Source organism: Thalassophryne amazonica, chromosome 17 (assembly GCF_902500255.1).
Source record: "Thalassophryne amazonica chromosome 17, fThaAma1.1, whole genome shotgun sequence".
Classification (NCBI taxonomy): Eukaryota; Metazoa; Chordata; class Actinopteri; order Batrachoidiformes; family Batrachoididae; genus Thalassophryne; species Thalassophryne amazonica.
Genome location: NC_047119.1, coordinates 11354240 through 11498418, shown reverse-complemented (window position 1 = coordinate 11498418; position 144179 = coordinate 11354240). Strand labels below are relative to the sequence as shown.

Below are 144179 nucleotides of genomic sequence, written 5' to 3'. Positions count from 1 at the left end.
CTTTGTCACACCCATAAAAAATGTAAAATTGCAGGTTATATTGTGATGAAATCACCAAATGACATCATAACCTAAAACGTTTGACATATTCTGGATCCTCTCATCACACCCTTTCATTTGGTGTGTTACACCACATGTTTTACTGTAATCTGAAATTTGACCTAATTGTAGGTCACCTTTGACCTCAAAGTAACCCCTGAAGGTCAAGGTCAATTGCTTATCCCAGGTAATGGCTTATGGGCAAGGCAATCACTATGTTCATGCCAAATTTAGAGGCAAAATTTCAAAAACTGGCACCAGGAAAGTTGTTCTGTTGAATTCAGTGTTTGACCTTGCTGTGACCTTGACCTTGATCCATTCGTGTGCTGACAGGTACCTTGCTAGTGCTGCTATATGTGAAGTTGCAAGAGTCTGAAATCTAAACTGATGTGCTGCACTGAGTTAAAAGGTGAAAAATGAAATGATTACAATGATACTGACTAACATATCTTGTAAAACTTCATTTTAGCAAGATAATAAACAAAACATAACAAAAGCTTGGATGGCAAAACCAAAAGTCAAATAAAATATCCATCTGAAAAAAAAAGAAAAAATTGAAAAACGAACATCAAATCAAATCAATTTTATTTATATAGCGCCAAATCACAACAAACAGTTGCCCCAAGGCGCCTTATAATGTAAGGCAAGGCCATACAATAATTACAGAAAAACCCCAACGGTCAAAACGACCCCCTGTGAGCAAGCACTTGGCAACAGTGGGAAGGAAAAACTCCCTTTTAACAGGAAGAAACCTCCAGCAGAACCAGGCTCAGGGAGGGGCAGTATCCTGCTGGAACTTTCCTTTTTGCTAAAGCTTATAGTTAGGGCTGGATCAGGTGACCCTGAACCATCCCTTAGTTATGCTGCTATAGACTTAGACTGCTGGGGGGTTCCCATGATGCACTGAGTGTTTCTTTCTCTTTTTGCTCTATATGCACCACTCTGCATTTAATCATTAGTGATTGATCTCTGCTCCCCTCCACAGCATGTCTTTTTCCTGGTTCTCTCCCTCAGCCCCAACCAGTCCCAGCAGAAGACTGCCCCTCCCTGAGCCTGGTTCTGCTGGAGGTTTCTTCCTGTTAAAAGGGAGTTTTTCCTTCCCACTGTAGCCAAGTGCTTGCTCACAGGGGGTCGTTTTGACCGTTGGTGTTTTACGTAATTATTGTATGGCCTTGCCTTACAATATAAAGCGCCTTGTGGCAACTGTTTGTTGTGATTTGGCGCTATATAAATAAAATTGATTGATTGATTGACTGGTTGGGGCTGAGGGAGAGAACCAGGAAAAAGACATGCTGTGGAGGGGAGCAGAGATCAATCACTAATGATTAAATGCAGAGTGGTGCATACAGAGCAAAAAGAGAAAGAAACACTCAGTGCATCATGGGAACCCCCCAGCAGTCTAAGTCTATAGCAGCATAACTAAGGGATGGTTCAGGGTCACCTGATCCAGCCCTAACAATAAGCTTTAGCAAAAAGGAAAGTTTTAAGCCTAATCTTAAAAGTAGAGAGGGTGTCTGTCTCCCTGATCTGAATTGGGAGCTGGTTCCACAGGAGAGGAGCTTGAAAGCTGAAGGCTCTGCCTCCCATTCTACTCTTAAAAATCCTAGGAACTACAAGTAAGCCTGCAGTCTGAGAGCGAAGCGCTCTATTGGGGTGATATGGTACTATGAGGTCCATAAGATAAGATGGGACCTGATTATTCAAAACCTTATAAGTAAGAAGAAGAATTTTAAATTCTATTCTAGAATTAACAGGAAGCCAATGAAGAGAGGCCAATATGGGTGAGATATGCTCTCTCCTTCTAGTCCCTGTCAGTACTCTAGCTGCAGCATTTTGAATTAACTGAAGGCTTTTCAGGGAACTTTTAGGACAACCTGATAATAATGAATTACAATAGTCCAGCCTAGAGGAAATAAATGCATGAATTAGTTTTTCAGCATCACTCTGAGACAAGACCTTTCTAATTTTAGAGATATTGCGCAAATGCAAAAAAGAAGTCCTACATATTTGTTTAATATGCACATTGAATGACATATCCTGATCAAAAATGACTCCAAGATTTCTCACAGTATTACTAGAGGTCAGGGTAATGCCACCCAGAGTAAGGATCTGGTTAGACACCATGTTTCTAAGATTTGTGGGGCCAAGTACAATAACTTCAGTTTTATCTGAGTTTAAAAGCAGGAAATTAGAGGTCATCCATGTCTTTATGTCTGTAAGACAATCCTGCAGTTTAGCTAATTGGTGTGTGTCGTCTGGCTTCATGGATAGATAAAGCTGGGTATCATATGCATAACAATGAAAATTTAAGCAATGCCGTCTAATAATACTGCCTAAGGGAAACATGTATAAAGTGAATAAAATTGGTCCTAGCACAGAACCTTGTGGAACTCCATAATTAACCTTAGTCTGTGAAGAAGATTCCCCATTTACATGAACAAATTGTAATCTATTAGATAAATATGATTCAAACCACCGCAGCGCAAGGGAAACATGTATAAAGTGAATAAAATTGGTCCTAGCACAGAACCTTGTGGAACTCCATAATTAACCTTAGTCTGTGAAGAAGATTCCCCATTTACATGAACAAATTGTAATCTATTAGATAAATATGATTCAAACCACCGCAGCGCAGTGCCTTTAATACCTATGGCATGGTCTAATCTCTGTAATAAAATTTTATGGTCAACAGTATCAAAAGCAGCACTGAGGTCTAACAGAACAAGCACAGAGATGAGTCCACTGTCTGAGGCCATAAGAAGATCATTTGTAACCTTCACTAATGCTGTTTCTGTACTATGATGAATTCTAAAACCTGACTGAAACTCTTCAAATAGACCATTCCTCTGCAGATGATCAGTTAGCTGTTTTACAACTACCCTTTCAAGAATTTTTGAGAGAAAAGGAAGGTTGGAGATTGGCCTATAATTAGCTAAGATAGCTGGGTCAAGTGATGGCTTTTTAAGTAATGGTTTAATTACTGCCACCTTAAAAGCCTGTGGTACATAGCCAACTAATAAAGATAGACTGATCATATTTAAGATCCAAGCATTAATTAATGGTAGGGCTTCCTTGAGCAGCCTGGTAGGAATGGGGTCTAATAGACATGTTGATGGTTTGGATGAAGTAACTAATGAAAATAACTCAGACAGAACAATCGGAGAGAAAGAGTCTAACCAAATACCGGCATCACTGAAAGCAGCCAAAGATAACGATACGTCTTTGGAATGGTTATGAGTAATTTTTTTTCTAATAGTTAAAATTTATTAGCAAAGAAAGTCATGAAGTCATTACTAGTTAAAGTTAAAGGAATACTCGGCTCAACAGAGCTCTGACTCTTTGTCAGCCTGGCTACAGTGCTGAAAAGAAACCTGGGGTTGTTCTTATTTTCTTCAATTAGTGATGAGTAGTAAGATGTCCTAGCTTTACGGAGGGCTTTTTTATAGAGCAACAGACTTTTTCCAGGCTAAGTGAAGATCTTCTAAATTAGTGAGATGCCATTTCCTCTCCAACTTACGGGTTATCTGCTTTAAGCTGCGAGTTTGTGAGTTATACCACGGAGTCAGGCACTTCTGATTTAAAGCTCTCTTTTTCAGAGGAGCTACAGCATCCAAAGTTGTCTTCAGTGAGGATGTAAAACTATTGACGAGATACTCTATCTCACTTACAGAGTTTAGGTAGTTACTCTGCACTGTGTTGGTATATGGCATTAGAGAACATAAAGAAAAGAGAGGAGCACAGCGCTTTCTGAAAGACTTCTAGTGTAATGAAACTTATTCCCCACTGCTGGGTAGCCCATCAGAGTAAATGTAAATGTTATTAAGAAATGATCAGACAGAAGGGAGTTTACAGGGAATACTGTTAAGTCTTCAATTTCCATACCATAAGTCAGAACAAGATCTAAGATATGATTAAAGTGGTGGGTGGAATCATTTACATTTTGAGCAAAGCCAATTGAGTCTAATAATAGATTAAATGCAGTGTTGAGGCTGTCACTCTCAGCATCTGTGTGGATGTTAAAATCGCCCACTATAATTATCTTATCTGAGCTAAGCACTAAGTCAGACAAAAGGTCTGAAAATTCACAGAGAAACTCACAGTAACGACCAGGTGGATGATAGATAATAACAAATAAAACTGGTTTTTGGGACTTCCAATTTGGATGGACAAGACTAAGAGTCAAGCTTTCAAATGAATTAAAGGTCTGTCTGGGTTTTTGATTAATTAATAAGCTGGAGTGGAAGATTGCTGCTAATCCTCTGCCTCAGCCCGTGCTGGCAGTTAGTGTGACTCGGGGGTGTTGACTCATTTAAACTAACATATTCATCCTGCTGTAACCAGGTTTCTGTAAGGCAGAATAAATCAATATGTTGATCAATTATTATATCATTTACTAACAGGGACTTAGAAGAGAGAGACCTAATGTTTAATGTTGGGAAAGTGTAGGTACACGGACCCACAACAGGGGGCGCAAATGAACGGACAATGGAGGAAGTCAAATAACAACACTTTACTGTTGTGAATGGGCACAACAAACACAACAGATTACAACAATAGACAAAAAGCCAAATCACAAAAGGTGTCGTGTGGGCAGGCTCGAAGATAGAAGACGTCTTTCCAAAGTAGAACCGGAACCACACGATTTCCTCCGCCACCAGACCCCGGGAATACTGGAGCCGCCAAGTCCTGAACTCCCAGGTGGCCACTGCCTCCGCGTGTCGGACCTGGTACTGCTGGCGAGGAACAAAAAAACAATTAAATGTGGGCCCGTTTGCACCCAGCAATCCACACAGCAGGAAAACTACCTCCACCTCTCGTTGGAAAAAGAGTCTGTTATACAATGCACAAAAGTCACAAAAGGTTACTGTCGAAAGATCACACAGTCTGCTGAGAACGTTACCTTCCAGGTAGAGCGATATCTCGGCAAAGAGGTGGAGACGTTGTCCTGCTGATGTACCCCTGCTGATCAGGTGATTGGTAACAGCTGTTGCAGGTGATGCGTGCCAGCTGTCACCCCGGCTGCTCCTGTGAGGCGGCTGCGCCCTCTGGTGCCTGGAGCCCGCACTCCAGACAAGGCGCCCTCTGGTGGTGGGCCAGCAGTACCTCCTCTTCTGGCGGCCCACACAACAGTTTAATAGACCACATTTAACTGTTTTAGTCTGTGGTGCAGTTGAAGGTGCTATATTATTTTTCTTTTTGAATCAAGACAATAAAGGCAGAAACGGAATCTATAATGGAACTCAACACATGGCAAACATATGAGAAATAGAAAATAAAACGGGTGACTAAAGTAAAACAACAGCTAAACAGGTTGAGCCAGACAAAAAAAAAACAAACAAAAAAAAACAAACAAAAAAAAACAAACAAAAAAAAACGTTAGCGAACAGTCCAATGGAATAATAAATATAATTTTAGGACTATGTTTTTGCTAACCCATGACAGTTATTTTACACCTAGTAATATAATTTATTGATACAGCACTGTGGAGTGCTTCAAAAACCCAATCACATTATAGCAAATTAATAGAGTAAAATCATTTAAAATAAATTACATAAAAACAAAATCAAAACACTCAACATTTTCCCCCATCAAGAACTGGATGCAGTCAGGAAAAAGGGTTTTTAAAATGTCAACAGAACTCAACTGCCTAATCTCAGCGGGCAGTTTGTTCCACAGCCACGGTGCACGAAATGCAAACGATCGACCACCCACTGACTTCTTCCTGACCTTTGACACACACAGCAAGACAGCAGGGCACATACTGACACATATGGCCAAATCAAATCAGCCATATAGGATCGTGCACGGCCATGCAAATTCTTAAAAGTTAACAATAATAATAATAATAATAATAAAAACCTTAAAACGTGTCTTCACATGAACAGGCAACCAATGAGCACTGGGGTTTCTTGCACGAGGACGGGAACTGAAACAAACCCAGTTGCAAGTAGGCAGAAAATGTTAAACAACGGTTTACTGTAATTGTGCTAATGATGTGATGGGGTAGAGACTAGAGTGCCTTTAATGGAGAGTGGCGTCAACTCAGAACATGGCGCCATTTTGGGTTCAACTGCGCTGAACTACTGAATGGACCTTTAATGTTTTTTTTTTTTTTTTTTATCATTTAACCACATACAGCAACACATCCAGGTACAGGTGCTATCAAAATAAATATAAAAATAGTTAAGCTATCAAATTTACAATTCATGATGATTTATTTAATTAAAGCCTGATTTATGAAGCTGCTACTCTGTAACTGTGTCATGCAATGAAGTGCATGACAGTTTTAAAGTTCTCCATCTCTGGATTATGCTTTATTACCTCCGCCAAGGAGGTTATGTTTTTGGTCGAGTTTGTTTGTCTGTCTGTCGGTTTGTCAGCAGGATAACTCAAAATGTTTTGAACGGATTTTGATGAAATTTTGTGGAGTGGTTGGAAATGACGAGAGGAACAACTGATTAAATTTTAGTGGTGATCCGGATCACGATCCGGATCCAGGAATTTTTTAAAGGATTCTTCACCATTGCGGGATAGGGGGAATTTTGACATTCTAGTTTCTAACTCCACCAAAACAAGGCAGAAAGGCTTGAAAAAAAAAATAGGGTGTAACCTTGTCAAATGTTCTATCAAACAACAAAGTTTGGTGATGATCGGATTCGGATTCCGGATCTGGTGATCCAGAATATGCAAAAATATAGGGAAAATAGAAAAAGTGTCAGTGTGAGGTGACAAATGAAGCTAGAAATGCACAACTAACACCAAATTGTAGCTGAATCTGTACTGATTCAGTAAGGTGTCATCAGATTTGATGTAGCTTCAAATGTTATGGAGCTAGATCCAGAAGAAAACCGCCATTACCGAAAAATCGTTTTTATACAATAACTTTTGAACTAATAAAGATAAAAAAAAAGTGATTCCAATTTCTAGTGGTATGTTTTCATGGTCAAAGATGTCAAATATAAAGGAAAGAAAAGTGTATGTATCATAGTTTTGGTTGTAACACTGAATTGTTGAATAGATCACTGTGCAAAGGAGGGAATCTCTTTAGGGTCAGTGACCCTATGGCCTTGTGTAGCACATGCAACACTTAAAAAAATTGTTCTATTTCAGAATTTACTGTTATTTATTTAGAGAAGTGTTTCATAAATGTTAAAAAATTCATATATTTGCAGTTTAGTTGAATAATAAATTGAATTTTGTCTCATTTGTTTTTGTCTATAAGCACATGCAATATCAATATCAGTAGCTTCTGGGAAAGGTGCAAGTTGCAATAAACTGTAATGCCAAGCGCTAAGGACACATGCTATCCAGTCACAGCAGATGAAATTTTTTTTACTACTGCACTGTAAAAAAAAAATAGTTGAGAATACTTCAAATTTGCAGGTGCTTCATGTTTCATCGGTGTTTCATCATCGGCACAACATAAAAGTCTTAGTGCAGACTGTTGCCTATGAGCAAACATCATTGTTAGACTTTTTTAGGTTATGATTCCACGGCATGTAGCTGTTATGGCGTCGGTGACCCCATGGCCTTGGCGGAGGTTTGCACTCTCCGAGTGGTTCTAGTTATGGATTAATTTAACCCTCAACAAGCTTTTCTTTCTACAATCGTCACCTCCAAATCAAAAGGTAAGATGTACATTTTCCTCTTTTACCGACTTCATGCTGTAAATGTACGGACTTTTCTGATCCATTTATCAGCATGTGTGCTTTATAATATGATGGGAGGCAAAGGATTAAAAGCAGAAAAGTGTCAAATCATAGCCATTTGTGTCTGATTTAACAGGTGCACATCAGGCTGCGAGTCCCAGTCTGAACACAGTTTGAAAAAAATAAACGTTCGGACTTTTAATCACAGAAATGACTCTGGTCCCTTCTTTGTCTTTCGGCTGTTCCCGTTAGGGGTCGCCACAGCAGATCAATCGTTTCCATCTCACCCTGTCCTCTGTATCTTCCTCTGTCACACCAACCACCTGCATGTCCTCTCTCAGCACATCCATGAACCTCCTCTTTGGCCTCCCTCTTCTCCTCCTGTCTGGTGGCTCCATCCTCAGCATCCTTCTCCCTATATACCCTGGGTCCCTCCTCTGCACATGTCCAAACCATCTCAATCTCGCCTCTCTGACTTTGTCTCCAAAGCATCCCACCTGAGCTGTCCCTCTGATATGGTCATTCCTAATCTTGTCCATTCTTGTCACTCCCAAACAGAATCTCAACATCTTCAGCTCTGCCACCTCCAGCTCCGCCTCCTGCCTTTTTGTTAGTGCCACCGTCTCTAAACCATACAACATAGCTGGTCCCACTACTGTTTTGTAAATTTTCCCCTTCACTCTTGCTGATATTCTTCAGTCATAAATCAATCCTGCTACCTTTCTCCACCCACTCCACCCTGCCTGCACTCTCTTCTTCACCTCTCTACCACACTCTCCATTACTTTGAACAGTTGACCCCAAATATTTAAACGCATCTACTTTCACCACTTCTACTCCTTGTAACTGCACTATTCCACTGGGCTCCCTCTCATTCACACACACATGTACTCAGTCTTGTTTCTACTGACTTTCATTCCCTTCTCTCCAAAGCATATCTCCACTTCTCAAGACTAGACTCAACTTGCTCTCTTCTCTCAATACAGATCACAATGTCATCTGCAAACATCATAGTCCATCCGTCAACCTGTCCACCACTGCAAACAAGAAAGGACTAAGAGCTGATCCTTGGTGTAATCCCACATCCACCTTGAATGAGTCTGTCATTCCGACTGCGCATCTCACCGCTGTCACACTATTCTTGTACATGTCCTGCACTACCCTAACATACTTCCTCATACAATACCACAACACTTCTCTTGGCACCCTATCATAAGCTTTTTCTAAGACCACAAACACACAGTGTAACTCTTTCTGGCTTTCTCTGTACTTCTCCAACAGTATTATTCTCAGAGCAAACATTGCATCTGTAGTGCTCTTTCTCGGCATGAAACAATATTGCTGCTCACAGATCTTTACCTATTTTCTAAGCCTAGCTTCTACTACTCTTTCCCATAACTTCATGCTGTGGCTGATCAGCTTTATGCCTCTAGTTACTGCAGCTCTGCACATCACCCTTGTTCTTGAAAATAGGAACCAGCACACTTCGTCTCCACTCCTCAGGCATCCTCTCACTTTCAAAGATTTTATTAAACAATCTGTTTAGAAACTCTACTGCCATCTCTCCTAGACATTTCCATGCCTCCACTGGAATGTCATCTGGACCAACTGCCTTTCCACTCTTCATCCTCTTCATAGCAGCAATCACTTTTTCCTTACTAATCTCTTGTACTTCCTGATTTACTCTCACCACATCATCCAGCCTTTTCTCTCGCTCATTTTCTTTATTCATCAGCTCTTCAAAATATTCCCTCCACCTTCTCAGCACACACTCCTCACTTGTCAGCACATTACCATGTGCATCTTTTACTACCCTAACCTGCTGCACATCCTTTCCAGCTCTGTCCCTTTGTCTTGCCAATACCCAGTACTGTCCTAGCTGTCTCCCTCACCACATCTGCAGTACTTTTCCAGTTGTCCAAAATTGCTTCCCCTCCAACCAGTGCTTCTCTCTCCCGCTCGCTAAATTTCACACAACAGTCTTCCTCCTTCAGCTTCCACCATCTGATCCTTTGTTGAGCTCTCACTCTCTTCTTCTTCTTTACCTCTAAAGTCATCCTACAAACAACCATCCTATTCTGTCTAACGACATTCTCTCCTGCTACCACCTTACTGTCTGTGATTTCTTTTAGCTTGCATCTCCTATAAAGAATGTAGTCCACCTGTGTGCACCTTCCTCCACTCTTATATGTTACCCTGTGCTCCTCTCTTTTCTTAAAGTAGGTATTCACCACAGCCATTTCCATCCTTTTTGCAAAATCAACTACCATCTGTCCTTCCCCATTCCTATCCTTAATACCATATCTACCCATTACTTCCTCATCACCTCTGTTCCCTTCACCAACATGCCCATTGAAGTCTGCTCCTATCACCACTCTTTCGTCCTTGGGCACACTCTCCACCACCTCATCTAACTCACTCCAGAAATCTTCTTTCTCCTTCATCTCACAACCTACAAGTGGGGCATATGCACTGATGATATTCATCATCACCCCTTCAATTTCCAACTTCACACTCATCACCCTGTCAGACATTCGCTTAACCTCCAACACACTTTTAACATACTCTTCCTTTAAAATGACCCCAACACCATTTCTCTTCCTGTCCCCACCATGGTACAACAACTTGTACCCACCGCCGATGCTCCTACTTTTACTTTCCTTCCACTTGGTCTCTTGCACACACAATATGTCTACCTTTCTCCTCTCCATCATATCGGCCAGCTCTCTCCTTTTACGTCATACTACCACTATTCAAAGTCCCCACTCTCATTTCCACCCTTCTAGTTTTCTTCTTCTCCCGCTGTTTGTGGCAACATTTTCCTCCTCTTCTTCGTCGTCGTCTTCCCCCAGCAGTAGCCCAATTTCCACCGGCACCCTGTTGGGCAATAGCACCGGTGGCGGACGTTGTTAACCCGGGCCGTGACCGATCCGGTATGGGAATTCGATTCTTAGTCTGCATAGTTGGGTTGGCTTGTTTTATGCCAAATGACTCCGGTCCCACTTTCCACAAATCAGCGAGTGTCAGAGCGGAACTTTAATTTGTACCTCTGCACGTCCAGACTGTTCGGGGTTTTTAAATGGAAATACATTGTGATCGGATGGGACATTTTATCTGATATGAGCGATATGTATGTAACGGATTTGTTACAATCAGGAGGTGCCAAACATCTACAGCGAATCCTGCATCGGGACCTGCGCCTCATGAATGACCGGGTCAAAATTTCCTGTGATCTTTTTTTTTTCTGCCAAATGTATTTTATCAAAATGTTATCTGCATGCGCACTGTAAAAACTATTAAAATATGAAGAGAGATGAAGGATTAAAAGCAGCAAAGTGTGAAATTACAGCCTTTTGCTTGAGGATTTAACAGGTGCACAACAGGCTGCGGCTCCTGTGCACGGTGTGAAAAAAAATTAATGGTCAGACTTTTATTAACGTAAATGTCTTGGGTCCCACATGCGAGGGGTTTAATGGAAATACATGGCAATCGGACTGGACATTTTATTGGATGTGAGCGAAAAATCCGCTGTACAAAATCAGTTATATATAATGTTTATTATGTGGAAAACAATACAAAAACTTTGGGACTTCTTTCATCCGGTGACTGCGAATATCTGGTTTATACAATAACAGTTTAGGTGAGTTTTACTGTACATGGTACTGAACATGGTTCTCCCGTCTTTTCTTTACGGCTGTGAGAGCTGGACGCTGTACAAATATCAAATTCAAAAGCTTGAGCGATTCCATCAGCAGAAGCTCAGGAGGATCCTGAACATCTCATGGGAGGAGAGGATTCCAAACATGGCTGTGCTCAAAAGAGCTGACCTCCCCTCCATTGAAACAACAATCAATCGACATCAACTTTGTTGGCTTGGACATATCCAGTGCATGGACCAAACCAGACCTCCAAAGAAAGTTCTCTATTCAGAGCTGACTGTGGGACATCAAAAAAAGAGGTGGTCCGAAGAAATGATTCAAAGATCAGATCAAGCGCACCCTTCAAGACATTAAGATCAATCTGGACGCGTGGGAGGATCTCGCTCTGAATCGCAGTGCCTGGAGATCTGCCTGCATTATTGGTGCCAAGACCATTGAAGGGGAGCAACGCCAACAGGTTGATAAAAAACGCTTGATAAAGCTCCGAATTGCTCAACGAGAAGCCGGCACTGCACCCCCTCCAACTATCCCTTGCCCTTCCTGTCCTCATCTCTTCTACTCACATCTCGGTCTATTCTCTCACACCAAATGGAAACACCCCTGATTCCTGGAACTATCCTCAATTATCGAGTGATGCCAATGACGAGGTGAGTTTTACTGTACATGGTACTGAACAATAAATTTACCTCTCAAAGCTTTGACGATGATCCCACACGGCTGACTTTAATTTCCCAAATTTTTCTTCTGTTCGGATCTGAAGGGAATCTATACATCTTGAAGCCCTTGTTGTGTTTAGCAGTCATTTTCAGCGAATAAATAAATAAAAAAGCTGGATTTACATGCAGACACATTAACAGCGAAAGCTATTTTGAATCCAAGATGGCACCATGAGTCATGTGACCACTTTTTTCGACTCATCATGTCGGCACTCTCTCTAATCAAGGCACTCTCTTGGAGACCAGGAGGTGAAGACACAGGAGGACGGATTGCAGGTGTGTGAAGCCAGGTGGGTCAGTGGAGCTGGTGCTGGCTGCAGAATGCACAAAAAGACAAACACAAAAAGGAGAATAATCAAACAAATCCAAACAGGGGTAAACACAAAGAAATACCTGAGGCTGGTTTTACCACTTCTGAGGATGGAAAGATCTGGTGGCATCCTCCTGTTCAGCTGAGGCTTAAGTAGGACGCCGCTGATTGATGCAAGTGTGCCACAACCACAGGTGTAGATGACGATGAGATCCAACTGCTAAGGCTAAGGCACCACCCACACAAGCTACCTCTGCTTAGCCTGTATCTCTGTATCTCACCAACACTAGATCCACCACTTACAAAACAGATGACCTGGAATTGCTTGTGGGAAAGCACTACATTTAAGACTACTAGGTCATAATCATCACGGAGACCTGGCTTAACCTGAGGATCCCCAATGCTAGCGTGTAGCTAGCTGGCCGCTCTCTGCACCACTGGGACCCAGAGCTCTCAAGTTCAGATATGGTCAAGGAGTTGTTTTCCACCAAATCTTGTCTTGTAGGCCATAGCGGTGGAATGTTATGCATCAGCATGAGAGCGTGACACCATATTGAGTCTCACGCCGAATGTGTGAGACCTGACGGGACTGTTTTAAAGTGTGAGAGCTCTGGGGATCAGACTGAGGACGCCGGTAAGAGCAGAGGTGGGGGGAGCTCTGTATTTATGTGCACGAGGATTGGTGCAACAATAGTATGATCATCGAGAAGCACTGCTCCCCCGACATAAAGTACATGTCTGTTAGATGCCGGCCTTATTTTCTCAGTCGTGATCTTCACCACTGTTTACATCCCGCCGGATGCTAATGCTAGCATGGCGCGCTCTCTCTCTCCTGCCGAATACCATAAATGAACAGCAGCGGGTCCACTCTGGTGGTGTTCACATTATAGAAGGACTGTACTACTGAAGTTCCACCAACATGTCAAGCGCCCAACAAGAGGAAGAAACACTCTTGATCATGCATACGATAATATCAAGCACGGTTACAGATCCATGCCCTTTCCCCACATTGGCCAGTCAGACCATCTGTCCCTGCCGCTCACCCATGCATCTACCAGTTTTCATCGTTTATAATAGAAACCATCGGCGGAATCAGCCAGAGGAGAAAATAAAATACAGGCGAGTGCGGACTGAGGAAAACATGAACACACTAAAGAAGGATTTACAGGAGCAAAACTGGGAAAAGGTATACAGTGAAAGTGATGTTGATAGTGCATATGAAACTTTTTTACAAATATTTACATCATTATATGATAAAAATTGTCCAATTAAACAAGACTACAGAAAACAAAAAATCCAAGCTCTACCATGGATGACGAAAGGGTTACAAAATGCATGTAATAAGAAAAATACACTGTATAGAGAATTCATAAAACTAAAGACTAAAGAGGCAGAAAATAGATATAAGAAATACAAAAATAGATTAACTAATATTATACGGGTATGTAGGAAGTAATATTATAGTAACATATTATATAATAACAAAAACAATATTAAAGGAATATGGGATATATTAAATAGCATTATCAAAAATGGTAATAAAAAACAGAGTTACCCTCAGTATTTCATTGATAATAATGTCAAGAAGGAAAATAAGGATGAGGTAGTCAACGGTTTTAATCATTTTTTTGTAAATATTGGACCAAGCTTGGCAGAAAAAATTCCCGATTCCCAACCTGAGGATTGGGATAATAATCTCATAGAAAGAAATCCCTGTTCAATGTTCCTCACAGCAGTGGATGGAAATGAAATTATAGACATTGTGAATAATTGTAAATATAAAACATCTACCAATTTAAATGAAATTGATATGGTGGTGGTAAAACAGGTCATTGAATGGATTGTAGAACCATTAACATACATCTGTAACTTATCATTTCAAACCGGTAAATTTCCCAATCAAATGAAAATAGCTAAGGTTGTGCCGCTGTATAAGACTGGGGATAGACACCACTTCACAAATTATAGACCTGTTTCTTTGCTTCCACAATTTTCCAAATTATTAGAAAAGTTATTCAATAATAGATTAGACAAATTCATAAATAAACATAAATTACTTACTGATAGTCAATATGGATTCAGAGCACATAGTTCAACATCACTTGCATTAATAGAATCAGTTGAGGAGATTAAAAACGCCATAGACCACAAATTACATTCAGTTGGAATATTTATAGACCTTAAAAAGGCTTTTGATACAATTAATCATGACATATTAATCAATAAACTTGAACAGTATGGGATTAGGGGGTTGGTGTTGCACTGGGTGAGAAGCTACTTAAGTAACAGAAAACAGTTTGTGAAGTTGGGGGAATATACATCATCATGCTGGACAATGCTTGTGGCGTCCACAGGGGTCAGTATTGGGTCCAAAACTGTTTCTAATTTATATAAATGATATTGTCAATGTTTCCAAAATATTAAAATTAGTATTATTTGCAGATGACACAAGCATTTTTTGTTCAGGGGGGATTTGCAGGAGTTACTGAGGAGGATCAGTATAGAAATGGGAAAATTGAAAATATGGTTTGACAGAAACAAATTATCATTAAACTTAAGTAAAACAAAATACATGTTATTTGGCTATTGTAATACAGACATACAGGTTCAGTTACAAGTCGAGGGGGTAGATATTGAAAGGGTACATGAAAATAAGTTTCTGGGGGTGATAATAGATAGATAGATAGAATAGATAGATAATAGCAGTTTTAGTATGCTCAAGCGAGTTTCTGATTCAAGGTTACAGTGGAAGGAATGCTGTATTTGGGTGATACAGGGTCGTTAAAGTAGAGTTTTGGTTGAATTGTATGGTTCTGCAAACAACCTCCTTATCACCAACTCCATTAGCATCCGGGTGGTGTAATTATTAAAGACATCACATTTCCCTCGACTGGGTTCATTAACTCAAAATTCATAATTGCCATGTCTGCTGTGGTACCTCATCAGCCGAGTTTTAATGGATATCTCCACTGCACCACATTGCAGATGAAGCTGTGGTGTATTTGACAGATCTCTATGTTGTTTAGGGAGTTCAAATTACTGCTAATCGCTGCTGCCGAATGTTGTCGAGACATCAAATATTAATAGTAATGGACAGTTTTGGACATCAAAAGCTCAAACTTGCAAGTATTTGGAACTGGAAAAGAAATCATGGGAACCAAATTATAAGTATCTTACTTCACTTATGAGTTTTTGAATCTGTTTTTTTTTTAGCTCTCTGAAACCGATACCCTGTATGGCATTGGAGTCCATACTTTTACCAATCAGAATCAAAATCAAATTTATTGCCAAGTAAGTTCTCACATACAAAGCATAAACAACAATAAACAGAAAATGAAAAAATACTTCTGTCAGAAGGGGAGGAGTCAAATAGACAGGTAAAACTATGTTCACTATCAAAAAAATATAACATGGTGGGATGGGGCTGTGCAAAGGCATGCAAGTGTGCAGTACCTTTCAGTGCAGGGATGATCCATCTGTACTTTGTGGGAGTGGGGAGGGCAGGGTAAATGGGGGTCTCTGACATTATTTATAAGTCTAGCTGCGGATGGAAAGAAGCTGTTTTTGTGCCTTGAGGTTTTAGTCCTGATGGACCTCAGCCATCTGCCAGGGGAGGGTGACACAAAGTTTGTGTCCTGGGTGAGAGGGATCGGCCACTATCGTCCTTGCTTGCCTCAGGGTCCTGGAGGTGTACAGGTCCTGTAGGGATGGCAGATTGCAGTCCATCACCTTCTCTGCTGCGTGGATGATATGCTGCAGTCTGCTCCTGTCCTTAGCAGTGGCAGCAGTGTACCAGATGGTGATGAAGGAGATGATGGAGTCAATGATGGCAGTGTAGAATTTGAACTGACACAGCCAACAGATTGATGAAAATATATACCTAGCCTCCATGTTGCACCTTAAGACCTCTCTTTAAGCAATCATCTATCATCTTGATTTTATGTCCTTTAAGCAAACGTCTTTGATACATTAAAGAAATAACTTCTTGTTGAGGGAAGAAATGGTCCTATATAGAAGCTGAGGCCCATTGGCACTGGTGTTTATTTGCAGACACCAGTCCACTGCAGGTTAGTTGCCCAGCTAAGGCTGATACCCATTATTATTTATAGCTGAGTGGAGTTGAACAATAGCAATGAAGCATCTTGTTTGAGGACACAGACAGGTAGCATGACCATGAATTTAAACCAGGTCAACATGTCGATAGTCCAACTCCTGTCCCACTGAGCTATGCATGCTATGCATGAAAGTGCAACTGAAAGTGAAATCAAATACATTGTTTATTGACTTGTAAATTCAGCCACCACATGGTCCAGTTGAGACCCACTGTTCTCACAGTTTGGGAAGGAGAGAGTTTTTGATGGGAAAACTGACATTGTGCATTTGATATTGCTCCTGAGGAAGCCCTTTCCAGAAAAAAAGTGTAGCCCCTTGCTCCTCCCATAGCTGGACTTCTCCTGCTCCTCTTGTTTCAGTTAAGGCGACAATGTTGATTTCAGGTTTCTGGAGTTCACGAGAGATGGGAGCTGTTCCAACTTTTTGTTGGTCATCAAGGTTCGTATGTTCCGTGTACCAAATTTCTGCAGGGTCCAAGCTCAGGACTTCCAGATTCACAGTACTGGCCCTGTTACTCTTCGCCAATCACCAGAAGACTTGTGGATGTGACACACATGATAGAAAATCTTCATCCTGGGTCAATCTAGAGACACCTTTGCATGGGTTTGTTGCACATGGGAATGGCATTACACGCTGACAAAAACACAGTCCTTGACAAATCCATACCCTGGTCCCATGACTGGGAAATCTCGGATGATCATGGTGTGAGGACCTGCTGTAGCCTTCATCTGCCTTCACTTCCCTTACAAGCCATCACATGCTCCACTTGATATGCCATTGAGGAATTCTTGCCTCATCAGAGCCCTATTAGCCATCTCATATTCAGGGTTCCTGTTGGGCCTTCATGGCTACTGTAGTACTGTAGTAGTCACAGGACACACAATGTCCGCACCATATTTCACCCCAACAACCAACCCATTACACACACTATATACACCCACACACACACATATATAGTGAGGAAAATAAGTATTTGAACACCCTGCGATTTTGCAAGTTCTCCTACTTAGAAATCATGGAGGGGTCTGAAATTTCCATCTTAGGTGCATGTCCACTGTGAGAGACATAATCTAAAAAAAAAAAAAATCTGGAAATCACAATGTATGATTTTTTTAATAATTTATTTGTATGTTACTGCTTTATTAGAAAGTGGAAGAAACACAAGATGACTGTCAATCTCCCTCGGTCTGGGATTCCATGCAAGATCTCACTTTGTGGGGTAAGGATGATTCTGAGAAAGCTCAGAACTACAGAGGAGGACCTGGTCAATGATCTGAAGAGAGCCGGGACCACAGTCACAAAGGTGACATTAGTAACACATGATGCTGTCATGGTTTAAACTCCTGCAGGGCAGCAAGGTCCCCCTGCTCAAGCCAGCACATGTCCAGGCCTGTTTGAAGTTCACCAGTGACCATCTGGATGGTCCAGAGGAGGCATGGGAGAAGGTCATGTGGTCAGATGAGACCAGAATAGAGATTTTTGGAATCAACTCCACTTACCATGTTTAGAGGATGAGAACAACCCCAAGAAAACCATCCCAACCGTGAAGCATGGGGGTGGAAACATCATACTCTGGGGGTGTCTTCTGCAAAGGGGACAGGATGACTGCACCGTGTTGCAGGGAGGATGGATGGGTCATGTATTGTGAGATTTCCAGCATGACAATGACCCCAAACACACAGCCAGGGCAACTAAGGAGGGGCTCTGTAAGAAGCATTTCTAGGTCCTGGAGTGGCCTGGCCAGTCTCCAGACCTGAACTCAATAGAAAATCTTTGGAGGGCGCTGAAACTCTAAACCTGAAAGATTTGGAGAAGATCTGTATGGAGGAGTGGACCAAAATCCTCGCTGCAGTGTGTGAAAACTTGGTCAAGAACTACAGGAAACATTTGAAGGCTACTGTACCAAATATTAACATTGATTTTCACAGGTGTTCAAATACTTATTTGCAGCAGTAACATACTAATAAATTATTAAAAAAAAAAAACCTACATTGTAATTTCCAGATTTTTTTTCCCAGTGGACATACACCTAAGATGGAAATTTCAGACCCCTCCATGATTTCTAAGTGGGAGAACTAGCAAAATCGCAGGGTGTTCAAATACTTATTTTCCTCACTGTATATATATATATATATACGTATATATATATATATATATATATATATATATATATATATATATGTATATATATATATATATATATACATATATATATATATACACACATACACACACACACACACACACACACGTGTCAAGGTACAAACTGTGATCTGGTAGAAACTGCAATTCTACCAGTAGAGATTGTGATCACAATCTCTACCATTAGAAACTCCATTTTGCCTTTACTTACTCTGTGTGCTACTTTGACAACATTTGGATCAGCGTTTCTACCAGTAGAGACTGCAACAACAGAGATCAACTATACTTGAAAAAAGTAAATATTGATCAGAAATGTAATAAAATATCGACTGGGAAGTCTTAGTCATATTTTACTATATTCGGCAATTAAAATAGTGTTGTAGTTCTGCATCAAACATTGTGTACTTCAAGTATATGAAATGGCGCATTTTCAAAAGTTTTGGTTTTCAAACTCAGTAATGTAACTTTATTTACAAGTTCCTCTGAGAACTACTTTGACATCACAATCTCTACTGGTAAAAACTGCGATTCAACCACAATGTAGTTTCTACCTTGAAGTATATATATATATATATATATATATATATATCAGAAAGTTAAAATAAAGTGAAATAATATTAGGCAAGTCTAGGATTTAGACCTTTGTAAGTTCTTGGTGAGAAAGCATTTTCTTAAACCTAGTGTCCTTTAGCTTAAACAGTGATGGTGCTTTTACTGCACTTTTAAACCACTAATATGTTACAATAAATCATAAAAGCAGATGTCCTTTAAAGGGCAGAGGCTTGCCTTATGTGCTGCCTGAGTGTTGTACTGCTGAATGAGAATGAGGGATACCGTGTCAGAGAGGCCATGGAGAGCACTAAGGGTTGAAGAGGAGCAGAACAGAGGATGGAGATGGAGAAGAAGAGTGTAGGAGAAGAAAAAGTAGGGAAGGTGGTGGAAAAGCAAGAGACAGTGTCTGGGACTTAGAGAGGAGATTGAGAGCAAGCTGTAGTAAGCGATTGGAGCTGTGCTCCCCTGTTGTTTGCACCAGATGGTGTTCATTGATTATTCATTGTATGCGATGGATGTCACTGTCACTGCACACGGCTCTGCTCCATTCTGCTCTCTGCCTCGGTGCACCTGGGAGCTGAGATGGGTGGGACTTCAGGGGGTTGCATGTAGGCAATGTGTGTCCACTGTGTGGTTAGGGGTTGCATTTTTTTTTTTTTTATGGCATCACGGCATCTCTAACGGGATCTCACAGACATGCACGAATGAAAGGGAACAGCCCGGTTTATGCATGCGTATTCCAACAAATGTATGCAATAGGATCAGAGGCATTTGCTCTGCAATGTAATAGCTTTAGCATTAGTCATTTCTCAGTGCTGATGTGGAAGCATGGGTACATGTTGCCAGTAAAGTAGTATTCGGCAGCACTACTCTGCATATCAACAGTAATTTCAGTGCATCATGTGGCGTGATGTTCAGATGGAGATTGATATTTGTCGTGATTCGGTTGACAGTCTGAGATTTAAACCCGGAATTCATACAGATTTATTGATGACACGGACGCCACACAAAATGACGAGTGGCTGCAGATAGTTCAATCACAAACACTTGGCCAGCACTCGAACATTGATCTTTGCCAAGACTCTGTCTCTGTGATGGAATTCACAATTGCCCTGTCACCTCCACTTTGCATTCTTGATGACTGAAAAGCAGAGAGAAAGAGAGCGAGAGAAAGAGAGCAAGAGAATGAATGTGGCTCTGAGGCAGCAGTGTCAATGAGTGCTGATTCTAGGAGAGATGGGAGGGGAAAAAAATGGTTTTTAATCTATGATCTCACCTGTGGAGTGCAGGTCATAGACACTGTATGTGATTGAAGAGGAGAGGTTGAGTGTGTAATCATGCATTGATGCTGTAGAGTTGGAAAATGCCTGAAGTTGTTGATCTCGTTAGATATCAGGCAGTTGACTTTAAAGTACAACTTGCAGCCCCAGCTGCAGTATTTCATGCACAGTTACCTCCGTTAATTAATTGCACAATTAAAACAAACTAATGATTTGAAATTAAACCAAATGTGTGTGTTGGGGGGGTTGGGGGGAGCTCAATGGACTTATAAAGTTCCTACCACTAAAGTAAAAAACAGCTGTGTATCAAGGTAACATTCCAAAAAAATGTGCGCTAATAAAGTCAGGGGATGGATACATGTACATTTCTGTTCCATTGAATACGAGGTCTGTCCATAAAGTAACGGTCCTTTTTATTTTTTTCAAAAACTATATGGATTTCATTCATATGTTTTTACGTCAGACATGCTTTGAACCCTCGTGTGCACGCATGAGTTTTTCCACACCTGTCGGTGACGTCATTCGCCTGTGAGCACGCCTTGGGAAGGAGTGGTCCCGCCCCCTCGTCGGATTTTCATTGTCTGGAAATGGCGGAATGAAAAGGACTTTTTTTCCATCAGAATTTTTTCAGAAGCTGTTAGAGACTTTCACCTAGAAACCATTCGAAAAATGTATCTGGCTTTCAGTGAAAATTTTACAGGCTTCACAGAGAATAAGAACTTTAACTACAGCTTTAAGGAACCCTTTAAGGACGGTCGGTGCGCCGCGCTGCGAGCTGCGATGATGCGGCACAAACCACTGGATCATTTCTAAGCTGATGGCTCTGTGGATACGAGACCGTCGTGTGCTCTTTCTCTGGTTATCACAAGACCTGGACATCAGTCATTTTCCGGCAGATTTCACTTTTAACAAGAGATTTTGTCATGGAAAGCCGCGCGGAGGCTTCGCGCGTCACGACCGATTCGCTGATGAAGCGAGACAAAGGAACACCTCCGTTTCGGAGTGTTAGAGGACAAGTTGGGACATGTCTATCTCGGCTTTCAGTGCTTACCAGTCGAGTGAGTATAAAAGAACTTGTGGAGAGCTGGACATGTCCCAACTTTTTTTTTCTTGGTGGATAATGGGATTTATTGTCATCTCATGCAGAATGCTGAAGAATTGACTGATGCCTGTGGTAAACGTTGACATGAATGACTGAGGCGCTGTGACTCAACTTTTAAAATAAGTTAATTTTCTTGTTGCGGTGCGAAGCGCTGGTGTCCTCTGGTTCAGGCTGAGAACAGACAAAACACAGATGGATTTATTTTAAAAAATTGTATTTCTTCAGCTACCACAAGGAACTAAAGTATTTTCAGACGTCGTTTTCCAAAATCAGGATGCAGGAAGTTTTCTTCAGGCTGTGATGATGAATCTGACTGAAACAAGAGGTAAGATTAAGACTTTGTATTTAATCCGTGTGTGAATAGTTTTGAAACAGTCTGAACTGTTCACATTACTGCAGCTTTTAGTTGTTGAGCCAATCAATGGACGTATTTCAACTTATGAGTAACTTACAAGTAATTTGTTAAATAATTTATAATAATACTTTTATAATAATTTTATAATAATGTATAATTAATAAATAAATAAATATAATTATAATAATTTTATAATAATTAATAAAACAAGTATTTTTTAAAATAAACACTCTCATAACTTACCTACTAGAACCTATGGTCCACATATACTCAACAAAAATATAAACGCAACACTTTTGGTTTTGCTCCCATTTTGTATGAGATGAACTGAAAGATCTAAAACTTTTTCCACATACACAATATCACCATTTCCCTCAAATATTGTTCACAAACCAGTCTAAATCTGTGATAGTGAGCACTTCTCCTTTGCTGAGATAATCCATCCCACCTCACAGGTGTGCCATACCAAGATGCTGATTAGACACCATGATTAGTGCACAGGTGTGCCTTAGACTGCCCACAATAAAAGGCCACTCTGAAAGGTGCAGTTTTATCACACAGCACAATGCCACAAGATTTGAGGGAGTGTGCAATTGGCATGCTGACAGCAGGAATGTCAACCAGAGCTGTTGCTCGTGTATTGAATGTTCATTTCTCTACCATAAGCCGTCTCCAAAGGCGTTTCAGAGAATTTGGCAGTACATCCAACCAGCCTCATAACCGCAGACCACGTGTAACCACACCAGCCCAGGACCTCCACATCCAGCATGTTCACCTCCAAGATCGTCTGAGACCAGCCACTTGGACAGCTGCTGAAACAATCGGTTTGCATAACCAAAGAATTTCTGCACAAACTGTCAGAAACCGTCTCAGGGAAGCTCATCTGCATGCTCGTCGTCCTCATCAGGGTCTCAACCTGACTCCAGTTCGTCGTCGTAACCGACTTGAGTGGGCAAATGCTCACATTCGCTGGCGTTTGCCACGTTGGAGAGGTGTTCTCTTCAACTCTATGCGAAGGAGATGTGTTGCACTGCATGAGGCAAATGGTGGTCACACCAGATACTGACTGGTATCCCCCCCCCAAATAAAACAAAACTGCACCTTTCAGAGTGGCCTTTTATTGTGGGCAGTCTAAGGCATACAAGTGCACTAATCATGATGTCTAATCAGCATCTTGATATGGCAACCCTGTAAGGTGGGATGGATTATCTCAGCAAAGGAGAAGTGCTCACTATCACAGATTTAGACTGGTTTGTGAACAATATTTGAGGGAAATGGTGATATTGTGTATGTGGAAAAAGTTTTAGATCTTTGAGTTTATCTCATACAAAATGGGAGCAAAACCAAAAGTGTTGCGTTTATATTTTTGTTGAGTGTATGTAGGACATATGCTGGCATGTGTAAAAAAATATTGTGCATGCCCAAAATTTTTCAACAAACTTGCAGTACTATGACGTATACCAACACGTTTCAATGTGCGCTTAACTTAGACAAAACTTACCCATAACTTATTAGACATACTCCAGCGTATTCACCGACACACCCCTGACCACTTGAAAGGACTTCACTTTGCCAGAAGGCACATTGGAGGCTAAAGTCTAGATTTGATCTGTTATCTTGTATGAAATCATTTCTCTGTTCCACTCCACCATGAAGCTGTGACTCATGGTCACTTCAACAAAAGTCTATTACTCCCTCAGACTTGTAATGGATATCTTGGTGGCCTCCCACAAGAATCTCCTTGCATGGTCTACGAATTTTGAGAAATACAATATTTTTTTACCAGGAAGACTCAGATTTTAAAGTATTCATTTCGAATCAGCTCAACAATACAACAGTCTTTAAGAGGAAACATCAAGTCACCTTTTCAGTTATCAACTTATGAACAATAGGACATGTGCATGTTCTACAAAATGTCAGTTATAACTCATCTCTTTGTTGGTTGCGATTTGCCGAGTTGGACGCCCCCTGCTCCACCCCACCACCAGTCAGTCCCCGTCTGATGTCAGCAGGTAGACTCTGCGCCTGCCTTCTTTCAGTGGCAGGATCTGAGATCTATGCACCCCTATATTCTGTTCAGGACAGGGATCTCTGCCAAAATCTGATTCAACAATCTGTACATTATCATAATGGATTGAACTCTTTAACTTCATTTTGCCTCGAGTCCTTTGTGGTAGAACTGCCTGCTCAAGACACATTTACAATAGAGTTATTTTTATTTCTTAATTATTGATATAAAATATGTCAACAACATATTTAGGGATTCATGCATACATTCTGGGACTTGACAAAAGAATATTGGCTGTTAAAGTAATGATGCGTATTCACAGCAATACTGATATTTATTTTGTCCATTCACTTACACCCTTGGAAAATGGATTAAGTTTCAAAATGGCTGCAATTCCAAAATGGTCATGTTATATTTTTTGTTAAACTCATGGAATTAAAGCTGAAAATCTACACAACAAGTACATCTTCTTGGTATTATTTCAATTTAATTTTAGTGGTGTATGGAGGTAAAATTCCAAAATGGGCTGTGCATCCGGGTGTATTCTGGCGACTATCACTGAAAGCATGTGTCACGTTGATGTGTCATGTCCAGTACATTGCACTTACACATGTCACTAAACAGCTAAATCATTGCTAAAGTAATCTGTGCACCGATTACTGTTACAATGACAAGCGATAACTCACCAGCTGTTGTGCTGCCTTTTGTCTGCCCTGTCCTCCATCCCTTCCTGTTTCTTCAGGGGCTGCATCACGGAGCTGATGAGGTACAACTGACTACAATCATCGTCACCTTCTTATATACCCCTGGTCCTTTCTCATCTCAGACGGCAGAAACTCAGCCTGCAGGCTGTCCTGGTACCGTCAGCTCCGTCGCAGCCACCTGGTCCTGGTCTGGTTCCAGTTCCATCATCATTTCACCATCTGGTTTTGGGCAGAGTTCCTTCCACCCTACTCTGGCTGACCTCTCCCTTCTCCAGTGCCTGCTATCATGGCTTTGTACATTGCTACCATTGGTAACCACCATAAATTGTTGCTTTTTATACTGGCCTGTTTTCCACATTTGGGTCCTAATCTTTGCTTTTGGGTCATGTTTCATAACACTAGGATTAATTAACCAACAAGCTGGGGGCCATGGTAGGCTAAACAAGGTAAGCTTCCATCATATTAAATTCTAAAACTATACCTTTTGAACTTATTTTTGTGGAACTGCATTAAAATGAGCTAGGACAATATTTGTCAAAGCAGATAATTTTGCGTGTCAGTCAATTACCAAGTCAATTCACTTGTAGTTGGCGATACAATGTATGGAAAGCCAGTAGAGCCATGGAGTAGGGTTAATATTTTAATGCTAACCCTCCTTAAAATAAATGACAGGTGAAACGTAGACATTCCCTTGGCCTTCTCCAGCTACTGGGGTTCTCAACATTCAGGCACTGTGCTAGATCATGCACAGAGAAACGGGCAACATTGCCAAAATGTCAGAGCTGGCACTTCCTCACAATGCAAGTGATACGTACCAGCGCTTCTCACATTTGTCGGTTGTGCACAATTACCAGCATGGAGAGTAAACATAGCAATAGGACGCTGTAGTCTCGTTTGAACCCTGCGTGATATCGCGGGATCTGACCACTTATGGGGACAGCCGTTCCTGTTGTGCAATATATACACAGCAAAACATCACATGGAAAAATGGTGGACTGTTTTGATTTCGGCTGCAATCACTGAAGCAGTAGTGAAAAGTGATTTTCTTTTCGGTTCCCAGTGGAGAAGGGAAGACGAGGCAAATGGGAGACGTCGTGTCAGTAAGTGTTAGCCTGCACAACTAACCGCAGTAGCTCTGTTCTCTGCAAAACCGCCTCCCACTTTCCGATTGCGTTGTCACTTTTTCTTTGCATTTTCACTTTGTTTGCATGTAATCTGCCCAAAAACTCAGAACATGCTGTGATTTTTCCCTGGAAGCAGAGAAATTCTGTCATATGTGTCAGATTTTATCCCTTTAGTGCCTGCCCTCAAATAAGACTGCAGTGCCCAATAAGCTAATCAATATAATTGCCATGTGAATGAGGTACATTCAAACATTTTGAAACTAACAATTCATTTAATTTTTCTGACTTTAATCATCATGACATTAAATTACTTTCACGATTACATATTTCTTAACACAGTCCAGGTTATATGATCAGATAATTTTACTGTCTATCCATCAATAGGAGCGCGGAGCACATGTTTTTTTTTTTTTTTTCCCTTTTTGTGACAACGTATCACACCTCTTAGAAGACTGCATCATACCTACCAACAGCGTCAACCCCGCCTCCTCATAAAAGTTTCTGTCCACTCCTTGCACAGAGTTGCTCTCAGACACTTTCTGGATCACACTTAGGCTAAGATTACTTGCTAGAAGTCTTTAGGCTAAGTTGGGAGCTCTCTGACAGGACTCAGATTCTTTGTGAATACGGGCCCTGAATCTCAAACCCAGACAATCTGATTTCTCACTCATCTTCTTAAGTGTTGCAATCAGAGCATCCATTGACTCTGCAAAGATCACAGCATCATCTGCAACGTCAAGGTCAGTAAACCTTTCCTCTAACAAAAGCACCCAAGTCACTGGTTTCCACAATCCTACCCAAAGACCAAGACCTAATGTCAGGTCACGATCAGCGCTGATCCTGCTACTGGTAAAACTGCAACCGAGTACAATCTAACTCATGGACGGGTGGTCGGCATCTAAACCGGCTCCACAACTAGTGCTTGCATTGGTGAGGAGGGTGGCATGATACCTAGCAGGATGAAAAACAAGATCTGCAAAAGGGTGAATGAACTCGAAGAGATTCCACAGCCATCATGCTTTTATGTTTATTTATTTTATTCTTATTTTGTTTAAGTATTTGAACCTGTTCTGTATTTAACGGGTGTGTGCACCCTGGGCATTGTTCTGGATCCGGAACTGCAGGTGGTCTTCCAGGCTCAGTTCATCCCTTTGGGGGTTGGCGGTGGGATTTGCACTTCAACTGTAGTAAAAACATCTTGCAAAGCTCCAAGACACAAAAGAAAGATTCCTGTTTCTGCTCTCTGTGGCACCAACTCTGTCGGTGCCTTTTGTCAGAAGGTAGCGTGCATTATGAAGGAGATGGAGGAAAGCCATTGGGATCCACATCTCCTGAGAAGAAGAAACCACAGGAAAACACAGGGTATTGTCTTCAAAGGATGGCGGCTAGTGTGGCGCTGAGGGGACTTCTACCACATAGTGGGTGTATCCTGGAACATCCTTTCACCAGTATGTACACAGGTGTAAATATGGCATGGTCTTGTAGACAATGGAGTGAATGACACTGATTTAAAAAAAAAAAAAATACATTTATAAATGAGTGGTTAATATTATTTTAAGAAATAATGTCACATTTTTTTCTCCTTTTGCGCACATAACGTGACACATCAACATGACGTGCTGTCGGTGATAACCTATGTTGACAGTAATTAAGTACCTAACTAGTATTAGCATAACATGTTGATGGTCCAAGGCAAAGTTATTAAACTCACCTAGAGATATTTGCTCAATTAATAGACATTGATGTGTATTATTAATCAGCAAATTGGTTGCAAAACCAGCAGGATACCACGTGATAGCATGATTACAGGGCTAATGTTTTAACTACCTTTTTCCTCAACTGGTAATGTCTTTCATAAACTACTGTTAGCTTGGCATCATGTTCTGAAGCAGACTTTTGACCTTAAGGTGCACTGACACGAGTTTGACTTTGATTCACACACTTGCACGCCCGTCATCGTGATAATCCCACCCGCTGTGATCCCAGCTGGACACCATGCTTTGTTCCACCACCTGCCACATGCTCTGCACTGGATGCTGCATATATAAAATACTTATTTCATTTAATCATTCTGTCCGCATGTTGTCTGTTGAAATGGCTTTAATTGCTTCCTGAATCACAGAGGACCGCTCTAGCTGGAGCCGTTCAGCCGCACAAGCATACCTTATGAGCTGGAGAAAGCATTTGGAGCCATCTAAAATGGTAATTATTTGTCATGTTTACATTGTCATGGCTTGGTAAAACAGCTGTGTGTTCTTTCCTTCTTGTCTGCAGCTGTTAAAGTATGTTTATAACAGATTTAACATCTCGTCCTTCAGACGAGCCACGCTCTGATGTAATCCACTGATGTCATCACTTGCTCTGTTCACGTCTTTACTCCACTTGACGAGCTGCACGTCATGTTGGGGATTAGATTGCACCGTGTAGCACGACGATTTATGCGTGAAAAATTTTCTGAACATTTCAAAATTCTCTTTGTGCAATTGCACGCGCTGATGCCCCTCTCACATTCAGTCTGCACCAGTTGAAGACAAGTTTACTCTTCTGCACAACACAGGTTGTGCAAGTGCGTGAATCAAAGTCATGCTCGTGTCAGTGCACCTTTTCTCTTACCCATGTAGATAACTGCATTCCTTGCTTTTGCCAGAAAATCATTCAAACATTAACCATTAAGTAAGCTAACATTAGCAAGTGCTAACATCTGCAAATTTGTAAAGAAGTAAAGTGAAAGAAAACGTATCAACACACCAAGTCATGATTCCGGGAAATGAAAGACTCAACTTTAAGGAACAGGCTCTTTAAAAAAAAGGTGTCTGTTTAGCTAACGGTGTCTCTTTAACTAACTATTTATTTAGATTTTTCTATAAGGGTCATTCTTTAACTACGGGCACTATTGGCCTTGTAAATGTAATTTCCACCACACCATTGCCTTACAGTGTAAAGCGCCTTGGGGCAACTGTTTGTTGTGATTTGGCGCTATATACACATGTGCTCTGATGTCACTGTTTATCTCCATAGAAACTACCCAAACAATCTTTCATACAAACTGTTTAGGGACATTACAGTGTTGTGGTGGAAATTACGGCAATAGTGTGGGACAAGTACATTTTGTTTAATAAAATCACAACAGTTGTATGACATTGAATACCCCAATTATGTTTTGATTATTTTACTGATATTTTATTCAGAGATATTTTAAAACATTAGAAAAAAACGTTTCTTTACCATTCATTTTTATCATTGAAGATCAAAAGTCTGGGTGTGAGACAAGCACAAAACGGCAATATTTGCATATAATGATGCTGAAAAAAGGTGAAAACGTCATCATAGACTACTAGAACAAATTTCTTAACACACTTTCATTGTAAAGATAACTATAAAAGTGTGAAATTTCCCCTTTTTTCTATTTTTCATACAATATGATCAAAGGACATAAGTGCCCGTAGTCTAAGAATCACCCATAAACGCTTTAACAAATGTATGGAAGGGAACATTTGGCTGTTTTAAAATCACTGAAAAGGAGTTCTTTTTCTTAAAGATTAGTCACAAATGAGACATCCCTTAGAGAAAGGTGTTCATTTGTGTGCTTTCATGTTTGTTGAATTGAAAGGGTGCAGGCCTTCGGTTTCATTCAAACCATTTTGCGTCAGCTTTACCCGGCTGTGCTGACGGGATTCTGACACAGTGGCGGCAGCTGAGCAAAATGCGTCGACATGTCCCGTAATTAGCATCCAAATTGAAGACCTTTCACATCAGTGAGACAACATGTGCAAGCTCTTATCGACATCTCAGAGAGGAGTCATCAGACAGGCATAAATTGACAAAGACACCAAAACTGTGCTGGTGTAATGAGTCTCTCTGCAGGAGTATGGCTCTTTTTGAAGTCTCTTATCACAAGCAAGCAGTGATTTAGAAAGTACGTATCAACATGATAGCTCTGAAATGAATGAAGACAGAAGAATTCTCTTTGTCAGTGCCACTTTTTTCAGCCACCCACATCATTTTGATTTTGTCCCTTGGTTTCATTCCAGGTGAACAGCCGATTCTGAATAATTCATTGCTCTGTCACAGCCTGTCCTCAAATCACGTGGAATGAGACATTTTACCGCTTGTACTAGATCAGTCATATGCTACGCTCTAGTAGATGACACATCAAAAGGACTAATTAAAGTCACTGGAAACTGTAACTTCTAACAGATTTTGCTCCAGAAGACAAATCTGAATGGAGGGTCTCACTTTCCATGCTGTTGATAAAAGAAAACCAAACATTTGCTGAAAGATCTCTCAAAATCAGTCTTTAAAGCAACAGTGAGAAGGATTTAATGCCGTCTAGTGGTATGGTTGCAGAATGCATTATGTTATCACCAGTCACGTTGTTTCTCTGTCAGTTTTTGTTTCTTTGCTAATGGGGATTCACTCACTCATCTTCAACCGCTTACTCCAATTAAGGGTTGCGGGGGGCTGGAGGCTATCCCAGCAGTCACAGGGCGTGAGGTGCAGTACACCCTGGACAGGACACCACAAACACATTCACACCCACACACACCTACGGACAATTTAAAGTTTCCAATCCACCTAAGCTGCGTGTCTTTGGATGTGGGAGGAAGCTGGAGCACCCGGAGGGAACCCACGCAAACATAGGGAGAACACGCAAACTCCATACAGAAAGGCCACAGGCGGGAATTGAACCCATGACCTTCTTGCTGTAAGGCAACAGTGCTAACCACTAAGCACCATGCTGCCTCAATAGGCATTCACGCTCCCTTAATTTCTCTTTTTCATTCATTTTCTGCTGCTTATCCAGGTCCGGGTCACAGCGTCCTGTAACTCTTTGCGTGGGATCCTAAAGCATTCCCAAGCCAGCTGGGAAATAGAATTGAATTCCTTCAGTGTGTTCTGGGTCTTCTCCAGGGCCTCCTCCCAGTTGGACATGTCTGGAAGACCACCCTGGTGAGATGACTAGAGGCAAGCCTCACTAGATGCCTGAACCACCTCAGATGACTCCATTTTTAGATTAGAACTTTATTAATCCCTTGGGAAGACTCCCTCAGGGAAACTGTGGTTCCAGCAGCATAGTATAGCAGCACAGAGGGTAAGAAGCAAACAGAGTAACAAAAGTCAAAGTAAAAAAAACAAACAACAAAAAATGAAACAGTTTGCTAATATAAATATCATACTGATTAATACTGGTTTACTGTCTACAAATGTTCCTCTCCTTCCCATCCCCTGTCTTCCTGTTACTCCTCCTCCTCCCCCTGAGTTTGACATAAAGAAGCAGGAGTTCTGCTTGAAATCCCTCTTGGATAGTCAAGCTTCTCACTCTGTCCAGCCTCACCTTCCTCAACACAACAATCCCATAGAGCATCCGTAATACATCAGACACCGCCAAAATCAGTCTATCAATCTCACAATCCAATTTACCTCCACTCATGAACAAGACCCTGAGTTACTTAAACTCCTCCAATTGGGCCCCTCCTTGGATGGCCACCTTATGATGGTGGAGGGGTTTGTGTGCTCCAGTGATCCTGGGAGATGTTATCTGGAGTATTAACTCCTGGTAGGGCCACCCTATAGTGTTGCTTCCATGTGAGCTCACCACCCGCAGGGAGTTTGTAAAGGGTCTGCCCACTCAGACTGACAGTCTGTTCTGATTTCTCTTATGATAAGCAAAATGTATAATCCCCTTAAAAAAAAATAAAAAATTGGAGGGTTCTTAACCCTAATTAGTGCACACGGGGTCCAAGCAGACCACAGGGGTATATTTTGCGATTTATTTTCTGAACTGTTAAACTTATTCAGCTGAAATTTTATGTAGTTTGTCTGTAAGGTAATTTATTTTAATAACATTTGATTAAGTACTGAGGGCTCCATAATCATTTTTCATTTGTGATCCATTTTAACCCCAGTTTGACATAATTGGATCTGGTCCAACGCAATTTCAATATGTTGAGCTTTATGTCGATTTTTCATAACTGCTGAATTGTCATAACAGTTTCCATTCAGGATATTTGCATCAGAACAACTGCAGTGAGCAGGGTTAGGTACTGAATTTTTGGAGTGGAAAGTCATTTTCGAAGACGAGAAAAAAATCTATTTTTTTTCCTTCAGTAATGATACTGTTTATTATCCCGATACACAAGAGACTGTTTTCAAAAGAGTTGCAACGTGACCCCATCTAGTTAATGTCAGAATGGCCCTAAAAAAAAAAAAAAGGAGGAGCACAAAGTATTGTGTGACCACTCTAACGAAGGATAACTGTCTACATATTCTGTTAAATGGAATGTTTTATGGTTGATGTTGTGGTGAGCATGTTAAAGCATCTTAAAACTCATTAAAATTATGTCCATGAGTGATTTTGTTTAAATTAAAATACAATGTGACACCATAAGTCAAAATTCTCTCTTAACTGTTATTCCAGAACACAAGCAACAAACAGATGTCTTGTTAACATATATGGTTAATTGATGTACAGACAATCAGTGCACAAATGTTTGATTAATATGGATTTTTGGATTTGCACACATACTACATTTTGTTTGGATGACAGGATTTAGAGCCTTTTCTACAAAATGGTAAATGGACTGAATTTATATAGCGCTTTTCCATCTGCAACAGATGCTTTGATAAATAAGATACCAGGTGTACAGATGAGTAAGTTTCACAGTGTGTACTCATGAGGGTTAAACTAAGTGTGTACAAATGAATCATAGAGCACATCTTACAGCGGGGAGGTGATGGTCTAGTGGTTAAGCGTTGGGCTTGAGACCAGAGGATCCTCTGTTTAAATTCAAGGCTAAATCACTAAGGGCCCTTGGTCAAGGTCTTTAATCTCCTAGTTGCTCCCGATGTGTAGTGAGTACTTTGTATGGTAACACCATCACATCGGGGTGAATGTGAGGCATTATATCCCGTCACACAACCAGAATCACACAGAATGGCGTCGGAATTATGAATTGGCACACATCCAAAAAGTGTCAAATTTCAGTTCCAAAATGTTCTGACAGCCATCTGCAGAAGTCCACACAGTTGGTCAAAATCGGCCGGCGACCCCGAGTGTGATGCACATGTTCAAAACTCTCCGGGCACGGTCAGATGGGACACCTATCCGACAGCGATCCATGTGTAATCTGAGGATCATCTGACGGCAATTTACATATTCAGATGGCGGAAAAACGGGATCCGTAATGATATGAGTGCATACGAGGAAACCTCGAGATGGATCCGGCACGGCAAAGCCTGACATATGACCTGCATGTGCCACATATAATAATGCCCCCCCCCCACGAGCACAAAAGAACTGTTGAAATGTATGTGGCACACTTCATCACAATAATAATTATGAATTTTTATCATTTTTTTTTGTAGCAGCTACGACTCGTCGTCACCTCTTAAAGCGCGGTGATAACAGCACACCTGCACTGAGCTTTACAAAGACATTTTTATGCTTTTTTCCTCCTTTATTTAGAGCTGAGCCGCTCCGTATCTGCACGTTAAAACAGCTGATCCTCCGCGACGCGTCAACAACTAACACTATTTTCCACTCAAATGCACCTAAACTCTCTTTCTGGGGAGCACATGATGTGAAAACGCAATAAAACTTTCTTACCAGTAAATCTGGTCATGTTTTCTGCATAAATAAATGTTATCCATTCTTTGTGCTCAAACGCCAAAGCAGGGGCGAATCCAGATGGAATGGGGGCGTGGGGCAAGGATGTCCCCCCCCTCACAACACCCCTAGACTAAAGGTCCAGTTTTGAAGCCTATTTTTAGTACAACTACTAATGGGTGATTCTTAGACTATGGGCACTTATTATGTCCTTTGATCATATTGTATGAAAAACAGAAAAAAGTGGAAATTTCACACTTTTATAGTTATCTTTACAATGAAAGTGTGTTAAGAAATTCTAGTAGTCTATGATGACTTTTTCACCTTTTTTCAGCATCATTATATGCAAAGATTGCCGTTTTGTGCTTGTCCCACACCCAGACTTTTTATCTTCAATGATAAAAATGAATGGTAAAGAAACGTTTTTTTTTAATGTTTTAAAATATCAGTAAAATAACAAAAAACATAATTGGGGTATTCAATGTCATACAACTGTTGTGATTTTTTTAAACAAAATGTAGTTGTCCTACACTATTGCCGTAATTTCCACCACAACACTGTAATGTCCCTTTAAACAGTTTGTATGAAAGATTCGGTAATTTCTATGGAGATAAACAGTGACATCAGAGCACATGTATATAGCGCCAAATCACAACAAACAGTTGCCCCAAGGCACTTTATATTGTAAGGCAATGGTGTGGTGGAAATTACATTTACAAGGCCAGTAGCGCCCGTAGTTAAAGAATCACCCTAATACTACTTAAAATAATAATTTCAACAAGTACAATGTTTAGAGAAAATTTAAATGTTAGAAAGAATTTAATAGTTACATTTATTAACAATGTAGGTTAGAAATTACAAGTTTTACTGTTACAGTGCTGTCAACAGTTAAATATGAGGTCAAGAAAGAGGTCTTTATTTTACTTTTTATAAAACAAGTATATATTTTCATTGAAGTCAAGAAAGGGTGACTATAAAGTGAGGCGGGGACCACTACGGCCATGACGGTAAGTGAAAGTTAACTTTAGCTATTAATTGATGAACAGCAACCTAACTTGTTCATAAATCAGACATCTGTGTGAGAGAGACATTCTGATCTTCTGGTCCAAAGTAAAGAGCTGTCTAACTGGGTCACTCAGATATGAATTAAGGTTGGATATTATTTTCGTTCGTGCTAACTCTGCCAGTCACGTAACCTAGCCTAGCAATGTAACCTGTGCAAATGGTGTGCATGGCTAGCTACCATGCTGTCTTCCGCCAGGTTGTTTCTTTATTCTATTTGTGTGACGGTCGTGCGTCAGTCATACGAAGTATGCTGTTTTGCACAGTCTGCGGTGCGGTGGCGTGGTATAACGGCGTCCCTGTCTAAAATGTAATTTCACATACCTAAAATTTTACTTTAAGTTGAGAGTCATTCTCTACAAGGTCTGTCCATAAAGTATCGTACCTTTTTTTTTTGTTTAACTATATGGATTTGATTCATATGTTTTCACGTCAGAGAAGCTTGAACCCTTGTGCGCATGCGTGAGTTTTTCCACGCCTGTCGATGACGTCATTCGCCTGTGAGCATGCCTTGTGGAAGGAGTGGTCCCGCCCCATCATCGGATTTTCATTGTCTGGAAATGGCGGAATGATTTGGGTTTTTTTTCCCATCAGAATTTTTTCAGAAGCTGTTAGAGACTGGCACCTGGAAACCATTCGAAAAATTTATCTGGCTTTCGGTGAAAATTTTAAGGGCTTCACAGAGAATAAAGACTATTACTACAGCTTTAAGGATGGCCCACAATGGCGCTCGACGCGCCGCAACGACAGGCATGAACCACCGGATCATTTCTAAATGGATGGCTGTGTGGAGCTGGGACCGTCGTGTGCACTTTCTCTGGTTATCACAAGAGCTGGACATCAACCATTTTCTGGCAGATTTCACTTTTAACAAGAGATTTTGTCATGGAAAGCCGCGCGGAGGCTTTGTGCATCACAACCGATTCGCTGTTCGAGCAAGACAAAGAACGCCTCCGTTTCGGCTTGTCAGAGGACAAGTTCGGACATGTCCAGCTCTCCACAATTTCTCTTATAACTCACTCGACTGGTAAGCATTGAAAGTCGAGATAGACATGTCCAAACTTGTCCTCTGACACGCCGAAACATAGGTGTTCCTTTGTCTCGCTTCCAAAGCGAATCGGTCGTGACGCGCGAAGCCTCCGTTCGGCTTTCCATGACAAAATCGCTTGTTAAAAGTGAAACCTGCTGATGTGCAGCTCTTGTGATAACCAGAGAAAGAGCACACGACGGTCTCGTATCCACAGAGCCATCCGTTTAGAAATGGTCCGGTGGCTTGTGCCGCATCGTCGCAGCTCGGTGTGCCGAGCGTCCTTAAAGGGGTCCTTAAAGCTGTACTAACAGACCTTATTCTCTGTGAAGCCCGTAAAATTTTCACCGAAAGCCAGATACATTTTTCGAATGGTTTCCAGGTGCCAGTCTCTAACAGCTTCTGAAAAAATTCTGATGGAAAAAAAACCCAAATCATTCCGCCGTTTCCAGACAATGAAAATCCGACGACAGGGCGGGACCACTCCTTCCACAAGGCGTGCTCACAGGCGAATGACGTCACCGACAGGCATGGAAAAACTCACGCATGCGCACAAGGGTTCAAGCTTGACTGAAGTGAAAACATATGAATCAAATCCATATAGTTTAAAAAAAATTTTAAAAAAAAGCTACGATACTTTATGGACAGACCACATAAGTTGATTAGCAACACAAATTGGTAATAAAAGAAATCCTTGATGTTACTTGTAGCGAGATAGACAACTGTCTCCATCTTGTGGCCTTTTTGTGCATTGTAATTTCAAAAAGTTCAACCTTTGTATGCAGTCATCCAGTCATTTCTTGCTTTATATGATGAATTGTATCACAAGTAACGATATTATTTATAGTATAGCCTACAGTATTTCCATAACAAATGTTTTTATATAATTTCTGTTTCTAAATTTAAGTAACAAGGCTGAATGAAATGACGGGTTATTATGTCTAAAAAATAATGTGACCTACTGTCAATAGATCGTACTTTTGATAAGCCTATGATAACTGTATTTCAGGAGAACTTTTCATAATGCTTCTTATAGTGTTAAAATGTATGTGTCTCCTGGTGCACATTGATCGGTTAAGGGACCAAAAAAAAAAAAAAAAAAAGACACTGTCACAGCAGGCTTAATTTTTTTCCCCTTCAATACCTGGTGGTGGCCTGGTCTTGGTTAAAAATTCCCGGCCTGAAAAATTTCCCCAGTCGAGCCCTGATCTGGAGAACAAAAAGAAGGAAATGAGAGAATCAGCTCGGTTATCATGCCAAAATTGTTGACGGCCTAATAAGCTGTCTACATGCGGTCCACATTACTTGTGAGTGGTAAGTTGGCCGCCCGTTTGCTTCAGCGGTTTGTACAGAGTGTTTGGGCCAATGAGCTATCCAGTGTTATATACAGATCAGTGGGCAACCTTCTTGAGGGAGCCCACTCCTATGTAGATTTGATGCACTCATTCTAAGCTCATTTGTTGTTTCAGGTTTTTATACACTAATGAACATATTATTATTACCTTTTTCCATTTTTGCTGATAACCACCCTAAATGCAATACACTTGTAGGATTTAAAAAGCCAACAAATTTTGAGCACATATACTGTATTATTGGGAACATCAGTGTAGTGAATGTGTGACTGGAAAATGGGCTGGAGCTTGATGCTCTTTGACTCCCTGTGATGATTGGAGAGTGTCCCCGGCTTGAGAACTGGCATTGCCTAGACGTGAGCCGCAGTGTGAAATCTCCTGTCTGCACAGATGGTGTGCATTTTGTTTGTCAAGTGTTTATTAGTTGAAAAAAAAAAAAAAAGTGCATAAAAATATGCATTCACGCAAGCAGAAAAAACATGCACACATCCATCCATGCATCCATGTTGCCAAGCCACAATCATGAGCATCGCACCGCCATGTGTGGTACTGCCAGATTGATGAGGCCGAGCTTTTGTGAAATATCAAATCAACAGTCTCCACGTCTGTAGTGCATCTGGAAAGTATTCACAATGCTTCACGTTTTCCACATTTTGTGATGTTACAGCCTTAGTCCAAAACAGATGGAATTCATTTTTTATTATAATTCTATACACAAAACCCCATAATGACAATGTGAAAAATGTTTTTGCAAATGTATTAAAAATAAAAAAAGCTAAGAAATCACATGTACATAAATATTCAAAGCCTTTGCCATGAAGCTCAAAACTGAGCTCAGGTGCATCTTGTTTCCATTGGTCATCCTTGAGATGTTTTTACAGCTTAATTGGAGTCCACCTGGGGTAAATTCAGTTGATTGGACATGATTTGGAAAGGCACATACCTGTCTACAAATAAGGTCTCACAGCTGACAGTCAGAGCACAAACCAATCATGAAGTCAAAGGAATTCTCTGGAGACCTCCGAGACAGGATTGTCTCGAGACACAAATCTGGGGAAGGGTACAGAAACATTTCTGCTGCTTTGAAGGTTGCAGTGAGCACAGTGGCCTCCATCATCTGTAAATTGAAGTAGTTCAGATCCACCAGGACTCTTTCGAGAGCTGGCAGCCCGTCTAACCTGAGCAATTTTGGAAGACGGGCCTTAGTCAGGGAGGCGACCAAGAACCCGATGGTCATTCTTTCAGAGCTCCAGTATTGTGGAGGGAGGGGAACCATCTCTGCAGCAATCCACCATCAGGCCTGTATGGTAGAGTGGCCAGACAGAAGTGACTCCTTAGTAAAAGGCACATGGCAGCCCACCTGGAGTTGGGACCATGAGAGACAAAATTCTCTGGTTTGATGAGACAAAGATTGAACTCTTTGGCATGAATGCCAGGCGTCATGTTTGGAGGAAACCAGGCACCATCCCTGCAGTGAAGCATGGTGGTGGCAGCATCATGCTGTGGGGATGTTTTTCCGCAGCAGGAACTGGGAGACTAGTCAGGATTGAGGGAAAGATGAATGCAGCAATGTACAGAGACATCCTGGATGAAAACCTGCTCCAGAGCGCTCTTGACCTCAGACTGGGGTGACGGTTCATCTTTCAGCAGGACAGTGACCCTAAGTACACAGCCAAGTTATCAAAGGAGTGGCTTCAGAACAACTCTGTGAATGTCCTTGAGTGGCGCAGACCTGAATCTGACTGAACATCTGTGGAGAGATCTGAAAATGTCTGTGCACCGACGCTCCCCATCCAACCTGATGGAGTTGGAGAGGTGCTGCAAAGAGGAATGGACAAAACTGCACAAAGATAGGTGCGACAAGCTTATGGCATCATATTCAAGAAGACTTGAGGCTGTAATTGCTGCCAAAGGTACATCAACAAAGTATTGAGCAAAGGGTGTGAATACTTATGTACATGTTTTTTTTTAATAAATTTGCAAAAAAAAAAAAAAAAAAAAAAATTCCATGTTATTAATGGGGTGTTGTGAATAGAATTTTGAGGGAAAAATTTAAATTACTTTATTTTGGAAGAAGGCTGTGAAGTGCTGTGAATACTTTCTGGATGCACTGTATAAATGGCGCACTTTTGTTTTCACTTCCATTTGCATGCATTAAAGTAAAATATCTGAAATTTCTTCTAAACACAAAAATGCCTGATTTCTCTCATGTGTTGTTCATAAATTTGTTAAAATCTATGTTTGTGAGCGCTTCACCTTTTGCCTAGATAATCAGTCCACCTGGCAGGTGTTGAATATTATGCACTGTAGACTATGCTTCACAAGGCCATCAAGATAGGGCCCTATGAGCCATTGAATGATGAGAATACCAACAATTTCTTATTTCCATTGTCATTTTCTTAATTGTGGAGTTTTTTGATGATTGTTCAAGCAGTACATTTTCACAAATTTTCATTTGTTTCTTGCCAGAAGGGTAGTTCTTGTGTTTTGTTGCACAGTTATTGTTAGTTGTATATTTGTTTTGTATTGCTCAAGGAAAGGATGGCTTGGATCTGTGCACTGATGTGCTGTGGATGCTCTCAGCTGCACCAGTTTCCACCCTCCAAAGACAAAACGCTTGGTGTTCTACTGCGGTTTTCTTTTATAGACCCGAGGTTTCCAGTGCTTTTCCTCCATCCCCTTCAAAGTGCAAGCTATCTGATGGAAGGCAGCTGCAGATTTACTCCTGCAGAGTAGAGAAAAAACACAAGTTTACATTTTCAGTGTTGAGATTCAAAAAATGTTTTATGGCAGCTGAAGTGCTAATCTTGCCACCAACATGAAAAAGAAGGATTATCTGTAGGCTGGAGAACCACCTACGGTCCCTACAAACAGAAAAAAATGGCACGTTGAGGATGCACACATGCAAAAGTACATAACATACAGAGCAGCATAGTAAAATTTAAAAGAAATATAAAGCATAAAATAGCCTATTTGCACATTATTTTGTCTTTTGTGGAAACAATTCAAATACCAAAAAAAACCCACAATATTTCATGACTAAAAGTGCATTTAAAAACAAAAATACAGGAAACCTCTAAGTTGATAAAGCAATCTAGATGTAGAACAAAGTGCTCCAGAAGGGTCTTCATTGTTATTGAAGATACAACAAAATTTGTTATTGGCGTTGAACCCATCCTAATTAGAGTTAAACCTCATTGCAACCACTAGCCACAGTCAGCTGCCTAGGAACCAACTCCAGATGGAGAAGCTACCTTGGTCAGGGGCAGAGAAAGGAGCAGACCTAGTGTAAATGTACCCAGAGGAACATGTGGAGAACATGCAAACCCCGCACAGAAAAGAAGTGGGCATTTGTGGAATCAAAACCCCTTGCTGTGGGGCAAGAGTATTAACCACTGGGAATACAATTGCCTTAGTTGTGGGTTCCTTCCTGTAGCTTTGGTGCAGGGATCTTGACCAACTGGGCTGTGGAGGTCTTTGCAGGTGGAATGAAGATTTGGTACAATAGTATCTGCAAAAGGTAAATGATCTCCAGGTTGTCCAATAATGTGTAAGTGTAAGAATGTTATTGAAATGTTTAAAAACTATGTTCCTCAAACAAGTATGGGAAGGAAATTGCTTGTTTGTCCATTTCCAGTCTATAATATCATAAAGTAGTTCAAGGAATCTCGACAGTGCATAAAGTGGAATGGCACAAGCCTAAACTCAATACCAGTTACCTCCATCAAAAGCATTGTTCTTCAGTAGCTAATATAACCACAAATGGCAAGAGATTAATTTGGGAAACCTAAGCGACAGTTCAATACAGAGTAACTTTCAGCAATGAGTCCAAAAGCCAGGGCCTGTTGTAGCACAGGGTTGTGTCAGTGCTCTTAGCAAAAATACACTTTTGTGACAGCAGAGGCATCCATGCATTTTTCACCAAGGCAATACAAAACCATATTCTGCACAAATTACAAAGGCATGACTGAAGCAAAAGAGGGTATGGCTGCTGGACTAGCTTGCATGCTGTCCTGACCTGTCCCCTTTAAAGAATGTGTGGAGACTTTTGACAGGAAAAATGCAACAACAACCCTGTGCTGTTGCAGACCTTGAGGCATGTATGAAAGAAGAATATGACCTGACATGCTTTATCGCTTATATCCTAAATGCCAAAATATCTTTGAGTTGTGAGAAGGTATGGTTACATTACAAAGTTGTTAATATTTTCCCATTCCAGCACTTTTTTGAATTGTTGCAGACCTAAAATGCACAAAAGGATGTGTATTTGTTAGGAGGCGTGGATGCGCGGCCCTGAGAGCGGACAGACAATTACAGACCCACAGACAGTAGTGTTGGATTAATCAAAATGCTTTATCTGGTAATTGGGCAGAGGTTTGGTACATAGAAAAACAAACAAACAGTCTGCAAGGCAAACAAAAATGAAATCAAATTTATTAATTTATATAGCACCAGCTCACACAATACAACATGGAAAAACAGAAAAAACTGAGTTAAAAACATGATAAAAAGCAAAACCATAAAAAAGTACAAGGAATAAAAACCACATAACAATAATATACTAGTGGTAAAACAGGGAAAATAAGTGGGTGTTTAGCCAACAACAGGCAGGTGTTAGGCAAAGGTGTGGTCAAAAAACAAGCAAGTTTAAAAACAGAGTGACAAAGTGTAATTGGCTGAGGCAGAGTTGAAATCTAAAAAAAATAAAACAAAGCAAGGTCAAAACATGGCTTGGGAAACAGAACAGTGACAAAAAGCTGGACCGAAGACACTTGGAACAATGAACTGGCAGTGAGAAACAACTCACACGAGGCTTAAATACACAGAGGGTAATCAGGTGGAGGGGAATGTTCAGGACGAGGACGTGGTCGGACGGAGACAAGAGAGTAGAGTGACGGGCATGACAAAACAGGAGCAGAGTCAAAAACAACAAGCGATAGTAACCCCACGCAAAACCAACAGTGAAAAAGAAAATAACAAAAACAAAGATGAACAAAAAACAAAGGCCAAATAACATCCTGACATTAAATTAAATTTAGGTAGATGCATAAAACATGATATATCTTGGGTTTATACTGTCTGCAATGAAACAGAAGTCAAAGTAAACGTAAGAATCATTATTTGATTTTTGTTTTGTTTTTTGTTTTTTTTTGGGGGGGGGGGGGATTTCTGATTTGGAGTTGTACAGAAGTGTGTGTCACACATCCATGCATGAACAATGGTGTGTGTGTGTGTGCACACAACCAAGATTACATGAGCAGCACATGAAAGACACTAATTAAAGACACATTTTGTTCCAGAACAGGTGTCTGTATTATTGACAAGGACACAACTTTAAACAAAAAGCAGCACACTGAGAATCACAAAGAAGACACCCGAGTTTCTTTGACTTTGCCTTTTTATTGCACTATAATTAAAATGAATTGTCTTTACTGGTTTTTTTGGGGGGGGGGTTTTTACCCCTCTCATTCCTGTTCTTTATGCCCACATTGATTTATGATGGGTTGTTATTCCAGCCCACAGTATGCTTGTAATAGTTTTAGCTCGGCGAGGCCTCTCAGGTACAATGAAAATCGTGAGACACAGGCTTTATTTCTGGTTTGTTCCCCTGCCGACATGACGAATCTGAAATGAAAACTTTGCAGAGGAACAGAGAAAAAAAAATTAGTGTACTTCAGAAACTGTAAGTGTCGTCTTGCATTAAATGTGAAAAGCCTCACACTAATTGCTTGAGTGCAGGAGCAGGTCCTCTCTTGTTGGAATTTTATTATAGCTTTAGTTCTCCTGACAGATAGGGATTAATAATCTATTTTCAGTGCATCCAGAAAGTATTGACAGCGCTTCTTGTGAGGTTACAGGCTTACTCCAAAATAGAGTGAATTTTTTTTTTCCTTAAATTTCTACTCACAACACCCCATAATAACATGCAAAAGTTTAAATTTTGCAAATTTATTAAAAATAATAATAAAAAAATAAGAAATCACGTGTACATAAGTATTCACACCCTTTGCTCAATACTTTGTAGATGCACCTTTGGCAGCAATTACAGCTTCAGTTCTTGATGAATATGATGCCACAAGCTTGGTGCACCTACCTTTGGGCAGTTTTGTCCATTCCTCTTTGCAGCACCTCAAGCACCATCAGGTTGGATGGGGAGCGTCCGTGCACAGACTTTCAGATCTCTTCAGAGATCTGAATCGGCTTCAGGTCTGGGCTGTGGCTGGGCCATTTAAGGACATTCACAGAGTTCTCCTGAAGCCACTCCTTTGATATCTTGGCTGTGTGTTTAGGGTCATTGTCCTGCTGAAAGATGAATCGTCACCCCAGTCCGAGGTCAAGAGCGCTCTGGAGCAGGTTTTCATCCAGGATGTCTCTGTACATTGCTGCATTCATCTTTCCCTCAATCCTGACTAGTCTCCCAGTTCCTGCTGCTGAAAAATCCCCACAGCATGATGCTGCCACCACCATGCTTCACTGTAGGGATGATGCCTGGTTTCCTCCAAACATGACACCTGGCATTCACACCAGAGTTCAATCTTTGTTTCATCAGACCAGAGAATTTTGTTTCTCATGGTCTGAGAGTCCTTCAGGTGTTTTTTGCAAACTACAGGCAGGCTGCCATGTGCGTTTTAGTAAGGACTGGCTTCCATCTGGCCACTCTACCATACATATATGCATTGGTGGATTGCTGCAGAGATGGCCGTCCTTCTGGAAGGTTCTCTCTCCACAGTGGAATGCTGGAGATCTGACAGATGGACCTTCAGGTTCTAGCACAGTAAATTTGACAGAGTAAAATATACTCTGCGAGGATAACATTTGGTCCAGAGTTAAATATACTCTATCACAGGGAAAAATCAACTCTATCAAGCTGTGAATAACTCTTACTGGAGTTGAAAAATATGATTTGACAAGACAGTAGAGCTGGTTTCACTCTATAATAGAGTGTATTTAACTCTATTTGGACTGGGACCAAATTTTATCCTGGCAAAGTATATTGTACTCTGCAAAATTTACTGTGTGGTCACCTCCTTGACAAAAGGCCCTTCTCCCCCGATTGCTCAGTTTAGACGGGCGGCCAACTCTAGGAAGAGTCCTGGTGGATCTGAACTTCTATTTACAGATAATCGAGGCCACTGTGCTCATTGAAACCTTCAAGGCAGCAGAAATGTTTCTGTACCCTTCCCCAGATTTGTGCCTCGAGACAATCCTGTCTCACAGGTCTACAGACAATTCCTTCAACTTCATGCTTGGTGTGGTGGACACGCTTGCCACCAGCATACAGTGTTAGTCTTTTTTCATTATTTTTATAATTAAAAACACTATATATTTATTTTGGACACATTTTTCTATTGGGTGCACACCTTAGGTAATATTTGTCTGAATGTTACTTTTGTTACTGTTATGTGTCGGACGCAGCTCGGAGAACCGACCAGCGTTTGAAGGACCCAGTATGAAATAAGCAGAGCACGGTACAAAGGCTAACTGAATTTAATACATAACAGTGATAATATAATAACAAAAGGTGCGGCCTGGCGTGGTGCGCTCCCAGCAGCGCTAACGGTCCGGAGCCAGAAGCTGTTTCGGACCCAAGGACCCCGCCGACACCCCCCAGGTGGCCGCACCAACCGAGTCTGTGAAAGAAGGAACCATTATGTGAGTCCACACTCTACACACAGAACACTTAAAGGTGTACAAACAGCAAACACTTCCTGGCTTGATTACTGATCAGCTTCCCAACCTGCAGGCATGGAACATCCAGTTCACAAAACTCCACTGCAGTGAAAGCTGATACATGACTAACAAACAGCTCAATACAATAAGGTGTGAGGGACACCACATTTACTGACTGTATAACTGTTAGTCACAAACTCTAACGTACCTCAGGAAGTGTGCTGACGAGCGTGAGACCTCACCCCCTCCTCTTTCACAGACTGTGCATCAAACCTGGACGTTCTCAGCATCCGCTGCTGATGAGATGGCTCCCGAGACGACGATCTCACCCGTCTGGTCACAAGGTCGAGTCTCTGGCAAATACACACTGTGCACTCCAGTCTTAAATGCCAACAGGTTCCAATCCATCCAGATGCACCACAGCTGTGAGTCCTGACGAGTCGCAGGTGATCAGGGTGAGGTCCTGACAGCCTCAGCAACACAGCCACTCAGTCCCAAACGCACGCCACCTGGGAGGAAAACCAAAAAACAGAAACAAACCGGCAGCCAGGCCCCCCCAGCCATATAACAGTTTTCTCTGTTTGAGGAGCTGCTTGGGGAAAAAAAAGGATGGTTGAAGGTGCTGGCAGCCATTTTATAACTTTGAAGGCCTACCAAGTCAAAATGGATTGAGGGGGGAAACTTCAGTTTAATTTTGGTTAATTTAGATATTTCATTTGCTTTACCTCACTTTTGTAATCACTTTTGAGTCTGTGTTACGTAAAAGTTATTTTGTTTTATTTTGGGTTTTTAGCTTTGTTGCTAAATTAGTAGTTTGTTTCCTTTTGTTTGATATTTCCCCTCTTGAGTTAAGGCTTGGTTACTCCACCCCTTTTTTTTTAAGCAGCCTCTGTTAATAATCATGAGTTTCGGAAATCTAGGTCAAGACCAGGCCTTTTAAAAGGGAAATTTTTCATTCCTTGCATAGAATCCGTGAAGCTGGGGGTGAGGTAGGATTTCTATGGTTTCTGGTGCATGTGGGTGTGGAGGGCAATGAGGCTGCTGACACTGTTGCAAGGACTGCTTTGGTGAAGGGGAGTGTTGATATTTCATTGGCGTTTAGGTTCTCCGAGTGTTCGGAAATGATTAATAGATCGTTGAGAGAAAGTTGGCAGTTCAACTGAGCACATGATAGTAAAGGGAGATCTTATTTTGCTATTCAAAACACTGATGAAACCAATGGAATATTTTAGCTGTAGCAGGCGGGAATCTGTAGTCATCACTAGGTTGAGATTAGGGCATTGTGGGCTGAGGAGTGGGCTGGCTCTGATAGGCAAACACCCAGATGGAAAGTGTGAGTGTGGACAATTAGAGCCAGTGAGACATGTCCTGCTCCAGTGTGGCAACTATGTACTCCAGAGGAAACAACTGTACAGAGACCTGGGAAGTGCTGGTCAAGCCAGTTTTACTCTGAACGTACTCCTTAACTTGAGCAGTTGGAGCAAAATGGACAAAGTGCTGGCATATCTGCGGACCATTGGACTCTTTGGCAGAATCTGATCCACGTGTGTGGGTTTTGTTTTTAAGTGACCAACAGATGGCAGCACTGTGCCTTGGTTGCGTCTAGTCTGCTAAATAAGAGAAGAAGAAGAATCAGAGTTCAGTTTTCTTGAGTTTCTGCATTGTTCAGTTGGGCCAAAATCTTTGTTACTTTGATTTTTACAATGATTTGTTAACTTTTGTTGGCTTTATTCAATTGGGAAAATCTTCTCGTCCTCCTTTGTTGTCCATGCCTATGTTTGGTCCACTACACTTGGTTTGTGTTCTAACATGCACCATCAGCTGTGGGACCTTGTGATTTCTTAGGTTTATATTATATATATACACACACACACACACATATATATATATATATATATATATATATATATATATGTGTGCAATATCTCAAAAAAAACAAACACTTTTCACATTGTCATTATTGGGTATTCTGTGTAGAATTTTGAGGAAAAAAAAAAATAATTTCATCCATTTTGAATAAGGCTGTAACATAAAATGTGCAAAAAGTGAAGCGCTGTGAACACATTCTGCATGCACTGTATACCTTGAATGAAACTATTAAGTGGACTGTTGCATTTTAGAGGTGGGTTCCAAAGTCCACATGCTGGTTTAAATTGTCAAAAATTGTATCAACTTGAAGATTGTGTTGAACTAATAGAAAACAGGAAGAGGCACTCAGAGAACACCAGAGTTGTGCTTAACACAAAGACATGCAAATCAGTGCTTTGTCATTCAGTCAAACAGCTATATTTTAATCACCAAGTGGCCTCTGTATGCGTGCTCAAGGAAGAACGCCACAAAAAATTAAAAGTTGTTAGGACTATTATTATTTTGAGAAATTAGGGATATTAGCTCACAACACACTGAACAATGCATGTTGATAATTACATACTGGACTCATACTATTCCAGCAAGGGGCCGTAAATCATCTATATATTAAAAGCAAAGTGGAGTCTGTGTAGGTGTGATTTTATTTATATCAGGCTTGGAAAACAGAAATGTTTGGACACAAATGCAGGACTCAAACTCACAGCTCTGAATTTTAAGATTATTTACTGGTGGAATATGCAGGGTCCGGTACATAGAAAGGCAGTCTAAAAATCAGTGAACAAATCAAGAACATCAGGAAACAGGTGTGGTCAAAAAACAGGCAGTAAGTAAAAAAAAAAACATGAGGAAACACAAGGAACAGAGCTGGAAGTGATGGCAGAACGATCTGAAGAGGAAATAGTGCAACCAGTGAAACTTATATACACCCTGGTGATGCGCTACAGATTTGGAACAGGTGTGTGGAATGCACCACAATAGGGGTGTGGCCAAACAGTGTGCACTTCCTACCACCAGGCACAAAGAGAGGCAGACAAGAGAGATAGAGAAAGACAAAGCCCAAGCAGGAAAAACCCAACAAGAGAAATCACAGGTGACAAAACCAATCAATTCTAACTAAATAGAACAAAACAAACATCATACCAAAGATCCAAATCCTGACAATTTAATAAGTTCAATGTAAGTACATAATATAATTGTAAATAAATGAAAAATACAATGATGACACAACAATGTGAAAACATATTTCCATTGTGATTCATTGTAAAATCAAATGACAAAATAGAAGTGATAATAAATAAAACAAAATAATGATAATAATAAAAATAATATCATGTATATGACAATTAATAAACATATCAAGAAAGTAAAACAACATTTAAAAATTAAGTAATTAACAGGAAATAAAAGGGTTGAGTTCTTCCTCTAAAAACTGTTGAGGGTTAAGATTCTAAAAACATTCTGAACTCACACACCATTCCAACTCATTATAGAAACTGCATAATTTATTACCATCTTTGAAAAATGTCAGCTACTTATGTATAAACACTAACCGATCTAAAGCCTAAGGATACATCCAGGCAGTGCACTAATTGATAAATTATTTTTTGAGACCTTGGATATTGAACAGTTTTGGCCAAAACTGAACCACTTTATCCGTGACTAACACGGAACCTCTCTATCATGTTAAATCTATATGGAATCCAAACTGCTGAATAGTTAAACCCTTGAGTTTAACATTTCAAGGTCATGTGACCATGACTTAACATAATTGTTTAATCATATAGATATGTGTATGTCAGGGTACTTGTGGCTAATTCTCCAGTCAACTGCAAACCTCCAAATGTTGGTGAAGTCACAGAGGCCTTGACACAGCTGAGGACAAGGAAAGCTCCACTAATACATGGCCTTCAAGCTAACCTCCTTCAGAGTGATGAAGGTGCTGTTCTCCTGGTGTTGCAAACAACCTTTGTTTCAGTCTGGATGGCTATCATCTGTATATTCTGGAAGAAAGGACTTCTTGTCCCACTCTACAAAAGAATGAGTGCTTGTCTGGATTGCAACAACTGTAGAGGTGTTGCTCTGCTCTCTGTGCCCATCAAGGTGCTTGCAAGGATAATTCTTAATCTGTTTCAGTGCCAGTAATTTACCACTCCACCATCAGAACAGTCTGACTTTATGCTCAAGGCATCAACCATCAAGTGCATCCTAACTCTGCAAATACTGATGGAAGGGAAGCGTCCAAATATTGCCAGTGTTTTTTTGCAGCATATTTTGACTTTTGCCAAGTCTTGGCCTTGAAGAAGGCCAAGGGAACACTCACTTGTCATCTGCTTCCAGCAGTTTGATGGTGACTTTTGAGAAGTGGAGATGGATTGATGTCTGCATGGGTGGTTCTCCAGTACCCAGATGGTTCCATCATGTGGTGGATGTGGCAACCATGCAAGCTCCCAAAATTGACTTTTCTTGAAAAATGTATCTTTAACCAGTTTCTAAAATGGATATTAGCCCTGAGTCAAAATTCTGACCTTACCCCGTGGCCTTGAATCTAACCTATTTTTCACAAAGTCAAATAATTCTATCCTTGACTGACTATCAATCATTCAATCAATTTTAGTCCAAATCAGATCAAAACTCAGTCATCTTGTTCGTACACATCTGTCAACACAACTTCAAACTAAAAAATCTTGGAATGCTGTTTACGTTGTAGTGATGCAACTTTTAAGTCTTTGTAGAAAGAAGTGACCTTTGCATGTCAAGTCAAGCACCCGACGACATAATTAAAATTCAGGCCGTGTTGTTCAGTGTGTTCAGCTTCTGTCACTTTGATGGGCTCATTCATAAGTAGACACTCCATTCAAATTTTGCATTTTTATATGTTAAAATCATAGTTCAGCCAAATTTGAAAGCCCCCCCAACACACACACACTTGCATTTGCATGTGAGTGCACGTTCACCTCCCTTTAGTCAATGCTGATTGGCCCCACAGTGGCTCTTAAGAGGGAGGTCATAAATACTGCTTCACTTAAGGCGCCATATTGATTTGGAATGACCAAGAACTAAATAACAATCTCATTGCCTATGTTAAGTGAACACAACCACGAATGGTTTCAAAAGTAACTCATATGCTAATTCCCAAATCCTCCTCTGAAGCATGGCATGCTGGGAAACGAATTATGTTGCACACCCAGCTTGCTGCATTGCTACAATGTTGGATTCACTGTCACTCACAGCAGTTACACAACTGCAATGCAAATGAACCTGGTGCTAAACACTAATCTAAACTAATGGTAATGCTGTCGATGTGCAGCCATGCATTCCCAACAACTTAGTTGGTGTTTGCTGAATGTATTTGTGTCTTCAGACGGCTGTCAGCCAGTTAAATTGTAACATTATTCAAATTTCCCCAACATTTTTTTGATAACTGCAACAATAACTCCACAAATAGTGTTGGATTTTCTAATATATATGAGAGGTCTGTGATGAAAAAAGCAGTCCTTTTTATTTTTTCAAAAAATAAATGGATTTGATTCATATGTTTTTACGTCAGACATGCTCGAACCCTCGTGCGCATGCATGAGTTTTTTCACGCGTCGGTGACGTCATTCGCCTGTGGGCAGGCCTTGAGTGAGGAGTGCTCCACCCCGCCCGTCGGAATCTCTTTGTCTGAATAACCGCTGCGGACGGCGCGCGTTGCTTTATCAACATTTTTTCTGGACCTGTGAGGAATATCCGAGTGGACACTATTCAAGAAATTAAGCTGGTTTTCGGTGAAAAGTTTAACGGCTATTGAGAGATTATGGGGTGTTTCTGTCGCTGTAAGGACTTCCCACGGAGCGGGACGTCGCGCAGCGCTTCCAGGCGCCGTCGTCGGCCTGTTTCGACCTGAAAACATCCTAATTTAAGGCTTAATTCACCCAGGACGTTGTGAGAGAACAGAGAAGATTCAGAAGAGGCCGGCATGAGGACTTTATGCGGACATTCCACTGTTTAAGGACATTTTGTAATGAAAGACGTGCGCGTCACAGAAACGACTCGGCGATTCTGTGTGCGCCGTGACAGGAAAAACACCTCTGTGTTGAAAACCATTTGTAAAATTCAGGCGGCTTTTCATGGCTTTCAACAAGTGAGTAACTGAGAAATTGTTTAACAGCTTGGGCATGTTCCAACTTGCCCGTTAAGGTTTCCAACGGAGGTGTTTTTCCTGTCGCGACCCCCCGTGGTCGCGTCCGGCCCGACATGCGACTCTGCCCGCACGTTCTTTCATTACAAAATGTCCGTTAACAATGGAATGTCCGAATAAACTCCTCATGCCGACTTCTTCTGAAAGTTCTCTGTTCTCTGACGACTTACTTGGTCAACAGAGCCTGAAATGTGGAAGTTTTGAACTTGAAACGGCGAGACGCTGCCGCCTCGAAGAGCAGATCGCCGTCAGGCGCCGTGGGCCGCCCTTAAAGCGACACTACAGACCAAAATCTCTCATCAGCCGTTAAAAGTTTTACTGAAAACCACCTGAATTTATCGAATGGTGTCCACTCAGTTGTGCCTTACAGTCTTTGAAAAAATTTTTATCAAACAAAGCAGCAGTCTCTGAGCCATTCCTAAACAATGAAAAAAATGGACGAGAGGGTGGGCGACTCCTCACTCAAAGACTGCCCACAGGTGAATGACGTAACCGACAGGCGTGAAAAAACTCTTGCATGCCCACGAGGGTTCAAGCATGTCTGATGTAATCACACGTGATTCAAATCCATATGGTTTTTGAAAAAAATAATAATGTCTGTTACTTTTATCACAGACCTCGTATGTATGTATGTGTATATATATATATATATATATGTATATATATATATATGTATATATATATATATGTATATATATATGTATATATATATATATATATATATTTATTTTTTTATTTATTTTTTTTTCTATAACAAGGTTAGTCCAATTGAGATCAAGACCTCTTTTGTAAGGGAGAACAGGACATTAAGTTTCCAGTTCACCTAACCTGCATGTCTTTAAATGTGGGAGGAAGCCGTAACACCCGAAGGGAACCCACATAAACACGGGGAGAACATGTAAACTCCACACAGAAAGGCCACAGATTGGAATCGATCCTATGGCCTTCTTGCTGTGAGGCAACAGTGGTAACCACTAAGCCACCGTGCTGCCCGTATTGTTCAGAATACTGACAGCATAGCAGCAGAACTCCGCTATTTTTGGTTCCACTGATACATGTATAGGCTTAAATTTTGGTCCATAATCAAAGAGATTCAGGCCAATTTTGACCAACTGTGTGGACTTCTGCAGATGGCTGTCAGAACGTTCTGGAACTGAAATCCGACACTTTTTGGATGTGCGCTGATTCATAATTCCAACGCCACTCTGCGTGATTCTGGCTATGTGTGACGGGGGTATGAGGAATCAGACCTTTGGGGTTTGTGATTGGATTAAGACTTCAAGGTCCAGGATTTTAATGACTTCCTTGGGTCGCCTATCAGAAATGTATCTGTATGAGGGAAACTGTTGAATTCATGTCTCTGTGCCTTTAGGCTTTGACCCTTTGACATGGGGAAGAGTTTATGGAGTCATGAGCTTGCTTCACATCTTACTGGATGGTCGTGATAAACCTACCATCCCTGGTTCTCAAAACCAGGGTCTAAGTGGCTCTACTCTACTCTTTTCTACTCTTCTATTTTACTCTTCCTTTTAGATATTTAGATATACCTTAGTATACTAGCATAGTTTCACCATAGAATTGGAATATAATATAAGATATCCCTACTGAATTTTCATGAGACTTGGGCACTAGCCATGACCAAAGGTTTGATGTCTTTGGTGCTGGGTCTCCACAGAGGATCATTGGGTACCACTGGAATGACTTTGTCTCAAACAAAAGGCTAATTAGGGAAACTAAAATGAGGATTATCATTTGCATTGGGACTGAGATTCAGCTACAACGTTTTGGCCACATGGCGCGTTTCTCTGTGCATGATCCAGAACACAGGCACCTCAGTACTGAGGACCAAAGTTTGACTACATTACACCCATTTTGGCATCTCTTCACTGGCTTCCTGCCCCAGTGAGATCAGATTTAAAGGTTCTGGTACTAGCCTATAAAATTGTTCACGGACTGGCACCTCCCTACCTAGGTGACCTAAGTAAACCCTACGTACCAGCCCGGACTTTGCATTCTCAAGGTGCAGGACTACTTAGTGTCCCAAGGGTGAATAAAAAGTCTGTGGGTCAGAGAGCTTTCTCTTATTGTGCCCCTGTTCTGTGGAATGATCTCCCTGCATCAATAAAACATTCAGATTCTGTAGAGACTTTCAAGTCCAGACTTAAGACGCACTTACTGTATTTTCCCTTTCGTATGACTAGCATACTGGCATAGTATATTTCTATGCTTTTTATTCTTTTAATTCATTTTATTAGGAAACGGAGCGTGCCGCAGCATCAACTTGATCTAAATTCTGGGTCTTTTAGTGAAGCTTAGGGCTAGTGATCAGCGATTACCTTAGTATTTCTTCTGTTTTTCTTGTTCCTTAATGCTGACAAACTACACTGTATTTCTTGTCTTGCTGGTGCTTGATTCTGCTTTTTTGCTTTTCTCTCTGTTTGAGGTGCAGCTCCATCCAGAGATGGGTGTGTTGTCTGTTCCAGAAACCGTCCTGTGCACCAGCAACATTTCCTGTATGTTCGTTTTGTGAATTATTCTGTAATTTATGTCTGTAGCATGGCCCAAGCAGATGGTCACCCCTTTGAGTCTGGTCTGCTTGAGGTTTCTTCCTCAGAGGGAGTTTTTCCTTACCACTGTTGCTCTGGGGGTTAGTGAGGTTTGACCTTACTTGTGTGGAGCACCTTGAGGCAACCTTGTTGTGATTTGGTGCTATATAAATGAAAAGAAATTGAAATTGACCCCAGCTGCTGGCAAAGGCCAAGGGAACACTGCTGCTTCACCAAGATGCTACTATGGTTAGATGATTACCTTCAAGAGGTCTGAATAGACCATTTGTCTGCATGGGTTATTGCCATCTAAGACCCGGTGTAGCTCCATGGTGTGGTGGACGTGGTGACATGCGTCACCGGTACATGCTCTCAGACCTGATCTTCATATTCAAATGACATATGGACAATATGTAAGGACACTGAATATTTAGTTGCTGTCATGGTACAGGGTGGTTTTGGTCTGTTTTGTGGTTTCTGGGTGCAGATTTGTGTGTGTCTGTCTGTGTTTACTTCCACCTCCTGTCAAGTTCCAGCCTAATTTAGCTCCTTTGTGTTTTTTCACTCATGTTCCTCTTTTGATTGTTACTTCACTGGTTGTCTTCAGTTATTACTCACCCAAGCATTGATTCCTTTTCCTTTCGACGGTTTGCAGCTGTTTGTTAATTCCACTTCTGTTTGTAGGTGTGTGTCTCCCTTCACAGCTGTTTCTTGTCTTCATATGTGCTTTGCATGGTCTGATAAACACATACACTGTATTATTCCTTGATTTTCAGTTAATCTGTGATGGTTCTTTCTCCATGTCCTGTATGATGTTTCTTGCTATTCTCCCAACATTTTTCCATATGCATTGACCTTCCTTCATCATCCTGGAGGCTGTTACCAACTGGTAATAAATTATTCTTTTATGTCCATCTACTCATCTGTGCACTCATCGCTTCTGTCTGTCTGTCCAATTTCAGCATAAATCCTGACTGACTATGTATAAAAGTCTCCCTAATTCCTAAACGATTAAGGCAATATTTTTGTTCCACCTCTCAAATTAAAGCTAAAACTCACACTCAATAGCATTTATTTATTCATTTGTCTGTCTTTTAGCAAGAATACGTCAAAACTACTGCACAGATTTTGATGAAATTTTGACCACAGATAGATATTAGACCATGGAAGACTGCATTATATTTTGGAGATGATCCAGATCCAGATTCTGGATCAAGATTTCACTTTAGGCTTTGAAGAATTACATCAAAACTACTTCACAGATTCTCACCAAATTTGCACCACAGACTACACTGAATTTTGGAGTTGATCCACATTCAGATTCTGGCTCAGGGTATCACTTTATACAGGCGTTGGCAGATTACACCAAACTACTTAAGCCCCATTAAGATGACTACCAATTAGCAATGTGTGTGAGCTTCAATAACAATGTCACAGATATTATTTTAAATGGGAATTACAGAAGCAAATCAAGTCAACCTTGATTTGCTGAAAGTGGCTAAAGAGATGATGCCTTGATGGGAAGAAAGCAACGTATGTCCACTATAGGTCCCAAGGCCTATTGGTGCTGGTGCTTATCCCTGGATACCATAGCATGAAGCAGATGGCAATCTACGGCTCTCCTTTATGGGGTGCAAGTCAACCGCAAATTCTTCCCCATCCAGCGCTGGGACATATTTACAGCTTGGTGGAATGGGACGATGCAGATACAGTGTTTTGTCCAATTACACAGATGGGTAGCATTACAGGGAATCAAACCTGTGTCTACATATTGGTACTCTAACTCCTATCTTACTGAGTTACCTGCTTGTGATGAAAAAAATGTAATGAAAGCAAATGTGGCAAATTAGAAAAAAAAAAAAATCATAATGACATGGAACTGAAAATTGTGTAATATTCATGAAACTGAGTTCATCTGAAATCTAATTTTCTCTAATTGAGGAGGTATAAAATAATTGAGTTCTCACTGGAGGTTGGGGCAAACAATTCCCTGTGTCATGTTGTGCTGTTTCTCATTGCATGATGAAGGAATTAACTTCACCCTTGCATTAAAAAAGTATTTTAAGATTAAATTCAAGATTGAAACAACTTTATTGATCCCTAAAAGGGCGATTCATATCACACCCAATTACCTCAGACAAAAAATACAATAATTAATCTACAATTATTACTAGTTGAACGTAATAATGGCACACATCAGAATTAAAACATCGCACATATACATTTGATTGTTTATGTACGCTAAACTTTAAGATAGTCCGTCATCTGAAATGAGGTGTGGTGTGAGTGTGGGGTGGCCGCAGCAGTCTCCTGCACAGCCACGAGCTTGGGGAAGAGGTAAAGGCCACTGCAGTTCAGAGCCACGCAGCCTCCTGAGGGGGGAGGAGTGGCAGGATGCAGGCAGGGGGTGGTAGGGGTGGGTTGTGCGTCATGTGAGCAGATGAGATGAGTTTGTATCAGTCAGATGAAACTGTATCAGTTTCAGTGTGTGCATAATGTCTGGACTTGCCTTGACAACATCAGACTGTAGGGGAGGACAGAAGATAAGAAGGGAAGCTGAGTGGTTCACCAAGACCGTAGAAATTCTTCTGGAGGAGACAGCGGGGCCTTTCGACCTTTGGAGGCTGATAAGCCTCCCATGTTAAGGGTTGAGCAGAGAAACATATTTGCAGCTCCTCTGACCGACAAAATCCAATTTATGAGTATTCCCTGGTCTCCGACATCTTCCTTTGTAAGGCATACATTTGCTCCGAGATGTTATCCAACTTATGTCTGAGTTCAAGGGTTAACACAGTCTGAGACTGTATCGCCTTGCCCAACTCATTAATCATGACGGACAGGTGAGGGGTTATGGTTCTGGTAGTAGCCATCTTGCCAATTCTCCGGTAGGTCAGGGCAGCACATAAACCAAATAAGCACCAGCCCTCCCACAATAAAACCAAATATAATAAATCTTTGACGTCCTCCACAGAGAGTGGTACCGAGCACGCAACACGCCACTTCTCCCAGACGTCGAGAACATAGCCTGCATGGTAGGTTCCATCTGGGCATGCAGGGTACCCCAGCCCTGATTTCTGTGTTGAAAAAAATGGTGTCAGTAGCGTTCAGAGACCAACTGATCAGTTCCATGGTTAATCCAAATGTAGTTCGACGAATTCACAGTCTGGTGAAGTTGGGACTTTTGAAGGCTGAAGCAGAGATAGTAAAGCACAGAGGGGGAGGAGAGAGGAGGAGATGTGACTGCCCCCGCTGGAGTCCCAAGCTGAAATAATTTTTAACCAATGTCCTTGAATCACACTCAAGAAGCCAACCATCGGTGGACTTCTGCGAGCACTAACTGAATGCAAGTGGGAATATCTGCAGTGCTTCTTGCAAAGTGTTTGATTCAGATGATCAGGCTGCTGTCTGGACTTGCTGAGAATCAATCAATCAATCAACTTTTTTCTTATATAGCGCCAAATCACAACAAACAGTTGCCCCAAGGCGCTCCATATTGTAAGGCAAGGCCATACAATAATTATGAAAAACCCCAACGGTCAAAACGACCCCCTATGAGCAAGCACTTGGCAACAGTGGGAAGGAAAAACTCCCTTTTAACAGGAAGAAACCTCCAGCAGAACCAGGCTCAGGGAGGGGCAGTCTTCTGATGAGACTGGTTGGGGCTGAGGGAAAAAAACAGGAAAAAGACATGCCGTGAAGGGGGGCAGAGATCGATCACTAATGATTAAATGCAGAGTGATGCATACGGAGCAAAAAGAGAAAGAAACAGTGCATCATGGGAACCCCCCCACAATCTACGTCTAAAGCAGCATAACCAAGGGATGGTCCAGGGTCACCCGATCCAGCCCTAACTATAAGCCTTAGCGAAAAGGAAAGTTTTAAGCCTAATCTTAAAAGTAGAGAGGGCATCTGTCTCCCTGATCTGAATTGGGAGCTGGTTCCACAGGAGAGGAGCCTGAAAGCTGAAGGCTCTGCCTCCCATTCTACTCTTACAAACCCTAGGAACTACAAGTAAGCCTGCAGTCTGAGAGCGAAGCGCTCTAATGGGGTAATATGGTACTACGAGGTCCCTAAGATAAGATGGGACCTGATTATTCAAAACCTTATAAGTAAGAAGAAGAATTTTAAATTCTATTCTAGAATTAACAGGAAGCCAATGAAGAGAGGCCAACACGGGTGAGATATGCTCTCTCCTGCTAGTCCCCGTCAGTACTCTAGCTGCAGCATTCTGAACCAACTGAAGGCTTTTTAGGGAACTTTTAGGACAACCTGATAATAATGAATTACAATAGTCCAGCCTAGAGGAAATAAATGCATGAATTAGTTTTTCAGCATCACTCTGAGACAAGACCTTTCTGATTTTAGAGATATTGCGTAAATGCAAAAAGGCAGTCCTACATATTTGTTTAATATGCGCTTTGAATGACATATCCTGATCAAAAATGACTCCAAGATTTCTCACAGTATTACTAGAGATCAGGGAAATGCCATCCAGAGTAACGATCTGGTTAGACACCATGCTTCTAAGATTTGTGGGGCCAAGTACAATAACTTCAGTTTTATCTGAGTTTAAAAGCAGGAAATTAGAGGTCATCCATGTCTTTATGTCTGTAAGACAATCCTGCAGTTTAGCTAATTGGTGTGTATCCTCTGGCTTCATGGATAGATAAAGCTGGGTATCATCTGCGTAACAATGAAAATTTAAGCAATACCGTCTAATAATACTGCCTAAGGGAAGCATGTATAAAGTGAATAAAATTGGTCCTAGCACAGAACCTTGTGGAACTCCATAATTAACTTTAGTCTGTGAAGAAGATTCCCCATTTACATGAACAAACTGTAATCTATTAGACAAATATGATTCAAACCACCGCAGCGCAGTGCCTTTAATACCTATGACATGCTCTAATCTCTGTAATAAAATTTTATGGTCAACAGTATCAAAAGCAGCACTGAGGTCCAACAGAACAAGCACAGAGATAAGTCCACTGTCCGAAGCCATAAGAAGATCATTTGTAACCTTCACTAATGCTGTTTCTGTACTATGATGAATTCTAAAACCTGACTGAAACTCTTCAAATAGACCATTCCTCTGCAGGTGATCAGTTAGCTGTTTTACAACTACCCTCTCAAGAATCGGAAGGTTGGAGATTGGCCTATAATTAGCTAAGATAGCTGGGTCAAGTGATGGCTTTTTAAGTAATGGTTTAATTACTGCCACCTTAAAGGCCTGTGGTACATAACCAACTAACAAAGATAGATTGATCATATTTAAGATTGAAGCATTAAATAATGGTAGGACTTCCTTGAGCAGCCTGGCAGGAATGGGGTCCAATAAACATGCCGATGGTTTGGATGAAGCAACCAATGAAAATAACTCAGACAGAACAACCGGAGAGAAAGAGTCTAACCAAATACCAGCATCACTGAAAGCAGCCAAAGATAACGATACATCTTTGGGATGGTTATGAGTAATTTTTTCTCTAATAGTCAAAATTTTGTTAGCAAAGAAAGTCATGAAGTCATTACTAGTTAAAGTTAATGGAATACTCAGCTCAATAGAGCTCTGACTCTTTGTCAGCCTAGCTACAGTGCTGAAAAGAAACCTGAGGTTATTCTTATTTTCTTCAATTAGTGATGAGTAGAAAGATGTCCTAGCTTTACGGAGGGCTTTTTTATAGAGCAACAAACTCTTTTTCCAGGCTAAGTGAAGATCTTCTAAATTAGTGAGACGCCATTTCCTCTCCAACTTACGGGTTATCTGCTTTAAGCTACGAGTTTGTGAGTTATACCACGGAGTCAGACACTTCTGATTTAAAGCTCTCTTTTTCAGAGGAGCTACAGCATCCAAAGTTGTCTTCAAAGAGGATGTAAAACTATTGACGAAATACTCTAACTCCCTTACAGAGTTTAGGTAGCTACTCTGCTCTGTGTTGGTATATGACATTAGAGAACATAACGAAGGAATCATATCCTTAAACCTAGTTACAGCGCTTTCTGAAAGACTTCTAGTGTAATGAAACTTATTCCCCACTGCAGGGTAGTCCATCAGGGTAAATGTAAATGTTATTAAAAAATGATCAGACAGAAGGGAGTTTTCAGGGAATACTGTTAAGTCTTCTATTTCCATACCATAAGTCAGAACAAGATCTAAGATATGATTAAAGTGGTGGGTGGGCTCATTTACTTTTTGAGCAAAGCCGATAGAGTCTAATAATAGATTAAATGCAGTGTTGAGGCTGTCATTCTCAGCATCTGTGTGGATATTAAAATCGCCCACTATAATTATCTTATCTGAGCTAAGCACTAAGTCAGACAAAAGGTCAGAAAATTCACAGAGAAACTCACAGTAACGACCAGGTGGATGATAGATAATAACAAATAAAACTGGTTTTTGGGACTTCCAATTTGGATGGACAAGACTAAGAGACAAGCTTTCAAATGAATTAAAGCTCTGTCTAGGTTTTTGATTAATTAATAAGCTGGAATGGAAGATTGCTGCTAATCCTCCGCCACGGCCCGTGCTACGAGCATTCTGACAGTTAGTGTGACTCGGGGGTGTTGACTCATTTAAACTAACATATTCATCCTGCTGTAACCAGGTTTCTGTTAGGCAGAATAAATCAATACGTTGATCAATTATTATATCATTTACCAACAGGGACTTAGAAGAGAGAGACCTAATGTTTAATAGACCACATTTAACTGTTTTAGTCTGTGGTGCAATTGAAGGTACTATATTATTTTTTCTTTTTGAATTTTTATGCTTAAATAGATTTTTGCTGGTTATTGGTGGTCTGGGAGCAGGCACCGTCTCTACGGGGATGGGGCAACGAGGGGATGGCAGGGGGAGAGAAGCTGCAGAGAGGTGTATAAGACCACAGCTCTGCCTCCTGGTCCCAACGCTGGACAATACATGGGGTCCCCAAACAGCTCCTGGACATCTTAGCCAGCCTCCACACAGATACTGTGAGTTTTTTCCAAATGAAGACTGGATGTTGGTCAGGCTGTGGAAACCAGTGGCTTTGGTGCTTTTGTTGGTGAAGAACGGATTACTGACCTTGACTGTGGACAATGTTGTCATATTTTCAAATTCAATGGATATTTATGTCATTAAAAATTTTATTGTGCTATTTGTCTTTTATTTCTTTCATTTAATCGTGTCTTTAAATTGTGCTTTTTAATCTTTTAATTATTTTTAATCTGTTTTTAAATTGTTTTTATGTGAAGTGCCTTGAGACAATGTTGTTGTGAGTTGGCGCATTATAAATTGAATAAATTAGTTAAATTAAATTAATTCAATTAAATTAATTTAATTAATTAAATTATACCGTGATCCCAGGACTTGTGAAGCTGAGTGAGCAATAAGAGTGTCTGGGTTTGTGATGGTCCTGGATCAAGAGTAACATCCAGGCCTTCACTTACTTCCTAGATTCTTCCATCAGGATTGCATCTGTATGTAGTGAAAATTTTGAATTTGTAGAGGCATTCAGTTAACTATGCAATAACACAAATGTCTATGAGTGCTCTCTCTTGTTTACCCTTTGAAATCAAGAAATGCCTGGGAAGAGCTTACAGTGTTATGATTTCGCTGGACATAGGTGTTTGGCGGGGCAGCACGGTAGCTTAGTGATTAGCACTGTTGCCTCACAGTGAGAAGGTCGTGGGTTTAATTCCCACCTGTGGCATTTCTGTGTAGAGTTTGCATGTTCTCCCCGTGTTTGCATGGGTTTCCTCCTGGTGCTCCGGTTTCCTCCCACATCCAAAGACATGCGGGTTAGGTGGACTGGAATCTTTTAATTGTCCATAGGTGTGTGAGTGGGTGTGTATGTGTTCGTTTGTGTGTTTGTGGCCCTGTGACAGACTACCCCACCTCGCGCTCTATGACTGCTGGGATAGGCTCCAGCCCCCCGCAACCCTTAATTGGACTAAGCGGTTGAACATGAGTGTGTGTGTGTGTGTGTGAGGTGTTTGGCGATGCTGATATCTTTGTTGGAGACTGAAGATCCAGGTCTTTAGTGTCCTGATGCTTCCTCTTATGGCATGGTTGAGACACTAATCAATTGCCAAAGGTGATGACTGGATGGCTTTGGTACGATATCTTTGGAGGATCCTTGGGTACCCAACAGAGAGATGGCCACTTTCAGTAAGTGTGGATGGGTTGGCTGTCTCCATAGATGGTTACTATCTAGGATTCAAGACTTAATTTTCCATCACCCTCTCAATGGACCATCCAAGTTACCATCTGCCACATACTTTCACCACGCAAGTGCAGTGTCAGAAGTAATAATCTTAGAATTGTCCGTGTTATATTTACAGAGACTCAAATAGTCCTCTTGTTCATCAAGGTTGGAGACAGGTCTGAGTCTTTGCCACTAACCAGCATCCTAGACTAGATGTTTTTGGCATTAAGTCTCTTTGGAAGATCCATGGTTACTTTTGAGAGGTGAGGTTGACTGCCTGGGTGGTTACTGTCCATGATTCAAGGTGGTTCCGTGATGTGGCAGGTGGAGCATCATCCAGCAGCAGGGCATTCTCTGAGACCTGACCCTTTTCTTTGAGCTGCAGAAGTAGAGCTGGAAGACAAGGTGCCCAAAATGGATGTCATGCACCACATCGTAGTAGCACTGCATCCCTTTAAACCCTCCAGAGGGATCTGAGAAGAGCTTATTACAGGGCGCGGTGTTTTGCAAGCCCCTTAATGGAGTTAGCTTTATATCACTCCAAAGTACTTTTGTCCTTTGGGGAACAGATGCACCTTACAGCTGAATGAAACTCAGGCAAACGTCTCACTGTGTTTGTCCTTCAGCTCTAGAAGTGTTTCTGTTGTTGTTCTGGGACTCACAGGGTATTTGCACTGGGTAGTTAGCCAAGTGCTCATTGAAATCCAAAACAAACGATGCCTGGGTGCAGAAATGATAAAAGAGTACCAGCACAGAAATGGATAAAATGAAATGCAGCTGTTATGTTGGGGATGGTGGGAGAGAGTGCTACTCTGTCGCTTGATGCAGCAGTTTATGGCAAAAAGATGTAAATATATTCAGCTACTAATTGACAACATGTCATATGTTCCAAGACCTTCCTCTGAACATGTTCCTCTCTGCGTGTTTCTCATTCTCTCCCAAATCTTGTCTCTGTCTCTTTCTTGGGAGCGAAGAGTGAAAATAGAAGCATTCATTTATTCATCGATTGAACATCAGAGGACTTAGACGCAGCCAGGGTGTGGGAGTGACAATCAGTGGAACAGATAGACAAGCTGAGGTGACGAGGGGCAACAACGGTCATGGGGTGAAAGTAACGCAAAATCAAATGGTGGAAACATGTTGAAGGGGAAAAAAGTGCAACATTTTGCGACGGTATGATTACATCACAACACAGAAAATCAGGCAACAGGAAAAAAAATAGTACTCATCTTATGACGCTGTATGTCAGTTGTTAAAACAGTAGATTTTTTTAAAATATCAAGAAGTTCAATGTTAAGATGCCGCATGCGCAGCGTGCTACCTCCCTGTTCTCCCTTCCTGAGCAACTCTGTAAAGTCTCCATGTTTTTTGAAAATACATCATTGTCCCCCCCCCCCCCCCCCCCCCCCAAAAGAGGAGGTACTGCTGGCCCACCACCACAAGATGGCGCCCTGCTTGAAGTGCGGGCTTCAAGCACGAGAGGGCGTCGGAGCAACCAGGAGTGACAGCTGTCACTCATCATCCGTACCAGCTGTCACTCATCCACTACTCATCACCACCACCATAAAGGCCGGACTGCAACTCCACCTCCCCGCCGAGAAATCAGCTACCATTCAGGTAACTTTCTCTGCTGACTCAAATCATTGAGTGATAACCTGAACTTCTTTTGCAGCCGTTATCCTGTGGTGTTCTGCCTTATCTGTGGGATTGGCATTTGGTGTGATCAGCGACGGCTTCGCCTCACACCCCAAACCAAGATAAGTGGTTAAACAGGAGCTGCACGAGTGTGTGATTGGAGGTGGAGGTTCTCCCTCCTTTACTAAACACTGACTGTGGGAGTACTGAGTGTGCGAACTCACACTCATCAGGACTGTCTCTGTTTTCTGCCAGCAGTACCGGGTCTGACTGCTGAAGACAGCGGCCACCTGGGGTGCAGGGCTTGGCGGCTCCGGTGTTCTTCAGCTCCGTTGGTGGTGGAAGCTGTGTGGGGATCCAGCTCTTCTCTCGCCAGGCGTCTTCTATCATCGAGCCTGCCCACACGTCACCTGGTGTATGATTGACAGTCCACCATATTGTCATTGTCTGTACGTTGTTGTGCGATTCACAACATTAAATTGTTACTTTTGGCTTATCCATTGTCCATTCATTACCGCCCCCTGTTGTGGGTCCGTGTCACATCACTTTCACAACACTCACCCTGCAAGTAAAAAAAGAAGAAGAGTAGCAACAAAAGAAGAGCCTGCAGCAGTTTGGAGAGTTTTGATATGAATTTGATGGAGCTCAGTTTCCACAGCGACCAGGCTCAGTAGGCAACAACTGTTGGGAAGCAACAGATGACAATACCAAATCAGAAAAGGTTTGGACAGTATGGAAAGTACAAATTAACCCTCTGGGGTCCGAGGGCATTTTTTGGACAGGTCACTCACCTGGCATAAATGTGAAATGCATAAATGCATAAAAAATGTTAACAGCTCTCCCTGCATCCCACAATCAAGTTTTCTGTCTCTTTTTTTCAGGATAACCTGTGCTTTCATAATATATATGCTTTTGTTGAGTTTTATAAGTGTAATAAAGGTTTACAATCAAAAATAAGGAAGGAAAAAGTAAAGCGGAAAATAATTTTCCACACACATTTATTCAAAACACACAGCAAACTATAATAAACAACTGCTTTGACACTTTATAAAGGTAATTTGAGGTCTTGTGTGAAGGACTGTACAACAAAAAGGTTTAAACAATAAACACAAATGCACATTTTGAACAATATATACAAAATGGTCTATGCGTTTTTTTTTGTCTTCATGGTAAAAGCAACAGAGTTATACAGGAACATTCACATGCAAACAAGTGGAGCAATCCTGACAGTTACACACTCTTTGTTTGAGCATGTGAGATTGTCATCAGAGGCTCTCCGTCTGCTCCGTCTGCTTTCAGTGATCGCTGTGCGTAATGGCGCAGGGTTCATTTGGAGCCCAATAGTATGTACTCATTGGAGCACCCAGGGGGCTATTCAAACGGGCCAACTAGTAACACATCACTCCTGAAAACGATCTTTTGCTTTTCATGTGAGGTGAATCTGCCCTACGATTGGATTTAACATGTTTATTAGACCCCATTCCTACCAGGCTGCTCAAGGAAGCCCTACCATTATTTAATGCTTCGATCTTAAATATGATCAATCTATCTTTGTTAGTTGGCTATGTACCACAGGCTTTTAAGGTGGCAGTAATTAAACCATTACTTAAAAAGCCATCACTTGACCCAGCTATCTTAGCTAATTATAGGCCAATCTCCAACCTTCCTTTTCTCTCAAAAATTCTTGAAAGGGTAGTTGTAAAACAGCTAACTGATCATCTGCAGAGGAATGGTCTATTTGAAGAGTTTCAGTCAGGTTTTAGAATTCATCATAGTACAGAAACAGCATTAGTGAAGGTTACAAATGATCTTCTTATGGCCTCGGACAGTGGACTCATCTCTGTGCTTGTTCTGTTAGACCTCAGTGCTGCTTTTGATACTGTTGACCATAAAATTTTATTACAGAGATTAGAGCATGCCATAGGTATTAAAGGCACTGCGCTGCGGTGGTTTGAATCATATTTGTCTAATAGATTACAATTTGTTCATGTAAATGGGGAATCTTCTTCACAGACTAAAGTTAATTATGGAGTTCCACAAGGTTCTGTGCTAGGACCAATTTTATTTACTTTATACATGCTTCCCTTAGGCAGTATTATTAGACGGTATTGCTTAAATTTTCATTGTTACGCAGATGATACCCAGCTTTATCTATCCATGAAGCCAGAGGACACACACCAATTAGCTAAACTGCAGGATTGTCTTACAGACATAAAGACATGGATGACCTCTAATTTCCTGCTTTTAAACTCAGATAAAACTGAAGTTATTGTACTTGGCCCCACAAATCTTAGAAACATGGTGTCTAACCAGATCCTTACTCTGGATGGCATTACCCTGACCTCTAGTAATACTGTGAGAAATCTTGGAGTCATTTTTGATCAGGATATGTCATTCAAAGCGCATATTAAACAAATATGTAGGACTGCTTTTTTGCATTTACGCAATATCTCTAAAATCAGAAAGGTCTTGTCTCAGAGTGATGCTGAAAAACTAATTCATGCATTTATTTCCTCTAGGCTGGACTATTGTAATTCATTATTATCAGGTTGTCCTAAAAGTTCCCTAAAAAGCCTTCAGTTAATTCAAAATGCTGCAGCTAGAGTACTGACGGGGACTAGAAGGAGAGAGCATATCTCACCCATATTGGCCTCTCTTCATTGGCTTCCTGTTAATTCTAGAATAGAATTTAAAATTCTTCTTCTTACTTATAAGGTTTTGAATAATCAGGTCCCATCTTATCTTAGGGACCTCGTAGTACCATATCACCCCAATAGAGCGCTTCGCTCTCAGACTGCAGGCTTACTTGTAGTTCCTAGGGTTTGTAAGAGTAGAATGGGAGGCAGAGCCTTCAGCTTTCAGGCTCCTCTCCTGTGGAACCAGCTCCCAATTCAGATCAGGGAGACAGACACCCTCTCTACTTTTAAGATTAGGCTTAAAACTTTCCTTTTTGCTAAAGCTTATAGTTAGGGCTGGATCAGGTGACCCTGAACCATCCCTTAGTTATGCTGCTATAGACGTAGACTGCTGGGGGGTTCCCATGATGCACTGTTTCTTTCTCTTTTTGCTCTGTATGCACCACTCTGCATTTAATCATTAGTGATCGATCTCTGCTCCCCTCCACAGCATGTCTTTTTCTTGGTTCTCTCCCTCAGCCCCAACCAGTCCCAGCAGAAGACTGCCCCTCCCTGAGCCTGGTTCTGCTGGAGGTTTCTTCCTGTTAAAAGGGAGTTTTTCCTTCCCACTGTAGCCAAGTGCTTGCTCACAGGGGGTCGTTTTGACCGTTGGGGTTTTACATAATTATTGTATGGCCTTGCCTTACAATATAAAGCGCCTTGGGGCAACTGTTTGTTGTGATTTGGCGCTATATAAAAAAATTGATTGAATTGATTGATTGATTGATTTTGGAAAACCATGTGACGGCGAACCAATTCCAGTTGAACACTCACATTGCACACATCATCACACAGCTTCTATGAGGAGTACAAAGATGGCTGATGGCTGGCTCGAAAGTCCGCGGAGTTAAGCCTAGTTTACACATAGACGGTTTTGTCGGCAGGCAGTACGTAGACCGAAGTTCGCGGTAGTTCCACCTGTTTTCGCGGTGGAAAGGGGCGGAGCATTTCGCCGGTGTTTTGGCTGCCTTACTATCCGCAAATACACGGATAAAACGCCGCTAAATCTGCCGACTAAAGCGACGTTTTGACGCCGTAGCATCCGGCACACGTCAGGCAACGGGGGTTAATACCCAGTTCTATCCTTTACAATCGCAGGTTAAGACACGCGTGAGAACGGCGGTGTTCTGCTGCCGCCGATAATGCCCTGTGTACCGCTGGATTTATCCAGGCAAATCCTGCGTTACTCCAGGAACTTTTGCATATAGGCACCGCCCCCAGAGTATAATAGGCTGAAGCCTCTGTCACTTCAGGGGGAGGGAGATCATCCTCAGCCTTTTCTTCTCCTTCCTTTCCCCCTCCACCACAGGGCTACCCTCTGCTTCTGAACCAGACCTCTTGGTAAGTCCTTGCCACTGCCAATTTTCTTTTAGGAGGGATACTGGAGCTTCTCTGCAAAAATATCTGGAGCTGGCCGCGAGTGAGAGGCGTGCATGCAGCGCGCTAGCGTTTTTATATTGACCGCCGCCTGTCGGCCATTTGGAACGCCGTTAACCAGGAGGTGGCATTTAGAACGGCGTACTGTCCACTAGCACCGCCGTTTTGTCTGCCTCTGTTGCCGGTTAAAACGCCCTTGAGGATGCCGATGTGGGCTCTATCACCGTTTTACACACCATTGATTAGGGATACAATGCCGGCCGCCAATTACGACGGTGTAAACTGCGGCACTACAGGAAGGGGCAGGATGAAACGGCGATTAAAAAGTATCAAACGCCGTTGTTCGTATTGTCTCCGTCGTCACGCGAATTTTCCAGGAGCGCTCCCGGCATTATTCGACATGTTGAATAATTTTTTCAACGATTCACGGTAAAGCAGAACTAAGCCACGCCCCCTAGTGCCTGCGTTAACAACGGCGTGTGATCCTTAAGATGGCCAAAAACTCTTCTGGGACGCTTCCGGGAGCTCTTACCGTCTATGTGTAAATGGGGCTTTAACTTTTCAGCAAATAAAAAAAGTATGTTTCTATCTCATATCATTAAAAAGTTATTTATAATTTAGCAAAGCTTGGTCTTAGCCATCGTATACGACAGCGTCGGCCCCAGAGGATTGAAATTCTGCAGTCATTCTTGCATATACTTTAACTTCTGTTTGAATGCAAGATATTTCATGTTTTGGGTGGTCAACTTCCATGTAATTTGTTAACATATATTGATTCCTGCAATTTCAGGCTTGCAGCATATTCCTGAAGGATCTCCAGTTTTTCAACAAATGCATGAAAAAAAATGTTGAAATCTACAGTGCATACTATTATTAAACAAGTCAAGGAATGTGGACAGATTTCACTGAGCAAAGGGTAAGTGTGCAAGCCTGTGATGAACACCCATGATCTTTGATCCCTCAGATGGCACAGCATCAAAAACTCTCATTCATCAATAGCTGATATAACCAAAGGGGCAAGGGATTATTTTGAGAATTTTTTGTCAGGAACTATAACATGCATTTATATTCCAAAATGGCACTTAAAACTATACCGTGCAGAAAAGATGCCTTATTAACCTTATTCAGAAGTGGCATCAACTTCTCTGGGATCGGTGGAACCTGGGTTGGACCATGAAATAATAGAAATGTGCAACATGATCAGTCAAATCAGTATTCCAGATCCAAAGACAAAAAGGACTTTCCAGACTGTTATCAGATACAAGTCCAAAAGCCAGGATCTGTCACGGTATGGGGTTGTGTCAGTGCCCTTGGCAAAGTTAATTTTCACTTCTGTGATGGCAGCAGAAATACAGAAAAGTATTCTGCTTTCAAGATGACATGTTTTCCAGGGAAGCCCATGCATTTTCATTAAGACAATGCAAAACAACATTCTGAACATATTACAAAGGCCTGACTGCGGAAGAACATGCTATGGGGACTGGACTGGACTGACTGCAGTCCTGACCTGGTCCCAGTAGAGACTGCATGGAGAATTTTGAATTGAAAAGTGCATCACAGAACTATCATGACAATGACAATTCTGTACTTTTGCATACCTTTTGTTTGCAGGAACATTGGGAGAAAATAATACTTGAAATGCTTCACCACTTGGTATCCAGCGGTGGCCTGATGAAAAAGGGAAAAGACAAATATAATTTGGAGCCATGTTTCATATTTTGGAAATCTGTACTTAATGTGTGAATTCAAAATAACTTTTTCCAGCATCTCTTGCCAAGAAGTGATTGATTGCTCTGTCTAATCTTTGTAAAAGTGGAGGCAAAGGAAAAAAAAAATGAGTGCATTAGCTCTTGATCTTCTTATGAAAGTCATCCATGTAGGCTGGAATCCTCTGCCAAGGCTTGTGCACACAAAATAATATGACTAACTGGATGAACACCACTTAAATTTGTGCAGGATGTCCATTCAATAAATACAGTTCCAAATCAGAAAATATAGTGATAATATGGTATAATAATAATAATAAGAATAATAAATCTCCTTTTGCACAAATGTTCTATCAAGGCGTTTTTGGGGTGATCCAGTAAAAACACATATCACTTCAAATACACATCAAGTCTGTTTCTGGTGACATTATCTTTCTACTGGCCAATCATCTTGTGATTTCAACAAAAAATAAATAATTTTTATTTATATAATAATTGTTCACAGAGACAATACACAGATGCGGAGCCACAGAGGAGTTGAAAGGGCCTTGCCCTCCTTGTCAGAGTAAAAGTCCCCTTTCGAAGACAATTTTATAAGAAAAATATTAATAACACTGGTATACAAATATTTAGAAGTTGTCTGCTTCTGAAGTAAAACGTGCTATTTATTATGGATTTTGGCATGTTGAATTCAAATATGAAAATAACAATGGCTAATTGGCTACTGTCTCCAAGATATAAAAGGTTTTACATTTTGCATCTACATAATTACATTGTGCTAACAGTAGAGTTTTCATGAAAAATCATAAACATCATTTTTTTAATGTTTCTTTGACTGTTTGTATAATATTTCACCTGTTCTCTTTTTGTAACACTTTACCCTCTGAGGCCGACGCCGTCATATACGAAGGCTAAGACCATGTTTTACTAAATTATAAATAACTTTTTAATTATATGAGATAGAAACATACTTTTTTTTTTGCTGAAAAGTTACCTCTGCGGACTTTCGAGCCAGCCATCAGCCATCTTTGTACTCCTCATAGAAGCTGCGTGATGACGTGCCCAATGTGACTGTCCAATCGGAATTGGTTCACCACCACATGGGTGTCCAAAACTCAATCGTAGGGCAGATTTACCTCACGTGAAAAGCCGAAGATTGTTTTCAGGAGTGATATGTTAGTAGTTGGCCCGTTTGAATAGCCCCCTGGGTGCTCCAATGAGTACATACAATTAGTACACACTCAATGCGCCCTGCGCCATCACGCACAGCAATCAGTGAAAGCAGGAGCACACGGAGAGCCTCTGATGACAATCTCACGTGCTCAAACAAAGAGTGTGTAACTATCAGGATTGCTCCACTAGTTTGCATGTGAGTTACTGGATAACTCTGTTGCTTTCTCTGCGTAAAGCACTGTTTACCGTATCAAATGGACAACAAAACGCATAGACCATTTTGTATATATTGTTCAAAATGTGCATTTGTGTTTATTGTTTGAACCTTTTTGTTGTACAGTCTTTCACACAAGACCTCAAATTACCTTTATAAAGTGTCAAAACAGTTTATTATAGTTTGCTGTGTGTTTTGAATAAATGTGTGTGGAAAATTATTTTTTCGCTTTATTTTTTCCTTGCCTATTTTTGATTGTAAACCTTTATTACACTTATAAAACACAACAAAAACATATATATTCTGAAAGCACAGGTTGTCATGAAAAAAAGAGACATAAAACGTGATTGTGGGATGCAGAGAGAGCTGTTAATAGGAATAATAAATCATTTATGCCAGGCGAGTGAACTGTCCAAAAAATGTCCTCGGACCCCAGAGGGTTAAAAATCAGCAAAAGGGTTATATATTAATCCTTAGTAGCACAATAGTAGCATTTCTTAAAACAACAGCCAATCAACACTTTCAAACATTTTCTTTTTCTTTTTCAATTTCTATTTATTTTCATTTATATAGCGCCAAATCACAACAGAGTTGCCTCAAAGTGCTTCACACAAGTAAAGTCGAACCTTACCAACCCCCAGAGCAACAGTGGTAAGGAAAAACTCCCTCTGAGGAAGAAACCTCAAGCAGACCAGACTCAAAGGGATGACCCGCTGCTTGGGTCATGCTACAGACATAAAGTACAGAACAGTTCACAGAAGCAATTCACAAAACAATTTACAAAACAAATATACAGGAAAAGGTGTTGGTGCACAGGACAGGAGGGTCTACAGCACAAACACCACACCCATCTCTGGATGGAGCTGCTCCTTAAACAGAGAGAAAAAAAACAGAATCAGGCATCAGAAAGACAAGAAATACAGTATAATTTGTCAGCATTAAACAACAAGAAAAACAGGAAATGCTAAGGTGATCCCCGGCCACTAGCCCTAAGCTGCACTAAAAGACCCAGAATTTAGGTAAAGTTGAGGCCGCGGCATGCTCCATTTCAGAATAAAATAAAATAAAAGAGTAAAAAGCATATACTGAACTATGCCAGTATGCTAGCCATACAAAAGGGAAAATAAGTCTGGACTTGAAAGTCTCCACAGAATCTGACTGTTTTATTGACACAGGGAGATCATTCCACAGAACAGGGGCACGATAAGAGAAAGCTCTATGACCCACAGACTTCTTATTCGCCCGAGGGACACAAAGTAGTCCTGCACCCTGAGAACGCAGAGCCCGGGCCGGTACGTAAGGTTTAATTAGGTCAGCTAGGTAGGGAGGTGCCAGTCTGCGAACAATTTTATAGACTAGTAGCAGAACCTTAAAATCTGATTTCACTGGGACAGGAAGCCAGTGAAGATGCCAAAATGGGTGTAATGTGGTCAAACTTTCTGCTTCATGTCAAAAGTCTGGCTACAGCATTTTGAACCAATTGGAGAGCCCTAATGCTGGACTTCAACTTTCCCTTAACGCTTCAACTTTCCCTTAAGGTACTTGTCGACTTCGGTAAACCAGAAAATAAAACATTGCAGTTGTCCAATCTGGAGGAGATAAATGCAAGGATCAGGGTCTCAGCATCAGCCATAGACAGGATGGGAAGAATCTTTGCTATGTTTCACAAGTGGAAGAAAGCAGTCCTTGTAATATTTCTAATGTGGAGGCCAAAGGACAACGTAGGATCAAAAATTGTCTGTGGGTCAAAATTTGTAAAGTTTGACTTCAGAAGATTTCAGAAGCATATTGGCTGTAGACCGGTGTAATAATAGGGAGAGTGAAAATTCTTTTAACAGCTAAAACATCATTCAGTCACTGTTAAGCTGAGTGTTCTAGTTTTACTACTACAGTTCTGCATTAAGTAAAATTGATGACACAAATATCTGTTTAGTTCATTTCAAATAAAGACTATAAATGTAAAGAAGCAGCTTAAAGCTTAAAAAATGTGATTGATTATTAATTAATGAATTGTGAGTTAACAGAAAATCATGTGATTCATTGCGATAAAAAATTTGAATGGATTGGCAGCACTAATGTCCCAATGTTTTCAAATTTTTGGTTGTATATGTAGCCCTAATTTTTATATATTGCATGCATGTTCTATGTTTGAGTGGGGCTACGTATATTTATTGGATGGAACTCCTGCACAAAATCGAACTCATTGAGTTAATCCAGAGATAATTTTTTTTGTTTGTTTGTTTGTTTTCAAGTGTAGCTTTCGACAAGGCAACAAGCTGAGCATCAGATATCTCTGTTTTATTGACACGAATCGTTAACTATCTCATCTCAGATACAACACACGTCCAGCAAAGCACGAAAAAGTGTGAAAAGGTTTTTGTCCTCAGTGAGCGTTTACATTTAAACAGCATTAACCTTCACAAGCATCGGAAGAATACATGACATGGAACAGGATTATCCTCTTAAAAACAGGGGAGGAAACCCTCTCCTGACTACAGGAGTGAAATAATGATAGGAGGATCCTAGGATGCAAAACTCGATACATTCACTCTCTCTTTTTTTTTTTTAAGTCATTGTTCTTCTTGACACAAGATACACGTGAGATAGCATTCCTCCCACATGGTCCAAATAAAAACAGAGGTGAAAATCAGTGCCAACAGTTACAGTGAAAAATGACTGCAAAGGAACAAAAGAGCAAAACTGGAAAGAAGAAAAAAGCAGGATTTTTTTTTTTTATCTTCAAATCCCCAAAAAGGTATTGTCTCATTCCTACTCCCACCCTCCCTTTTTTTTTTATACTATCATACGGTGAACATTCAGCAAAGCAGACCAGAGTGATAGAAAACATTCATGCAAAAAAAAAGAGTGAAAAAAAAGCGCGTTTTTCACACATAGTCACTAACAAGGGAAAGTCGTCTGGATCGACAGCGCTGTCAACAGTCAATGCCTTCAGGTCTTTTAGTGGATGTTCTTGTTGTTGCTGTTCTCTACAGACTTTGCTACTGTTCAGATTTTTTTAAAGAACAAAACCAAACCAAAAAAAATACCAATAAAAATAAGTACATGACCCAATCTAACCCGTGAGGCTGTCAAGTCTTCTGACTAGACTGACCATCCACTCTTCTGTCTGTCCGTCGAACCAAGGGGATCCAACAGTTTTATTATTAACAGTCTTCGATCGGGACCCCCTTCAAAGATGAAAAGACAAAGTCACCGGAGAGGGTTTCTGTAGAAGATCCGGAGCCACAGGGAATGAGGCATCCTGTGTTCCAAAAAAATCTAAAGAAATAAATGAACAAAGCAAAACCAAATTTTCTCTTCTCTTTTTTTTTTTGGCATCTTATTGTTCTTTTCTAAATCTGATGACAGTGTTTGTCTATTTTACAATCATTTTCAAGAGCTTCATTCCAAAATGAGCCCCCCCACCACCAACAAAAGAAATAAAAAAAATGGGTGTACAATGGGAAAACATTCAAATTTCAAAGTTACATTAAAGGGGTCATATTATACATTTTTTGGCATGCTAATGCAGGTCATATGGCATCTTGACAAAGATACAAACATACCAAGAAACAATGTGATGCACACATAAAATAAATAAAAAAATTTAAAACCTATATTCAAGCTTCTAAAGATGCAGGCGCTAACCGGGGAAGTAAGTTGATGACTGGGTGTTTTGGCACTAGGATCCTTGCGTACCTTGTGTCAGCTTACTTAGTGACACTCGGATAAGGAGCATCACTGGCATGATGATGGCATCTATGACATTTTGGCCATACGGCGAGTTTCTCTCAGCGCGATCCAGCATGCCGGTGCCTCAGTACTGAGGAACCCAGTGTCTGGAGAGGGCCAAGGGTTTGCCCATGGCAATGGATCAGTTGTGTGCCCGGGTGGTTGCTATCCAGGACCTACGGGGGGTCCGCGGTGAGCTGGATGCAGCAACATTCGTTTTGTAAAGTTCACAGCTTTTCTACATATATAAAAATTGAACACCAACACCGCTTACATTGTGTGCAGTCGCCACCGATTCTGCAGCAGAAAGCTGGACATTCAAACAGAAATACAAACAAATCAAAGTTGTTTGGAAATAATTTAGAGGCCTAGCTAAAATCTCCAGGGAATGCATTTTAAGCTATGAGATGATAATGCGCTGTAGCTCAACATTCCAGCATTGTGTACCGCCGCTGGGATTTACGTAATGTTCTAGCTGTTTTTGGTGAGAAAATATCTGAGGCTTCAGGGTTTGTTTGTTTTATTTATTGCTAATATGAAATTTGACCTGCTGTTTTGCCTGTTCTTTTAAATAGAAAGGAGCTACTCCCTCTCTCTTCTTACACTCCCACCCATAGGTTGTACGGATGTGTCAAACAAATTTCAGATCAGCTCAGTTGGCCGTCCTACTGATTAAGCAGGAAACTAGATATGGACTTCTGCTAACATATTTTACATACACTTCAAATAAACTATTTCAGGACTAAATCTTTCTTATTACAGAAAAAATTTTACATGAAAATTTTGGGATGTAAGCATCTCTTCCTCTTGGCCGAGTTTGGCGCAGCTTCATGTCATCATAAGCTACCCCTCAGGCACACCACTCGGCAAAAGTCGGGAAAAACATTTGGGGGAGCTCAGTGGATGCTCGGCGGACCCGGCACCACGAGGGGGCGTTTGGGGGCGACGCCCCCTCATGTCATCAACCTCGCCCCCTCGGATGTGAGAGTTATCAAAAATAAAAATAAAAAAGAAAGAAAAAGAAATACTGGAAAATATAGCGCCTCGCAGTTTAGTGGATTTTTTAGCCCAATTTTGCATGCTTTTTTTTTTTTTATAGCGCATTGTGCTGTGTGTCCTCATCAAGCAGGCCGGTGTTCTGTCGAGATGACGGGACACCTGTTGCGGCACCGCGAAGGGAGAGTACGTGCATTGTGTTCTGCATGTCTGTTTATAAGAATCTTCTCACCCAGAAGAAAAAAGTGCGCCAACAACTACCCATAACTGTGTTCTTCACTCGGAAAAAGACACCTGCAGCGAGGTGTGAGTGGAAAAAGGCGCGACAGTGGCGCGGCGCCAGGACGAAGAGGCGCGATCAGAGGAACTGTGAAATACTGGTCAGTCACTATTAATAATTTCTTATGTGTCCAACCTCGTATGTTGATCGTTAAAATTAAATTTGTTAGTTCTAAAAGCCATCATAATTATTTATAGGAAAACGTTCTATTTTTATTTCTCAAACAAATGTTTGGGTCTGAAAACAGGTTGGTCTTATTTTTCTACTAAGGTTTGAACTTTGAGAGTGTTTACACATGAGAGAAAAGTGAGAAAATGTTAATGCCTGTTTGAGAAAAGTGTATAAAGTGTTGTGGCTGGCGTGCCTGGCTGGCTTTTGTTTGTCTTCTGTTTCTGTCTTTTGGTTTTCCTTCCAGGTGGTGCGCGTTTAGGACTGAGTGGCTGTGTGGCTGAGTTACCAGGACCTCACCCTGATCACCTGAGGCTGATCAGGTGCGGCTCGTCAGGACTCACAGCTGTGGTGCATCTACACGGATTGGAACATGGTGGCATTTAAGTCTGGAGTACACAGTGTGTATTTGCCAGAGACTCGACCTTGTGACCAGACGGGTGAGATCGTCGTCTCAAGAGCCATCTCATCATCAGTGGATGCAGAGAATGTCCAGGTTTGATGCATGGTCTGTGAAAGAGGAGGGGGTGAGGTCTCACGCTCGTCAGCACACTTCCTGAGGTACGTTAGGTTTTGTGACTAACATTTATACAGTCAGTAAATGTGGTGTCCCTCACACCTTATTATATTGAGCTGTATGTTAGTCGTTTAATCAGGTTCCACTGCAGTGGAGTTGTGAACAGGGTGTTCCATGCCTGCAGGGTGGGAAGCTGATTTGTAATTAAGCCAGGAAGTGTTTGCTGTTTGTACACCTTTGAGCGGTCTCTCTGTGTGTGGAGTGTGGACTCACATAATGATTTCTTCTTTCACAGACTCGGTTTGTCGCGGCCACCTGGGGGGTGTCGGCGGGGTCCTTGGGTCCGAACTGGTTCTGGCTCTGGACCGTTTGTGCTGCTAGGAGCGCACCGTAATCCACCACGCCAGACCGCGCACTTATTTGTTGTATTTTTTTATCACATCACTGTTATGTATTAAATTCAGTTATCCTTTGTACCGTGCTCTGCTTATTTCATACTGGGTCCTTCAAACGCTGGTCGGTTCTCCGGGCTGCGTCCGACACATAACATAAAGTGTGTAGTGAGGGGTTTTACAGCCTTAAAACGTCTATAATAATTGTAAAAAATAACGCTGTCTACTTCATGGATGTCGCCTGTTGCGGGCTATTTTTAGAACGTAACTCCCGCAATAAATGAGGGACCACTGTACATCTACATGAAAGGTTTATGTGGGGTTAATCTACTGTCTCGTGTCGTTTCTCAGATCAGTTGTTGGTTTGGTTTTGTGGTATGCAGGAGATCACTTGACCGAGGGTCTATACGTTCAAATAATAATAAAAAAATACTGTCATCACTCTTTACTGTTAGTCAGTCTCTTACAACGGTGTAGCCTAAATACACGAGCTTTCTAGGAGCGCACCCAATTCATTACGCACGCTCAGAGGCAGGTACCCTCCGGTGCGCACTTTTTTTGTGTGGGGGGGGGGCGACCCCGCCCCCTGCGATAAACTCATCGCCCCCTTAATATTTTTTTTCTGGCGCCAGGCTTGACTCTCGGCCACCTTGGTTCCTCCTGCACTCAGCTTGTAACAGCACAGAAAAAACACGGCATACACTCTGTCCTGAATTCTTGATGTCTCAGAGTGATTCTTTCTATGCTGAACATAAAATGTAGACACCGACGTGTGGTGAGTGTGCAACAAGTCCAACCCAGAGGTGGCTAGGGATTCAACGGCGCTCCAGAAATTTCAAAGATGTTAAAAAAAAGTTTAACCGACTTTTCCCAGAATCTGAGCAGCATGCCGACTTTGATGGGACTCACACTCGCTAAACTCAACAAGGTATAAGACTGCTTTAAAGAACACCACAATAACGATGCTACTAAATATTTGTTAAAAAACAATTTTGCAAATATGACCCCTTTAAGGTCTTTATTTAGAAAACAATTCTCCCTTTAAATCTTAAAATAATAACTAATAAAGCATTTTTTTCTGACCATAATATTGCATTTTTGAATGAAACCCTTCCCTGTTAATATTTTCAGTGTCACATATATATTCACATTCAATCCACTGTGCATTCACTGTCTCTTGATAAACATTATTATATATTGTAAGTAGAATGGTCTTTTCATTGTCTTTTTCTGTTTTGCAGACATATTTATTCCTACACAGACATGTATGTGTGTATACAATCCATTGTCCATAGTTACAGCTCTTCCGAGCGGATGACATGAAACAGCGTAACGTTGTACAAGACCTGGTGCCCATTGTTCCAGGCATAAAGGGCGCGGTCACGTGGGTTGTAGTCCAGCATGGAGATATGTGAGTACTTATTCTGGAAGGCAATGTCGATGTACTCATAGGTAGAGGAGTTGGTGGAATAGGCGTAGTAGACCTTGGTACCTCCTGAGTAGCCATTGGTGACGTAGAGTGTGCCACAGATCATAAAGGACTCTCCAGCGCTCCTTTTGGGGTGGTTGGTGGTCCAGCTCTTGATAATCTGCAGTGTGTTGGGGTTCAACTTGCTGATGACGATGTTGCCAGCGTTCTGGTTGGTGGCATATACTGCCCACAGGCCACCTTCATCCACCATCAGGTCAATGTCGGAATGACCTCCCCAGGCATAGTGATACGCGTTATTGAACCCGGCATAGTCAAGCTGCCGAGACTTGCTGATGGAGGAGGTACGGAAGTCGAACTTGATGATGACATGGCTTTGGAATTTGTTGAAGTAGATGGAGCCATTGTAGACCACCTGACCCGTCCCAGACCAAGGATGGGGTAGCCGATGGGATGTAAAATTGTCCGAAGTCATGAAGTCGTGCACTGACTTGTACTCCCGCACAAAACGGTTGTTGTGGTAACCATCCATGTACCACACCTATGCATCAAGAAATGAAAATAAACAATGATTAGTCACTTCATCATAATCTGAGCAGTGTTTCTCTCTGTCTGTTTGTTCCTGTTCTCCTTCCTGGTTCTTTGTTCCATTTCCACCACACTAGGCATATAACCCTGGAACTGCCCTTAAAGGGTTAATTTTGACATTTTCACTCAGATGTCCACGAAACCTGGCATATATGTACAGGTGCATCCTGAAGGTTCTCCCAAAGATTACCAAACCTGGCACACACTTGGAAGTGGATTTCAGAATTGGCCTGTCAAGGTCAGCCAAAGGTCAATCATTTGGCTGAAGGTCAAGGTCACTGAGATCAAATGTCAGATTCCCATTGCCTGTACTGTCTTCAAGTCCTAGCATAGCGCAGGTTCTGCCATGAAGACTTGCATTTCAAAGCTAATAGTGCGTTTTCACATAGGCAAGATGTGTTACGAATGTCATATTTGCATCATTCTTGGAACATTCCTGACATTCTTACCGTGACTTAACACATCTCAATAGGTTTCTTAATGGTGCGTGTTGGTGCGTGATATTCATGGAGCATGTTTTTGGCTGTCAAAAAAATCTTCATCGAATGTCATGCACCACCCTCATTTCGCCTCATGTCGTGGAGGTCGCAACTGAGCGTGTTGATTAGTGGTGATCCTTAATAGAGCCTGACAGCGTTCTTCTCTGATGTGCACAGTTAAACCCTGCTGCACTGCATTCAGTTTCATTACTGCAGTATGCTGAAGAAGGACAGTGACGTCAAGTCGGCTAAAAGCCTCGTTCCAATGCTCATCAGTGCGCTCCTGCAGGTGTTCCACCTGCTGCGTGTGCCTGACGTTTGGGAAAACGAGCGAGACAAGAGCCGCATGGAGCCACACATCTGGCTCTCTCTGTCTCCTCCTCTCTGCACCACTCCATGGCACAGACACCAACTAAGCATGCAATCACAACATTCCTCTGCTGGGGATTAATCTAGATTTTGAGGAGCAAACTGGAGTGATCTGAATTGTCTAGCAACTGGTGGTTGAATGAATATGGATTTGTGTGTGTGGAGACAATTCGCCTCATTCACAATATGACAGAACTTAACGATGTGCTGTTACACGCAATAGCGCGCAACAATGCAAAACATTATACTTGACCGTGTTTAATGGTTTCTGATAATTCTCCAGAAACACGCGCCATTAATAGTAAGGAGTGGTAACAGGTTGCGGCAGTTCCTGAGGACACGTGACGCCTCTGCCCCGAATCATCACATTTGTGATCAGCAGCCAAGAATGTATACTTCGCGGCATTCGTGATTTGCCGTCATTATGTGGAAACACAACATTAATCTCTAATAGGAAGCAACCAGTCTCCCTTTTTGTCATCAAATCCTGACCAATGTCAGTTCTAACTCACCTCTCTGCTGCTTGCAGTTGCTAGCCTGAAGCGCTACCTCCTCCACCCCACTGCCAGCAATCAGTCGCTGTCTAACACCAAGGGTAGGCTACACTCCTGCCTTCTTCCAACAGTAAGACTGGAACTTCCGCTAAAGACAGTTCTAACATTCTGGACAATATATTCGGGACAACTATTTCGTTCTTGTTTTTGCTCTTTTGTTTCTTCTTCAATAACTGAACACCTTTATGAGATAGTTAATCTAATCAAGCACTGAAACATCCTATCATCAGCATCCATCAGGGCGCCTTAAAGAAAGTGTGGCAGATCTCACATGCAGATCACATGCAGAATAAATCAAATCCTGCCTTCAAAAGACATCCCAATTAATTTGGTGCCTGAGAGCTCCTCATGGAGGAGCAGCTTTTGAATACAAACAGTGGGCCTGACACCTGCGGTGTGGCGTGAGCTCAGCCCCGCGAGGATAATGCCCATCATTCCACATAAAAGCACATTCTCAGCTGCTTCCACCTCGATTCCCACCGGCCCCTGTGGCAGCAGGCAGCGGGCTCTCATTCCACTGCCGCTGGAAGCGCAAACACTTCCTCCGTCTCAGTGGGATAGAGACACCTGAAGCCCTCCTACTACCTGTTTCCATGAGTTGCATTTTACTGAAAAAAAAAAATGGTTTACATCAAGGAAGCGGATCCCCCAAGGGCCCATGAAAGAAATTCCAAGACAAGGAAAATAGCAAGATGAAAAGAAACGGAACAGGCCTGTCTGCTCACATCAATTACTCTCGCTGTTCTTCTCCGGCCTTTTGCAGCTCATGCTTCCATGTGTTGTCTTCAAAATGTATTAGTCTGGACTAAGAAAGTTAGCTCTACAGTATGCTAACTACCGTCTTAGTCAGCACTCCCCTCCCCCGCCTCTTTTACTGCTGAGAATTTTTCTAGTGTAAATATTCCACAGGCTGCGGCATTACAATTACATTTCAGGAAGTCTGCTGCGTACTCACAAAGCTTTATGATTCTGGGTCAAGATTTGTTTTGCTCCCATGCAAACTGAGAGTTCTGTCCCTTATTTATGTGCACCATAAAGCAGGTGTGCAGAGAGCATGCTAATGTTTAGCTGCCAAATAAATAAGCTCTCCCTCGACGTCCTTGTCCCTGCTACCCGTGTAAATCATACATTGTGGATGTATCTGTAGTGTTTTCATTTTTATGTGTTTTTGGGATTATTTCCACTGCACAAATACAAATCAACACATGGTGTGGACTTTTTATGTCTTCAATATCAAGGCTAGCTTAAAAGTTGAGCGTCAAAGTGTTTGGTCGGTGTGTGACACTCATTTTGTCCAATAATTAACATATCTAAGTTTGTATTCTTTAATTTTTACCCAAGACCAAAATATGGCCATCGAGTATTTTGAAGACTTTGCACCCGCCCAGCCGTCCGTCTGTCTGTGCTCAGCATAACTCCAGTTCTGTTACTGCCAGGGTCTTCAAATTCACAGAGAACATTATTTGGACATAGACCTTGAACAAGTTTGATGATGGCCAGCCTTGATCTATTTTAAGAGGTCAAAACGTCACATTCTGCTTCTTATTTTTATGCTCATACAGCCAAGGGTATTTTAGCATTGCATTATATTTAGTTATTAACTACAAATTTTTCTCAACCTAGGTGGTAATATTTTCAGTAGTGTCTACATTGTTAGTGTAATCTTTCTATTAATTATTATTCTAATTATTATTACCCAAGGCCAACATATGGCCATCGGGTATTGCGAAGGCTTTTCGTTGCATTCGTCCGTCAGTCTGTCTTTCTGCTCAGCATAACTCCAGTCCTGTTACTGTCAGGGTCTTCAAATTCACAGGGAACATTCTTGGGACACAGACCTTGAATAAGTTCAAGGATGGCTAACCTTGACCTATTTTAAGTGATCAAAAGGTCACAGTCTGTTTCCTATTTGTATGCTCATACGGCCGAGGGTATTTTAGTATTGCATTATATTTAGTATTGTCAGCATAAAAAGCATGCAATACTTTTTGGCCTGGAATAGAAACGTTTTAATTTTACATTACAGGGTGGAACCAACAAATCTTCCATTACCCAAGGCCAAAATATAGCTATTGGGTATTGCAAAGGCTTTGCGCCTGTCCGTCCATCCATCTGTCCGTGCTCAGCATAGGTCCAGTCCTATAACTGCCAGGTTCTTCAAATTCACAGGGAACATTCTTGGGACACAGATCTTGGACAAGATCAAACCTTTACATATTTTAAGAGGTCAAAAGGTCATATTCTCTTTCAAATAATTAAACCTGTAATAGCATCTCCCTCAATAATCAATTACTGCTGGAGAAAGCAAAATACCAATTTTTTCATGTGATACAATACTGATAAAGATTTTGCCATGAAAAGAGTTGCAGCGAAATTCATCGGCACGAAGCTGACGGCGCAGAGGACAAGTTGGGACATGTCCAGCTCTCCACAAGTTCTTTTATACTCACTCGACTGGTAAGCACTGAAAGCCGAGATAGACATGTCCCAACTTGTCCTCTAACACTCCGAAACGGAGGTGTTCCTTTGTCTCGCTTCATCAGCGAATCGGTCGTGACGCGCGAAGCCTCCGCGCGGCTTTCCATGACAAAATCTCTTGTTAAAAGTGAAATCTGCCAGAAAATGGCTGATGTCCAGCTCTTGTGATAACCAGAGAAAGAGCACACGATGGTCTCGTATCCACAGAGCCATCCGTTTAGAAATGATCCAGCGGTTTGTGCTGCATCGTCGCAGCTCGCAGTGCGGCGCACCGACCGTCCTTAAAGGGGCCCTTAAAGCTGTAGTTAAAGTCCTTATTCTCTGTGAAGCCCGTAAAATTTTCACTGCAAGCCAGATAAATTTTTCGAATGGTTTCTAGGTGCCAGTCTCTAACAGCTTCTGAAAAAATTCTGATGGAAAAAAAGTCCTTTTCATTCCGCCAATTCCAGACAATGAAAATCCGACAAGGGGGCGGGACCGCTCCTTCCACAAGGCGTGCTCACAGGCGAATGACGTCACCGACAGGTGTGGAAAACCTCACGCATGCGCACGAGGGTTCAAGCATGTCTGACGTAAAAATATATGAATGAAATCCATATAGTTTTTAAAAAAAATAAAAAGGACTGTTAATTTATGAACAGACCATGTATATAGTCACACATGCGTATTTCCAGCTATGGCATGTGAAGTTGTACAAAATGTGTGTTACATACCCTTGTATCTCCTTCTGGAGCCAGAGGATCGGTCATCCAGGAGCCAAATCTGGACCCGGATGTCTTTATGGTGATAGGATCACTGATGCCTGTCAGTTTGCCACACGCTGCAAGGAAACAAGCAAGACGGCAACAACCAGAGCAACACCTATTTGAGTATTTGAAGGATTAATTAAATTCAAATATTTTACAACAGATGCACTTTCATTTGCTTTTTCCTCTGATCCAGCTTGACTGATGAATTAGAGAGCTTATGTGCAGATTTTAGCTTTTTCTCTGTTTCTCTTCGGTGGGATGTGTAAGAAGCTGTTTAATATTCAGTTCGCACATGCTCGCTTTCCTCAGTGTGTGTGGAAGTGTGACAAAAAGCAAGTGGGGAGGAATAGGAAAAGGGAGAGCCGCTGAGCATTCTGCAGCTAGTTGTAGTGTTAATTAGCGTTGACTGAGGTGTTAATGTGAATTTGACAAAACTAACACTCGGTTCAGTTGTCCCGGTTGCCTCAGAGCTGGTCTAGACTAATGTACTTTTTATGACGAACATGGAGACAAATGAGATACAGGATTTCCCACCACCACTGCATGTGCATACATAAAAATGTCCCAATTAAGTCCCTTTTTACAGAGGAAAAAAAGCTGGGAACTGTGATTGATAGAATTTTCAGGAAAACCAAACACACACAAAAGAGGTACACAAATCAGCATAATGGAGTAACTCTGTGAGTCAGTGAGTGAGTATGACCACAAACCTTCCACCAGTAAAGTGTCTGTCACACTATGATGGATTGAGAAAATGTGTGACTAGCGTTTTCAAAAATTTCAATTAGAGTCTCTTTTTGTTCTATACAAGTGCTTCTCTCATTTATTATATGAGTTCATTGTAAGCTGATGTGCGACATGTCAATCAGAAAGTTTTGTGCATGCTCTAAACTTTGAGGGGACATCAGACGGATGTGTCCCAGTGGTTGCATATTTGTTTACCATTTTGTCCAGTAATTGCTTGTTACTGCTACAATACTGTCCTGCGGCTGTCCCTTGCTTCAGACTGGGCTTCTGACTGGCCAAAGCCCCAGTGCAAGGTGTGAATTCAACATGAGAGGAGAAAGGACAGCCATTTAGCCAAGGTCAGACTTAACTGAAGAAAAAGATAGTGCGGCTGTGTACACTGTTATCTGGACATCAGGGCACACCTGGATTCTCTTGGTGAGAAGGTGCCACAGACAAAGAAGGTTGTTTGCTGTCCTTGTTGTTTAGAATGCACAGTGGAAAAGATGCTGTCAGCACACGAACACAGTGACGAAGCATGACGTTATGATCCCTGAGCAAGCCGAATTCTAGCCACATTTGCTTCGACAAATCCCACTCAAATCTGGCTCCCCCCAATGTGCATGCATGTCTTGAAACCAAGAAAGTCCTTCTGCTGAATGTAGCTCTTTGTCTCGCCAGTGGAAATGTGACATCATCCATCCACTGCAGCCCCAAATCCACCAGAGACCAATGGATTAAGTGAATTCTAACTTTGCCAGCAAAGTAAAATCAAACTCAACATGTTTGATTGTGGTAGCCAGTATACTGGATAAATATACCTGGTTGAACTCTGGGTTTGGTTCACAATTTCTTTATAATGGCATCATGGTTCAGAAGGGGAACGTTATGTCGTGCTATTCATGTTATGCGACCAACAGCTGACTTCTTTTTCTGGGCGTTTTCTTTGCTGCACTTTCTGCTACTATATGCTGAATGTTAAATGGATGTATGCTCAGGTCAGGAGCAGTACCAGATAAACTGCCAGTCAAAGTGACCACGCCCCTAACTGCACATACTTTTATGGCTTAAAATGTCAAAGTAATGACAGAAAAAAATCAGCCCCGTACAGTTGTCATGGAGAGCTATACAGACTGGAAAAGTAAAAAAAAAAAAAAAAAAATATATATATATATATATATATATATATATATATATATGTTTATTACATCTGTCAAAGATGGAATAAAATCATCTGTGTTTTTTCTTTCTTTCTTACTTTCTTTATTTGTCTGTCTGACTGTGAGCAGGATTACATTTAAACCACTGCACTGACTTAGTTTAAATGTAATCCCACAGATACATATTAGGGCAAGGAAGACTTCATTAAATTTTGGAGGTGATCTGGAACCGGATCTGGATTCTACATCCAGTTCCACTTTATATAGGCTTTGAAGGATTATGACAAAACTACTTTACAGATTCTCACCAAATTTGCACCATGCATAGATATTAGGGCATGGAAGACTCCACTGAATTTTGGAGGTGATCTGGATCCAGATTCTGGCTCAAGATTTCTCTTAACTCAACTCTAACTTTATTTATAGAGCACATTTAAAACAGTGGATTACTTCAAAACTGCATAATGGATTCTCACCAAATTTGTTGGGAAAGTGTAGGAACACGGACCCACAACAGGGGGCGCAAATGAACGGACAATGGAGTAAGTCAAAATAACAACGCTTTACTGTTGTGAATGTGCACAACGAATACAACCAATCACAGCAATGGACAACAGTCAATTCACAAAAGTGTCGTGTGGGCAGGCTCGAAGATAGGAGACGCCTCTCCAAGGTAAGACCGGAACCACACGGCTTCCTCCGCCACAGGACCCCGGGAATACTGGAGCCGCCAAGTCCCGAACTCCCAGGTGGCCACTGCCTCCGCGTGTCGGACCTGGTACTGCTGGCGAGGAGCAAAGAACAGTTAGATGGGGGCGCGTATGCACCCAGGACTCTGAACAGCAGGAAAGGTACCTCCACCTCTCGTTGGAACAGTAATCCAAAAAACTAGTTCAATCCAAAAGATGCACTCTATTTGCTTTGATACGTTACCTCTCTGGTAGAAATGATATCTCGGCAAATGAGGTGGAGATGCCGTCCTGCTGATATACCTCCGTAGTGATTGGGATCAGCTGTCTCCGGTGATGGGTGACAGCTGTCATCCTGGCTGCTCCTGTAAGGCGGCAGCGCCCTCCGGTGCCTGGAGCCCGCACTCCAGGCAGGGCGCCCTCTAGTGGTGGTGGGCCAGCAGTACCTCCTCTTCAGCGGCCCACACAACAAAATTTGCACCACTCATCGATATTAGGGAATTGAAGACTCCACTGAATTTTGGAGGTGATCTGGATCTGGAGTCTGGATCAGAATTTCACTTAAATTAAGAGTTGAAGGATTATGACAAAACTACTTCACAGATTCTCACCACATTTGCACCATAGATAGATATTAGGGCATGGAAGACTCCACTGAATTTTGAAGGTGATCCGGCTCTGGATTGGGGGACGTCAGAAATCTCTGATTGCTCTTGTTTGGACATTTAACATGAGCTTCTATGGGATCCTGCTCCTTTCTGCAGCCAGCCTCAAGTGGCCAGTCAAGGAACTACAACATTTTGTTCTTGCTGTTGTGCCTCATTTTGGACTGTCGAATCTTCCTGCTTGGAATAACATTTGCATTGGTATCTCTCTCTCTCTCTCTCTCTCTCTCTGCATGCGTCAGATCCATTAAACACTCACTTTCCATTTTTCCACTTGTTATTTACAAACCCAATTATCTCTCCTCCTCCTTAGTATTGTCAAATGTGATTTCACATTGTATTGAAAGGAACCAAAGAAATATTTCTTTCCTCAGTCATTGCTCTCACTCCATACTCTCGTTGCTTCAATCACTCACAAAATGAAACTTGTAGGTTTGCAAGTGTTTGCAGTACATATGCTGTGCCTGTGAACACATCACACCTCAGAGTCAGCTGAGAAACAAACATATGATCACGTGAGAAAAATCTACTATTTCTAGTGTGGGCTGAGCCTCTTACGTAAGCCTCAGCGGGATTACTGACTGCAGTAAGCAATGCGTTGGCTACTGATTTATTTAATTATTTTCCCTAATCACGCCTTTATCTTTGGATAAATCGACCATCATGGTGCTGGGAGGAATGCAGGGCTGCAGATGGATCTACATACTGGAGATGGACTTGGGATCTAATCTCCTTTTGGCCTGAATTTGTCCGGACTGAAGCGGAGGTCAGAGCAAATGGAAAACCTAATGGGAGCTGATAGAACTAAACCATCATCAGCATTTACCCTCAGATATTTCCATTTATACAATGATGATCAGGAATGCAGCTGTGTGCAAAATTTTTAGGCACCCTGTGGATACACATGTAACATCGGGTGTTTGTTCCCCTCACTGGTTTGTCAACAGGAGATAAATTGGGAATGTCCAAACTTGTCTACTCCATTAAACATTAAGTCTGATTTCTATTTTTATTGTCTATTCAATTAAATGGAGCATATTACACATATATAAAATGCCTCATGAATTTTCAAGCATACACATAAAGCCTCAAACCTGAACTTATCATGGCAACCGAGAGGAAGATCAGGAAAAAGAAATGTTTCCGAAACAGAAATTGAAATGATTGTGTCTGATCACAGTAGTGGCATGACAAAAATAAATAAATAAATAAATAAATAAATTAATGCAGCACCTGGGAACACTAGGTGGCAGTGGTGAGCCAACAAAACTTCTTAACCCAAAAATTCGTAACAACCATTCACTCATGGTGCTGCATGTTTCTTCTTAATTTTGACCTCAAAAACCCTTCTGGCCAAAACCTAAACAAGCTTTAAGAAGCTTTAACAAGCTCACTACCAGAACCATCAAGAAACTTTCCAACTAACAGAATAACTAGATAATTATTTAGCATTACATTTGTTCCTGAATCCTTTGTGCTGCTGTCTTCCTATAAAGATGAAATTTCTGTTGATGAAATTTGAGTAGTGAAAGCCTAATTTGAATATAAAATTGCAAGAAGGAAACGATTTGTATTTTTTTTCATAACCAGTATAGCAGGGAGGACCTTAATTGTCCAAATTTTGGTGATAATCCAGTTTTGTCCACCACTAATATGTTTACATTTCAATAGCTGTGGTTATATAAAATGTTTGGTTTAATGCAACATCTTATTATATATCATCAGTTTATATATTTAACAATTCTTAATATTTAACAATAGACATTCTGCAAACGTTATGGTTTACTATCATATCATAGGTACGACTTATGACTAACTGGCACGTGGCATCATTATATGTGTACAGCGCATCCGGAAGTTATTCGCAGCGCTTTACTTTTTCCACATTTTGTTATGTTACAGCCTTATTCCAAAATGGCGTAAATTCATTTTTTCCCCTCAAAATTGTACTAACAACACCCCATAATGACAACATGAAAAACTTTTTTTTTTTTTTTTTTGCAAATGACATCTCATCTTCAACCACTTTTCCGGGTTTGGGTCGCGGGGGCAACAGCTCCAGCAGGGAACCCCAGACTTCCCTTTCCTGTGCCACATTGACCACCTCTGACTGAGAGATCCCGAGATGTTCCCAGGCCAGTGTGGAGATATAATCTCTCCACCTAGTCCTGCATCTTCCCTGGGGTCTCCTCCCAGATGGACGTGCCTGGAACACCTCCCTTGGGAGGCACCCAGGAGGCATCCTTGCGAGATGCCCGAACCACCTCAGCTGGCTCCTTTCAACGCGAAGCAGCAACTCTACTCCGAGCTCCCCACGGATGACCGAACTTCTCACCCTATCTCTAAGGGAGACACCAGCCACCCTCCTGAGGAAGCCCATTTCGGCTGCTTGTACCCGTGATTTAGTTATTTCTGTCATGACCCAACACTCATGACCATAGGTGAGAGTAGGAATGAAGATTGTTTTAAATATAAAAAACTAAGTAATTGCATGTACATAAGTATTCACACCCTTTGCTCAATACTTTGTTGATGCACCTTTGGCAACAGTTACAGCCTGAAGTCTTCTTAAATATGGTGCTACAAGCTTGGTGCACCTATCTTTGAGCAGTTTTGTCCATTCCTCTTTGCAGCACCTCTCAAGCTCCATCAGGTGGATGGGGAGCGTCGGTGCACAGACATTTTCAGATCTCTTCAGAGATGTTCAATCAGATTCAGGTCTGGGCTCTGGCTGGGCCACTCAAGGACATTCACAGAGTTGTTCTGAAGCCACTCCTTTGATATCTTTGCTGTGTGTTTAGGGTCATTGTCCTGCTGAAATATGAACCGTTGCCCCAGTCTGAGGTCAAGAGCGCTCTGGAGCAGGTTTTCATCCAGGATGTCTCTGTACATTGCTGCATTCATCTTTCCCTCAATCCTGACTAAGTCTCCCAGTTCCTGCTGCTGAAAAACATCCCCACAGCATGATGCTGCCACCCCGCCATGCTTCACTGCAGGGATGTGCCTGTTTTGCTCCAACATGATGCCTGGCATTCACACCAAAGAGTTGAATCTTTGTCTCATCAGACCAGAGAATTTTGTTTCTCAAGGTCCGAGAGTCCTTCAGGTGCCTTTTGGTCAAACTCCAGGTGGGCTGGCCATGTGCCTTTTACTAAGGAGTGGCTTCCGTCGGGCCACTCTACCATACAGGTCCTGATTGGTGGATTTCTGCAGAGATGGTTGTCCTTCTGGAAGGTTCTCCTCTCTCCACAGAGGAATGCTGAAGCTCTGACAGTGTGACCATTGGGTTCTTGGTCACCTCCCTGTTTAAAGCCCTTCTCTCCTGATTGCTCAGTTAGACGGGCGGTCAGCTCTAGAAAGAGTCCTGGTGGATCTGAACTTCTTCCATTTATAGATGATGGAGGCCACTGTGCTCACTGGGACCTTCAAAGCAGCAGTGTTGTTTTTGTACCCTTCCCCAGATTTGTGCCTTGAGACAGTCCGGTCTCTGAGGTCTAAAGACAATTCCTTTGACTTCATGCTTGGTTTGTGCTCTGACTGTCAACTGTGGGGATGGTGTGTGCTGTTCCAAATCATGTCCATCAACTGAATTTACCCCAATTAAACATCTCAAGGAAGGAAACAGGATGCACCTGAGCTCAATTTGAGCTTCATGGCAAAGGCTGTGAATACTTATGTGCATGTGATTTCTTAGTTTTCTATTTTTATTAAATTTGCAAAAATCTGAAAAATGACATTGTCATTATGAGGTATTGTGTGGATAATCTTGAGGAAAACAATCCATTTCGGAATATGGTTGTAACATTAAAAATGTGGAAAAAGTGGCAGCACTGTGATACTTTCCGGATGCACCATAAAGCAAATGGTTCATCGCATGCCCCACAGTTTGCATACATGTGCAAACACTTTACACTTTAGTTTGTTTTATACATTACAAATATGTGTTAAACCTGTTGTACATAATGGTCAGAAATGAGCTCTTTGACAAGCCAGGTAGCTCAACAGATACATGGATCTCAGACAGTATCTGTGTGTGATGAAAGTAATGACTTGTTGAGACATTCACTTATCTCAACAGTAACATTTATGTCTCTGGATATTCAGTGTTTGAAACTGAGCGATGTCTGGCAAGAATTTATGGAGTCATGAGGTCCCTTTTAAGAGGCAATGACAATAATGAAGGTCTAAGCCTTGAGGGTCCTGATGCTTCTTGTCTTACTGTATGCTGGTAAGATTTGAACTTTGACCAGTAAACTAGGTGAAGACTTAATAGCTGTGTTTAACATGGACCCTAATAATTATTTTTAGTCAGAATGATAAATGAAAAGCTAAAAGGAAATATCTTGTATAAACTTTCGATCAGAATGAAATGGGTCAATGTGATCATAAATCCAATGAGATCAACAAGGGTGGTTTCAATCCTTTTGCAATCCTTTACTGGAAAATATTAGCTGTGGAAACACCAATCAGGCTGCAGTTCATTGTCATCATCATCATCATCATCATCATATAGTTTAGTGAAGTAATGTGAGGATTAAGGATGCAAAAAGACCACCAAGATATGACCATGAAGAGACAAGAGAAGTGACACATAGATTTAAGAGAGAGATTTTAAAAAATTTAGAAATGTGCATGAACCTCCCTTCACTGCTTTGGAGTATGGTTATAGGCAGAATTAAGCAAATAATGACCTATAGTTCTGATTCACTCCTTATAAAGACAAAAAAAATCAACTTTCCTGCTGCAGTTTGAGCAGGAAAAATCGAGCCATCATTGAAACAAAATTGCTGTGGCCAACTGGAACTGCTTTGTACGCATGCAAAAAATTGACAATCTGACTGTTTGAAGCTACACGTGAAAAGCTACCTGTGGATTCACACATCACATTTATTCCTTTTCTTATTCAATTCCATTCAGATTGGAATCCTTCATATAAGCATAGCTGCTGTTGTTGGTACTAGGTGCGTTTGAAGGAATTGATGCCAGTGCACTCCTGGCCTGAATACCATATAAGACTGAGGTGATAAATCAATGGGGAAAAGATAATTATTCAGGTTTCAAAAATATGTTTTTCCCCTCATTTCTGCAGCATGTCTGCATTGGCCCTGGTGGGAACGCTTTGAAGAGAATTATGGTTATCAACCAATCAAAATATCAGATGTTGGAGGTGCTCAATGTTTGTATTAAATGTCAAGGAATGTTGACAGGTTTCAGCAGACAGGAGTTATGCAGCAGACATAATGCACCAGGGGGAATAACCTGCTTTGGTACAATCAAAAACTGATGCATTGAATGAACTCAATTCCGTTATGTGCAGGATTTCCATCTAATAAATATAAATAGAAAATATGTACTATATGAATAATAATATGATATAATATGAATATGAATAATAAATATGTAGCCCCAACTCAAATAAAGCACATCCATGCAAAATAATTTAATTTAATTTAGTTGAGACTACATATACAGTATTTATTATATGAAAATCCTCCTCCTAACTGAATTGAGTTCATCCAATGAGTCATTTGTTTGTGTGATACACTCAAAAAACTGACTCATTGGATTGGATTCCATCTAAATAAATATATGTAGTCCCAACTCAATTGAATTACATTATCTTGCATGGATGTGTTTTCTTTGAGTTGGGGCTACATATATTTATTAGATGGAAATCCTGCACATAATTGAATTGAGTTCATCCAGTGAGTCATTTGTTTGAGTGATACACTCAAAAACTGACTCACTGGATTGGATTCAATCTAATAAATATATGAAGAGTTCAGATGTAAAACCCAGTAAGTACTTTTTTTTTTTTTTAAATGGAGAAAAATGCAGCTGAAAATGGAGATTTAAAAGAAACCATATGCGGAAATGCACAGACTTTCATCAATAAAATGAAAACAGTTTGTTCAAATTCTTTCACATTTTGCACACTGATGGTCCCCCTGGCAGCCAAGTACACGCTGGCCTCAACTAAAAATTTATGGTTTTGGAGATACTGGGTTTTGCATCTGAACTCTTCATATGTAGTCCCAACTCAATTGAATTACATTATATTGCATGGATGTGTTTTATTTGAGTTGGGGCTACATATATTTATTAGATGGAAATCTTGCAACTAACTGAGTTGAGTTCATCCAAAGAGCCATTTTTTTTGTGTGTGTGTATGTTCAAAGAAGAAGATTCTTTATTCTAAACACAACAAAATTTGTCCTCGGCATTTAACCCAACCACAAGTAGTAGTGGGCAGCCACAGTCTCGTCCCCAGGGACCAACGTCAGATGTCAAGATGGTGCCTTGGTCAGGAGGACAGAAAGAGCGACACCCTAAATGACAGTGTTTTTGACAGTGGGAGGTAACCACAGAGTGTCCAGAGGAAACCCCGGGTAGATATATATGAAGAGAACATGCAAACTCCACACAGAAAGAATCAGGTAGGAAGCAATCCAGGACCTTCTTGCTATGAGACAATAGGGCAAACCACTGAACCACTGTGCCACCCAAGTGGTGCTAGGCTAACAATATGAAAAGTGTCTCCTCTCCAGGCATCTTGTGGCATGTGGCACTTCTTCCCAGTGGTAACGAAGAACAGAAATTAAAACAGCCAACTCTGAACACCTGTAGACACATGAAACTATCTTCTCCTGGGTGTGTTGCTGTAATTGGAAAGGAGCTGCTTCTGGCTACGCCCACTTTCAAAGAGAGTGTGTAGGGTGTGTCATATGGACCACAGATTCTCACAGAGCAAGCCGGATTCCATATATGGAGTTCCATTACATATGTCACACAAGCACAAAACAAGCTGTTTCAGGTTGACATTATGTTGACAGAAAGATAATTCCTTCAGGCAGTGTCTGAGAACTGTGGGCCTTTGGTGAGATGTTACACATTAAATCCCAACTATAATTAACTGTAAACATACGTAAAACTAAATTTGCATAATATGACCCCTTTAGAAATTATGAATGATCAAATTACAAACATCACGTTAAAAAAAAAAAACACAAGCAAATGTGGTTGTCAGAATCACTGCAAAATTTTGATAATTTACAATAAAAATGTTATAAATTACAGGAAAACCACATTAAATTAGACATTTTTAAAGTAGGCATTTTAAAGGAACCATATTTTAAAGGCGAAGCAGAGTGGAAATGAGTGATTTCGCACCACGAGAACTACATAGTAAATGAGCATTGTGGATAATATAACACCTCTCTGCAGAGGAGGGTGGAGGTAAGAACAATGGCAGGAGAATACAGTACTGCGGGGACGCGTGGCGCGCTGACCTTCCTGGTCCATTCATCAGTATATCGGTGTGATGGAGTCGGATTTGCCTGAAGCGTTCTGTGCTTGCACATTGCCGGGGCCTGACACAGGGTGATTTATTTATTTGATTACTGCCCAGCAAGCTGGCATGTCCCCTTGATCGATGGCTATTGTGTCCCTACAGCCGCCGGGCTGTTAGTCTCTCTGGCACAAAGCAGCATGAAGGACAGGGTTGCAGGGGCTGCGGTTACTTTCCCTCACTTTTTCCTATTCTCCTTTACTCGATCACTTCCTCATTCCCCTTTCCGCCTTCTATTACTCCTCCTGCTGCTCAAGCTATTATTTAATACTGAACATTTTCTCCCCCACCCCACAGAATGCAGTATTTGTCTTTTCACACCTGCACATAGCGGTACATGGGCATTGGGTCCATGTCTGAACAAGATAACTCCAAGAATTTACATCGAATCTGGACTCAAATCAGTGGAATGACTGAGGGTCAAACAAGGACAAAGTGATATAGTGGAGCAGATAACTGTTACAATTGTTCATTTCTGGAAAGAAGCACCAAAGTTGGCATAAATACTCCTTAGACCAGGGGTAGGCAACCTGTTCCAGAAAGAGCCATGAGGGTGCAGGTTTTCTTTGCAGCCACTGACTCCACCAGGTGATTTCACTGATTAACTGATTCCATCTGCTCAAAGTGATATTAATCAGTAAAATCACCTGGTGGAGGTCAGTGGCTGCAAAGAAAACCTGCACCCTCATGGCTCTTTTGGAACAGGTTGCCTACCCCTGCCTTAGACATTACTCTTTTGAAAAAACTGAGTAGCCACTTCAGTTTTCAGTAGGCGGCCAGGTAGGGGTCAATTGAAGAATTACACAGGGGTCAAAATTTAAAAATGCTCCAATCATATTGAAAGCTATACCACGTTATTTGTCTGATCACAACGATACCAAAAAGGTATAGTTTGGACTATCTATGACTGAATGTTATGGAGTTATGGGGTAAAAACAACAAGAATGATGACAAAGGTCAATTTCAGTTTGTACAGGGGTTAGAAGTTAAAGTTGCTCCAATCTTGGTAAAAAGTGGTGCAAATTATTGGTTGAACTAATAGGATTATAAATGAAATAGTTTTGACTGTGTTGAATGCTTTGTCTGCAAGGTAAAGGTAGAGCAATGTCGACGTCCATTGGATTCTATGACATGTGACATATGTTACCCTGTAACATGATAACTAAGCATGCCACATAGTGCAAACTATTCCTTTTAAAACCCTATTAACTCAACCATAATTTGCATCACATTTTACAATATTTAGAGCAACTTTAACATCTGACCCTGTACAAACTAATGCTGACCTTTGTTACCATTCTTGCTGTTTTTACCCCATAACTCCATAACATTCAGTCATAGATAGTCCGAACTATACCTTTTGGTATCGTTGTGATCAGACAAATAATGTGGTATAGCTTTCAATATGATTGAAACATTTTTAAATTTTGACCCCTGTGTAATTCTTCAATTGAACCCTACCTGGCTGCCTACTGAAAATTCAAGTGGCTACTCAGTTTTTTTTCAAAAGAGTAATGTCTAAGAGTATTTGTGCCAAATTTGGTGCTTCTTTCCAGATTTGAAGCATTCCTCTGTAAATATTCTGTTATCTGCTGCGCTAATAGGATTTGAGAATAGTAGGTTAAAAAGCAAGGTCACAGACCAAGGTCAAAATCTGGACCCAGGTGATGTTTAAATTGGCTCTTCCAAAGAATCAATAGCTATGGAATCAATAGATACTCCAATTGCAGCACCTGAGAAGCTGAGTGAGGGATTTGCAGCTATCATGGATCATGAGAACATCCAGGCTTTCAGTGACTTCCTGGACTTGAACATCAGTACATGCTGTGAAAGTATCAAACTTGTAGAGACATTCAGTCATCTTGGAAGTGATCTTTCATGTCTCTGGATTCTCAGCCTCAGTCACAGCGAGAAGCCTGGGAAGAAGTGTTATGTGATGCTGATGCGTTTGTAGAAGATGATTTTTGGAGAGCATTAAATTGTGAATGGCAGCGTTACATGTATAATAATGGTGCAAGTCAGTCATAAATCAGACATTAATTCCATGTAATAATGTCAAATATGCATGTGCTTGATCATACATTTTTAAAAATGTATGATACAATACAATACATTTTTGGGTTTTTCCGTAATTATTGTATGGCTTTTGCCTTACAATATAAAGCGCCTTGGGGCAACTGTTTGTTGTGATTTGGCGCTATATAAATAAAATTGATTTGATTTGATTTGAAAAACACCACTGTTAGATGTGATCGTGAGCTGAAATTACTCCACAGCGACTGTGCCAATGTTAAATATACATAAGCCAGTGTAGATCTAAACCACACGTTTAATAATTCATGAGTGATCCCTGGCTAGTGAAATGTAAATATATTAGTGGTGGGCATGATTGGATTATCACCATCATTTTGACAAGGACCTACCTGCTACACTGGCATGAATCAAATTTATATTAAAAATGAGTCTCCTTTTTTTTTGCGGGTCAGATTTTATACATAGAAATTTTATCTTAATAAAGACAGCAGTGCAGTGATGTCACAGCAGTGCAAAGGAGTTTGGGAATGTAAAGAAAAAAATAATTGTCCAGTTATTCTATTATTTGGAAGGTTTCATGTTGGTTCTTGTGTTAAGATTTTTATAGTTGTCATGTCTCAACTGTGATCACATACAACCACCTTGATTTTGGTTTCAGAAATCTGTTAGTTTTTTAAGTTTTTTTTGTTTGTTTTTTTCCGCTGCTCTTCCGCTCAGTTGCCATAATAAATACCCTGCATCCAGAAAATATTCACAGCACTTCACTTTTTCCATTTTTTTATGTTACAGCCTTATTCAAAAAAGTTTTTAATTTTTTTTTCCTCAAAATTCTACACACAATACCCCATAATGACAATGTGTAAAACATTTGAGATTTATGCAAATTTATTAAAAATAAAAAAAATAGGAAATTACATTTTATCTGTTATATAAAACAAATAATGAATGTTTTTTCATTCTTTCAATGGAATAAATATTTAATTCCCTGAAAGATGGAAGGTACCATCTTTCACCTCATGAAATATTTGTACCATTGAACTCATAAATGTTCATTGTTTGTATATAGAGATAGTAGTAGTAGATATTTTTTTTTTTTTGTCAGAATTCAACAAATGTTGAAACCACTCAACACCATATCTTAGGATACCACTGAATTATAAAGAAATAATCTCCATTACTTGGTTACAACAATGTAAGGTGCAGGTCTAGCGCTCTTGAGGTGCCTCTTATGCTTTGTTGCTTTACTCAGCCAATGTAATTTTGTGTAGTGACCTTTGTGGGTTTGGTCTCAGTAACAGGAGTGTGTTTGGGTGCACAATGTCTGACCGCCTCTGTGGTCACATTATGTTGGAAAGTAGCTACAGCGACTCTCAACCGGCCCTCACTAGGTGACCTGGACTTTATCTCTTCTGATCTGTAGCCGGGATTCGATTCATGCTTTGTGCATCGTTTTGATTTAATTTGGACACAGTAACCGCTCAACGCTTCCCAAACAGGAACAGCACACTCTGTCGCTGAAAGTCTTTCGCAGTTTCTCCGTGTCATCCTGCTCTGAGAAGAATTTGGACACAATAAACCCGTGATGTGCGACCTGCAAGTGTCTCCGCTTTTGTAATGTGTCTTAGTCACTGTCATGTGGGTGTGTGCATCTATTAGCACTGTGAGCAGCAACAGAGGTGTGAGGACATTGAGACAGAAGCAAACTACAACATTCAGAATGCTGCAAACGGACTGCAAGAAGTTACTCTCCTGCTCTATCTGCTGCAACAACTTGGAGCACAGGAAAAGCTCGGGAGCGATTTTTACTTTAAACCTTCCTGATTTTGTCCGTCTCAATTTCCGTATCACACACACACACACACACCCAGAAAACAGGAAACAAAACAATTGTTTTGGTGATTAACCATTTCAAAATGCTCAAAACAGCAAAAGATACAATTCCTTCTATGACTTATTGTTTCAAAATGCTCAAAATCGCAAATGAAATGATTGCGTCACTTTTCATACTCTGTGTGCTTCTTACCCTGTGTGCTGCTATACAATGCTGCTGTAACCTCAGTTTCCCTGAAGGAGTATTCCCAAGGGATGAATAAAGTTATATCTAATCTAATCTGATTTACTGTTTTGAAATGCTCAAAACAGAAAGTGAAACAACTACTTCACGTAATCCTCAAAACAGACATATTGTCGCGACATGTTGTCTGTCAATGTAAAGTAGAGCAACACCAAGAAATTCCTTGTGTGTATTAATTTACTTGGGAAATAAATTTGATTCTCATTCAGACACGAAATGAATCAATTTCAGGTTCATTAGAATGAATTAAAGATTAAAATGTTTGAAACACTTGCAACAGGCAATGAAACAACATGTGTGCATAGAGGACGTAGTCAGTCCTATACTGGTCTAACAGTTCATTGGGCCAGTGCTTATCCCAGGATACCCTAACTTTAAGCAAAAGAGAGTTGACAATGATTCCTGGACTGTATGTAGGTGAATAATTACATGTGTTGAGGTACCTAAGGGGTACTATTGACATAAGGTGACAGGATAGCTTTGGGTACCACTGAAATGAGTTTGTGTCAAATGAGCAATTACTTAGAGAGATTCAGATGATGGATCCTGTTTGCACTGAGGCATCAGCAAGTTATGACATTACTGCCATGTGGTTCACTTCTCTGCACACGAACCAGTGCCATGTGGCTCAGTGTTGAGAATCCCGCCAATTGGAAAAAGTCAAGGAGACACCTGACTGCAGAAGATAGATAGTTGCTTTAAAGAGGTGGGGATGGACAGGCTGTCTGCTTGGGTGGTTGCCAATCAGGACCTGTATTGATTCAGCTCTGTTCCTTTTGGAGTGATGCTCAGTACCATCGTCTGCACAGACCCGATCTGAGTTCCATGCAAATAACCCTTGAATTCATTTGACATTATTTTAGCTGAGTAATATTTTACTCTTTATTTTTATGTGTGCAGCTATAATATATTAAATGTCAAAAAATGTAATTCAGAAAATGTTCCACTATTTCAAAATGTTTGAAACACTAAAGGACAGCAGTGTTTCAGAAAATGATGCAATGTTTCAAAATGTGAAACAGCTGTTTCACATAATGAATCGTTGATTCAAAATCCTTTGCAAACCAATTTCTTCACAAAATGCTTCACATTTCTGAAACAGGTACTGCAGTAAAAGAAGCATATATTTCTGAAAATGTTTGACTGTTATGAAATGTTTGAAATACTAAAAAAATGGTTGAAACAAGTGATACACTTGTTTCACAAAAATGTTGTTTCAAAATGTACACATACAGTTTTTCATTGTTTTGAAATGCTTGAAATTGTAAATAAACCAATACTTCACAAAATGCATTGACTATTTTGAAACGGTCACGCCAGTAAATGAAACATAATTGAGTCAGATACAAATTCCCATACAGACAAATGAAATGAAGCTTTGTATAATTTGTGATATATTTGATGTTATTTTTTAAAAATACAGTACTATGTAGCTTGTCTTGGGGTACCGTAACATTTGCATATAGCCGTAGCAGCCAATAATTTGCCATATATTTCAGGATGGGATAAGGGATGGGCATTTGTGAATCATTTTGTGACCGCATGATATGCACTCAGCTATTTTAATACCATTTATCCCACGCTGAGGTCAGCCTACCATACTTTGATACATGTTCAATTATAACAGCTTTTAGAAGTATCCAAATGCAATATTAAACCCGTTCAGTGTTTCTTCTTTCATCTGAGGAGGAATTTTTCAATGTCAACAATTTACAAAAATTTGTGTATTACACATTTGTGTGATGTAGCTTTGGAGCATGGTGTGAATATGTCAAAAGATCTCCTGGGAGGTCACAACACACTATTATTAGTCTATGAGCCAGTCATCAATTTTGACCTACTCGGTATCACGCAAGGTGACGAAACAACACTTAGAATACAGCTTCAATGTACCATGGCCTACAAACATGTATGATAACCATCCCAGTATGGTAGTTGTAGCCAGGGGATGAATGAAGAATTACACAGGGGTCAAAATGTAAAAATGCCCCAGTCATGTTAGAAAACTATACCACACTATGTGTCTGATCACAAAGATTCCAAAAAGGTATAGTTTGGACTATTTATGATTGAATGTTCTGGAGTTATGGGTTAAAATAGCAAAAATGGTGACAAAGGTCAGTTTCAGTTTGTACGGGGTCAAAAGTTAAAATTGCTCCAATTTCAGACAAAAATTATGCAAATTATTGGATGGAATAAAGGATTAATAATTGAAATAGATTCAAATGTTTTGAATGTTTGGTCTCCAAAGTAAAGGTCAAACAAGGTCGATGTACATTTGATAGTACAACATGTGACATATGTTACCCTGTAACATAACTAAGCATGATAGATGGTGCAAACTATTCCTTTTTAGAACCCTATTAACAAACAATAATTTTGTTTGTTTTTTTTTTACTGAAATTGGAGCAACTTTAATTTTTGACCCCTGTACAAACTGAAACTGACCTTTGTCACCATTTTTGCTGCTTTTACCCCATAACTCCAGAACATTCAGTCACAGATAGTCCAAAGTATGCCTTTTCAGAATTGTTATTATCAGACAAATAATGCGGTATAGTTTTTAACATGAATGGAGCATTTTTATATTTTGACCTCTGTGTAATTCTTTATTGACCCCTACCTGGCTATAACCACCACCCTGGGATGGTTATCATACATTTTTGTGTAGGTCATGGTACACTGAGGATGGATTCTAAGTGTTGTTTTGTCACCTTAAGTGGTGCCAAAAACCTGCTTGGCTCATGGACTATATACAGTGTGTCGATGGTGTGTTCGTGCATGCACATGTTGAAAAGGTGTGTGTCAACATCTTTCTTTGCCTACCTAATTTTTGCATGCACCCGCGGAGTCGCTCCTCAAGATTTGACACTCTGTTGTGGAGCTCCTCGTAGTCATAGGCCCCCATCTCCTCCTGAAGTTCGTTTAGAACTGACGTCAGATTCTGGACCTCCTCCTTAAACTGCAATACCAATTTGGCATCGGCTTTGTACTCCTCCAACACTGGTATCAACGGTCTAAGCTCCTCCATTTTCGCTTTTATGGCCTGAAAGGATTAGAATAAGCTCGGTTCAGAGTCATGCGCGACAAAATAAAAGGGACACTCGCTGTCCAGAATGGGAGAAAAGAAACAAAAACATCTATCTGAACCTGACTACTCTACACTATCCTACCTCTTCGCTCACATGAAGATCCCCTCTTTGTGTCTATGCTCTTTGCACATGGTTGCATGTATGTATGTGTGTGTCTGTGTGTGTGTGAACAGTGCAGGGTGTGTCTGAGCAAACAAACCCAGAAAATATTGTCCACCCGCTGGACGAGCAGAGCAGGTGGCTCCGTCCCGGCAGTGGCCGGTAAAAAGCAAGTCCTTGGTACACCAACAATTGGGAAAGCTCTTTATTGGTCATCATTGTTTAAAATGCAACATCGTATTAAGGGTTACATGCTTTTACATGTCACACACAACAAAGTGTATCGAATTATACGTCTATAGTTTTAAGTATAGATTTGTTGAGGAATCAAATATGCATAGACAAAAGCCAAAAGAAAATAAAAGAAAATAGACAACAAATCATAATAATAATAATAATAATAATAATAATAATTGTATTTACGTTTGAAAAAATCTTTTAGATCGAAAACCTTGACAGCAGTAACATGCAGGAAGAGATCAGTGGTGGGTTGGTTTGGGAAAAGGGTGGGATTTCTTAATCTTAACAGTGCTCAAAGTAAATAAACTGATGCCCAAATGCTCTCAGTACTGTGGCCCAGTTCAGGGGAATCTGGAATTGACCTGCCTCTTCTTCCCTGTGGCTCTTTACATGTCTTAAAGTTAGCCCTGCAAGCAAGAAAATGACAAACTGTTGACAGGGGCTGCAGCTTGCTAACCTAGCTAACATATATACAAACATATAACAACATGGCATATGCACTTTAAAATAGCAAAGAAACCTGCAATCATGGGTAAATGGCGGCGATGGTGACATGGCGGTACTTAGCATGCATATATGGGTGGCATAAGTAATTACCACATTTTTGGATGTGCAGTCTACCGCTAGTGAAACCAGATATGTCTATGCTGTGTTTGTTTGTTGATAGTCCATATTAAAAAAAAAAAAAACTGTTCACTGTTGATGCTAACATTAGCATTAAAGTGGTCAGCATATACTGACACACTAACCGTGGTCGTGGTTAACATTTAGCATCAACTGTGATTAGCATGACAGCGTATGCTAATGTTTACCGCTTGATAATGTTGTCAGGCTAACTATAGCTAATGCTAACAGCAACTAAGCAACATGTAAGTGTGTTTGCTAACACTAATCACAGTCAGTTTTCTTCATATGGCCTCTCAGTAGCCAAAACAGCTAATATAAATAATGATATCTTCCATGTCCGCAAATTTGGTAATTCCAGGAAAACTTTCATCACTGTGTAAAGTGTTAATCTAAAGTTTAATTTGATGCACAGTGTTGAGGTGATCACACATATTGTGAGGGGGTGTTGTTGTTGTTTGTTTTGTTTGTTGTTTGTTTGAGACCAGAGTGATAGAAAACATTCATGCAAAAAAAAAGAGTGAAAAAAAAGCGCGTTTTTCACACATAGTCACTAACAGGGAAAGTCGTCTGGATCGACAGCGCTGTCAACAGTCAATGCCTTCAGGTCTTTTAGTGGATGTTCTTGTTGTTGCTGTTCTCTACAGACTTTGCTACTGTTCAGATTTTTTTAAAGAACAAAACCAAACCAAAAAAAATACCAATAAAAATAAGTACATGACCCAATCTAACCCGTGAGGCTGTCAAGTCTTCTGACTAGACTGACCATCCACTCTCTGTCTGTCCGTCGAACCAAGGGGATCCAACAGTTTTATTATTAACAGTCTTCGATCGGGACCCCCTTCAAAGATGAAAAGACAAAGTCACCGGAGAGGGTTTCTGTAGAAGATCCGGAGCCACAGGGAATGAGGCATCCTGTGTTCCAAAAAAATCTAAAGAAATAAATGAACAAAGCAAAACCAAATTTCTCTTCTCTTTTTTTTTTGGCATCTTATTGTTCTTTTCTAAATCTGATGACAGTGTTGTCTATTTTACAATCATTTTCAAGAGCTTCATTCCAAAATGAGCCCCCCCACCACCAACAAAAGAAATAAAAAAAATGGGTGTACAATGGGAAAACATTCAAATTTCAAAGTTACATTAAAGGGGTCATATTATACATTTTTTGGCATGCTAATGCAGGTCATATGGCATCTTGACAAAGATACAAACATACCAAGAAACAATGTGATGCACACATAAAATAAATAAAAAAATTTAAAACCTATATTCAAGCTTCTAAAGATGCAGGCGCTAACCGGGGAAGTAAGTTGATGACTGGGTGTTTTGGCACTAGGATCCTTGCGTACCTTGTGTCAGCTTACTTAGTGACACTCGGATAAGGAGCATCACTGGCATGATGATGGCATCTATGACATTTTGGCCATACGGCGAGTTTCTCTCAGCGCGATCCAGCATGCCGGTGCCTCAGTACTGAGGAACCCAGTGTCTGGAGAGGGCCAAGGGTTTGCCCATGGCAATGGATCAGTTGTGTGCCCGGGTGGTTGCTATCCAGGACCTACGGGGGGTCCGCGGTGAGCTGGATGCAGCAACATTCATTTTGTAAAGTTCACAGCTTTTCTACATATATAAAAATTGAACACCAACACCGCTTACATTGTGTGCAGTCGCCACCGATTCTGCAGCAGAAAGCTGGACATTCAAACAGAAATACAAACAAATCAAAGTTGTTTGGAAATAATTTAGAGGCCTAGCTAAAATCTCCAGGGAATGCATTTTAAGCTATGAGATGATAATGCGCTGTAGCTCAACATTCCAGCATTGTGTACCGCCGCTGGGATTTATGTAATGTTCTAGCTGTTTTTGGTGAGAAAATATCTGAGGCTTCAGGGTTTGTTTGTTTTATTTATTGCTAATATGAAATTTGACCTGCTGTTTTGCCTGTTCTTTTAAATAGAAAGGAGCTACTCCCTCTCTCTTCTTACACTCCCACCCATAGGTTGTACGGATGTGTCAAACAAATTTCAGATCAGCTCAGTTGGCCGTCCTACTGATTAAGCAGGAAACTAGATATGGACTTCTGCTAACATATTTTACATACACTTCAAATAAACTATTTCAGGACTAAATCTTTCTTATTACAGAAAAAATTTTACATGAAAATTTTGGGATGTAAGCATCTCTTCCTCTTGGCCGAGTTTGGCGCAGCTTCATGTCATCATAAGCTACCCCTCAGGCACACCACTCGGCAAAAGTCGGGAAAAACATTTGGGGGAGCTCAGTGGATGCTCGGCGGACCCGGCCACGAGGGGGCGTTTGGGGGCGACGCCCCCTCATGTCATCAACCTCGCCCCTCGGATGTGAGAGTTATCAAAAATAAAAATAAAAAAGAAAGAAAAAGAAATACTGGAAAATATAGCGCCTCGCAGTTTAGTGGATTTTTTAGCCCAATTTTGCATGCTTTTTTTTTTTTTATAGCGCATTGTGCTGTGTGTCCTCATCAAGCAGGCCGGTGTTCTGTCGAGATGACGGGACACCTGTTGCGGCACCGCGAAGGGAGAGTACGTGCATTGTGTTCTGCATGTCTGTTTATAAGAATCTTCTCACCCAGAAGAAAAAAGTGCGCCAACAACTACCCATAACTGTGTTCTTCACTCGGAAAAAGACACCTGCAGCGAGGTGTGAGTGGAAAAAGGCGCGACAGTGGCGCGGCGCCAGGACGAAGAGGCGCGATCAGAGGAACTGTGAAATACTGGTCAGTCACTATTAATAATTTCTTATGTGTCCAACCTCGTATGTTGATCGTTAAAATTAAATTTGTTAGTTCTAAAAGCCATCATAATTATTTATAGGAAAACGTTCTATTTTTATTTCTCAAACAAATGTTTGGGTCTGAAAACAGGTTGGTCTTATTTTTCTACTAAGGTTTGAACTTTGAGAGTGTTTACACACGAGAGAAAAGTGAGAAAATGTTAATGCCTGTTTGAGAAAAGTGTATAAAGTGTTGTGGCTGGCGTGCCTGGCTGGCTTTTGTTTGTCTTCTGTTTCTGTCTTTTGGTTTTCCTTCCAGGTGGTGCGCGTTTAGGACTGAGTGGCTGTGTGGCTGAGTTACCAGGACCTCACCCTGATCACCTGAGGCTGATCAGGTGCGGCTCGTCAGGACTCACAGCTGTGGTGCATCTACACGGATTGGAACATGGTGGCATTTAAGTCTGGAGTACACAGTGTGTATTTGCCAGAGACTCGACCTTGTGACCAGACGGGTGAGATCGTCGTCTCAAGAGCCATCTCATCATCAGTGGATGCAGAGAATGTCCAGGTTTGATGCATGGTCTGTGAAAGAGGAGGGGGTGAGGTCTCACGCTCGTCAGCACACTTCCTGAGGTACGTTAGGTTTTGTGACTAACATTTATACAGTCAGTAAATGTGGTGTCCCTCACACCTTATTATATTGAGCTGTATGTTAGTCGTTTAATCAGGTTCCACTGCAGTGGAGTTGTGAACAGGGTGTTCCATGCCTGCAGGGTGGGAAGCTGATTTGTAATTAAGCCAGGAAGTGTTTGCTGTTTGTACACCTTTGAGCGGTCTCTCTGTGGTGGAGTGTGGACTCACATAATGATTTCTTCTTTCACAGACTCGGTTTGTCGCGGCCACCTGGGGGGTGTCGGCGGGTCCTTGGGTCCGAACTGGTTCTGGCTCTGGACCGTTTGTGCTGCTAGGAGCGCACCGTAATCCACCACGCCAGACCGCGCACTTATTTGTTGTATTTTTTTATCACATCACTGTTATGTATTAAATTCAGTTATCCTTTGTACCGTGCTCTGCTTATTTCATACTGGGTCCTTCAAACGCTGGTCGGTTCTCCGGGCTGCGTCCGACACATAACATAAAGTGTGTAGTGAGGGGTTTTACAGCCTTAAAACGTCTATAATAATTGTAAAAAATAACGCTGTCTACTTCATGGATTTCGCCTGTTGCGGGCTATTTTTAGAACGTAACTCCCGCAATAAATGAGGGACCACTGTACATCTACATGAAAGGTTTATGTGGGGTTAATCTACTGTCTCGTGTCGTTTCTCAGATCAGTTGTTGGTTTGGTTTTGTGGTATGCAGGAGATCACTTGACCGAGGGTCTATACGTTCAAATAATAATGAAAAAATACTGTCATCACTCTTTACTGTTAGTCAGTCTCTTACAACGGTGTAGCCTAAATACACGAGCTTTCTAGGAGCGCACCCAATTCATTACGCACGCTCAGAGGCAGGTACCCTCCGGTGCGCACTTTTTTTGTGTGGGGGGGGGCGACCCCGCCCCCTGCGATAAACTCATCGCCCCCTTAATATTTTTTTTCTGGCGCCAGGCTTGACTCTCGGCCACCTTGGTTCCTCCTGCACTCAGCTTGTAACAGCACAGAAAAAACACGGCATACACTCTGTCCTGAATTCTTGATGTCTCAGAGTGATTCTTTCTATGCTGAACATAAAATGTAGACACCGACGTGTGGTGAGTGTGCAACAAGTCCAACCCAGAGGTGGCTAGGGATTCAACGGCGCTCCAGAAATTTCAAAGATGTTAAAAAAAAGTTTAACCGACTTTTCCCAGAATCTGAGCAGCATGCCGACTTTGATGGGACTCACACTCGCTAAACTCAACAAGGTATAAGACTGCTTTAAAGAACACCACAATAACGATGTTACTAAATATTTGTTAAAAAACAATTTTGCAAATATGACCCCTTTAAGGTCTTTATTTAGAAAACAATTCTCCCTTTAAATCTTAAAATAATAACTAATAAAGCATTTTTTTCTGACCATAATATTGCATTTTTGAATGAAACCCTTCCCTGTTAATATTTCAGTGTCACATATATATTCACATTCAATCCACGTGCATTCACTGTCTCTTGATAAACATTATTATATTGTAAGTAGAATGGTCTTTTCATTGTCTTTTTCTGTTTTGCAGACATATTTATTCCTACACAGACATGTATGTGTGTATACAATCCATTGTCCATAGTTACAGCTCTTCCGAGCGGATGACATGAAACAGCGTAACGTTGTACAAGACCTGGTGCCCATTGTTCCAGGCATAAAGGGCGTGGTCACGTGGGTTGTAGTCCAGCATGGAGATATGTGAGTACTTATTCTGGAAGGCAATGTCGATGTACTCATAGGTAGAGGAGTTGGTGGAATAGGCGTAGTAGACCTTGGTACCTCCTGAGTAGCCATTGGTGACGTAGAGTGTGCCACAGATCATAAAGGACTCTCCAGCGCTCCTTTTGGGGTGGTTGGTGGTCCAGCTCTTGATAATCTGCAGTGTGTTGGGGTTCAACTTGCTGATGACGATGTTGCCAGCGTTCTGGTTGGTGGCATATACTGCCCACAGGCCACCTTCATCCACCATCAGGTCAATGTCGGAATGACCTCCCCAGGCATAGTGATACGCGTTATTGAACCCGGCATAGTCAAGCTGCCGAGACTTGCTGATGGAGGAGGTACGGAAGTCGAACTTGATGATGACATGGCTTTGGAATTTGTTGAAGTAGATGGAGCCATTGTAGACCACCTGACCCGTCCCAGACCAAGGATGGGGTAGCCGATGGGATGTAAAATTGTCCGAAGTCATGAAGTCGTGCACTGACTTGTACTCCCGCACAAAACGGTTGTTGTGGTAACCATCCATGTACCACACCTATGCATCAAGAAATGAAAATAAACAATGATTAGTCACTTCATCATAATCTGAGCAGTGTTCTCTCTGTCTGTTTGTTCCTGTTCTCCTTCCTGGTTCTTTGTTCCATTTCCACCACACTAGGCATATAACCCTGGAACTGCCCTTAAAGGGTTAATTTTGACATTTTCACTCAGATGTCCACGAAACCTGGCATATATGTACAGGTGCATCCTGAAGGTTCTCCCAAAGATTACCAAACCTGGCACACACTTGGAAGTGGATTTCAGAATTGGCCTGTCAAGGTCAGCCAAAGGTCAATCATTTGGCTGAAGGTCAAGGTCACTGAGATCAAATGTCAGATTCCCATTGCCTGTACTGTCTTCAAGTCCTAGCATAGCGCAGGTTCTGCCATGAAGACTTACATTTCAAAGCTAATAGTGCGTTTTCACATAGGCAAGATGTGTTACGAATGTCATATTTGCATCATTCTTGGAACATTCCTGACATTCTTACCGTGACTTAACACATCTCAATAGGTTTCTTAATGGTGCGTGTTGGTGCGTGATATTCATGGAGCATGTTTTTGGCTGTCAAAAAAATCTTCATCGAATGTCATGCACCACCCTCATTTCGCCTCATGTCGTGGAGGTCGCAACTGAGCGTGTTGATTAGTGGTGATCCTTAATAGAGCCTGACAGCGTTCTCTGATGTGCACAGTTAAACCCTGCTGCACTGCATTCAGTTTCATTACTGCAGTATGCTGAAGAAGGACAGTGACGTCAAGTCGGCTAAAAGCCTCGTTCCAATGCTCATCAGTGCGCTCCTGCAGGTGTTCCACCTGCTGCGTGTGCCTGACGTTTGGGAAAACGAGCGAGACAAGAGCCGCATGGAGCCCACATCTGGCTCTCTCTGTCTCCTCCTCTCTGCACCACTCCATGGCACAGACACCAACTAAGCATGCAATCACAACATTCCTCTGCTGGGGATTAATCTAGATTTTGAGGAGCAAACTGGAGTGATCTGAATTGTCTAGCAACTGGTGGTTGAATGAATATGGATTTGTGTGTGTGGAGACAATTCGCCTCATTCACAATGTGACAGAACTTAACGATGTGCTGTTACACGCAATAGCGCGCAACAATGCAAAACATTATACTTGACCGTGTTTAATGGTTTCTGATAATTCTCCAGAAACACGCGCCATTAATAGTAAGGAGTGGTAACAGGTTGCGGCAGTTCCTGAGGACACGTGACGCCTCTGCCCCGAATCATCACATTTGTGATCAGCAGCCAGAATGTATACTTCGCGGCATTCGTGATTTGCCGTCATTATGTGGAAACACAACATTAATCTCTAATAGGAAGCAACCAGTCTCCCTTTTTGTCATCAAATCCTGACCAATGTCAGTTCTAACTCACCTCTCTGCTGCTTGCAGTTGCTAGCCTGAAGCGCTACCTCCTCCACCCCACTGCCAGCAATCAGTCGCTGTCTAACACCAAGGGTAGGCTACACTCCTGCCTTCTTCCAACAGTAAGACTGGAACTTCCGCTAAAGACAGTTCTAACATTCTGGACAATATATTCGGGACAACTATTTCGTTCTTGTTTTTGCTCTTTTGTTTCTTCTTCAATAACTGAACACCTTTATGAGATAGTTAATCTAATCAAGCACTGAAACATCCTATCATCAGCATCCATCAGGGCGCCTTCCAGAAAGTGTGGCAGATCTCACATGCAGATCACATGCAGAATAAATCAAATCCTGCCTTCAAAAGACATCCCAATTAATTTGGTGCCTGAGAGCTCCTCATGGAGGAGCAGCTTTTGAATACAAACATTGGGCCTGACACCTGCGGTGTGGCGTGAGCTCAGCCCCGCGAGGATAATGCCCATCATTCCACATAAAAGCACATTCTCAGCTGCTTCCACCTCGATTCCCACCGGCCCCTGTGGCAGCAGGCAGCGGGCTCTCATTCCACTGCCGCTGGAAGCGCAAACACTTCCTCCGTCTCAGTGGGATAGAGACACCTGAAGCCCTCCTACTACCTGTTTCCATGAGTTGCATTTTACTGAAAAAAAAAAATGGTTTACATCAAGGAAGCGGATCCCCCAAGGGCCCATGAAAGAAATTCCAAGACAAGGAAAATAGCAAGATGAAAAGAAACGGAACAGGCCTGTCTGCTCACATCAATTACTCTCGCTGTTTTTCTCCGGCCTTTTGCAGCTCATGCTTCCATGTGTTGTCTTTCAAAATGTATTAGTCTGGACTAAGAAAGTTAGCTCTACAGTATGCTAACTACCGTCTTAGTCAGCACTCCCCTCCCCCGCCTCTTTTACTGCTGAGAATTTTTCTAGTGTAATATTCCACAGGCTGCGGCATTACAATTACATTTCAGGAAGTCTGCTGCGTACTCACAAAGCTTTATGATTCTGGGTCAAGATTTGTTTTGCTCCCATGCAAACTGAGAGTTCTGTCCCTTATTATGTGCACCATAAGCAGGTGTGCAGAGAGCATGCTAATGTTTAGCTGCCAAATAAATAAGCTCTCCCCTCGACGTCCTTGTCCTGCTACCCGTGTAAATCATACATTGTGGATGTATCTGTAGTGTTTCATTTTATGTTTTTTGGGATTATCCACTGCACAATACAAATCAACACATGGTGTGGACTTTTTAGTCTTCAATATCAAGGCTAGCTTAAAAGTTGAGCGTCAAAGTGTTTGGTGTCGTGTGACACTCATTTTGTCCAATAATTAACATATCTAAGTTTGTATTCTTTAATTTTTACCCAAGACCAAAATAGGATGCATCGAGTATTTGAAGACTTTGCACCCGCCCAGCCGTCCGTCTGTCTGTGCTCAGCAAACCCGTTCTGTTACTGCCAGGGTCTTCAAATTCACAGAGAACATTATTTGGACATAGACCTTGAAGAAGTTTGATGATGGCAGCCTTGATCTATTTTAAGAGGTCAAAACGTCACATTCTGCTTCTTATTTTTATGCTCATACAGCCAAGGGTATTTTAGCATTGCATTATATTTAGTTATTAACTACAAAATTTTTCTCAACCTAGGTGGTAATATTTCAGTAGTGTCTCATTGTTAGTGTAATCTTTCTATTAATTATTATTCTAATTATTTTACCCAAGGCCAACTATGGCCATCGGGTATTGCGAAGGCTTTTTCGTTGCATTCGTCCGTCAGTCTGTCTTTCTGCTCAGCATAACTCCAGTCCTGTTACTGTCAGGGTCTTCAAATTCACAGGGAACATTCTGGACACAGACAATTAAGTTCAAGGATGGCTAACCTTGACCTATTTTAAGTGATCAAAAGGTCACAGTCTGTTTCCTATTTGTATGCTATACGGCGAGGGTATTTAGTATATGCATTATATATTGTATTGTCAGCATAAAAAGCATGCAATACTTTTTGGCCTGGAATAGAAACGTTTTAATTTTACATTACAGGGTGGAACCAACAAATCTTCCATTACCCAAGGCCAAATATAGCTATTGGGTATTGCAAAGGCTTTGCGCCTGTCCGTCCATCCATCTGTCCGTGCTCAGCATAGGTCCAGTCCTATAATGCCAGGTTCTTCAAATTCACAGGGAACATTCTTGGGACACAGATCTTGGACAAGATCAAACCTTTACATATTTTAAGAGGTCAAAAGGTCATATTCTCTTTCAAATAATTAACACCTGTAATAGCATCTCCCTCAATAATCAATACTGCTGGAGAAAGCAAAATACCAATTTTTTCATGTGATACAATACTGATAAAGATTTTGCCATGAAAAGAGTTGCAGCGAAATTCATCGGCACGAAGCTGACGCGCAGAGGACAAGTTGGGACATGTCCAGCTCTCCACAAGTTCTTTTATACTCACTCGACTGGTAAGCACTGAAAGCCAGATAGACATGTCCCAACTTGTCCTCTAACACTCCGAAACGGAGGTGTTCCTTTGTCTCGCTTCATCAGCGAATCGGTCGTGACCGCGAAGCCTCCGCGCGCTTTCCATGACAAAATCTCTTGTTAAAAGTGAAATCTGCCAAAATGGCTGATGTCCAGCTCTTGTGATAACCAGAGAAAGCACACGATGGTCTCGTATCCACAGAGCCATCCGTTTAGAAATGATCCAGCGGTTTGTGCTGCTCGCGCAGCTCGCAGCTCGCAGTGCGGCGCACCGACCGTCCTTAAAGGGGCCCTTAAAGCTGTAGTTAAAGTCCTTATTCTCTGTGAAGCCCGTAAAATTTTCACTGCAAGCCAGATAAATTTTTCGAATGGTTTCTAGGTGCCAGTCTCTAACGCTTCTGAAAAAATTCTGATGAAAAAAGTCCTTTTCATTCCGCCAATTCCAGACAATGAAAATCCGACAAGGGGGCGGGACCGCTCCTTCCACAAGGCGTGCTCACAGGCGAATGACGTCACCGACAGTGTGGAAAACCTCACTCATGCGCAAGGGTAAGCAGTCTGACGAAAAAAATATGAATGAAATCCATATAGTTTTTAAAAAAAATAAAAAGGACTGTTAATTTATGAACAGACCATGTATATAGTCACACATGCGTATTTCCAGCTATGGCATGTGAAGTTGTACAAAATGTGTGTTACATACCCTTGTATCTCCTTCTGGAGCCAGGGAGATCGGTCATCCCAGGAGCCAAATCTGGACCCGGATGTCTTTATGGTGATAGGATCACTGATGCCTGTTTTGCCACACGCTGCAAGGAAACAAGCAAGACGGCAACAACCGCGCACACCTATTTGAGTATTGAAGGATTAATTAAATTCAATATTTTACACACAGATGCACCTTTCATTTGCTTTTTTTCCTCTGATCCGCTTGACTGATGATTAGAGAGCTTATGTGCAGATTTTAGCTTTTTCTCTGTTTCTCTTCGTGGGATGTGTAAGAAGCTGTTTATATTCAGTTCGCACACATGCTCGCTTTCCTCAGTGTTGTGGAAGTGTGACAAAAAGCAAGTGGGGAGGAATATGGAAAAGGGAGAGCCGCTGAGCATTCTGAGCTAGTTGTAGTGTTAATTAGCGTTGACTGAGGTGTTAATGTGAATTTGACAAAACTAAACTCGGTTCAGTTGTCCCGGTTGCCTCAGAGCTGGTCTAGACTAATGTACTTTTTATGACGAACATGGAGACAAATGAGATACAGGATTTCCCACCACCACTGCATGTGCATACATAAAATGTCCCAATTAAGTCCCTTTTTACAGAGGAAAAAAAGCTGGGAACTGTGATTGATAGAATTTTCAGGAAAACCAAACACACACAAAGAGGTACACAAATCAGCATAATGGAGTAACTCTGTGAGTCAGTGAGTGAGTATGACCACAAACCTTCCACCAGTAAAGTGTCTGTCACACTATGATGGATTGAGAAAATGTGACTAGCGTTTTCAAAAATTTCAATTAGAGTCTCTTTTTGTTCTATACAAGTGCTTCTCTCATTTATTATATGAGTTCATTGTAAGATGTGCGACATGTCAATCAGAAAGTTTTGTGCATGCTCTAAACTTTGAGGGGACATCAGACGGATGTGTCCCAGTGGTTGCATATTTGTTTACCATTTTGTCCAGTAATTGCTTGTTACTGCTACAATACTGTCCTGCGGCTGTCCCTTGCTTCAGACTGGGCTTCTGACTGGCCAAAGCCCCAGTGCAAGGTGTGAATTCAACATGAGAGGAGAAAGGACAGCCATTTAGCCAAGGTCAGACTTAACTGAAGAAAAGATAGTGCGGCTGTGTACACTGTTATCGTGGACATCAGGGCACACCTGGATTCTCCTTGGTGAGAAGGTGCCACGACAAAGAAGTTGTTTGCTGTCCTTGTTGTTTAGAATGCACAGTGGAAAAGATGCTGTCAGCACAACACAGTGACGAAGCATGACGTTATGATCCCTGAGCAAGCCGAATTCTAGCCACATTTGCTTCGACAAATCCCACTCAATCTGGCTCCCCCCAATGTGCATGCATGTCTTGAAACCAAGAAAGTCCTTCTGCTGAATGTAGCTCTTTGTCTCGCCATGGAAATGTGACATCACCATCCACTGCAGCCCCAAACCACCCGAGACCAATGATTAAGTGAATTCTAACTTTGCCAGCAAAGTAAAATCAAACTCAACATGTTTGATTGTGGTAGCCAGTATACTGGATAAATATACCTGGTTAACTCTGGTTTGGTTCACATTTCTTTATAATGGCATCATGGTTCAGAAGGGGAACGTTATGTCGTGCTATTCATGTTATGCGACCAACAGCTGACTTCTTTTTCTGGGCGTTTTCTTTGCTGCACTTTCTGCTACTATATGCTGAATGTTAAATGGATATGCTCAGGTCAGGAGCATACCAGATAAACTGCCAGTCCAAGTGACCACGCCCCTAACTGCACATACTTTCTGGCTTAAAATGTCAAAGTAATGACAGAAAAAAATCAGCCCCGTACAGTTGTCATGGAGAGCTATACAGACTGGAAAAGTAAAAAAAAAAAAAAAAAAAAAAATATATATATATATATATATATATGTTTATTACATCTGTCAAAGATGGAATAAAATCATCTGTGTTTTTTCTTTCTTTCTTACTTTCTTTATTTGTCTGTCTGACTGTGAGCAGGATTACATTTAAACCACTGCACTGACTTAGTTTAAATGTAATCCCACAGATACATATTAGGGCAAGGAAGACTTCATTAAATTTTGGAGGTGATCTGGAACCGGATCTGGATTCTACATCCAGTTCCACTTTATATAGGCTTTGAAGGATTATGACAAAACTACTTTACAGATTCTCACCAATTTGCACCATGCATAGATATTAGGGCATGGAAGACTCCACTGAATTTTGGAGGTGATCTGGATCCAGATTCTGGCTCAAGATTCTCTTAACTCAACTCTAACTTTATTTATAGAGCACATTTAAAACAGTGGATTACTTCAAAACTGCATAATGGATTCTCACCAAATTTGTTGGGAAAGTGTAGGAACACGGACCCACAGGGGGCGCAATGAACGGACAATGGAGTAAGTCAAAATAACAACGCTTTACTGTTGTGAATGTGCACAACGAATACAACCAATCACAGCAATGGACAACAGTCAATTCACAAAAGTGTCGTGTGGGCAGGCTCGAAGATAGGAGACCCCTCTCCAAGGTAAGACCGGAACCACACGGCTTCCTCCGCCACAGGACCCCGAATACTGGAGCCGCCAAGTCCCGAACTCCCAGGTCGCCACTGCCTCCGCGTGTCGGACCTGGTACTGCTGGCGAGAGCAAAGAACAGTTATATGGGGGCGCGTATGCACCCAGGACTCTGAACAGCAGAAAGGTACCTCCACCTCTCGTTGGAACAGTAATCCAAAAAACTAGTTCAATCCAAAAGATGCACTCTATTTGCTTTGATACGTTACCTCTCTGGTAGAAATGATATCTCGGCAAATGAGGTGGAGATGCCGTCCTGCTGATATACCTCCGTAGTGATTGGGATCAGCTGTCTCCGGTGATGGGTGACAGCTGTCATCCTGGCTGCTCCTGTAAGGCGGCAGCGCCCTCCGGTGCCTGGAGCCCGCACTCCAGGCAGGGCGCCCTCTAGTGGTGGTGGGCCAGCAGTACCTCCTCTTCAGCGGCCCACACAACAAAATTTGCACCACTCATCGATATTAGGGAATTGAGAGACCCACTGAATTTTGGAGGTGATCTGGATCTGGAGTCTGGATCAGAATTTCACTTAAATTAAGAGTTGAAGGATTATGACAAAACTACTTCACAGATTCTCACCACATTTGCACCATAGATAGATATTAGGGCATGGAAGACTCCACTGAATTTTGAAGGTGATCCGGCTCTGGATTGGGGGACGTCAGAAATCTCTGATTGCTCTTGTTTGGACATTTTAACATGAGCTTCTATGGGATCCTGCTCCTTTCTGCAGCCAGCCTCAAGTGGCCAGTCAAGGAACTACAACATTTTGTTCTTGCTGTTGTGCCTCATTTTGGACTGTCGAATCTTCCTGCTTGGAATAACATTTGCATTGGTATCTCTCTCTCTCTCTCTCTCTCTCTGCATGCGTCAGATCCATTAAACACTCACTTTCCATTTTTCCACTTGTTATTTACAAACCCAATTATCTCTCCTCCTCCTTAGTATTGTCAAATGTGATTTCACATTGTATTGAAAGGAACCAAAGAAATATTTCTTTCCTCAGTCATTGCTCTCACTCCATACTCTCGTTGCTTCAAATCACTCACAAAATGAAACTTGTAGGTTTGCAAGTGTTTGCAGTACATATGCTGTGCCTGTGAACACATCACACCTCAGAGTCAGCTGAGAAACAAACATATGATCACGTGAGAAAAATCTACTATTTCTAGTGTGGGCTGAGCCTCTTACGTAAGCCTCAGCGGGATTACTGACTGCAGTAAGCAATGCGTTGGCTACTGATTTATTTAATTATTTTCCCTAATCACGCCTTTATCTTTGGATAAAATCGACCATCATGGTGCTGGGAGGAATGCAGGGCTGCAGATGGATCTACATACTGGAGATGGACTTGGGATCTAATCTCCTTTTGGCCTGAATTTGTCCGGACTGAAGCGGAGGTCAGAGCAAATGGAAAACCTAATGGGAGCTGATAGAACTAAACCATCATCAGCATTTACCCTCAGATATTTCCATTTATACAATGATGATCAGGAATGCAGCTGTGTGCAAAATTTTTAGGCACCCTGTGGATACACATGTAACATCGGGTGTTTGTTCCCCTCACTGGTTTGTCAACAGGAGATAAATTGGGAATGTCCAAACTTGTCTACTCCATTAAACATTAAGTCTGATTTCTATTTTTATTGTCTATTCAATTAAATGGAGCATATTACACATATATAAAATGCCTCATGAATTTTCAAGCATACACATAAAGCCTCAAACCTGAACTTATCATGGCAACCGAGAGGAAGATCAGGAAAAAGAAATGTTTCCGAAACAGAAATTGAAATGATTGTGTCTGATCACAGTAGTGGCATGACAAAAATAAATAAATAAATAAATAAATAAATTAATGCAGCACCTGGGAACACTAGGTGGCAGTGGTGAGCCAACAAAACTTCTTAACCCAAAAATTCGTAACAACCATTCACTCATGGTGCTGCATGTTTCTTCTTAATTTTGACCTCAAAAACCCTTCTGGCCAAAACCTAAACAAGCTTTAAGAAGCTTTAACAAGCTCACTACCAGAACCATCAAGAAACTTTCCAACTAACAGAATAACTAGATAATTATTTAGCATTACATTTGTTCCTGAATCCTTTGTGCTGCTGTCTTCCTATAAAGATGAAATTTCTGTTGATGAAATTTGAGTAGTGAAAGCCTAATTTGAATATAAAATTGCAAGAAGGAAACGATTTGTATTTTTTTTCATAACCAGTATAGCAGGGAGGACCTTAATTGTCCAAATTTTGGTGATAATCCAGTTTTGTCCACCACTAATATGTTTACATTTCAATAGCTGTGGTTATATAAAATGTTTGGTTTAATGCAACATCTTATTATATATCATCAGTTTATATATTTAACAATTCTTAATATTTAACAATAGACATTCTGCAAACGTTATGGTTTACTATCATATCATAGGTACGACTTATGACTAACTGGCACGTGGCATCATTATATGTGTACAGCGCATCCGGAAGTTATTCGCAGCGCTTTACTTTTTCCACATTTTGTTATGTTACAGCCTTATTCCAAAATGGCGTAAATTCATTTTTTCCCCTCAAAAATTGTACTAACAACACCCCATAATGACAACATGAAAAACTTTTTTTTTTTTTTTTTTTGCAAATGACATCTCATCTTCAACCACTTTTCCGGGTTTGGGTCGCGGGGGCAACAGCTCCAGCAGGGAACCCCAGACTTCCCTTTCCTGTGCCACATTGACCACCTCTGACTGAGAGATCCCGAGATGTTCCCAGGCCAGTGTGGAGATATAATCTCTCCACCTAGTCCTGCATCTTCCCTGGGGTCTCCTCCCAGATGGACGTGCCTGGAACACCTCCCTTGGGAGGCACCCAGGAGGCATCCTTGCGAGATGCCCGAACCACCTCAGCTGGCTCCTTTCAACGCGAAGCAGCAACTCTACTCCGAGCTCCCCACGGATGACCGAACTTCTCACCCTATCTCTAAGGGAGACACCAGCCACCCTCCTGAGGAAGCCCATTTCGGCTGCTTGTACCCGTGATTTAGTTATTTCTGTCATGACCCAACACTCATGACCATAGGTGAGAGTAGGAATGAAGATTGTTTTAAATATAAAAAACTAAGTAATTGCATGTACATAAGTATTCACACCCTTTGCTCAATACTTTGTTGATGCACCTTTGGCAACAGTTACAGCCTGAAGTCTTCTTAAATATGGTGCTACAAGCTTGGTGCACCTATCTTTGAGCAGTTTTGTCCATTCCTCTTTGCAGCACCTCTCAAGCTCCATCAGGTTGGATGGGGAGCGTCGGTGCACAGACATTTTCAGATCTCTTCAGAGATGTTCAATCAGATTCAGGTCTGGGCTCTGGCTGGGCCACTCAAGGACATTCACAGAGTTGTTCTGAAGCCACTCCTTTGATATCTTTGCTGTGTGTTTAGGGTCATTGTCCTGCTGAAATATGAACCGTTGCCCCAGTCTGAGGTCAAGAGCGCTCTGGAGCAGGTTTTCATCCAGGATGTCTCTGTACATTGCTGCATTCATCTTTCCCTCAATCCTGACTAGTCTCCCAGTTCCTGCTGCTGAAAAACATCCCCACAGCATGATGCTGCCACCGCCATGCTTCACTGCAGGGATGGTGCCTGTTTTGCTCCAAACATGATGCCTGGCATTCACACCAAAGAGTTGAATCTTTGTCTCATCAGACCAGAGAATTTTGTTTCTCAAGGTCCGAGAGTCCTTCAGGTGCCTTTTGTCAAACTCCAGGTGGGCTGCCATGTGCCTTTTACTAAGGAGTGGCTTCCGTCTGGCCACTCTACCATACAGGTCTGATTGGTGGATTTCTGCAGAGATGGTTGTCCTTCTGGAAGGTTCTCCTCTCTCCACAGAGGAATGCTGAAGCTCTGACAGTGTGACCATTGGGTTCTTGGTCACCTCCCTGTTTAAAGCCCTTCTCTCCTGATTGCTCAGTTTAGACGGGCGGTCAGCTCTAGAAAGAGTCCTGGTGGATCTGAACTTCTTCCATTTATAGATGATGGAGGCCACTGTGCTCACTGGGACCTTCAAAGCAGCAGAAATGTTTTTGTACCCTTCCCCAGATTTGTGCCTTGAGACAGTCCGGTCTCTGAGGTCTAAAGACAATTCCTTTGACTTCATGCTTGGTTTGTGCTCTGACTGTCAACTGTGGGGATGGTGTGTGCTGTTCCAAATCATGTCCAATCAACTGAATTTACCCCAATTAAACATCTCAAGGAAGGAAACAGGATGCACCTGAGCTCAATTTTGAGCTTCATGGCAAAGGCTGTGAATACTTATGTGCATGTGATTTCTTAGTTTTCTATTTTTATTAAATTTGCAAAAATCTGAAAAATGACATTGTCATTATGAGGTATTGTGTGGATAATCTTGAGGAAAACAATCCATTTCGGAATATGGTTGTAACATTAAAAATGTGGAAAAAGTGCAGCACTGTGAATACTTTCCGGATGCACCATAAAGCAAATGTTCATCGCATGCCCCACAGTTTGCATACATGTGCAAACACTTTACACTTTAGTTTGTTTTTATACATTACAAAATATGTGTTAAACCTGTTGTACATAATGGTCAGAAATGAGCTCTTTGGACAAGCCAGGTAGCTCAACAGATACATGGATCTCAGACATGTATCTGTGTGTGATGAAAGTAATGAACTTGTTGAGACATTCACTTATCTCAACAGTAACATTTATGTCTCTGGATATTCAGTGTTTGAAACTGAGCGATGTCTGGCAAGAATTTATGGAGTCATGAGGTCCCTTTTAAGAGGCAATGACAATAATGAAGGTCTAAGCCTTGAGGGTCCTGATGCTTCTTGTCTTACTGTATGCTGGTAAGATTTGAACTTTGACCAGTAAACTAAGGTGAAGACTTAATAGCTGTGTTTACATGGACCCTAATAATTATTTTTAGTCAGAATGATTAAATGAAAAGCTAAAAGGAAATATCTTGTATAAACTTTTCGATCAGAATGAAATGGGTCAATGTGATCATAAATCCAATGAGATCAACAAGGGTGGTTCAATCCTTTTGCAATCCTTTAGACTGGAAAATATTAGCTGTGGAAACACCAATCAGGCTGCATGTTCATTGTCATCATCATCATCATCATCATCATATAGTTTAGTGAAGTAATGTGAGGATTAAGGATGCAAAAAGACCACCAAGATATGACCATGAAGAGACAAAGAGTGACAACATAGATTTTAAGAGAGAGATTTTAAAAATTTAGAAATGTGCATGAACCTCCCTTCACTGCTTTGGAGTATGGTTATAGGCAGAATTAAGCAAAATAATGACCTATAGTTCTGATTCACTCCTTATAAAGACAAAAAAAATCAACTTTCCTGCTGCAGTTTGAGCAGGAAAAATCGAGCCATCATTGAAACAAAATTGCTGTGGCCAACTGGAACTGCTTTGTACGCATGCAAAAATTGACAATCTGACTGTTTGAAGCTACACGTGAAAAGCTACCTGTGGATTCACACATCACATTTATTCCTTTTCTTATTCAATTCCATTCAGATTGGAATCCTTCATATAAGCATAGCTGCTGTTGTTGGTACTAGGTGCGTTTGAAGGAATTGATGCCAGTGCACTCCTGGCCTGAATACCATATAAAGACTGAGGTGATAAATCAATGGGGAAAAAGTAATTTTCAGGTTTCAAAAATATGTTTTTTCCCCCTCATTTCTGCAGCATGTCTGCATTGGCCCTGGTGGACGCTTTGAAGAGAATTATGGGTTATCAACCAATGCAAAATATCAGATGTTGGAGGTGCTCAATGTTTGTATTAAATGTCAAGGAATGTTGACAGGTTTCAGCAGACAGGAGTTATGCAGCAGACATAATGCACCAGGGGGAATAACCTGCTTTGGTACAATCAAAAACTGATGCATTGAATGAACTCAATTCCGTTATGTGCAGGATTTCCATCTAATAAATATAAATAGAAAATATGTACTATATGAATAATAATATGATATAATATGAATATGAATAATACATATGTAGCCCCAACTCAAATAAAGCACATCCATGCAAAATAATTTAATTTAATTTAGTTGAGACTACATATACAGTATTTATTATATGAAAATCCTCCTCCTAACTGAATTGAGTTCATCCAATGAGTCATTTGTTTGTGTGATACACTCAAAAAACTGACTCATTGGATTGGATTCCATCTAAATAAATATATGTAGTCCCAACTCAATTGAATTACATTATCTTGCATGGATGTGTTTTCTTTGAGTTGGGGCTACATATTTATTAGATGGAAATCCTGCACATAATTGAATTGAGTTCATCCAGTGAGTCATTTGTTTGAGTGATACACTCAAAAAACTGACTCACTGGATTGGATTCAATCTAATAAATATATGAAGAGTTCAGATGTAAAACCCAGTAAGTACTTTTTTTTTTTTAAATGGAGAAAAATGCAGCTGAAAATGGAGATTTAAAAGAAACCATATGCGGAAATGCACAGACTTTCATCAATAAAATGAAAACAGTTTGTTCAAATTCTTTCACATTTTGCACACTGATGGTCCCCCTGGCAGCCAAGTACACGCTGGCCTCAACTAAAAATTTATGGTTTTGGAGATACTGGGTTTTGCATCTGAACTCTTCATATGTAGTCCCAACTCAATTGAATTACATTATATTGCATGGATGTGTTTTATTTGAGTTGGGGCTACATATATTTATTAGATGGAAATCTTGCAACTAACTGAGTTGAGTTCATCCAAAGAGCCATTTTTTTTGTGTGTGTGTATGTTCAAAGAAGAAGATTCTTTATTCTAAACACAACAAAATTTGTCCTCGGCATTTAACCCAACCACAAGTAGTAGTGGGCAGCCACAGTCTCGTCCCCAGGGACCAACGTCAGATGTCAAGATGGTGCCTTGGTCAGGAGGACAGAAAGAGCGACACCCTAAATGACAGTGTTTTTGACAGTGGGAGGTAACCACAGAGTGTCCAGAGGAAACCCGGGTAGATATATATGAAGAGAACATGCAAACTCCACACAGAAAGAATCAGGTAGGAAGCAATCCCAGGACCTTCTTGCTATGAGACAATAGGGCAAACCACTGAACCACTGTGCCACCCAAGTGGTGCTAGGCTAACAATATGAAAAGTGTCTCCTCTCCAGGCATCTTTGTGGCATGTGGCACTTCTTCCCAGTGGTAACGAAGAACAGAAATTAAAACAGCCAACTCTGAACACCTGTAGACACATGAAACTATCTTCTCCTGGGTGTGTTGCTGTAATTGGAAAAGGAGCTGCTTCTGGCTTACGCCCACTTTCAAAGAGAGTGTGTAGGGTGTGTCATATGACCACAGATTCTCACAGAGCAAGCCGGATTCCATATATTGGAGTTCCATTACATATGTCACACAAGCACAAAACAAGCTGTTTCAGGTTGACATTATGTTGACAGAAAGATAAGTCCTTCAGGCAGTGTCTGAGAACTGTGGGCCTTTGGTGAGATGTTACACATTAAATCCCAACTATAATTAACTGTAAACATACGTAAAACTAAATTTGCATAATATGACCCCTTTAGAAATTATGAATGATCAAATTACAAACATCACGTTAAAAAAAAAAAAACACAAGCAAATGTGGTTGTCAGAATCACTGCAAAATTTTGATAATTTACAATAAAAATGTTATAAATTACAGGAAAACCACATTAAATTAGACATTTTTAAAGTAGGCATTTTAAAGGAACCATATTTTAAAGGCGAAGCAGAGTGGAAATGAGTGATTTCGCACCACGAGAACTACATAGTAAATGAGCATTGTGGATAATATAACACCTCTCTGCAGAGGAGGGTGGAGGTAAGAAACAATGGCAGGAGAATACAGTACTGCGGGGACGCGTGGCGCGCTGACCTTCCTGGTCCATTCATCAGTATATCGGTGTGATGGAGTCGGATTTGCCTGAAGCGTTCTGTGCTTGCACATTGCCGGGGCCTGACACAGGGTGATTTATTTATTTGATTACTGCCCGCAAGCTGGCATGTCCCTTGATCGATGGCTATTGTGTCCCTACAGCCGCCGGGCTGTTAGTCTCTCTGGCACAAAGCAGCATGAAGGACAGGGTTGCAGGGGCTGCGGTTACTTTCCCTCACTTTTTCCTATTCTCCTTTACTCGATCACTTCCTCATTCCCCTTTCCCGCCTTCTATTACTCCTCCTGCTGCTCAAGCTATTATTTAATACTGAACATTTCTCCCCCACCCCACAGAATGCAGTATTGTCTTTTCACACCTGCACATAGCGGTACATGGGCATTGGGTCCATGTCTGAACAAGATAACTCCAAGAATTTACAATCGAATCTGGACTCAAATCAGTGGAATGACTGAGGGGTCAACAAGGACAAAGTGAGATAGTGGAGCAGATAACTGTTACAATTGTTCATTTCTGGAAAGAAGCACCAAAGTTGGCATAAATACTCCTAGACCAGGGGTAGGCAACCTGTTCCAGAAAGAGCCATGAGGGTGCAGGTTTTCTTTGCAGCCACTGACTCCACCAGGTGATTTCACTGATTAACTGATTCCATCTGCTCAAAGTGATATTAATCAGTAAAATCACCTGGTGGAGTCAGTGGCTGCAAAGAAAACCTGCACCCTCATGGCTCTTTTTGGAACAGGTTGCCTACCCCTGCCTTAGACATTACTCTTTTGAAAAAACTGAGTAGCCACTTCAGTTTTCAGTAGGCGGCCAGGTAGGGGTCAATTGAAGAATTACACAGGGGTCAAAATTTAAAAATGCTCCAATCATATTGAAAGCTATACCACGTTATTTGTCTGATCACAACGATACCAAAAAGGTATAGTTTGGACTATCTATGACTGAATGTTATGGAGTTATGGGGTAAAAACAACAAGAATGATGACAAAGGTCAATTTCAGTTTGTACAGGGGTTAGAAGTTAAAGTTGCTCCAATCTTGGTAAAAAGTGGTGCAAATTATTGGTTGAACTAATAGGATTAATAAATGAAATAGTTTTGACTGTGTTGAATGCTTTGTCTGCAAGGTAAAGGTAGAGCAATGTCGACGTCCATTGGATTCTATGACATGTGACATATGTTACCCTGTAACATGATAACTAAGCATGCCACATAGTGCAAACTATTCCTTTTTAAAACCCTATTAACTCAACCAATAATTTGCATCACATTTTACAATATTTAGAGCAACTTTAACATCTGACCCCTGTACAAACTAATGCTGACCTTTGTTACCATTCTTGCTGTTTTTACCCCATAACTCCATAACATTCAGTCATAGATAGTCCGAACTATACCTTTTTGGTATCGTTGTGATCAGACAAATAATGTGGTATAGCTTTCAATATGATTGAAACATTTTTAAATTTTGACCCCTGTGTAATTCTTCAATTGACCCCTACCTGGCTGCCTACTGAAAATTCAAGTGGCTACTCAGTTTTTTTCAAAAGAGTAATGTCTAAGGAGTATTTGTGCCAAATTTGGTGCTTCTTTCCAGATTTGAAGCATTCCTCTGTAAATATTCTGTTATCTGCTGCGCTAATAGGATTTTGAGAATAGTAGGTTAAAAAGCAAGGTCACAGACCAAGGTCAAAATCTGGACCCAGGTGATGTTTAAATTGGCTCTTCCAAAGAATCAATAGCTATGGAATCAATAGATACTCCAATTGCAGCACCTGAGAAGCTGAGTGAGGGATTTGCAGCTATCATGGATCATGAGGAACATCCAGGCTTTCAGTGACTTCCTGGACTTGAACATCAGTACATGCTGTGAAAGTATCAAACTTGTAGAGACATTCAGTCATCTTGGAAGTGATCTTTCATGTCTCTGGATTCTCAGCCTCAGTCACAGCGAGAAGCCTGGGAAGAAGTGTTATGTGATGCTGATGCGTTTGTAGAAGATGATTTTTGGAGAGCATTAAATTGTGAATGGCAGCGTTACATGTATAATAATGGTGCAAGTCAGTCATAAATCAGACATTAATTCCATGTAATAATGTCAAATATGCATGTGCTTGATCATACATTTTTAAAAATGTATGATACAATACAATACATTTTTGGGTTTTTCCGTAATTATTGTATGGCTTTTGCCTTACAATATAAAGCGCCTTGGGGCAACTGTTTGTTGTGATTTGGCGCTATATAAATAAAATTGATTTGATTTGATTTGAAAAACACCACTGTTAGATGTGATCGTGAGCTGAAATTACTCCACAGCGACTGTGCCAATGTTAAATATACATAAGCCAGTGTAGATCTAAACCACACGTTTAATAATTCATGAGTGATCCCTGGCTAGTGAAATGTAAATATATTAGTGGTGGGCATGATTGGATTATCACCATCATTTTGACAAGGACCTACCTGCTACACTGGCATGAATCAAATTTATATTAAAAATGAGTCTCCTTTTTTTTGCGGGTCAGATTTTATACATAGAAATTTTATCTTAATAAAGACAGCAGTGCAGTGATGTCACAGCAGTGCAAAGGAGTTTGGGAATGTAAAGAAAAAAATAATTGTCCAGTTATTCTATTATTTGGAAGGTTTCATGTTGGTTCTTGTGTTAAGATTTTTATAGTTGTCATGTCTCAACTGTGATCACATACAACCACCTTGATTTTGGTTTCAGAAATCTGTTAGTTTTTTAAGTTTTTTTTGTTTGTTTTTTTCCGCTGCTCTTCCGCTCAGTTGCCATAATAAATACCCTGCATCCAGAAAATATTCACAGCACTTCACTTTTTCCATTTTTTTATGTTACAGCCTTATTCAAAAAAGTTTTTAATTTTTTTTTTCCTCAAAATTCTACACACAATACCCCATAATGACAATGTGTAAAACATTTGAGATTTATGCAAATTTATTAAAAATAAAAAAAATAGGAAATTACATTTTATCTGTTATATAAAACAAATAATGAATGTTTTTTCATTCTTTCAATGGAATAAATATTTAATTCCCTGAAAGATGGAAGGTACCATCTTTCACCTCATGAAATATTTGTACCATTGAACTCATAAATGTTCATTGTTTGTATATAGAGATAGTAGTAGTAGATATTTTTTTTTTTTTGTCAGAATTCAACAAATGTTGAAACCACTCAACACCATATCTTAGGATACCACTGAATTATAAAGAAATAATCTCCATTACTTGGTTACAACAATGTAAGGTGCAGGTCTAGCGCTCTTGAGGTGCCTCTTATGCTTTGTTGCTTTACTCAGCCAATGTAATTTTGTGTAGTGACCTTTGTGGGTTTGGTCTCAGTAACAGGAGTGTGTTTGGGTGCACAATGTCTGACCGCCTCTGTGGTCACATTATGTTGGAAAGTAGCTACAGCGACTCTCAACCGGCCCTCACTAGGTGACCTGGACTTTATCTCTTCTGATCTGTAGCCGGGATTCGATTCATGCTTTGTGCATCGTTTTGATTTAATTTGGACACAGTAACCGCTCAACGCTTCCCAAACAGGAACAGCACACTCTGTCGCTGAAAGTCTTTCGCAGTTTCTCCGTGTCATCCTGCTCTGAGAAGAATTTGGACACAATAAACCCGTGATGTGCGACCTGCAAGTGTCTCCGCTTTTGTAATGTGTCTTAGTCACTGTCATGTGGGTGTGTGCATCTATTAGCACTGTGAGCAGCAACAGAGGTGTGAGGACATTGAGACAGAAGCAAACTACAACATTCAGAATGCTGCAAACGGACTGCAAGAAGTTACTCTCCTGCTCTATCTGCTGCAACAACTTGGAGCACAGGAAAAGCTCGGGAGCGATTTTTACTTTAAACCTTTCCTGATTTTGTCCGTCTCAATTTCCGTATCACACACACACACACACACACCCAGAAAACAGGAAACAAAACAATTGTTTTGGTGATTAACCATTTCAAAATGCTCAAAACAGCAAAAGATACAATTCCTTCTATGACTTATTGTTTCAAAATGCTCAAAATCGCAAATGAAATGATTGCGTCACTTTTCATACTCTGTGTGCTTCTTACCCTGTGTGCTGCTATACAATGCTGCTGTAACCTCAGTTTCCCTGAAGGAGTATTCCCAAGGGATGAATAAGTTATATCTAATCTAATCTGATTTACTGTTTTGAAATGCTCAAAACAGAAAGTGAAACAACTACTTCACGTAATCCTCAAAACAGACATATTGTCGCGACATGTTGTCTGTCAATGTAAAGTAGAGCAACACCAAGAAATTCCTTGTGTGTATTAATTTACTTGGGAAATAAATTTGATTCTCATTCAGACACGAAATGAATCAATTTCAGGTTCATTAGAATGAATTAAAGATTAAAATGTTTGAAACACTTGCAACAGGCAATGAAACAACATGTGTGCATAGAGGACGTAGTCAGTCCTATACTGGTCTAACAGTTCATTGGGCCAGTGCTTATCCCAGGATACCCTAACTTTAAGCAAAAGAGAGTTGACAATGATTCCTGGACTGTATGTAGGTGAATAATTACATGTGTTGAGGTACCTAAGGGGTACTATTGACATAAGGTGACAGGATAGCTTTGGGTACCACTGAAATGAGTTTGTGTCAAATGAGCAATTACTTAGAGAGATTCAGATGATGGATCCTGTTTGCACTGAGGCATCAGCAAGTTATGACATTACTGCCATGTGGTTCACTTCTCTGCACACGAACCAGTGCCATGTGGCTCAGTGTTGAGAATCCCGCCAATTGGAAAAAGTCAAGGAGACACCTGACTGCAGAAGATAGATAGTTGCTTTAAAGAGGTGGGGATGGACAGGCTGTCTGCTTGGGTGGTTGCCAATCAGGACCTGTATTGATTCAGCTCTGTTCCTTTTGGAGTGATGCTCAGTACCATCGTCTGCCCACAGACCCGATCTGAGTTCCATGCAAATAACCCTTGAATTCATTTGACATTATTTTAGCTGAGTAATATTTTACTCTTTATTTTTATGTGTGCAGCTATAATATATTAAATGTCAAAAAATGTAATTCAGAAAATGTTCCACTATTTCAAAATGTTTGAAACACTAAAGGACAGCAGTGTTTCAGAAAATGATGCAATGTTTCAAAATGTGAAACAGCTGTTTCACATAATGAATCGTTGATTCAAAATCCTTTGCAAACCAATTTCTTCACAAAATGCTTCACATTTCTGAAACAGGTACTGCAGTAAAAGAAGCATATATTTCTGAAAATGTTTGACTGTTATGAAATGTTTGAAATACTAAAAAAATGGTTGAAACAAGTGATACACTTGTTTCACAAAAATGTTGTTTCAAAAATGTACACATACAGTTTTTCATTGTTTTGAAATGCTTGAAATTGTAAATAAACCAATACTTCACAAAATGCATTGACTATTTTGAAACGGTCACGCCAGTAAATGAAACAATAATTGAGTCAGATACAAAATTCCCATACAGACAAATGAAATGAAGCTTTGTATAATTTGTGTATATATTTGATGTTATTTTTTAAAAATACAGTACTATGTAGCTTGTCTTGGGGTACCGTAACATTTGCATATAGCCGTAGCAGCCAATAATTTGCCATATATTTCAGGATGGGATAAGGGATGGGCATTTGTGAATCATTTTGTGACCGCATGATATGCACTCAGCTATTTTAATACCATTTATCCCACGCTGAGGTCAGCCTACCATACTTTGATACATGTTCAATTATAACAGCTTTTAGAAGTATCCAAATGCAATATTAAACCCGTTCAGTGTTTCTTCTTTCATCTGAGGAGGAATTTTTCAATGTCAACAATTTACAAAAATTTGTGTATTACACATTTGTGTGATGTAGCTTTGGAGCATGGTGTGAATATGTCAAAAGATCTCCTGGGAGGTCACAACACACTATTATTAGTCTATGAGCCAGTCATCAATTTTGACCTACTCGGTATCACGCAAGGTGACGAAACAACACTTAGAATACAGCTTCAATGTACCATGGCCTACACAAACATGTATGATAACCATCCCAGTATGGTAGTTGTAGCCAGGTAGGGATGAATGAAGAATTACACAGGGGTCAAAATGTAAAAATGCCCCAGTCATGTTAGAAAACTATACCACACTATGTGTCTGATCACAAAGATTCCAAAAAGGTATAGTTTGGACTATTTATGATTGAATGTTCTGGAGTTATGGGTTAAAAATAGCAAAAATGGTGACAAAGGTCAGTTTCAGTTTGTACGGGGTCAAAAGTTAAAATTGCTCCAATTTCAGACAAAAATTATGCAAATTATTGGATGGAATAAAGGATTAATAATTGAAATAGATTCAAATGTTTTGAATGTTTGGTCTCCAAAGTAAAGGTCAAACAAGGTCGATGTACATTTGATAGTACAACATGTGACATATGTTACCCTGTAACATAACTAAGCATGATAGATGGTGCAAACTATTCCTTTTTAGAACCCTATTAACAAACAATAATTTTGTTTGTTTTTTTTTACTGAAATTGGAGCAACTTTAATTTTTGACCCCTGTACAAACTGAAACTGACCTTTGTCACCATTTTTGCTGCTTTTACCCCATAACTCCAGAACATTCAGTCACAGATAGTCCAAAGTATGCCTTTTCAGAATTGTTATTATCAGACAAATAATGCGGTATAGTTTTTAACATGAATGGAGCATTTTTATATTTTGACCTCTGTGTAATTCTTTATTGACCCCTACCTGGCTATAACCACCACCCTGGGATGGTTATCATACATTTTTGTGTAGGTCATGGTACACTGAGGATGGATTCTAAGTGTTGTTTTGTCACCTTAAGTGGTGCCAAAAACCTGCTTGGCTCATGGACTATATACAGTGTGTCGATGGTGTGTTCGTGCATGCACATGTTGAAAAGGTGTGTGTCAACATCTTTCTTTGCCTACCTAATTTTTGCATGCACCCGCGGAGTCGCTCCTCAAGATTTGACACTCTGTTGTGGAGCTCCTCGTAGTCATAGGCCCCCATCTCCTCCTGAAGTTCGTTTAGAACTGACGTCAGATTCTGGACCTCCTCCTTAAACTGCAATACCAATTTGGCATCGGCTTTGTACTCCTCCAACACTGGTATCAACGGTCTAAGCTCCTCCATTTTCGCTTTTATGGCCTGAAAGGATTAGAATAAGCTCGGTTCAGAGTCATGCGCGACAAAATAAAAGGGACACTCGCTGTCCAGAATGGGAGAAAAGAAACAAAAACATCTATCTGAACCTGACTACTCTACACTATCCTACCTCTTCGCTCACATGAAGATCCCCTCTTTGTGTCTATGCTCTTTGCACATGGTTGCATGTATGTATGTGTGTGTCTGTGTGTGTGTGAACAGTGCAGGTGTGTGTCTGAGCAAACAAACCCAGAAAATATTGTCCACCCGCTGGACGAGCAGAGCAGGTGGCTCCGTCCCGGCAGTGACCGGCCGGTAAAAAGCAAGTCCTTGGTACACCAACAATTGGGAAAGCTCTTTATTGGTCATCATTGTTTAAAATGCAACATCGTATTAAGGGTTACATGCTTTTACATGTCACACACAACAAAGTGTATCGAATTATACGTCTATAGTTTTAAGTATAGATTTGTTGAGGAATCAAATATGCATAGACAAAAGCCAAAAGAAAATAAAAGAAAATAGACAACAAATCATAATAATAATAATAATAATAATAATAATAATAATAATTGTATTTACGTTTGAAAAAATCTTTTAGATCGAAAACCTTGACAGCAGTAACATGCAGGAAGAGATCAGTGGTGGGTTGGTTTGGGAAAAGGGTGGGATTTCTTAATCTTAACAGTGCTCAAAGTAAATAAACTGATGCCCAAATGCTCTCAGTACTGTGGCCCAGTTCAGGGGAATCTGGAATTGACCTGCCTCTTCTTCCCTGTGGCTCTCTTTACATGTCTTAAAGTTAGCCCTGCAAGCAAGAAAATGACAAACTGTTGACAGGGGCTGCAGCTTGCTAACCTAGCTAACATATATACAAACATATGAACAACATGGCATATGCACTTTAAAATAGCAAAGAAACCTGCAATCATGGGTAAATGGCGGCGATGGTGACATGGCGGTACTTAGCATGCATATATGGGTGGCATAAGTAATTACCACATTTTTGGATGTGCAGTCTACCGCTAGTGAAACCAGATATGTCTATGCTGTGTTTGTTTGTTGATAGTCCATATTAAAAAAAAAAAAAACTGTTCACTGTTGATGCTAACATTAGCATTAAAGTGGTCAGCATATACTGACACACTAACCGTGGTCGTGGTTAACATTTAGCATCAACTGTGATTAGCATGACAGCGTATGCTAATGTTTACCGCTTGATAATGTTGTCAGGCTAACTATAGCTAATGCTAACAGCAACTAAGCAACATGTAAGTGTGTTTGCTAACACTAATCACAGTCAGTTTTCTTCATATGGCCTCTCAGTAGCCAAAACAGCTAATATAAATAATGATATCTTCCATGTCCGCAAATTTGGTAATTCCAGGAAAACTTTCATCACTGTGTAAAGTGTTAATCTAAAGTTTAATTTGATGCACAGTGTTGAGGTGATCACACATATTGTGAGGGGGGTGTTGTTGTTGTTTTTGTTTTTTGTTTGTTTGTTTGTTTGTTTCCTCATTGTAAATATGAAATGGAAATGTTTGAACAAGCTTACTCATATTCCAAAATGTTAGTATTCATGATACAAACTAACCCTCTAACAGGAGATTATTATTGGAGATTATTATTATGATGATGATGATGATGATGATTATTATTATTATGTTTGATAGCATGTTTTTAAGAATAGACCCATTTTCACAAAAAAATGGTGAAAAGAATGACTTTAATCTGGAACACAAACAATTAGATTTTGCTATTAATTAAAAGCAGAGCCAATATATTTTTAAAACTTTTTGTTGCAATGCAACTTTGCACATTGGTAGGCAACTTAAAGCATTTATTTGTTGACATTTTTAGGCTGTATTCAACATGTTTATGCCCAGATTATTTTTTTATAAGTGGAAAAAGTTGCATTAGTACCTTTGAGATTTTTTATTGTGAATAGAAAATGACAGTGATACACTTCGGCAACAATTGTTGCCAGTGGGGCAAAATGGGTTAACTATGCAACCAAAAGAAATTGCTTCATTGAGGAAGAAATGCAGTTTTTTGTGATTCCAATATGTTAGGTCTTTCTTCTGACATGTTGCATGGCTTATTATTATTGTTAAGGTAGTTGGTCTACAGTAATTAAAATGAGCAGCTAGCACTAACAGTAGCAAACCTGCCAAATTCACCCACGAATATTATCAGATATCAGTAAAGGTTAGCGACTGCAAACTCCTCTCTGCTTCACCTTTAAAGCTACATTTACATATTAGCAGTACAAAACCGCCAGCAGATATTGTTGGTGTGACCACAGAGGTCACCAGTGCCCACAACGGTACTTTTCAATTCTAAGCATTTTCTTAAAATCGTTATGAGTTATAAGTATGAAGCATTTTGCTTTGGAGCATTTAATTAACAGCTTCTGAAGTTGACTTTTCATGAAAGAAAGCTCATTAAGTTGAACTTGCTAACATCATGCCGCTAGCACGCTGTTGCCAAGTGGAGGTTTTTCCATTGCCAAGAATGAAATGTCCTGTTTTCTTTTAACTGCTAGTATTTCTGTCTGTAGCTCTGTGTAGTCCTGCTATTTCCAGTGTCACGAGTCTGCAAGTCACTCGAGTCAGTGACTCAAATTGACATGCCCCAACTCAGCGCCCCCTACTGGCAGGAAGCAGCAAAAGGAAACACATTGGTGTCCATAGTTTTTGACATAGGGTGCAATAGTCCCTTCGAATTATGTTATTATGTAGATATATTAAAGTCTATAGCCGAAAAATAATCCCCAGTCATGTGACACATGATTTTTTTTTTTAATTCGTCTCACAGCACCAACCAGATTTTGTGCCGGAAGGCTGAATGATCAGGAGCAATGTGACAATTGAATAGTCTGTTTTATCAGACATGCCCACATTGTTTTTGGGAGACAGACTGGCTCAGTGGGCGTGTCTCCCAGAGCACAGACTGTCATTGGGTGTGTCTCTCAGACTGGCGCAGGGGGCGTGTCTCCCAGAGCACAGACTGTCATTGGGTGTGTCTCTCAGACTGGCGCAGGGGGCGTGTCTCAGAGCACAGACTGGCTCAGTAGGCGTGTCTCCCAGAACACAGACTCTTATTGGGCGTGTCTCTCAGAGCAGAGACTCTTATTGGGTGTGTCTCACAGACTGTCTCAGTAGGCGTGTCTCACAGAGCACAGACTGTTACTGGGTGTGTCTCACAGACTGTCTCAGTAGGCGTGTCTCCCAGAACACAGACTGTTACTGGGCGTGTCTCTCAGAGCACAGACTCTTATTGGGTATGTCTCACAGACTGTCTCAGTAGGCGTGTCTCTCAGAGCACAGACCTATTGGGTGTGTCTCACAGAGCACAGACTGTTATTGGGCATGTCTCACAGACTGGCTCAGTGGGAGTGTCTTACAGAACACAGACTGTTACTGGGCGTGTCTCTCAGAGCACAGACTCTTATTGGGTATGTCTCACAGACTGTCTCAGTAGGTGTATCTCACAGAGCACAGACTATTATTTGACATGTCTCACAAACTGTCTCAGTAGGCGTGTCTCTCAGAGCACAGGCTATTATTGGGTGTGTCTCACAGACTGTCTCAGTGGGCGTACAGACTTGCTCAGTGGGCGTATCTCAGAGCACAGACTGGCTCAGTAGGCATTTTCTCTCAGAGCACAGACTGTTATTGGGCATGTCTCACAGAGTGTCTCAGTAGGCGTGTCTCACAGAGCACAGACTGTTATTGGGCATGTCTCACAGACTGTCTGAGTAGGCGTGTCTCTCAGAGCACAGACTTATTGGGCGTGTCTCACAGAGCACAGACTGTTATTGGGCATGTCTCAGAGACTGGCTCAGTGGGAGTGTCTCACAGAGCACAGACTGTTATTGGGCATGTCTCACAGAGCACAGACTGTTATTGGGTGTGTCTCACAGACTGACTCAGGGAGCGTGTCTCCCAGAGCACAGACTATTATTGGGTGTGTCTGACAGAGCACAGACTGTTATTGGGTGTGTCTCACAGACTGACTCAGGGGGCGTGTCTCCCAAAGCACAGACTGTTATTGGGTGTGTCTGACAGACTGGCTCAGTGGGTGTGTCTCACAGAGCACAGACTGTTATTGGGTGTGTCTCACAGACTGGCTCAGTGGGAGTGTCTCACAGAGCACAGACTGTTATTGGGCATGTCTCACAGAGCACAGACTGTTATTGGGTGTGTCTGACAGACTGGCTCAGTGGGTGAGTCTCTGAACACAGACTGTTATTGGGTGTGTCTCACAGACTGGCTCAGTGGGTGTGTCTCACAGAGCACAGACTGTTATTGGGTGTGTCTGACAGACTGGCTCAGTGGGTGTGTCTCACAGAGCACAGACTGTTATTGGGTGTGTCTCACAGACTGGCTCAGTGGGTGTGTCTCACAGAGCACAGACTGTTATTTGGCGTGTCTCACAGACTGGCTCAGTGGGCGTATCTCTGAGCACAGACTGTTATTTGGCGTGTCTCACAGACTGGCTCAGTGGGTGTGTCTCTAAGCACAGACTGTTATTTGGCATGTCTCACAGACTGGCTCAGTGGGTGTGTCTCTGAGCACAGACTGTTATTTGGCGTGTCTCACAGACTGGCTCAGTGGGCGTGTCTCACACAACAAACATGGGTTTCTTCATGGATCTCTGTGCTATTAAACATTTACAGACATACATACTTACATAATTATATATTTTCCTTATCGGACTAAGTTTCTGCTTGCATAGATGTAGCGCTGTGAAACATTGAACATGTTTAATATAAACTAACAATATGGAACTGCAAAACGTGAGATTAAAGGCTGACTTTTTACAATATGACACTTTTCACCCATGCAATTTTTCATTTGAAGCTATTTGAAGACACTTGATGTGCCTAAACATAACAGAGGGTCAGCTGTCCTTTAACTGTTTTTTTTGTTTTTTTATTTCTAATAAAAGATTGTCTAAATAGTATGACTATAAAACTTCTACCATAATAACTGAAAGGAATTTATTACATTATATATTATTTTAGCGTGTCTAATTTGTACACCTGTAATTATGTAACAACCTTATTAAGTAATTGTCTTGACATTGTCAACAGTTTTCATGGTGTGACCACACAGACACAAACGGCTAAGTATGCATCCAGACTCAAAAGCGTCTGAGATCAAATGATGGTGATGGCGGTGATGGTGATATTGTCTCAGAGATCCAGTTCTGTACCTTGTACTGCTTGGCAATGTTCTGCTTGTGGTTCTCCTCCACCTGCTTGAACTTAGTCTCCAGACCCCGGAGCTGAACCTCCATCTTCTCCACGTACTGCAGGTCCCTCTGGGTCCGCTGGTCCAGCACCTGGATTGACTGGGTCATGTTCTGGACCTAAAGTCCCACATAGGCACATGAGTGTAAAATGACAGTAGAGTGCTGACAAAATAATGTAACAGACGTTCAATGTGTCACGTTGGCTCATGTATCTTCTTGTGGTCATTCATAAAATCAGACATGAGGCCAAACCCTCAGGGGCCTCTGACACATGGCACAAGTGAAGAATGCACACTGTTCGGACGTGGCTTGTACACTGAAAAAACAGCCTACTTAAAAAAGCGTTACAATTGGTAAAACCTGAATGAATTAAGTTGTTTGAACTTAAGTTTGTAAGTTAGATCAACTCTAGAGCAACTCTAACTTACAAACTTAAGTACAAACAACTTAAAAGCACTACAATTAGTAAAACCTGAATGAATTAAGTTGTTTGAACTTACGTTTGTAAGCTAGAGCAACTCTAACTTACAAATTTAAGCTCAAGCAATGTAAAAAAGCATTACAATTGGCAAAACCTGAATGAAGTTGTTTGAACTTACGTTTGTAAGTTAGATCAACTCTAGAGCACCTAACTTACAAACTTAAGTTCAGACAACTATAAAAAGCATTACAATTGGTAAAACCTGAATGAATTAAGTTGGTTCAACTATTCTCTTTTTTTCAGTGTACAAGTGGGCCACAGACTCTGCATGGCAATTAAGTCAGAGACATCTGTTAAAGTTTATGTTTTGTCAGTGTGTGCCAGTTTTGGGAGGAACTGGAGAGCAACACCGTAACAAATAAAGAGCCTTTTCTCAAAAATACGATGCTCTGTTTTCTTCCATTCTGGGAATGTTGCATCATTTGAAGCATACAGTTGGATAAGAAACTCAGAGTTGCCTCCCGTGATTCTTGTTAGATTTCTAGGGATCTCATTAGAGCACGATTCCTATTCTTGTCCAGCGGCCGTGGGGTTTTTTTGAGTGAAGGACCATAAACCTGCGGGAAGCCCGAATGTTTGTGCATCTGAGGAGTCGACCCCAAGATTATAAGTGGATACTTGTGGAAGTTTGAGACTTTGATGAGTGCGGAGTTGTGCATCGCTGAGGAGTGATGTGCTGCCTACCTTCTCTAGAAGCTGCCTCAGTTGTTTGGTACGGGCGTCCCGCGAACACATGGACTGCTGGGGCGCCACCACGGTGCAGACGCACCTCCCTTCGCTATCCTGGGCTGAACTGTACACCTGCCATGATTCCTCTGGATTAGCTGGCAACACCTATGGAGAAAGATGAGGATGGACAGAGAGGAAAAAGGAGGTGAAAAGGGGTGAGGGATGATTGGGGGTGCAAGGGAACAAAAACAGCCCAAATGCCACCTCAAATGCTGCAACGCTCAGGCCAACACCAGGAGAAGTTTTTGCATTTGCTGAAGATATGTTGCACTTATCACTACTTGGGTTCCATAAAACTGCACGCTCCGCCCACTTTGCACCATTATGCAGAACATTTACATACAACACAAAGGAAAGAAGGTGCAGAGGAATTATGAAGTTTCTCCAGCTAATTACACAGGACCAGAGGCAAAATACTCGGCACGTGCGGGTCTGATCTGCAAGCACCAAAGTGCAGGTCAGCGAGAAGACAATTACAGATCCATCGACTGATTCAATTAGTGTAAAGCAGCAGCTCTACAAAATCCCCACAAAAAGTGCAGTCGCAGTGAATGTCAGTCAGAATGCGCTGACAATTGAGCACGTCTCTCATTTCACCGCTGTCAGTTCAACTGAGCAGTTCTGTGCACCGCCGCGTTGTGCACATTGTCAAAAAGAAATAATCGGATTACCCTTTGCATTACTGGATCCAGAAAAAAATCCATATCCTGATGGGTTTAAAATAGATTTTTGCCAATATATCACAGTGAATTTAATTAATTAATTGATTTCTTAGAAATGTGTGATCTGTGTCATTCTGCATCTGCTTATAAGATGAGTTTTCACATTTTTGGAAGCACCATGTAGGACTAGGACTCCTAGGAGCAACAGGGAACACATCCGCTAACTGCTTAAACACATTTTGTGCTCACAAATTTCTTCTCCTTTCACATTTTTTTTCAAGTCAAGTCTGGGAGCATGCACTGGTGCCGCTCTTCGATGCATCCATGGCACCACCAAACCGCCTCATGTCCTGGATAAGAATCACCAAGGCAGACAACCAGTCCATACCCAAATCTCTAAAATAACCATCTGCCAAAACCAGGTGGAAATGTGGACATCCTCTTGGCCTTCTCCAGCCACTGGAGTTCTCAACACTCAGGCACTTATGTCTTGGATCATGCGTACAGAAATAGGCAGCATGGCCAAAAATGTCAAAACCCCCCCAAAGTCCTATTCATGATTTAAACCCAGTCAACTCACTATTTCATTTGAAACATCTGCGTCCCTCACTAATCAGGACTTTCCAAGATGCAAACATCACAAAGCAAAGCGCCCGTGCTTTTATTTTGAAATGCACCTCAAACTTCAGTTTGATGTTTGCCAAATTAGCACAGGTAATTACATCCAAATTTATTTGAGACTTTTTTTAAGTGTGAGGCTAGTTTTAACCTTCTTTTTTTTCAAATTTGTTACATTTGAAAAATAAATAAAATTGTATTTTATTTTTATTACTATTATTATGTCCACGTAATATGCATTATGCATGCATTCTTCAACAATGTTTCATCTTAATAAAACAGTAGGAGTTAAAAATAGTCTTCAGTCTTGCAGATCTGCACTCTCCCAGTGCCTTCGTGTTTATTAATTCATTTATTCCTCCGCCTTTAGAGCTCACTGTTCTAAAATTCGGTGTGATCCAGCAGTAGAGAAGGCGGTGACGTTATTCTGGCACACATGATTTTAGCAAACAAAGAAACGCTTCATGCACACTCACCAACAGGAGCGCATCACAAGAAGGGGGTGGGGGGGAGGTCTGCTTTGAGCAGATTATTTTTCACTATGAATGGGTTATTTCTATCATGCGATCCGTGCAGGTTAACTTTTGATCAGGGCAACGGTGATGGATGTGGAGCAGCCACAAGCGCGCGCATGGAGCAGGTGCGTCTCCACTCTGACCGTCAACATTCATTGAGAAATATAAGAGGATATTTGCATGCGAAAGTCGCGCACTTACTCCCGTGCTCCTGTCTGGATAGCCTCCGTGCGCCGCCGTGAGCTTGGTCGTGTTGAGCCCCACTAGAGAGGGGAGGGTCTGCGACATCCAGTTGGTAATCATCGCCATGGTGCTGAGCACGACTCCGATCTTCAGCAAAGGTACTGACATCTTTGCGCGCTGCTTTCGCTCGATTTAATCCGACTTCATTCTACAGATTCCGGGGAAAAACAAGGCAGGCGAGTCATGGTGCCCAGAACAGCTTGTGGTTTCACCCGGGAGTCCGGCTGGGCAGCTCTTTTCTTGGACATCTCCAACCAAGGACGCGCGGCGCGGAGTCGAGCTGATCAAACAAAGCGTGGAGGTCTTGGAGGAGACGAAGCGCAACACTTGATCCGGTGGAAAGGAGAGCGCGGAAAAGTGCGAGCAGCTCCTCTTTCTGTTGGATCAGTTCTGCGTTACTATTTGGATCACGCCCGTCGCTCCGCGTCCTGCCTCGGTGCGCTCTGTGATTAAGTGCCACACTGAGTGCGCGCAGGCTGCTCCACTGGATGAGAGGAGGAGAAAGGAGGAGGTACTACGGATCTATCTATATCACCAGACGCAGTGATGTCAGCCAGATTGGGGTCCGTGCACTGTAATACGTGGGAATGCGCCTGAATCGTGCACATCTGTCCGCAACGGGAGCGCAAATCAAATCGGATTATTTACACACTGTGGCATTTGTATTTCCACTGCCCCAAAGGGAGAAAAGGATCTCAGTTTTAGAAAAGAAACTCCTCTGATTCATACAAATCAGATTTAAAATGAGAGAATCAAGCGAAAAATATTTAATTTTAAAATGTCGCATTTACTTACTGTAGGATTTTAGACACTATAATTATATTCTGAGATTAAATCTTGTGAATTTTGAGCTTCAACTGCAGATACGTTTAATGCGCGTGACTCTACCGCCATCGTGTAGCAGATTTTGGCAATTGCAATTAAAAGCAAAATGCAAGTAAAAAAAAAATAGCAGCAAATATTCCAAAGCATAGTTTTGAAACAAATATGAGGAAAATACTTCCCATTTTAGTGAATTAACTCAATATTTCTGCAACTAATTGTGCTGCAATTAAACCCAAATTTCATGTTTTAAAAAAAGCAGCAAAAATATCACAAAGTACATTTTTTAAGTGTCAGAAAAATCCAATAAATTTTCAGTGAATTCTCATTAATCCTGCTGCTAATTTTTTAGAAAAAAGAGGCTGCACCTTTTTTATTTTTTTGCACGTGAGCAAAATCCATCCGTTTTGAGTTACTTAACTCTAATTTTGCTGCAATTAAAAGCAAAGTACATGCTACAAGATGCACTATAGAAAATTCCAAAGCACACCCTTTAAGCAAATGTCAAGAAAATCCATCCTCTTTTCAGTAAATTAACTGTATATTGCTTAATATTTCTGCAATTAAAACCAAAATGCATTTAAAAAAAGTCAGCAAATCATATTCCAAATCACCCTTTTCAATAAATGTGAGGAACATTCATCCAATTTTCTGTCAATTATCTTAATATTCCTGCATCCAATTTTTTGCTGCAATTAAAAGCAAATCACATGTTAAAACAAGAGGCACTAATATTCCAAAGCACATATTTTAAGCAAATGTCAGGAAAATTCATTCAGTTTTCAGTGAGCTAACACAATGCTCCTCAATATTCCTGGCCCTAATTGTGCTGAAATTAAAAGAAAAGTGTGTATTTTTTTTAAGAGGAATTTGTCAGCAAAAGGGAGGAAAATCCAACAGGTTTTAGTGAATTATCTCGAATTTTTCTGCAAGTAAAAGTAAATTGCATCTTATAAGAGCCAGGACATAATATTCCAAACCACACTTTGTCTGCAGATGTGAAGAAAATCCATTAAAGTTTCACTAAATTAACATCATATTTATTCATCCATCTCCATATTCAATATTCTTCAGTATTCCTGCCCTTAAATCAAATTGCATGTTCCAACAAGAGGAAGGATATAATATTCTAAAGGATATATTTAGAGAAAATCTGAAAATGCATGCAGTTTTTAGTGATTTAACTCAATATTCCTGCAATATCATTAGGTCTTACTTGAAGTTTATATAACTGCAGTTGCTTTAAAGCACACAATCACAGATCACTTAAAAAAAAGTTCATTCTTGGCTCGATATCAACAGGCCATTGCAGGTTCCTCCTGCATGAAAACATGAAGCCTCCAAAGTGCAGAGAGTGGTACTCCCCTTGTGCAGTTATTCCTGTCGGTTCCATAATGCATTTTTCTGGTAAACTGCAAAAAGAAAGGAAAGTTTGCCCTCCCATGTCTATCTGAACTCTCTTATCGCCAGGGTTTCTGCGTGACCTTTGAGGTGAGAGCTGCAAATTACTGTGGAGTGTCAGCAGGGGTCAGCTCACCCCTGTGTACATGACCCAGCCCGGTTTGAAATGGTGCTGCTAAGCACAGCACCAAGCTTAAACAGAGATCTTTATATGAAGCTTTTTAAACCTGAGCGGAGATGATGTTCAGAAAGCAAACATGAAGACGGAAACCAAAAAGGGTGGAGGTGGTTGGTAATCAATGGTAATAAGGCTGTGAGTTAGCTGATAACAGAAATAAGGCTTTTTGAATCTTTGACTCAAAATCACAAACGGCATCAGAAAGTGATTTTCTGTTTCAAAATGCTCAAAACACTAAATTATACCCTTGCTTTAAATTATCCCATTTCACACTATTATATAATAACCATCTGCCTCCAATTCATTCAGCACTGGAAAGAAAAACGCTCTAAACTAGAGGTGGGCAATACCAGGAATTTTAGTATTGATCCGATACCAAGTAAATACAGGCCCAGTATTGCAGATACCGATACAGATACTGATACCGAACTTTTTCATATTTAAGCTTCATAGATCCAAAGGATCCAAAAGACCTTAGATAGAATTTCGCCAAACATTGTACATGACAACAAAATACTTTATTATCACAATCAACATTTTTGTTTTAAAAAATATCACTCAGCACAACTTAAAACAAAATCTCCAGAGGGAGAGGGCTGACAAACCACAATACAAGGGTGTGCTGCTCCGTGTTGTGTGATACAGTGCAGCGCTGCTCTTACAGAGAGTAGACTTTGATGAATTTGTGTGCGCAGCAGTCAGTGCGTGCTGGACAGAAAAAAAGCTTGAGTATCGATCTTTTTACACAAGGATTGTTCAATATCAATACCAGCGTTGATATCGATATTATCGATATTACGATCGATCCGCCCACCTCTACTCTAAACACCAAATCAAACAGAAATTGTAAGACCTGACTCTAAAAATGATCTACATTTTTGAAATGCTCAAAGTGGAAAATTAACCAGCTACTTTTAAAACTGAATCTGGTTCAAAATGGCTGAAACTCTAAATAACACTAAATGTTTCAAAATACTGAAAATCACCCAACTGCTTCAGATAACAATTAACTGTTTCAAAGTGCTGTAAACACCAAATCAAAATAAGTGCTTGAAAAAATGACTCACTGTTTTAAAAACACTCAAATTACTAAATGAAACAATTGCACCATAAAACGAGTGTCTCTGAAAATGCTTAAATGGAACAATTGCACAATTGTTTCAGGTAATTTCAAACTTTTGAATTATTTTTAATGAACCAATTGACTTAGTTAATGATTGACTGATTGAAAATGACACACCAACACCAAATTAAATAAGTTTTAAGTGTTTCAGAAAATGAAGCATTGTTTTGACACACTTAAAATCGTACAGAAAGTCACTGTGTTATGAAACCATATACGAGGGCTGTCCGTAAAGTATAGGTCCTTTTTATTTTTTTCAAAAACTATATGGATTTCATTCATATGTTTTTACGTCAGACATGCTTGCACCCTCGTGCGCATGCGTGAGTTTTTCCACGCCTGTCGGTGACGTCATTCGCCTGTGAGCACTCCTTGTGGGAGGAGTCGTCCAGCCCCTCGTCGGAATTCCTTTGTCTGAGAAGTTGCTGAGAGACTGGCGCTTTGTTTGATCAAAATTTTTTCTAAACCTGTGAGACACATCGAAGTGGACATGGTTCAAAAAATTAAGCTGGTTTTCAGGGAAAATTTTAACAGCTGATGAGAGATTTTGAGGTGATTCTGTCGCTTTAAGGACTTCTCACGGTGCGAGACGTCGCTCAGCGCTCTCAGGCAGCGTCATCAGCCTGTTTCAAGCTTAAAACCTCCATATTTCAGGCTCTATTGATCCAGGACGTCGTGAGAGAACAGAGACGTTTCAGAAGAAGTCGGTTTCAGCATTTTATCCGGATATTCCACTGTTAAAGGAGATTTTTTTAATGAAAGACATGCGGACGGGTCCGTGCGTCGGGACGCAGCCGACGCGGCGTGGCGGCACAGGACAAACACCTCCGTGTTGATAACCATTTGTTAAAATCCAGTTGGCTTTTGATGGCTTTCAGTGGAGTGAGTATATGAGAAATTGTTTATCAGCTGGAGATGTTCCAACTTGTCCTCAAGGCTTCCAACAGAGGTGTTTTTCCTGTGACGGAGCGTCGCGGCGGCTGCGAGTCGAAGCTGCAATCTGCCCGCACGTCTTTCATTAAAAAAATCTCCTTTAACAGTGGAATATCCGGATAAATGCTGAAACCGACTTCTTCTGAAACTTCTCTGTTCTCTCACGACGTCCTGGATCAATAGAGCCTGAAATGTGGAGGTTTTAAGCTTGAAACAGGCTGATGACGCCGCCTGAGAGCGCTGCGCGACGTCTCGCACCGTGAAAAGTCCTTAAAGCGACAGAATCACCTCAAAATCTCTCATCAGCTGTTAAAATTTTCACTGAAGACCAGCTTAATTTTTCGAACCATGTCCACTTCGATGTGTCTCACAGGTTTAGAAAAAATTTTGATCAAACAAAGCGCCAGTCTCTCAGCAACTTCTCAGACAAAGGAATTCCGACGAGGGGCTGGACGACTCCTCCCACAAGGAGTGCTCACAGGCGAATGACGTCACCGACAGGCGTGGAAAAACTCACGCATGCGCACGAGGGTTCAAGCATGTCTGACGTAAAAACATATGAATGAAATCCATATAGTTTTTGAAAAAAATAAAAGGACCTATACTTTACGGACAGCCCTCGTATATAAAATAATGTGTTAGAATCCTGTAAATAAATAAATGCTTCTATTTGTTGTTAATCATTCTGTTGTGAAAGTGTAGGAACACGGACCCACAACAGGGGGCGCAAATGAACGGACAATGGAGGTAGCCAAATAACAACGCTTTACTGTTGTGACAAAAAGCACAACAAACACAACAGATTACAACAATAGACAAGAAGTCAATTCACACAATGTGTCACGTGGGCAGGCTCGAAGATAAGAGACGTCTGTCCAAAGCAGAACCGGAACCACACGATTTCCTCCGCCACCGAACCCCGGGAATACTGGAGCCGCCAAGTCCCGAACTCCCAGGTGGCCACTGCCTCCGCGTGTCGGATCTGGTACTGCTGGTGAGGAACAAAAACAGTTAAAGGTGGGTGCGTGTGCACCCAGCAACCCGTATGGCGGGAAAACCACCTCCTCCTCTCGTCGGAAGAATGTCTGCTACTTCACGCACAAAAGTAACAAAGTGTTAATGTTGACAAAGACAACACAGTCGGCTGAGAACAGTACCTTCAAGGTAGAGCGATATCTCAGCAAAGAGGTGGAGATGTCGTCCTGCTGATATACCACTGCTGATCAGATGATTGGTGACAGCTGTCACCCCGGCTGCTCCTGTGAGGCGGCAGCGCCCTCTGGTGCCTGGAGCCCGCACTCCAGACAGGGCGCCCTCTGGTGGTGATGGGCCAGCAGTACCTCCTCTTCAGCGGCCCACACAACACATTCTTTCACACGAGATTGTTCAGAACAGTAAATGAAACAGCTGCTTGAAAAATGTCTGTATTCCAAAATGATTGAAACATTGCACAACACATTTGCTCAAGAATGCAATGATATTTCTAAATATTGTAAATAAAAGGCATCAAAGGTCTGATGCATACCCTGGGTGTTCTACACAACATTATATAACTCAATATACAAATGCATGCAGTCGGGTTTCGACAACTTCGACATTTTGGACAAGTTCAAACATGGCTAACCTTGACCTATTTTAAGAGATGTTTCAAGA

General features: G+C 41.1%; 2 protein-coding genes and 2 long non-coding RNA genes across 4 annotated transcripts; 1 reads left to right on the top strand and 3 right to left on the bottom strand.

Moving 5' to 3' along the window:
- Positions 1-52301: 52301 nt before the first annotated feature.
- On the bottom strand, positions 52302-74214 carry LOC117529941. Its single transcript, XR_004566155.1, has 3 exons — positions 73853-74214; positions 57129-57135; positions 52302-52324 (listed from the first exon to the last, which is right to left on the bottom strand). It is a non-coding gene; the product is annotated as an uncharacterized LOC117529941 (long non-coding RNA).
- A 3149-nt stretch (positions 74215-77363) lies between these two features.
- LOC117529536 (noelin-like) lies at positions 77364-100526 on the bottom strand. Its single transcript, XM_034192347.1, has 3 exons — positions 100282-100526; positions 82724-82830; positions 77364-78083 (listed from the first exon to the last, which is right to left on the bottom strand). The coding sequence occupies exons 1-3, from the start codon at positions 100484-100486 to the stop codon at positions 77409-77411; spliced, it is 987 nt and encodes a 328-aa protein (XP_034048238.1). The 5' UTR covers positions 100487-100526; the 3' UTR covers positions 77364-77408.
- Positions 100527-106435: 5909 nt separating this feature from the next.
- On the bottom strand, positions 106436-139048 carry LOC117529262 (noelin-like). The gene is given in 7 exon segments (XM_034191994.1): positions 106436-107205; positions 111802-111828; positions 111831-111907; positions 129343-129562; positions 134783-134938; positions 135987-136136; positions 138028-139048. Coding segments are annotated over 7 exon segments (1455 nt in total). The 5' UTR covers positions 138178-139048; the 3' UTR covers positions 106436-106530.
- LOC117529263 lies at positions 129578-141197 on the top strand. Its single transcript, XR_004565965.1, has 3 exons — positions 129578-130141; positions 136177-136186; positions 141187-141197. It is a non-coding gene; the product is annotated as an uncharacterized LOC117529263 (long non-coding RNA).
- The last annotated feature ends 2982 nt before the right edge of the window (positions 141198-144179 follow it).

Bases quoted from the DNA above. Each gene is read 5' to 3' on its own strand.
- LOC117529536 (XM_034192347.1), bottom strand. From the start codon at position 100,486: ATGGAGGAGCTTAGACCGTTGATACCAGTGTTGGAGGAGTACAAAGCC. The intron at 82,831-100,281 runs GTAGGCAAAGAA...GTTTCCTTGCAG, and splicing joins CGGGTGCATGCAAAAATTAG to CGTGTGGCAAACTGACAGGC. The intron at 78,084-82,723 runs GTATGTAACACA...CTTGATGCATAG, and splicing joins CTCCAGAAGGAGATACAAGG to GTGTGGTACATGGATGGTTA.